This window comes from Lacerta agilis, chromosome 6 (assembly GCF_009819535.1).
Source record: "Lacerta agilis isolate rLacAgi1 chromosome 6, rLacAgi1.pri, whole genome shotgun sequence".
NCBI classification, from domain to species: Eukaryota; Metazoa; Chordata; class Lepidosauria; order Squamata; family Lacertidae; genus Lacerta; species Lacerta agilis.
The window spans coordinates 65,949,818-66,072,092 of record NC_046317.1 but is presented as its reverse complement, the minus strand read 5'-3'; the positions used below and the strand labels follow the sequence as shown (position 1 = coordinate 66,072,092).

General features: G+C 44.4%; 1 protein-coding gene across 4 annotated transcripts; it reads right to left on the bottom strand.

The window, feature by feature from the left end:
- Positions 1 to 31,799: 31,799 nt before the first annotated feature.
- On the bottom strand, positions 31,800 to 114,506 carry SOGA1 (suppressor of glucose, autophagy associated 1). 4 transcript variants are annotated; one of them, XM_033153252.1, is made up of 15 exons: positions 114,128 to 114,506; positions 87,709 to 87,933; positions 77,355 to 77,513; positions 66,388 to 66,450; positions 58,675 to 59,904; positions 56,451 to 56,627; positions 55,907 to 56,032; positions 54,118 to 54,348; positions 52,629 to 52,736; positions 50,750 to 50,920; positions 41,521 to 41,772; positions 39,637 to 39,702; positions 38,563 to 38,633; positions 35,312 to 36,761; positions 31,800 to 33,728 (listed from the first exon to the last, which is right to left on the bottom strand). In XM_033153252.1, the coding sequence occupies exons 2-15, from the start codon at positions 87,904 to 87,906 to the stop codon at positions 33,579 to 33,581; spliced, it is 4,452 nt and encodes a 1,483-aa protein (XP_033009143.1). In that variant the 5' UTR covers positions 87,907 to 87,933; positions 114,128 to 114,506; the 3' UTR covers positions 31,800 to 33,578. The 4 variants fall into 4 exon arrangements, with proteins under 4 accessions (XP_033009143.1, XP_033009141.1, XP_033009140.1 ...); XM_033153250.1 differs by having other exon boundaries at positions 39,637 to 39,708; positions 50,750 to 50,917; XM_033153249.1 differs by having other exon boundaries at positions 39,637 to 39,708; positions 56,451 to 56,624.
- Positions 114,507 to 122,275: the final 7,769 nt, after the last annotated feature.

Sequence of the window (122,275 nt, the reverse complement as noted above, 5' to 3'; positions counted from 1 at the left end):
ACTGTGCTCCTCCCCTGGGCCTGCTACTTATGCATTACTACCGCAAGCTAAGCATGGTTTGCCTTAGCACATTGTCCAAATCCAGGTTCATGGTTGCTCTCCTCCAGCAAGGAGGATGGCACATTAAGCCAAACCATGACTTGGCTAACAGCAGCACAGCAGAAACCAGACTGGAGAAGGAGCAGAGCAGCCAGGATCTCTTCCTCTCCAAGAGCCTTCATGTTCATGCATTTGCACTAAGCCATAGTTTAGCACTGCCAGGACTCTTAACATAGAGAAACTGGAGGATAGGTGCTCAGAGGCCAGAGAAAGAACTGTGCATGCAGGGGGTCTCCCATTTGCCATTCTTTAGGCTTCCTGAGAAATTATCCTAATGTGCTGTGGCCTAGAAGTGTGTGTGTGTGTGTGTGTGTGTGTGTGGACAGCAGCAGAGTGAGACAAAGACTAAGGAAGTTCCATCAACCTTGGTGCCTGCCCATAAAAGCAAACCCTACCATGGCCTAGTAAAGAGGCATGCAGAGGTCTATGAAAGAACTGTGATTGGATAAGTTTCCTATCCATCATCCTTGGAAGGAGAAGGAAATGTGATCCATATATATTGATTAGTAATTTGTAGTAATGGTTTTATTGTGCATTTCTGTAACATTTGCTGTTTTAGTTTTCTGTACACCACTTAAGTAAAATTTTGTATATTAATCAGTCTACAAACAGTCAAAGTATATAAAGTGCCGCTGAGCCTCTCCTGCTGTTTCTGCCATGGGTACATTGTTAATTCATGAAAGAATTAACCCTTTCAACATTGAATTTACTGCCTAGCCAACAGAGAGACGTTTAAGGTTCATAGCACAAAACTAATGTAAAGAAATGGATTAAAAATAAATAAATGTAGGTCTCATATTTAAAATGAAAAACACAACAGCCTTACCATCAGGCAGAGTTCACTGATGAGGCAAGCACCTTGGGCAGCAACAGACCCCAGCCATTCCTTTCAGTAGGAAGATAAAGCTGTGTTAGGGGAGTACTGCACTCCCTAAACTAGCCTTCAGGTGTTTTGGAGGATGCTATCCTGTTGCCAGTGTTGGAGTAAGATTCAGCTGCCAGCTGGTATGGAGAGAAGCATCATGGGCTTTTGGCAATATGGAAAGTGACAGGAATATGTAGTGTGGGATAACACTTGCTTTGACACAAGTCTAGCCTCCCCACAAACGAATTGGAGTGAATGCTCATTAGATGGCCAACACCATCTAAACTCCCTCTAAACAAATCAGAAAGAAAGCTCAATGAACAGGTTGTGTGGAAGCACCCTCTGTCCAGCATTTCAATGAGGCTGGACCCAGGAATTCACATTTGGCACATTGCACCTGAGAAAAGTTCATTCTCTCCAGAACCATGATTCAGCAATGGCATGATTCACATCTGGGACGCAATTCAAAATCATACCACCTTTCTTTCACAATGGAGAGCCTGGCACCAGCTTCCTAGCAGTCAAGGCCAGTTTAATGCTGGACAGTAGTAACCTGGAAGTTAGCAAAGTTCATTGACATCTTCTTAGCAGCACTTCATAGCTGAGTGCTCTACTAGGAGTTCTTAAACTGTGATCCACCAACCGCCAGTGGTCAGTGAGCGTCATTCAGCTGGTCTACAGTGTGTCTGTGTATTTGTGGTTGAAGACTGGAGATGGTGCATCCATTGCATAAAAATATTCATGTTGTTTTTGAATTGTATTTGACTTGCTTCTTATATTTCTTATCTTGTATTGCAATTTGAATTCCATGGAACACAATGAAATGCAATAAAAGAAGTATCCAGCACAGAACATAACGATTGCTATGAAAAGGCAGAAGAATAGTTAAGGGGTCCGCCAAGCCCCTCAGCAAATTTCAAGTCGTCCGTGGTGGCAACAGTGGGGAGTTTGGGGAACACAGACATATACTTGGGCTCGGTGTGATCCCCTCCTTGTCTTCTTGAACTACAAGAGCTGCCAGCTGCTAGTCTCCCAACTTTCGGTTTCCAGAGGAATCATCTGTTCATCTTTCAAAGAGATATATGTCACCTGTGCCCTTCTGCTTTCTGCACAGACAAGCAGGTCAAGGATTGGGCACCTGTGGTGTGGTGAACAGAAAAAAAAACCAAGCCACTGACTGAGCCCACCAGGATCTTTACACATTCCCCTCCAAGTTCTGTCCTGAAGCCAGCTCACATCTGGATATGGGAAAGGGCTCCTTCTCTACCCACTCTAATGTGACAAAGAAACACCCCATATGGCAGTGCCAAAGCCTTTATTGAACAACATCTGGAATAGATGAGATCATAAAAAAGGAAAGGCATGGATTGCCAAGTCGTCTCTTGGACATTGATTTGACAGGCAGCAGAAGAGTAGTTGCCGTGTCCCTCAAGTCACCAGGAGCAGGTTAGGAGCACTTTTCACAGTATAGCTGTCTGACATGGAGCATACAAGGGTACAGAGCTTGCCTGGAGCAAGCAGGTCAATAACAGCAGCAGGGAGCTTAGGGCAAATGCACACCAAACATTTAAAGCACATCCAAGCACATGACTTCCCCCAAAGAATCCTGGGAACTATAGTCTATTAAGGGTGACAGGAATCCTAGCTCTTTGGGGGAACTATAGTTCCCAGTATTATTTGGGGGAAGGCATGTGATTTAAATATGCTTTACATGTGCTTTAAATGTCTTGTGTGGAAGTGCCTATTGTCACTGTTGCTGGTCAGAGTTTCTTGGGAAGATGGATTGATGTTTAAACCACTCTGAACCGCAGCTCTGTGAGAGAAATAAGGATCTGACAGCTCTCAGCACCATTAATAAACTACAGTTACCAGGATTATTTGTAGGAAGCCTCCTTGCCTGTTTACAGTGGCATGATACTCTTTTAAATGTATAGTGCAGACGGGGCCTTGCTTGAGGTGTTGAGTGACATCACATTCTGAGCTCTGTTGTCATGGAAGGAAGTGGGCACAATTAAAAAATAAAATAAAATCCCCTCCCACTGACTTCCATGGGAAGGAAATTACATACGCCAGCCCTTGACGTGGTGCAAAGTTGTGCAGTCAGTGTGAATGTGTTGTTGCAATGAAGGATGTGATATAACTACATTATGCCCATGACACACTCACATCCCCACCCGGGTTATGCTTGCTCTGTTGCCATTACTTCCCCAGTAGAATATCTATGCCAACAAGAGGGCTTTTGTTGTTGCTGTTGGAATACCACAAGAGTTCCACTGGCATATGATGATGATGATGATGATGGTGATTTTATTTGTACCCTGCCCATCTGACTGGATTGCCCCAGCCACTCTGGGCAGCTTCTAGCATATATAAAAACATAGTAAAGCATTAAACCTTAAAAACTTTCCCTATACAGGGCTGCCTTCTGCCAGCAGTGTCATTCTACCAGCAGAGTAGCACTTAGGCCACTTCCCTAAGGCAGATCAGCCCACATTAACTGCAGCATAACATTGTGCCTTTACACCATAAACCTAAAACCATTATGTGGTAGCACATTCCACTTGAATAAATGGGTCCTCTTCCAAAGTATATATATTTAGGCTCAGAGTGCCATTCTCTTTTTAGCAGATGAGAAGCCTTTGCCTGGAGATAACCTTACTATGTTCAGCCAAACACATTGGCTAAAATAGGCCTTGCCCAATATCACACTTCATTTTGTAATAAGCTGGATGCAAATTATTAACAGGGAAATAACTTGTCCTGGGATTACACTTACATGTTTTTTTTTCTTGTTTGTTTCATATTCTAGGAGTTAAAACAATTTAATCTAGAAAAGAGATTTCTGTCTGGTCTGATATTTTTAGCTCTTTTGTTGTTCCTGCTGCTGATGGCTGTGCACTGTTTATTACAGCTGTATGCTACAATAGCATGGATAATGAATTGTTTTCATTTTTTTGCATATCATTTGTGAGAATTGCAGAATATACAAGTCTCTGGGTCACCTCTTCCTGTTCACTCCTTCCTTTACCTGTCAATTGTGATGCTGCAGATTCCCAAAGCACCAATCCTGATTACTGGTAATTCACTGTGCAATTTACAAATCAACATATGCCAAAAGAGGGAGGACCCTGCCATAATTGATTGATTGATTTAGGCAGGGTAGTTGCACCATCTACTCTCCATCATCTGCCAAGAACTGGGCACAACTAGAAATACCCCAGCAAGTCACTGACTCTCTGACTGATCTGCTAATCACTCTCTGTATTTGAAACAGGGAGGGTAACTCCATTGTTTTCCTTCAGCTCCTCCTGTGTATTTAGCAAATCCAGTGACCACATAGACCCTTTGATCCTATCCTAAGACAAAGACAGTTGCTGCAGCTCTCAGCAGACATCTTCCCAACAGGCCACCAGGATGGGCAAAGTCAGATTCCCTGATAAACTTTGACATATCAACACACTGTAGAGCATCTGCCACCTGCTGGAGCAATTAGACCTCAGCATGTAATGGTAGAGGATTCGCATAATCATCTACTGAATTTCTTACCCTTCATCATAAGGTCCCAGGGCAGGTTACAACAAATACAAGTATTAAAATTAGTTAAAAGAACAATCAGAAGAATAAGGTAAGTCCCAAAATATGTTTATTTCAAGTGCCAAAGGTCAGGCGAAAAGGTATGTCCTCTACATGTGGCGGAAGCTGTACCATGTTGATGCTAGACACATGTCTATAGGTAGGGAATTCCACAATTTAGGGGCTGCCACAGAGAAAGCCCTCTCTTTGGACCTAAAACAACTTACAAGCACAACAATAATTTAAAAATGCTTCCTTACTTTGATCCTGTATATTCAAATTCCTTTCTAACTTTGTGTGGTGTGTAAGCACATGCCAAGAATAAAATTTGGTAGTGGATGCTGAGAGTATGAGATAGGGAAATTTCCATCAGAAACATTTCAGCCAGTCTCCCCCACTCATCACCTCCTCAGCCCAAATTAGCTGCATGTTCGCTCAACATTCAAGCAGCAGCCCTACACGATTTGTCAGTCTAGGTTCAGATTCAGCCAAGTCGACTCGACATAGGATTTGTACACAGTGTTATACCTTTAAAACACATTCAAAGCTTTTTCTTTACCTCAAAGAATTCTGGGCACTGTAGTTGACCTCTTGCAGACTTACAATTGCTAGCAACCCTTTAACAAACTACAGTGCCCAGAATTCTTTGAGGTAAAGAATGAATTTCGAATGTGTTTTAAAAGGTGTGTGTACACATCCCTAGTCATGGGTTCTCCTCATAACCTTGCTCACACATTCACTGAGTGTGGGGAGGCACTATATTGACAGTGCCCTAAGTGAGATGGTCTGTAACCATGGCAATGTGTATTCCGAAGCTCACAGATCTGGCATGTAGATTTGACTTCCTGAAAATTATATGTACATTTATTTCTGTAGTCTACTGTCAGAGGAATTGTTTATCATACATTTTCTGTATGGGTAGCAGTTTGTTTTTCTAAAGATATTATTCTGGAGTTAGACATTGTTGTGGCTTGTCTCTAAAATGACCTCTGAATGCGGAAATTTATGTAGCATGCACATTTGGGTTTCTTTGGTACATGAGCATTTATGGTACATGAGCATTTATTTGGTACATGAGCATTTATGGTGTTTGTGATGAGGGTGTTTAAATGCTGAAGGCTCTTTGCTCTTATTAGATTTGTCCACCCTTTTGTATTCCTAACTCTCATACAGGCTCTTTGCAAGAGTTTTGGAATGTTTTTGTGTTTTGAAAGCCAAGCTTTATTGGTCTATGAGGACTAGAAAGAAATGTACTTGGAGCTTCTTAGAAGAAAGTTCGCAAGGAACGAGCAAAATTACATAATAACTACTGAAGTTAGCAACACTTTGTAAGACTGTTGCATGAAAATATTTCCTATGCTTCAGTGATAGTACAATGAAGTAGACTTGTCTAGCAGGCAGCGCTACCCAGTCCCTGAAGGCATTTTGAGATTGACTGTAAAGTATGCAATGCGTCACGTAGGAGCAGAAGGAAGCAAAGTTGTGTGACAAAGGACTGGGCATTAGTCAAAATAAGGCAAAGTGGTGTAACAAAGGAACTGTCAGGGACTGAACAGAGGAGGAGTGGTGGAGATCACCTCCCCAGCCTGAACCTTCCAGAGAAGAGGAAGATAATTCAGAATTACAACAGTGGTTTGCAGGAGGTCATAGCTCAGAGGCAGATAAAGGGCAGAGTTGGGAAATAGTGGGAGAGGCGGCGGCGGCAGAGCCGGAGCAGCTGGCTGACACGTTATCACTAGAAAGCATTCCAGACTCCTCTTCTCCCAGAACCTGGCAGCATTGAACATAGGAGAGCAAAAGGCTTAGAGACAAATAACCCTAAGCGGCCACTGTAAGGTGGATGGTGCTGTTGACAATTGAGGAAGTGGAGAGAAAGGGGGGGAGATTTACTCGGAGCAACACCATTATTCCAAGAGGCTGCATTTCTAAGCCTCTCTGTGTGAATACAGTGGTACCCCGCTAGACGAATGCCTCGCAAGACGAAAAACTCGCTAGACGAAGGCATTCGTCTAGCGGAAGGCTGCCCCGCAAGACGAAAAAGTCTATGGGGCTGCCTCGCAAGACGAAAAATTTTCGTCTTTTTTTTTTTTCGTTTTGCGGAGCGCGGCTGTCATTGCCGCTCCGCAAGACGAAAAACCCGCTAGACGAAAATTTTCGCAGAACGAATTATTTTCGTCTAGCGGGGCACCACTGTATTGAATAAAAGACATTGGTGAGAACTTTCCCTGTCTTATCTATTCATGGCAGCCTACTATGGGGGGATTGGATTCCCTGACACCTGACAGGAACAGAGTTATTGAGGTCTTGTTGTTGGCATCCATCTGTCTTAGGAGACTGGAGGGCCGCACTTTGGGGGGTGGAGTCAGACTGTCAGAAGGTTATAGCGCCTGTTGTGGTTGTAGAGACTGATACAGGAAAGACATGTTTTGTTGCAGCTGGGGCAGATGAAGGTGTCCAGTTGTGCTGCTGCAGATGCACCATGGCATTTTTCTCCCAATAGTCATTCCTCCTCTGGTCACTACTATGGCTGCACAACCTGATGGCCTCTGTCTCCAGGCAACTGCCATCATCTGCAAGGGATTCCCAGCCTTTATGCCACATTTGCAGACTGTGGAAGTCTTATATACTTGATGGGGTTCTCTTTACTGCAGTACCCAAACTCTTGATTCTTGTTTTCTAAGATGCAAATCAAGTTTTTAAGGGTTGGATTTAGATTTGTGAGAGTCACATTCAAATCCCAACTCAGAAAATGTTTAGGTGACCCTAGACAAATCAATGTTCCTCTGCCTAGCCTTCCTTGTAGTGCGGATACAATGTGGGGGATGAACTATAGTTGCTAGTTATTCACTGGGTGCGGAAATGTATTTTAAATGCATGGTTTTTTGCATAGCCAAAGGTATATAAATACAGAACACTTTAAAAAGAAAAGACTTGGCTTTGCTAAAGATTTTATGCTGGCAACCTCATGTGAACCTTGATGTTCTTGAACTGGCAAAAAGTTACTTCTTCTTGGCAGCCTTTGCGTTTTCTCTATCTCTGCCCCCACCTCCCCAGGTCAGAAAGGTCTGGACATAACATAAGAATAGACTGCTGGATCAGGTCAATTGTCCACCTAGTCTAGCATCCTGTTCTCACAGAGGCCAACCAGATGCCTATGGCAAAAGAGAAAGCAGGACCTGAGCACAAGAGCCCTCTCCCCTCCTCTGGTTTCCTCCAACTGGTATTCAGAAGCATTGTGGCTTCCAGAACTTTGCTGTAGATGCCTGCACTCTGCACCTTGCTGTCAACAGTGGTTTAGGGCTGATTACATCCTTCTGCTCAGTATAGACTGAAATGGCTGAAAAGCATTGCTCAGGACAGGACCTTGTCAATTAATGTGGCTGGCAGACGCCAGCAGCTGCATTCACATAAGGCACCTTTTAGTGGCCTTTGAGATCTTAATAGAAGCAAAAACAAACAAACAAACAAACAAAAAAAGCTTCCCCAGGACTGAAATAGCCTGTGTGATGCACCTGAGGACTTCTACAAACTAAAGAATTAGATGCAGAGATGTTATTCCTTTGAATCAGAGACCAGAAGAAAAGTGCAGCACAAGTTTGAGTGAGTTGAGGAATAAAAGATCAAGGGAACTGGAAGGAATTCAGACTGACATCGGCAAATGCTTGATATGACTCCACAGTTGGGAACTATTGAAAGGCCAAGCTGAGCCTCTATGAGATGGTATCAATTTACTGCTTGGACAGCGAAGATGAAAGGACACTGTCAAGGTTAGTTAAGTGAAATAGACTTGTGTTTCCATTGTCTCTACTGGTAAGTTTCCACTCTTGTACTTCTTGTACGTGTGGAAGCATGTAAGAAAAATTGAGGGAGCTTCTTGTGAGCCTTCTTGAGAGTGGGAGCATCTAGATCAGCCTTTCTGAACCTTGGGTGCCCAGATGTTATTGGACTACAATTCCCATCATCCCTGACCACTGGTCCTGCTATGCTGGGATGATGAGAGCTGTAGTCTAACAACATCTGGGGACCCAATGTTGAGAAAGGCTGATCTTATCATATCAGAATAGCAATGCAGAGTAAAGCTGAACGGGGTGGGTGGGTTCTTGTTTCCTGTGGATACTAGAGGAAATATCACACCCAACAGCTTCTGGAGGGCAACAACATTGACAATCCCTGAAGCCAGCTGGGGCTGGTGGAAGTCCTACAACATCTGGCGGACACCACATTGGCTATCCTTGCTGCATACCAATTGCATAAATACAGCCTTCCTTCTTAACTGAACTGCTGTCCAATGTAATTAATGTATTCCTTCCACACATCCATCCCAATGTCATGAACGTGGTGCACAAAAGATTTCAAAACAAAGGCAATAGATGGAAACACAAAGAGACAGTGGAGTGTCTGTCAACCTGACTTGCCTTTCCGATTACTCCTTCCTGTCAACTTCCTGAGTGGGGTGCATGAACTCTCTTTGGCCAAACTGCTAAGGGAGGATGATGTTATGGCTGGGGAGGATGTGTCCCCCAAGTAGCTTGACCAAGGAGAGCCTCACTTTATTTATTTTTTTGCTTAGGTATCCAAAGGAATGATAAATAATGCTGGTTTCTTGATTTTAACCTTTCATTTGGCTGACCATTGTTTCTGTGTGTGTAGAAGATAAATCTTTCAGCAGGATTGCCGGCAGGGCTTTCATATTGTCGTCCTTTTTGCAGGACTGAGGGTCAATGGAAACATCCTAATGCAGAGCAGAAGAGGACGGTGAGAGGCATGCTTAACTCTTCCCCTCTAAGTGATTCTGCTCTTCCATTCATTTTAGGGTGTTTTTTTCTGGACTCCAGAACCCAGGTGGGAGAAAGTGGCTTTGGGGAGACATTGGCAGATAGGAACAAGGGGGTGTGGGAAGGGCCCAACGCATCTGTGTTGCAGATATTCACAGTGTGCACATAGATTCCAGTCAGCAGGGAAAGCTCGGACTCCCCCAGTGCTGATCTGAAGTCTCCAGATTTGCCTGGCCACCCCCAAGTGACAGGGAGAGGGCTTAAATTTCCCACTGGGAAGGCTGCCTTTAAATTTTGATTTATTTATTAAGTGGAATGCATGCAGCTTTGGAGGGACGCGGGTGGTGCTGTGGTCTAAACTACAGAGCCTAGGGTTTGCCAATCAGAAGGTTGGCAGTTCGAATCCCGCAACGGGGTGAGCTCCCGTTGTTCGGTCCCAGCTCCTGCCCACCTAAGCAGTTCGAAAGCACGTCAAGTGCAAGTAGATAAATAGATACCACTCTGGCGGGAAGGTAAACGACATTTCCATTTGCTGCTCTGGTTCGCCAGAAGCGGCTTAGTCATGCTGGCCACATGATCCGGAAGCTGTCTGCAGACGAACGCCGGCTCCCTTGGCCTATAAAGCGAGATGAGCGCGCAACCTCAGAGTCGTCCACGACTGAACCTAACCGTCAGGGCTACCTTTACATTTATGCAGCTTTGGGCCCGGAAATCCCAGGGTCTGGAATGCTCCTGACCTGGCAACCATAGACATAATGGAATCATATAATTGTAAAGTAGGAAGGGTCATCTAGAATCCCTGACAAATGGCCAGCCAACTTCTGTCTGAAAACCTCAAATGAAGGAGAGTCCACCTTCCATATGGCAGCCCTTAACATATTTGAAGATGGCTATCATATCACCTCTTCTGTCTTCTTTCCTCCAGGCTAGATGTACCCAACTCCCTCAACCATTCCTCACCAAAGAAAGAAGCGGGGCTAGTTAGCATGGCTCCTTCACACATTTCATCTTCACGATTGATACTTCTGAAGAAAGCTTTTGTTTGCTTTGCTGTAAAGCTATCAGCCTTAAGAATCTGGACTGAACACAGCATCAACACCTAACTCTATTGCTTGTTTCTGTTCTGAAGTAATCAGCTATCAGAATGTAGCTTTTTGACCAGACACACTTTCTGTAGATGTGCACAGTGGTTTGTATAGGAATGGCATGGTCAACTTGTCAACAGAAAAAGTTGGGGTTTACTGCCCTCTGTTGGAGAAATACAGATTCTGCAGGAAGGCAAAGTACGGTATTTGACGAATTGGCTTAAATGCAAGCTCTTCAACCTGATGATGAATTGGCTCTTCAACCTGATGCTTAAATCACCTTTGAGCCTCTCTTAGATATTCTTATCTGATTGGTGTTTCTGTAGAAAAGAATGCAGAGGAGAAGCATTCTGGTCAATGCACACTTTACATTGATATTGTAAACCTAAATGAAACCAGCAAACAATGAGCATTCATTTACCCCGCATCTATCCTGATTTGCTTGCAGGATGTTTAATCATTCATTCATCCCACACTTTTTTCAATACATTTCCAATCACTTTTTTAACCAGAAGGCCATCTTTAAAAAAAGAAAATTATATTTGTTGTACTAGTGTGACAGATCCACTTTAATCCACTTTTAATTGCAAAAACCTAAATTTCCTGAATCACTCCTGCAAAATGCTGACAATCTGAGGACACTCTTAAAATATATACAAAGTGTTTACCAACTTGGATCCAGGATGCCTTATGCAGCCCTTATATCCCAGCCTGGTCACAGAGATCATCCAGAGGAGATCTGTTAATTGCTCTGCCTGTTACAGAGACCCAGCTGACCTCAGCCAGAACACTAAGGAACATTCTTCTGGCAAAGGTTTGACAGACATCCTCACTTCTGACTTGCAGGCATCACTTGAAAGCTTCTTTATGTCAACAGGCCTTTGCGGCTTTTTACAAGTTTCTTGAGTAGGCAATCATTTTAATGATTGTTCTGTACCAAATTTCTTTCTTTCTTTCTTTCAAGTTCTTACATTGCGTCACAAATTTATGAGAGGAAAGTATATAAATACCTTTATAATTCAATAAAGATACTATAGTGTTATGAAGTACCATTAATATTTATAAATGCTTAAAAATAAATACAACCAGATCCTGTTTTTATTTGTTTGAATTCCCTGGATTCCTGATTTTATATGTTTTCATGCTTCTGTTTTATGTTGTACACCACTTAGAGATTTTTAAAAATATTAAGCAGTTTATAAATGCTTTTAATAAATGAAGACATAACCCAGCTTTTGCTAGGATAGTCTGCACCTGAGAAGAGTTTTGTTTTGGCCCAAAGAGACCTTATAAGATTTTCCATTATAGTAACTCGGGGCTTATCCATACCATCACTTGCTGTGGGTAGCAAGCTTCTTGTACTGACATTAATTTTGAGACACGTTGCTTCATTGTTAAGTCAGGCTGTGTTGACTGTGGGGCTTGGTACTATACGCAGCTAACTTGTGCCCTCAGTGATTTTACTCTCGGCCACAGAGCACAGAAAGCCACTGCCTTGACAAACCCTAATTGCTGTGCACTCTGCAGAGCCTAGGGCAGAGTGGCTGGGGCAACTCGGGCGGGGTATAAATAATAAAATTATTACAGTATTATTATAACCTGTTTGAAGGAAGGTTGCTTATGCTGGCTGAACGCCAGGGGGCAGTGCAGAATTAGAAATTTACTTCACACACATCCTCTCAGATGGGATTTTAAGAACAGGCAGCAAGCATGTAATTAGCATTTTCACTGGACAGCTTTGTGACTCTGCTTGCTTTATTCCTAGCCAGTCCTCACGACTGACACAAAAGAAATACATATCCAGTTCCTCCGGTGACTCAGGGGAACTTTCAAGATATCAGCTGGCGATTTAGTAAAGTACAGCCATAGAGTGCTATTCATTGGGGTAGTGCTGGTGCTTGCTGATATACAAGGTTGTGTGGGGCAGTAGCCCCCTCATTCCACATGCAGAATCTGACCGGGCTGCAAGTGAATCTTCAACATTGGCAGTGGGGCAACACCCTTCATCATATACCTGAGGAAAGAAAGCTAGCTTACGGGACTCTGGAAGGGCAGTTGGAAGAACTGTGAGGATCATCTTGTCCAACACCCTGCAATGCAGCAATATGCAGCTGTCCTTTGCGGGAATCGAACCTGCAACGCTGGCATTTGCCACCTGAGGTAGCCGCCTCCTTCGGTCCAGTGCAGGAGTGGGGAACCTCAGGCTCTGGGGCCTTCCCCAGCCCCGCCCACTTTCCCCAGGAATGGTCCTTCACACCTCCCAAGGGTGTTTGTGCCTTGCTGGGATGTGTATTTAAACTCTGATCACCCCTCTTGCTAGTTTGGATGGAGGACAGGGAGGTGTATGTGTAGAACGGGGGTAGGGAACCTGCGGCTCTGGAGCCGCATGCGGCTCTTTCGCGGCCCTGCCGCGGCTCCGGGGCGGCTGCCTGGGGCGCGGAGGTGGCGCGGAGTGGTGGGGGCACTGCGCCTGAGAACTCCTCGGCCGGAGGGAAGACGCGCCAGCCCTGCCCGCGATGGAGGGGCGGTTTGCAGGGGGCAGAGAGAGAGGGAGGGAGGGGGCAGCCGGGGGGAGGCGCGGGGGGCAGGGCCTGGTGCGACGGCGTCAGCGCAGTTGGCGGAGCGGAGCGGGGCCGTCCCCGCCGTGGCCCGCCACTGTGAGCGCGCAACAGGCGCTTCTCCTTCGGCTCCGGGGCGGCTGCCTGGGGCGCGGAGGTGGCGCGGAGTGGTGGGGGCACTGCACTGCGCTCCTGGCCCGCCTGGGCTGCGCCCGCCGCGCCATCCTCCTGACCCGCCGCGCCTGCCCGCTTCCCTCCTTGGAGTGTCGGGCCCGGCGGGCGGCTGGGGTGTCCTTGTGGGGCTTGGCTCCGTTGCGCCTTCCCCGCTCCCCGGAGAGGCGGGCGGGCGGGGGACCTTCCCGGCGTCGGTCGCCGGATGGTGCTGCTGCCGCCTCCGCCTGGCTTTGCTGCTCCGCCTCGCCGTCCGGCGCCTCTTTGGCAGCGGGATCCGGGGGGCGCCCGGGGGCCCGGCCGGGACTCGGAGCCTTCCTGCGCCGCTGTGCAACAGGAAGGCCGGGCGGCGGCGGCGAAAACGTCCGGGCTGCTTCTGAAACCTCCGCCAACCGGTGCTTCGCCAGCGCTCGCTGCGGGCGGTGTACATGCTCAACGATGGCCCCAAGGGCGGCTCGGGGGCCCGGAGCCCCGAGGCCGGCGCGCTGCAGAGCCTGGCGCGATTCCCCCCCAAAAAACCTGTTTTTTGCTTTTTGGCTTTTTGCCTTGCTCTCCCACCCCCTCTCTTTTTTTTCCTCCCCTCCTTTTTTAATCCAAGGGGAGAAATCCCATTTTTAAAACAAACAAACAAACGAAAAATAAACAAACACCCCCCACAGCTGCTGCAGCCACTCTATTTGAATTTTTATTATTACCCTTTTCTCCCTCTATCCCCCCTTTTTCTTTTCTCTTCCCCTTTTGTTTTTGTTTTCAAAAAAAGGAAAAAGAAGAAAAAGATTTTCCCCCTTTATTTTTATTTTTTAAACTACTACATATTTTTAATAGATATTCTCCCCACCCCACCCCACCCCCAATTTATATTTTTCCACCCCACTTTTCCATTCCCACCCCCCTTTTTCTTTCTTTCTTAGTTCGCTTGCCAACCTATCTTAGAGGGGGAAGCCCTCTCTCCCACCCACCACACCCCCCCAAAACAACTTTGAGGTGAACCCCAAAAAACGGGGGTAGATCACTGCTGAAAGTAGATCACAGTTTCTTGGGAGTTGGCCACCCCTGGTATAAGACATGTAACTAGAATAAAAATTTTAAAAAACCAAGCAAATAATTGTAATAACTACTGTAATAAAGCACTGCTATAATTATATATAATTTCCCTAAAATTTTGGTTTCATTCGCCTTTCCGTGCTGAAATGTCACAACCTGAAGGACCATGGCTTGCCCCCCCCCCCAGTTTTGATCCTGGGTACGCCCCTGAGTCAATGCAAAAAAGTAAGAACTTATTCTTGTTGTTTTTACTAATTATACTTTGCATTGGCTCCTATACGTTATTTATTATTATTGCATTAAGGTAAGAAACAATATATGCAGCGTTATATTTGTTTTAAATGTCGCAATGGTTTTGCGGCTCCCAGGTTTTTTTTTTTCCTTTGGAAACGGGTCCAAGTGGCTCTTTGTGTCTTAAAGGTTGCAGACCCCTGGTGTAGAACATAGCGTACACAACAAAGGCAAAAATTTACATTTGTTGCTCCTCCCATTTTTGCATCTGGCCCTGCTCATTTTTGCATCTGGCCCTTCTTTGGCATGTGACCGAGAAGCGAATGCGCCTCTTCTTGGGCTGGGAAAGGTTCCCCAAACTTGAACTGATAGTAGGGTTCCTTGTGTGGCAACTGTTTATATCTTAGTTATGCAGTTCACATTGAACAGATGTATTAGCCGTAAGCAGAATCTTGCTGTCCCTAAATATACACACAGGTTTTGGGTCAGATGCAAAATTGCAGCTTTCACTTGTGGCAAACAATTCAAACGATCTGTTTGCCACGAGCAACAACATCAAAAAACAGCCACGTCTTCTGCCAGTTGCTTCATATGTCATCTGTGCAGAAATGCTCACCCTTTCAAGTATGTAATTTTATTTTATATTTTGGCCTTTAGGTTATGTCAAGGTCACATTTCAAGCTTTATTCTGTATCAGTGCTTCCTAGAAAAAAACAACTCCCATAAGGTCACAGTTCAGCAGAAAACAGTAGCTGTTCTGAGATTTAAACCCAAAGTTTATCTGGACATCTATATTTGGTTTAGATATACAAACAGGGTAAGACTTAGTCTTTTGCCGCACAGAAGCACCTAAGATTCTTTGTAATATTAGAATGATTTGTTTATGTGATTGTTTTTGATACTGAATAAATCTTTGTTGAGATTATTATACCACTGCCAAGATTCTGAAGGGCTTTGAAACAAACTCACATCCTAAAAATCCTTCATGAATAAAATAAATATTAACTTGGCACTGAAAAGGTAACATGGACAAAAATGAGTGAGCTCTCCTGAGGAATGAGTTCCAAAGGTGGGGAATTACAATAGAAAAGGCCCTGTCCTGGATAATTCCCTGCAGCTACAAGGATCCACTCAGGGTCCTGTAATGTGGATCTTGGCAGGTTTGCGTGGGAAATGATGGTCCTTGGGATATCTTGATATAAAAACTGTTAGGCCTTTCAAGGTTATAATCAATAACTTGGCCAGGCAATAGATTGGAAGTGAGTGAAGCTATTCCAAGGCTTCTGAGATGTGTTCCATTTGTCTGGTCCCAGTTAGCAATCTAATAGGAAGAATAACTCTTGGTTCATGTGCACTCTGACACAGATGGCTGTAGGACATGACCCAAGTTTTCCTCTCCCTCTTAACCCCCTTTTCCTTTTGTGTTGTGACTTTTAGATGGTTAGCTTTCAGGCATGGATTTCATTTTCCTTGCTCTTATATAAGCCACTCTTGTGAGCCTTTTCAGCTGAAAAGCATTAAAAAATGCTTTAAATAACAAACACATATACACACAGAGCGACAACCAGACTCCCATATCTTCATTCTAGAATGTCCCATTGTCCTCTCTGGTCTAGTATAAGTCATGGAATGGACTATCTGTGATTACTGGCTTGGACCAAGGAACAGATCTGCCAACACAAACTTTGCACTCCCCATTTATGGCAAATGTGTCTCCTGACCCATTCACAAAGAGAACAAAAAATCTGCATGCCACTTCTCAGCCCCCATCAAGATGGCTTGGGCTGGTGCACAAAACAACATACCCCATCATCATCATCATCATCATCATCATCCCTTGCTGATCAAGCCAGAAGAGTCCCATTTGCCATAAACTGAGTCAGGAACAGCTGTCAGATTGCAGGGAAAGAAAAAGAAAAAGGGTTGAGGTGGGGAGAAAGAAAGAAAGAAAGAAAGAAAGAAAGAAAGAAAGAAAGAAAGAAAGAAAGAAAGAAAGAATTGTATGCAGCAGTGACCAGTGCTGCTGGAGACTGGAAGGGTAGAAGGTGGGAGGACCAACAGCTGGTGCCAGAGCCAATGACAGGCAGAGTAAACTAATTCTAGTTTTGTCCCTCTCATACTTCCTGCTGAGTTTACACAGGGGCAAGACTGAGACTGGAGAGGAGGAAGCTGACAGGCAGTGCCACCCTCTGAATTGGTTGCAAATAGGGCAGCAGGCCGGTGGGAGGTGGCGGAGGAAAGGCTGAGGTTAGTGGGGCAGCAATGAGCTTCGGCCAGCTGAATGTCCCAGGCCTGTACTCTTGCTCTCCTGTACCATGCTGTGCTAAAACCTCACAATTATTCTGCCCCCCCAACCTAACCCCTATCAAAATATAGCAGGTCAAACAAAGCAGCTGTTGGGTATAGAGGCCCCCTCATTATTCTGCACCCCTTTGCTCTTCTTCCCGCTGTCCAGTCCAGCTCCAGCTCCATTTTCTCAGGCTGGCCTACCCTGTGCCTCTCTCTTGGATTTTTTCCTCCACTGCCTGCTCGCCATCGCCTTTTCAGCTCTCTCAGGTTCCCCACATTTGTTTTCATTGCGGCTGAATCCCTAAACAATCACCTCTGTTTCTATGGAAACAGATTTGGTGGCTTCTATGGAAACAGGAGCGAAGGAGAAATGGAAGGGGGTGGGGTTGGGTGGGCGGGAGAGCTGAAAATCCCTGTAGAGTTGTGGCTTTTAGAATCGCGCCCACCCACTGCTAATGCAGCCGCCTGAATGAATTGATAGGGAGGTGTTGCTGCTTCCCTAACAATAATCTAACAATAATCTGCGGCGCCTGGCCCAGTTGTGTGGGGATGCCAAAGCCTCTACAGCCTCTCTCCCAGCAGCTTCATGTGTGGCTCTTGCCGATACGGGGCTTCCCCTCACAATGGCTGGTGGAAATACTGTCCCACTCCCGCTGCCAATCCCCAACCGGAATTAAGATTGCCGGAAAAAATATCAACAACCTCAGATATGCTGATGATACTACCTTGATGGCAGAAAGTGAGGAAGAATTGAAGAACCTTTTAATGAGGGTGAAAGAAGAGAGCGCAAAATATGGTCTGAAGCTCAACATCAAAAAAACTAAGATCATGGCCACTGGTCCCATCACCTCCTGGCAAATAGAAGGGGAAGAAATGGAGGCAGTGAGAGATTTCACTTTCTTGGGTTCCATGATCACTGCAGATGGTGACAGCAGTCACGAAATCAGAAGACGCCTGCTTCTTGGGAGAAAAGCAATGACAAACCTAGACAGCATCTTAAAAAGCAAAGACATCACCTTGCCGACAAAGGTCCGTATAGTTAAAGCTATGGTTTTCCCAGTAGTAATGTACGGAAGTGAGAGCTGGACCATAAAGAAGGCTGATCGCCGTAGAATTGATGCTTTCGAATTATGGTGCTGGAGGAGACTCTTGAGAGTCCCGTGGACTGCAAGAAGATCAAACCTATCCATTCTCAAAGAAATCAGCCCTGAGTACTCACTAGAAGGACAGATCCTGAAGTTGAGGCTCCAGTACTTTGGCCACCTCATGAGAAGAGAAGAATCCCTAGAAAAGACCCTGATGTTGGGAAAGATGGAGGGCACAAGGAGAAGGGGACGACAGAGGATGAGATGGTTGGACAGTGTTCTTGAAGCTACTAACATGAGTTTGGCCAAACTGCGAGAGGCAGTGAAGGATAGGCGTGCCTGGCGTACTCTGGTCCATGGGGTCACGAAGAGTCGGACACGACTGAACGACTGAACAACAACAACCCGCTGCCAAATTACCCACCACCAACTCTTACAATATACTGCAGGTCAGAGGGCAGGAGCTACTCCCTTCTATTGTTTAATCTAGGTATTCCTCTTAAATGGATGCTCTCCACGGAGCTTCATTCTCTGGCCATACCAGGCTGGGAGGCAAGCGAAAACCTTTTTGGGTGGACTGAATTTGCTTTTCTGGATCTTCAGTGTTGTGTGGGGATTTAAGATTACACACACCATAAATTTAAAGCACATTTAAATCCCCTTACTTTCCCCCAAAGGCTCCTGGGAACTGTAGCTGTGAGGGGTAAACTAGTTGCCAGATTTTTTATTTTATTTTTTTGAGAAAGGCATGCACTTTAAATGTATCATGCATACCAGGGCTTGCTGCTGCTTTTTTAAAAAAGGAATTTTCATATAACCTGCATTGATATGGGCCACATGGCCGAAATAAACCTACCTACCTACCTATAACCTGCATCATTTTTTATTGTCATGTGAAAAAACTCCCATTAAACAGGAACTTTCTTACTGGGATGTTCCCTTCGTAGGTTTGTTTGAACACTTCTCAGCATGTTCAGCATTTTAGCCATTTTCTTGCTACTCTGAAGAGCTTTTGTTAATTAAAAATAAACAATTCTAGCCATTCATAGTTCTTCCTGTGGAGTAATCCTCATCTATAGTCAAATTGTTCCATTTTGCAACTGCTGCATTAGGGATTTAGATTAGACACAAGTATGTGCATCTCCCTTTGGGTTGGGGGGGTGAATATACTACTTGTACTAATGATTCTATATTGGAAGCAGCAGCCCAGGGCACTTGTGGAACTTCCTTCACCGGATCCAGTTTCTAAATTGTCCCAGTTAAAATAAACTACCTTGTGTTTGGCCACTTCGCTTCCCAGCACAATGCTGAGATTAAGGACCTATACAAATTTTACCCGGAGAGCTGGGATATAACAAGTAGTCCAATGGCAAAACAATCCTGCTTGGATTATTTAAAGGCACTCTGTGTGGGGCATCCCTTGGCCCATAAGCTGCAGCCGGTGCCAATTTCTTTGGCTCACCTTTTAAGCAGAGCAGGCCACAAAGAACAGTGGCCACATTCAACTTTACAGAGGACAGTCCTCTTTTCTGAAGGGGTGTCCAGTCCATATTAGGTTTACAAGAAACACAGGAAGTGAGAGTGGGAGGGGTCTTAAAGCCCACCAGCATTTAGCAACAGGTTGGCAGACTGAGTGCAATCGTCACCCACAGAGATGCATTGTATCTCTACTTAAATTACAGCAACTATTTCCGAATTTACATCTAACTTATAAATTAACTTATTCAAATCAGTGTCATCTTTTTGATAGGCAAGTGGTTGCCCTAGGATACCATATTTCTCCTAATCCCCTGCATGCCTTAAAGAGCCATATTTCACATATTCCTTACCATTCACTGAGGTCTACTGAGGAGACTCCGGATTCCAGCTTTTGAGGTTGCATCTCTGAATGTTGGAAGAGCCTTTTCCATGTTTGCATCCGCACTGTGGAGCTCCTTGCCCAGCAAGAGCAGTCTGGCCACCACCCTGTTCTTTTTGCTGGCAAAGAGCAGGTGAGTCCATTCTTTGCACTCATCTTGCAACAGATGCAGAGAGCCAGGAGCAAAGTGACTATATACGGCAGGTGTGCTTACCTTTTATTTTTCTCCTTTGTTATCTGGAAAGAATAGAAACTGCCTATGAACCCCACGTGTGCTGCCCTGAACTCCTTGGAGGAAGGAGAGGATCAGAGTCCAACCATTTTTAAAGAACTAGGAGGTAGAATGCAAGAGGGTTATATGTAGTTGCTCCCAGCCACAGCAGTAGCTCATTATTTCCTACTTCGCTAGTAGACTGAGAGCAGTGTTAAAGCAAAAAATACTTTTCTCCTACTACTCCATGCACGCATTTTGTAAACCAGAAATGGTGAGATTTGTTGCAACATTTCTTAGCACGTACTTCTTTTTAGAAAAGCATAGGTTGCTGTTCCAAATGCTTGAAGTGCCAGAGATAAAATAAACTAATAAAATAATATTGATATATAATTTAAAAACAGCTTCGCTGCAGGTAATTTTGCCTGTTCGTTGGTTTAGTGAATTTGGCTCTGTACTGCGCCTACCTATATGTTGGCATTTTCTCTATAGCTTTGTTCACCGTAGAACAACACTGGTGAAGAGATCTAAGTGAGCCCTTCTGAAGCAGAGAGGATGTGTCTAAAAAATTAATGTTTGTGTGGGACTCCATATAACAGTTACTACAGCAGTGATATTTCCTGGGTATTCTACCTCTTTCTTTCATGTATGAGTGATAGAATCCTAAAGGTACCACAGTGACACCAGATGAGTACAATTATCAATGAACTTGTCAGACTTGAGGTTGAAAGCAACAACAACATGACTACTGAAGTAAAATGACAAAATGGAGACAGGTTTTTTTTAATAGAGTTTTTTTTTTAATGGCTCTTTCAACAGATTTTAGACTCTCATTTTCTACAACAATTCAGTGTAAAACGCCCCGAGACCATTTACAAGTGTTTGAGAACTTGGGAGTTGTTTTGTTCTTTTTTAAAAAAAAAAATAAATCCAGCTTGTGGACATTGAAGAAATTGACCAGACAGGACCTTTTCAACCTAAAGACTGGAGAAACAGCCTCCCACAGAAACCCTTTGCCAAAACCAATGATCAAGACATGCCCCAATCCAAAGTGAATATTTACAATCCTATTGGCAAGTGAAGGCATTAGTTGACTGGGCACATGGTTGCCATGTTCGCACAAAACTAGGTCAGAACATAACAAGAAGAAGGTGCAACTACCAGGAGGGCCAATTTGAATCTCTGGACTTTAGCAGCATGGGTCACACCAGTAGTGGAAATGCTTTCTCTTCCAAACTGAAGAGCTAGAATTTTGGAGGTGGCATCCAGACACCGTGCAAACGATGGAACTCACTACTACAAAATGTAATGATGGCCACTAACTTGGGAGCCCTTCTTATTGTGAATTTGTGAGTATTTGTGCTCATGGTGCTATCAACCAGGCAGAGGGAGCTCTGGTACAGCTTTAAAAGGGGATTAAACAGATCTAAGACTATTAACAGCTACTAGTACTGTAGGAAAGATGCTCCAGAATACCAGTGCTGCTTGCAGACTTCCCACAGGCAGAATGTTAGGCCTTTGGTCTGATCCAGCATGGCCTTAGCTGTGAATCATAAAGAAACCATAAGCGTGAGCTGCATTCTGCCCTTAAGAGCACAGACAACCCAATTGTTTCCAGAATGTTAGTTTAGATGTCCTCTTTTTAAAGAAAACAACTCTGTAACAGGAGCTGGAAAGGACTGAAGACACATTTTAGTTTTGTTAAGAGGCACATACCAAATTTCATGTTTGTACGACCTTCATACTTGATGGGGCATGCTTTTTCTCCTTGGACATGTGCCCCCAGTACAAAATGTAAAATATCAGCTATTTTGTGCTAGCACTGATGACATATTTTGGGAATGTGGCTTTCCAGGAAGAAATGGCTGCCTCCTACACCAGAATTTGGACAAAGGATAATTTACAGAGTGGTGCAATGCATAACAACACAACCCTTTATGCAGTGGGAGTGTGCAATAAATGCCTCCCCTATTGCACAGCACAAAGGGTGCCTGATATGGATGACTGTTAAATCTACCCTGCAGTGTAATGAAAGTGGCGTGTTGTTTTGATCAGGGCTTCTTTTGAGCTGAAGCCAGGAAATCAGGAAGAGAAGAGAAATTAAGAACTTGGAGGGGAGGGAATTGCCTGCTGTCAAAGGAGTGAGGGAAATATGGAATAGTACCACTACAGGCTAATTTCAGAGAGAAACCGTATCCCTGGAATAACAGAAATGTGTAAGATATGACAAAAGAAGAGGAAAATGGAGGAGTGCACACATGGACAAAAGGGAATGATAAGTGTGTGTTTGTCTGTGTTCACTACCAATGAAACTGAAGGAGCACAATCACCAGCATCACAGAGCAGTAAAGAGATGGTGGACCAAATAAGAAATGCAGAAAGAAGGGGTACAAGAGCATCTGAATAGGAACAAGGGCACTAGTATAAGTCGGGGGGGAATCAGGGAGCAATGTGGGACTGGGGAAGCCAGGGTTAAGGCAGAAGGACAGTGGAAAAGCACAGAATGAAAAAGGAGATACATGACTGAAGAAGTACTGAAGTCGTGTGCATGGAAGATGCCCAGAGAAAAAAGCAGAATAGAAGTGCTGAAAGCAGTCAAGGCCTGGGGGGCTGGGGTATTTTGAAGGATAAAGAGAGGAAAGATGGGAGGAACCACAAGAATGTGAGAAAGATAAATGACTCAAGGAGAATTGGGATGCTTTGTGGAAAGTGACTGATAAATGAAATGAACAACAAGACAGACAAAAAAGGAAGGCATTTGAGGAAGGGTTGGGAATGTACTCGGGGAGGGAGCAGATGGAAGACAAGGGCAAGGGGGAGAGACAATTCAGGACTGCCAGGGCCTCTGGATTGAAATTAAATTGAGGAGCATGAAAACATGTGATGGGCAGAGGGAAACTGGGATGAGAACAAGGAGACAGGGAAGCACCAAGTGAATGACTGGTGAACACTGTGAAAGAAAGAAAGAGGCATAAAATCCACGCACTGTATGCAAAGCAGAAGTTGAAGTCAAAACAATGAGAAGAAATGATCAAGTGCAAGGAGGGAGTAATGGAATTGTTGAAGGAGATGAGGAAGCACAATGTGCTCTCTGAAAATGTGGAGTAAGCAAGCAAGCGTCAAAGGTGAAAATGTCAACAAGCCAAAATACATTTCCCAATGAGCAATTATGGTGGCTCAGTAGGATCTGAAAAGGACAAAAACAAGGAGAGCAGAAGATTAAGTAGTTGTCAAGACTCTGGAATACAACTGGGAGTAGTGATAGTTGAAGAATTTGGTGGTTCTGAAGCCCAAAGACAACTCAGCTTATCTGCACCAATATGCAGATTGGAATGTGGCCTGCTTTGGACTCTACACCTTTACCAAATTCCACAAGGTGCTCCTCTGCCTGGCTTTGCACATTATTTTTAACTGGTAATGGGCACTTGGAGTAGCTAGAAAGCATGGATGTGGCTGTACATGTTGAAAATGGAGCAGCAAATGTCCCTGGGAGAACAGGGATGTGATGATGTGCCATCCTTTTCAGGGAGACTGTTAAGGAGGAAAAAGCATGACCGCACTCATGGACCCATTGTGCAAAACAAAAAATGGCTACCCCTATAGTAATAGCCATGTTTCACCTCATACCATCTCCCTGGGAGGGATAACTTATTATTATGTACCATTGATCCCAGGGACACTTGTAGCTCAGTTTTCAGTGTGTACAGCATGAGTTGCTCCGGGTGGCTACGACCTGTTTAAAAAGGAGTAAAAGATTTTTGGAAGGGTTGGGGATCCACCGTGTTTCACGTGAAAACTGGATGGAGCAGATTTCCAGGTGTATACATGAAAGAACACAAACCAATTAGGAATGATTCAACCTTCTAGGGAACAATGATTTTAAAGCCAAGGGCCATGATTGGTGGTCAAGCAATAATGGATGAAAGGCATTTGAGGGGGAAGAAAATGCTAAATAAAAAGTTGCAAAGAGGAACAAAGGGCTGAAGAAAAGAGAAGCAGCAACAGAAAAAGAAAGATGAATGGTAAGACAAAGGAGCAAGTGGTGATTAGCAGGAAGAAAAGGAAGAGGGGCTGAACCCAGGACCAATTCAGGAAGATACAGAGGGAAGAATGTGATACATAACATATGAGGATTAAAATAATAAAATTGGAACATTTGAAATGTGCATGTGAAATAAAAATTAGACATACATTGCTAGGGGCTACAGAGCTCTGTTCACACTGCTGAATTTCCCCCTGCAGTTGTGTGCAAAAAATGCAGCCACAATCAGAGAGTCAGTTTACATGTACATGATCATGTGGTGAAATTTAGTGATTTGAATCAGCCCTGAGACAGCACAGTGGTGCTTATGGTGGAGATGAGGAATGTCAATGGGACGTCTTGCCAAGGAACATAAAACATTAGGGAAGTGGGAAAGGGCTGCACTAACCTTTGCCAACCTGGTGCCTTCCAGATGTTTTGAACTATAACTTCCTCCAGTCCCAGCCATGCTGGCTAGGGGGAAGATGGGAGTTGAAAACATCTAGAGGGCACCAGGTTGGCAAAGGCTGAGTGAGAGGAAGGCAAATAAAGATTAAATGATCAAACAAAAGAAGAGAAGCAACATCAAGAATGGAAGGAAAGCTCCGCTACAAACAAGGAAGTGAAAACAAAGGAAGAGGCACCTGCTGAAGCAGAGTGGGTACAATTAAAGTAAAACATTGCAAGAAAAGGCCAGCAGAACAAATGAGGCCAAGACTCAGTGCTTGGTAATGCAACGAAAGAAAAAGAAAAAAAAGTGTTTGAAAATCTGTGAAGGGATATTGCAAAATCCAAGGGAATGGGACCTGGTTGAAACATGATGCCAGCACATTAAAAATGACGACACAAGAGTTTACTCATGTGGCATTCCACTAGACAGACATCACTAAACAGGGGCACCAGTTACTTAGGCATTTAGCATAGGTAAGATGTAAACCCAGGCCATGGATCCCTGGCATACACCTGAAAGGGGCAGCAAAAGCAGTCATATCATAGCACTGGCAGTATGCAGCGTTGTGTGTATCAGTTTGTCTTGAAAACATGCCAGAAACATGTTCAAACTGGGTATGAATAGGAAAGTTAACAGGGTAAGAGGAGAAATGCCTCTCCTTAAAAGTCTAGTCTGAAAGCTAGGATAGACTCTTGTTTCCACTTGAGGCTCTAGGAATTCTTCCCTTACACGACAGACCCCCTTGCCTTTATTCTTTTTAGGGAAAGGGAATGGGGATGGTTGTAACAGGAGTTTGGCCTTAGCCTGACCACTTCTAAGCTCTAAGGTGGCAACATGATAAAGTGTAAGCACCTGTTGTCACTTGACTCCTTTTTATTAGGCGAGAGGGGAGGATTTCCCTATAAAAGCCAAACAGCTGCAAGTGCTCCAAGTTCTACCAGCAGGAGGCACAAAGCTTAGGGTATGGTCTGTTTGTGGTAACCTATATTTAGGATCAGCGTTCAACAGCAGCTTTCAGTAGTGCTATGATGAAATTCCAGAGGAGAAAAAACCCACCCAATGTCGGTAGGTCACCTAGATGAACACCCACCCACCCGACTGATTAATAGTATTGTAATATGGAAAAGTTCCTCTTCTTCTAGTTTTGTACGTGATTATTGTGCCCTTCAGTACACACACTGGCCTTATTAGCACACTGTTCAGTGCTATGTACATGAGTAGCAGTGAGCTCCTCCTTGGCTGCAGTTGCCTAAGGAGACTGAAAGCTTTCCATTGTCAGCAAACTCTGGTTGTTATGTCCGAACCTGGACAAATCGTGCCTCACATTAACTATGATTTAGGGAAATAAGCCGTCTTCAAACCACAGTTACCTATCCTAGCTTGTTTCCCTACATCACAGTTAACACAAACCACAGTTCCCAGTGCAGACATAATGAGTAATGTTGGTTAGCTGAAAATGAAAGCGAAAATTTTCTGTCTCCTTGTGCCTGAACACAAGAGAGGGGAAGGAGGAGCCCATGAGCCTGAGGCTCGCTGCTGTTCATGGGCACAGTGCTGAACTATGGTTTAGTAGTAGCCACATCCTGTGATCTCTGTTCAAATTGGTTTTGTTGTGCTTCAAAAATCCGGCAAACCCATTTTACTATAGCAGGATGGGAGAGGGGGCAGATAAGTGTGCATAATACAGGCAGCTATGGCCCTATCAGACTGTCTTCCGAGACTTGGGAAATTTATTGTATGTACACGGCCCCAGACTGTTGAAGCGGCAAAGTCCTCACACAATTAATTTATTGCCTCAGTCTCATATGGGAAGCTGCTTATGTGTAAAGAGTTGTGGTGGTGATGACTTAAGAACCCTTCAACACTAGCTCGCTTTCTGCTCTTTCTAAGGTGCCATTTATTTTTCCCTTTACTCGCAAGAGACCAGCTGGATCAGACAAACATCCATCTAAACCGGTGCTGTTTCCCATGGTGGCTAGCCAGATAATTATGGGATGCCCATAAGCAGGGGATGAAGGCAACAGCTCCCCCCTCCCATTTCCTTTCAGCAACTGGTATTCAGTGACATACTGCATCTACACATGGCCATTCCATTATGGCTAACGGCCACTGATATAAAGATCCCCCTTCACAAATTCATCTAATTGCTTTTTGAATCTAAACAGCAGCCATCAGCACACATTGGAACAGAGAATTCCATATATTAATTGTGTGTAGGGTGGAGAAGTTTTGTTTTCACCTATGAGTTGAGCTGGGGGGTGGCAGAGCGAGAAAAGAGGTGAGAGAACAGATAAAAAGAGTTGGTAGAGTTATCTGTGGGAAGACTGCCCCAGTTCAGGAAGAAATGGTTGCAAACCAGCTTTCTAGCAGAAGCAAGAGAAAATGGCAAGCAGAGCTTTTTCAGACAGACCCCTGACCCCGCCTCCCCTACTGACAAAAGCCAGTGTCATGGGCAAATGAAAAATTATATGTAAAGTGCCCCCCAACCCTGAACAACATCTTCAGATAGTTGCAATTCTTTTGTAGAGTTGCAGGAGAGGGAACTCAAACCTTTCACTGCGGATTGCTGCTCTGCTCAAAATGCCCCAAGATGCTTCATCCTTATGGTGCTCCAGATACTCATTTATCCTTGTATATATACATCTGGAACTGCTCATGAGGAAAAGCAAGGAGGCAGTTCTGAGCAGGAAGACAGCTGAAATGGAAAGAAGAAGAAGAAGAAGAAGAAGAAGAAGAAGAAGACGAAGCAGAAGAAGAAGAAGAAGAAGAAGAAGAGGCGGCGGAGGAGGAGGCGGAGGGGGAGGAGGAGGAGGTCTCAAAGCGGCTAACATTCTCCTTTCCCTTCCTCCCCCACAACAAACACTCTGTGAGGTGAGTGGGGCTGAGAGACTTCAAAGAAGTGTGACTAGCCCAAGGTCACCCTGCAGCTGCATGTGGAGGAGCAGAGACGCGAACCCAGATTAAGTATCTCCTATTTATTTGGCATTCAGAACTGCAGCCTCCCGAGGATCCTTTCTATAAGAATTATATTTTTCTTACATTTATATGCCACCTTTCACCCATCATGAGACACCCCTCCCAAGGTGGCATACATACATGGGGGTTTGGAGATGGTCACCCATCCATGCACTGACCACATCCAGACCTGCTTAGTTTCAGCAAGATTGTGGCCTCAACTGTCTTCAGACCATACACAAGTGTTGTGTTGCACACAACTCAGTTCAACGTAATTGCGTGCGCACAGAGCTAGGATCCCTGCAGGAAACATGAGAGCAAGGGGTGATGGACAGAGATTTCAGCATGATTTGAACTGGCAAAAACTAATAATCCAGCTGTACATTAAGTGCTGCAGGGTTTTGCATGGGCTGAGAGCACACATGGGATACATGAGAATGTAGGAAGACCAAGACCCTCAGCTATGCACAGATTTTCTTGGAAACAGGGGACTAGAAAATAGGACAGGACCAACTTAACCAATTGTGAGTGTAGGAAACTTGGTACAGTAGTTGAATTAGCTCATGTAAAATTTGTATAGAGCAATTTTTACAACAGCCAGTCCCCTAGGGATGCTGATCAGGGTGGCCCAGTTTCTGCTGAGATTCCTTCAAAGCTGTGGATCAGATTGCACACTCTGTCCACATCTCAGGATGTGCTCAGTCACAAGCCTTCCACACCAACCTTGCCAAGGTAAAGCCCAACTGCTGTGGGCATGGAGACATGTTGCTGATTGGAGCATTGTTGGCAAAAGGGATGCTGCAAGTTTTATCTTGCCTGGGGGCAAGAGCTGCTACTTGCTAATGACAAAGTGTCTCAGGATCCATAAACTCCAATACTCAAGAAATATCCAGCACAGTTATGTACAGAGTAAGACAAACTTTTAAGAATATACAAATAATTAAAAGGCATTTTTGTCAAAATGGGGGGTGGGGGTGGGAATCACAATCCAAAAAGTAGAAGATTCTTTTAAAAAAGGAGTTCCCAATGAAAATGCTAAAAACCATCTCAAAAGGAAGTATTTACACCAGGAGTTAGCAAGCATGTTTTAACCCCCACTCCCTGCCCACCCCGTTTTACAAACTCATGCAAGGGATAGAAAGGGGCTGCCCCAGAAAAGCCTACCCAGCCCTAAGCTGGACAGCCACCAGTGTCTGCTTTGCATTTCTACTCTATTGATGAGAACAGGCCCAGCCTCTGCCCAGCTCTGTATGTGGAAGATAGCAAGAGCCAGGCAGACCATCTCCGTTCCCCTGGCACAGTAAGGCGCTTGGTGGCGACGGCGCAGCCTGGTTGCTACAAGCTCTGCGTTTGCTAGTGGTAACCGAAACACTCACACAGTTGGATGGAGACAGAGAAGAAGGCCACAGATGTGATATTTGCATGGATCTTGCTGGCCTGCCAAAATGAAGCAGCTCAGCCACCCAGGAACAGGCTGCAGCAGTTCACAGGAATCAATGCTAAATAGGCTGTGCTGAATAAGTAACCTTCTGAGCCCACAGCCATGGGAGTGAATAATGTAAGTCCCACATTATTGGTTGTGGGGGGCTATAATGTGCTTGTTGCAGTTCCTGCCCAACTCCGCTCCTTGTGTATTTTGCCCCATTGTCTTTCATTAGCTGCACGCTATTTTGATTTTGACTTGCAGTGCTTACCAAGAGTCAGTCCTTATGTCACTTTAAATGTGCTTGCCTACAGAAGCAATAATGCCTTGGGATTCAGATTCCCTGCAATTTTGTCTGAAGGTGAATGTGGAGGGCCCTTGCACTTCTGCAAGTGAATGCCGTTCAAGTAATGCAGGAACTGGCTCCAAGAGAACCCTATACCTGGCAATGTGATGCTGGCCCTTTTTTCCCCTTTGCTTTGCCAAGGCAGTGTTAGCAGCCTGTCTGTTAAGCCAAGCAAGTATATCCAGGCAATTACCAGCATACAGATTCTTAGGCTGGGAATGTCTGACAGCATTCCGCAGAGTTGCTTCCAGCCTCCTCCAGGCACCTGAAATAATGTTTCACCAGCTCCATATTAGACGTCAGGGCTGATGGTCTCCCCTGAGAATGAGCTCACTATCCCTGTGAAACACAATGAGCAGATCCACAGGCTGTCATACAAGGACAGTGCCCCTGGCTTGACACCTGCAAGCCCATAATCCAATAGGTATTTTTATTTTAGCTCATCTTCTGCCTGCCTCACCTAGCTTCCTACTCCCAAATTTAGAGAACAGCAGTATTTAAAGAAACTCCTTTGGAGATCAAGGATTTAAAAGTTACATTGGTTTCTCTGCTCCTTGGCCAGTGCTCAACATAGCCTGTTGCTGCATCAAAACAGGAAGCAGAGAGATACTTTCAGTGAGCCTTCGCCAGGATTTAGTTTAACCTCACCAGGTAATACATTCTGAAGGTGCCCAAAGCACAGGGGGAAAGTATACTAAACTGATCAATTGGCTGCAGGGAATACCAAAGCTTCTGTTATGTAGCCCTGATGTTGTTTTGCTTTTCTTGCTTTTAATCCAAGCCAAACACAGACATCTTGGAGAGCAATGCTATGGGGAGTAAAACTGCTATGTCTCCCTTTGGCTACAATCCTATGTGCGCTTCTTTGAAAGCAAGCACAAAGAACTCAGGTGGATGAAGTTGCAGGTTCCCCTGAAGCATCTCTGTTGCAACATGGGGTAGAATTCAATACAGCACTATGGAGGTCACTCCATCAGCACAAGCATTTATTGCCCGACAGAATGATCTCTGCTTTCTTCCCACTGTACACTGCACTGACCTTGCAGAATAGATCTGGAGGAAGGCATGCAGGGGAGAAGAGCAGGGAGAAGCCCCAATGTTCTAGTGGGAGTCCTTGCACTGGCTTCCGGTGGCAGAACGGGCTAGCTGAATCCAACCCATGAACCTTTAATAACAAACATAATGGAGATGCACTTCAGGACAAGGAAGGCTGCAGGAGGATCAGGTGCCCATCACTTGACGAGAAAGCAAGCAGTAGTTTTCTGTAGAGTAAGAGGCACTCAGACATGATTCCCAGAGGAATCATTCATTCCTCAAATAGCATTTTATGAATGGCTTCTTTGTCTCTTTCAGCTAATGTTTTTGTAAAGAAAAGATAGAGCTTACAACTGAAGAAGATTCAGTGGAAGGACCAAGACTAGGATGTGTTAGTGATAAATGAGCTGCAAATATTTGAGACCAATTGATCAGAAATATTCCTCGTTGGGGATGGGGAGAGATTGCAACAGCAAAACCTCTCAGTTCTAGCTCATATGAGGGCCACTCTAGTCCTTAAAGTAAAGATGTGCATGAAAGTATATGAGCAATGGGATGAGTGGTCTTAGTTAAATCTGAGGAGCAGAGGATAAGAGGCTGAGCTGGATCTCCAGGTGCCAGGGTGAAGTCACCCTGTTCTGCCCAGACCTTTGCCCCTCCCCATGCCTTGGAGAAGCAGAATAATAGTAGGCAAAAATAAACAAATATAGTCAGCAGAATTTATTCACTGCAAAATTCAGCTTAGCTTGGTGCAGAATTTAGGGGGGGGGGAATATTAGCACAAAGTACACCAAGCCATGTCTATGGTCTCTTCAGCTGTAAACATGTCAAAAGTTTACAAAAAATAAAATAAACAATATTTTTTCCTGTTTTGCAAGTTATTTTAAATAATATGTCACAGACATTTACATTGCTGCATTACTAATTAGCTACATAATGAATTGAACTTCTGAATTTTATCACACAAATGACAAAAACCTAAAACTCAAATTAAAAATACAAATTAAAAATTATGACTTGCAAGGTATCAATTGAAAGTCAGCCAAAATGCATGAAGGTTTCAGAACACTTATTTTTTTTAAAAAAATGTTGCCTGCTTGCAAAGATTTGTGGGTTTAAGAAGCTTCATGTTCATTTCAGCTTTCCAAGCCTCACTGATAGAGGCTGTGATAATCTTCTCTGCAGACTATAAGGATGACCTGCTGTTTTATAATAATAACAAAAAACTGACCCACTGAGCTTCTGATATGGATCAGTCAGGTTCTACTGCACCTCTAAAGAATATTCCCTCTGAATCCTCTCTGAAGGCTGATGTATATTTTTAAACAAGAACTAAAAACCACAAAGTACACAGCCCTTCCACGTGATTATACCACTTCACGAGTGGGTGACGTGGCTTGTTTACACAATTGCTCACATCAAGTGTCCTGCCTGTGGAAAGCAGACATGTCAGAGGTAGAGTGTGTTCTAGCTGATTATTCTGCCTGACATTCAAGTTTTCTATCTGCAGAGAGATTTGAGTTGTTTTTTCTCTTTTACATGGACGACCACTCTAACTTCTGATCCCCCAGCTGCATTCTCAAGTGGTACAGTTCCTGAAGAGCCAGCTTTCTCTGGAAGGGTACTTCCAAGGAAGCCAGAGCTTGCTCTCGCATATGTTCTACTCAGTGATGTATGTACTGTGACCCAGAATTGTCCTACCTTTCAGATCACATCCCTGAAGAAGTGTGACATACAAAGAGTTGCAATACACACAGATCTGGGCTACTGAATCTGGAGGTGGGGAGCAGCAAAACTTGCCTACTCCCCAAATCCCTCAGCAAAGCAGAAGAGTCAATGAAAAGAGAGATCCTTTGCTGGAGCCCTGAAAGTTGTTTGTATGAGCAGATAATGCACTACACTGGATGCTGAAGGATCCCCATAAATACATTTTGTCTGGAATAGGGTTGACTCACAGCAACTAGCAACCATCAAAATATTTAGTAGAGCACTGGCAGCAACCAGTGGAGAGTGTGCCATAGGAGAAGCTCTGCCCTGAGATATGCAGCAGGCACACAACCCCCTGCCTCCTGTGGAACTTGGAATGTTCTGCAGCACTGAAAAGATGGTACCTCTTCTACCCATTCACTGTCTCATCTGTATTTTCATTCTATGGGCTCTGTGTTTGTTCACCTCTGCACTCGAGAAATTTCCTCTCCATTAAACTAACTATTCTTACAGAGGCAAGTTGATCACAAAGGGTTTTGAGATTTCCAGTTGAAAAACAAGCAACAACAAATGACAGAAGCAACTCTTCTTAGGAATAGCTACAGCAACCCATTGTGTGGGGTACGGAGAAATGGAAACAGACTGGAATTGTAGACATGGAGGACTCAGCATACCCTTTCTGTGAATTCCTGGTACTCAACTGCACCACAGCAGCCAAGCACAGAGGCTGATACAAAGCAACAATTGTTCTGAGCCATGGAGATGGCATCAGAGGCCTGAAGATGAAAAAGTCCAGGTCTACTGATGCATTTCAGTAATCATGGGAAGTTTGATGCACGTGGGCAGGAAGGCAACACAGACCATGCTTGCATGGCTGTTTCCCACAGGTCAGGTGCAGGAGAACCAGTAGTGCAAAACTGTGCTCTTCTTTTATCAAGAGTGTCAGCACTCTGAATAGACCATACTGTGCACCACAGTGCAGGCTGGGTGCATGGCCCAGTGCCGGTATTGTATGTTGGGCACACCTGGGGGAAACTATCCATGCAAATATGGTTGCAGAGCAAATCCAGGGCTCTACTTGTACACAACAGCCTGGAGCACTTATGCTATGGTGGCATTTCCTGGTGGCAATTTTGCTAGCACCCTCCTCCCCGCCCTCTTTCTCTGTACACCATATTGAATGCCTCGTTCTGGGGAAATCCTATAGTACAGCTGTTCTGAGGGGAGTTCTTAAGGCTTTGAAACCAGCTGTCTAGAGTTTCCTGAAGGACTGCTGTTTTCCTTCCCCACCCCTAGACCAAGGCAGGGAGGGCCAAGCAGCTTTGTTGACACTGCACTCCCTAATCCCTCACTGTGATGCCTTTTTCACAAAGGAGAGAGATACATCTTCTCGAACTGGCGACACACACGCTCTCTCTCTTTCTCACACACACACACCCAATGCCATGGAAACAGCACAGTCTGCTTCACGAGACTCTGGCAACGTCCAGCTCTTGTAGGTCATGTTCCCACTGAGAGGGGGGAGGGACAGAAAGGTTTCCAGTGACCGAGAAACCACACCTCTAGCAAGACTCTCCCACTCTGTCCCCTGCCCATGTAGCACAGCCTCTGTGCTGCCGGTATCCCTGTTGAGCTAAGGTGAGACAGGAGGTGCATGGTGTCACCCTGGGTATCTAAGAGCAGAGCCCCTCATCTGCGGCTGGCTCAGAAGTAGCCAGTCCCAGAGGTGCCGGAGGGACTGGCAGTTCCAGCGCATAGGTTGCTCTTCCATCAGCACGGCAGCAAGCGCAGCCCTCTCACTCACTCAGAGGCCCTGCTTTCTCTTCTACCCGGCTGCCGTCAGAAGGGTGCAGCTTGCACCTGGAAGGGGAGTGGCGGACAGCTGAGCGCGACGGCCGAGCAAAACAGGAAGTCAGCGACTGGGAGCTGCAATCACAGGCCATGTCCTGCAAAGAGAGAGAGAGAAGGAAAGGGTAGCATGTGAAAAAGGATGGGCAACTTGAGATCTGTCGCAGCGTGGCAGTTAAAGGACATGAACCTTGTTCAAATCTCGCCCCAGCAAGAAACTCCCTACATGGCCTTGTTAAGGTATACCATTATGCTCTGACCCAACCCCTGCAACAAATCTGCAATATGGAGGTGATAGTGCAGTAGGACTTCACAGGGATGATATGAAGATAATGGTATTTGAAGCACTGCGAATAGCTGAAATGCACCATTCAAAGCCTAGCAAGAGGTAAAGTGATGTTTTTAACTAAATAGTTTAGGACCAGGTTATCGCCTTCTCCCACATGTACCTGCTTAGAGTTCCCCCTCAGAATGAAGTGAGGCAGGTAATTACCAGGAAGAGGGCCTTTTTGGTAGTGGCACCCTAGTTATGGAACAGGGAGGTTTGCCTGGTGCCACCCTTGTGGATTTTTCTGGAGCAAGACAATTCTGATTACCTGTGCCTTGTGTAAGCTGGGCTGACACAGCCCAACCCTCTGGAACTTGGCACACATGGGAAGAGAAGAGAGCAGGGAAGTTCCATTGCACAGCTAAAACTTGTTGCTGTAGCAGAACTGTTTAGCCATATGAATGCATTGCAAGAAAGGTTCCTGGCTTAGGTACAACTTGATTTCCAAGTCTGCTTTATTTCATGATGTCTGTGCCCTTTTAGATTACAATTCAGTCAAGGAGATTTGTATCATCTGCCTACATATTAATGCAAAAACAAACTGCAAGAAACCAGGACAAGCAATTCTAGGGTGAGATTCACCTACAGAGTCCTGTCAGCGTTAAGTCCTGAGCAAGGGATTCTGCTTGTGCAATTGGGCTTCCCTCCCTCCTCCCATGATGCCCCCAGAATTTGGGGGCGGGGTCAGAACCCCCAGAACAACACACAAGGGAGGAAAGGAGGGATTGTTCCGTCTGGCAAGCTGCAATGCTTGCGGTGGCAGAACATTCAACATAGCACATTGTTGAATTCCATCCTATAAGCTACTCATGATCTGCAAATAAGAAGCTGTAGAGTAAAAAAGGTGCGGATAAGTTAACAACACCCTTGATCTCACACTCAGAACAGGGTGTGTCCCAATGAGTCCACTTGCCAAACCTGACCCCATGTCTCTTTAAGCGCTTAGTGTTGGCCAAAGCAATATACGATGCCAGCTGTTGACATCCTTGCTTCTGGCCCTTGAAGTTTGCAGTGGATAGGAGATAATGCTATGCTACATTTCAGCTCAAAGAAGGGCTGGAGGTAGGGGCAGGTTAGCGGTGGGGAACCTTTTGGTTGGAACAACTGATGTAAATTATACTTTTGTACAGAAGGCTAGTTTCTATACACATACACACTATCCTCTATCCAGGCAGCCAAAAGGGGTTATCAGAGTTCAGATACATTTTAACAGGCAGAAGCACTTGGGGTGTGAAGAAGGGTCAGCAAGGGGTATATTCTGGTTTTGAGAGCCAGTTAGAGAGGCCTGGAAGGCCACATTTGGTCCCCAGGCCTGAAGTCTCCCACCCCTGTCTTAAAGCAAGCAAGCACTACCTCATTGGCAATAATAGCAGAGATGATGTCTGGCTCCTTTAAGGCTCTGTCCTTGCCACCTTGGCTTGGGATGGACAGCTTTGGTTCCTCGCTGCAGCTCTGCTTCAAGGGCTTTTTGTCAAGGACCTTGGGGGCGTTTTCAGACTGCTGGAGCACAACTGAGGAGGAATGCTCCGGCTTCTTGCTGCTGTTGTCTCCTCCTGCCGGGTCTTTTTTCTCTGGAGCCAAAGTGGGGCTCTGAGTTCTGCCACACACATTCCGGAAAAACTCCTGCACTATCCCGTACTTAGGAGTTTCTGGCTTGGCTTTGCTTTCCTGGCATCCTGGCTTCCAGATGGACTCTGTGCTCCCAGAATGCTCCACAACATTGAACAAGCTGGACAGGCCATCGTTAATGTTGCTGAGAACTGGGCTGTCTCTAGTGGTGGTGGAACGAGCCCAGGCTGAGCCATTCTGTTTAGTCTGATGGAGGTTCCACAGGCTTCGGTCCTTGGAGCTGTCCAGCTTAGAAGATGATCTTCTTTGGAGTTTCGGAGAGCCATACTTGGGGGAGCAACAGGGCCGTTCGATCCTGGAGTGGACTTTGTCCAGAGAGGTTGAGATCTGCTTGCTGCGAACGGATATAAGGGAGGAGCTTCGTGGGGACCAGCTCTTGCTGCTGTGTATGCTGCCCCTGGGCATGTCTGTCTGCAGACCGATGCTGACAGACTGGGTAGTCTGGGTACCAACACTGGCCAATCCCACTGTCTGGCTGGAAGTGCTCTTAACCTTTCTCTCCAGGGAGCTGGAGCGGATAGCTTGCCGGACACAGTTGGTGATCTCCTTCATGTCATCGCTCATGTTGCCAGAGATCTCAAGGTCATGCAGGGAAGGCGGAAATCTGGGTACAGGGGCCACAGGTTTCTCGCTAACAGTACTGCTGTCAAGCAGCTCTCGGTGCTGCTTGGAGAAGTTGCACAGCCACCGGCTGTACATGTTTTCAGAGCTGTCCGATTCTTCCTTAGGCTTGGCCATGGTGAACAAGAAGCCAGGTTCAACCATTATCTTCCCGTCTCTCTTGTGTACTAGGGGCGATTCCAACCTACGTACCACCGGTGGGCTATAATATATGCGGATCCCAGTCTTGTCGGGGGCAGTGTAGCTTCTCTGCACATGTTTCTGGGCCTGATCCTGCACAGAGAAGCTGCTTGTCTGGGTGAAGCTGCATGACGAGACATCCAGCTTCTTTGTGGTCAGGCTCTCTGGTGTGGGTTGCTCACTATTCAGATAGGCACAGTTATTGGGGGCAAACCCTGCAGGGTCCTTCAAAGTGTCAGGCAACACCTGTGTAGCTGGAGAGCCCTTTTTGCTGTGGACGTTGTCTGCGATGACGGGACTGGTTTTGCCAGAAAGATAAGGAGAACAGTCAAGCAAACTTTCAAATTCAGACATTGAGGAGACTGACTTGGTCCTGGATAGAAAAGAGAAGGGAGCAAGCACATTTATTAGGGAAGGTGTTTTATTTCTACCTCCAAGCTCTGTCCTTCCTAAGTAGAAGCTTTTTCCTGGTTAGGCTATATCTACTTTCCTGCTTCATGGTTCCTACAGATGATGGCCAGTTCTCCTATTATTTTCCAAGTCATCTCTTAAGATGACCAAGAAAGCAAGAAAAATAGGATGGAAGGCATGCCTTCAATAACGTCAGAATGGACAGAAGACAGATGGATGCCTGCAGACCTGCCTTTCAAATTTTGCATTCCAAACTTCCATTTGGACATTCTGACATTACAAACGCTAATGTCTTCTGCCATTCCCCACTATCTCCATTATCCCCCAAGTTATGAGTAGGGTAAATAATGTTGGGAATTGACCCCCAGTTCCATAATTGATACATGTGTGGAAAAGGCTGTGCATTGCTAAAACAGAAGTGAGAGTAACTGTGGTGAGTTCATTGCACTCACATTAATGTTACCTAATCCAGTTTCTCTCTCTCTATTTCTCTCTCTCTCTCTCTCTCTCTCTCTCTCTCTCTCACACACACACACACACACACTTACATGGGGTGTGATTCTTTGTACAGAGCTTTAGTGAAAAGGGAAACAACTAAATTTGCACTAAGAATCTCCTAAAAGAATCTATGGGGTACTATTTTGCTCAGACTCACTAGGAATTATTGCCTGCATTTTACATATTTTTTTCTAAATCAGGAGTGCGGAACCTGTGGCTCTCCAAATATCGTTGGGCTACAGTGCCCTTCATCCCTGACCAGCGTTCGAGACTTCCATTGTCCTAGGCGCATTTTGTGACAGGGAATTTCATATAGTGTGAGCAGTTTTTGAGCTCTGGGTGCAATGCTGCGCTTGAGATTTCAAATTAAAACTGCAGAGTGGTAGGAAAGGAGGACCTTTTTCTGCCTCCCCACTTGCAGCCACTCTCTGAAGACTGGAGAAGGGACCCTCATAAGAATATCAGGGGGGCAGGCAGGGGAAGTATGGCTTTTTTTGCAGTCTTCAAATGAGGCCTAGACCATGTGAAAAATGAACATAAGATTTTAGTTGCAGTTCATTCATTTTCAGCTTTGTATTCTTGTTATAAAAAAGCACACTTAGACACTCCATTGTGGCGCCTATAACCTAGGTTTAAGGTGCCATTTAGCTCATAGCTTTCATATCTCAGTTTCTAACACTGTCCCTGACCAGTAACCTTGCTGACTGGGGCTGATGGGCATTGGGAGCCTAACAACATCTGGGTGGCCACAAAATCCCTATCCCTGTCCTAAATAATCACCTACAGGGAACACAAGGAAGACAGGTGGGGGGGGGGGAAATAATAGCATACAGTGATTAAAAGGCAATACCACTATCAAGGTAACATATTTTGTGTTTTCAGCAAGGGAGTAGAATAAAAGCATGGTAAGAAATATGAGCATGCATACCATTTACTTCTGTACCTGAAAGATGCAATGAGGGTCAGATAGTTCCATGGTAATATGCATTTTGTGTATTTACACTTGCTGAAGGCAGAGGAATGGAGGCTGGTAAATTATACAGGCAGAGGAATGGAGGCTGGATGCAAACAACCAAGCAGTCTATATTTTCTGCCCCATTGTGGCATCAGGTATTGCCAGCTACCAGTTTTGCACAGAGAAGGAAAACATGTGCTTTTCTCGCCAGTCATCGAGTTTGAGTATGGCTAGAGGGGTCTGCTGACTATTTTCCAGATGGTGAAGAGTTGAAGGAAGAAGCAAAACTTAGAAGCTGCACACATCTCACCTTTTTAAGTTGCTTCCTTTCATGTCTGTTTCGGAAACAGTTTCTTTGTCGGTGATTTTCTCATTGAGAGTCTGAAAGGAACATTAGAGAGGCCTTTTATCATCAGTGGTGCCTTGCAACATCATGGCAGGCCTAGAGAAGCTTAGCTAAAGAGGGCAGAAGGGTCAGCTTCCCAGAGGAATGTAAGGCTTCACTTTGCACTTAAGCAGCAAAAAAGTGTTCTGTGGGGATTTCCCCTAAATCTCAGAATTCAGTGCGATGTCAAGAGCTCAGTCAAAATACTCATTGCTCTAGGTCATGGGTAGGCAAACTAAGGCCCGGGGGCCGAATCCAGCCCAACTGCCTTCTAAATGTGGCCCGAGGACGGTCTGGGAATCAGCATGTTTTTACATGAGTAGAATGTGTCCTTTTATTTAAAATGCATCTCTGGGTTATTTGTGGGGCATATTTGTGGGTTATTTGTGGGGCACATTCATTTTTAATTTATTTTTCAAAGTATAGTCCAGTCCCCCACAAGGTCTGAGGGACACTGGACTGGCACCCTGCTGAAAAAGTTTGCTGACCCCTGCTTTAGGTGTTACAGTTTTCATAAAAATGCACTTCAAAGTCAGCTGAAATCTGAAGTCCTATTAAGAGATCAAAAATAGCAATCATGACCAAGGCTAGGATATTTTAATGCATGCAAGGAAAATTCATCAGATGCAGCATTCCTCAGCGCAAAGGTGCAGAGATGGAAATAGCTGACCCTGTTGAATTTCTGTCTGTCACACAGCCCCTCTCAGGAAACACATTCCTAATATCCTCACCATAAGTAGTAAGAGACATTTAACCTATTTAGTGAATGTCTTGCTGAACTAGGAGGAGGTCTAGCTAATCCTGTGTCCAAAGCAGCCAACCATAGGCATCTGGAATGCTCACGAGTATTGTGTGTGATCACTCCCTTATAATTTGTCCCCAGCATAATTCTACAGCTTCCATCCACCCTTCTGGGGCAAGGTTTTAGTTCACACCCGACGCACGTCATCTCTGCCTGAATTTTACAGGTTAGGACAAAGCCATTCCTGCCCAGCTTACCTCTTTCCAGCTACTGCCATGCTTCTCCATTTCAGAGTTTTTCAAAGCCCAGAGGTCAGCTCCCTTCTGCAGCTGAAAGACAAAGCAATTCTAGTGCTGGGCCTGCACATAAGAGCCGATTTGTCCTCTAAGTGGCATTGCTGTGGACAATAACCCTTTTTTTTGTTCAGTTTCTAATGAGTGCACTGCAAGGTTCAGCCCCTGCAGGGACATCCCACTGGCATCAGAGTACTCGGGGGATATTGGGTGTTCCTTGCAGCACCCACATATTTCTGGCAGAGACATAGTTTCAAAAAATCAATCGCTAATAGAGAAACTGCAGCTTAGGGGCAGATGTGTTGCTTAGGATCCATTTTGACAGAGGGTCAGGCTGGGGATGAGTCAATGAAACATTAACTGCTGGCAAAGGAATGTGTCCAGTGTGCCACTGGGGGACAGACGGATCTATTCCACCATTGCAGATCACGCAAAATCTACAGGGGAGATGATAGAGGGTCTCAGTTTTATTTAGGTGCCTCATTTGTAGCCTACTGATGTCCAAAACACACATGCATCTACAGTAACATAGCTGGTTCACAATTCATGAACCTTAATTTCTCTGCATTGTTTGGGGTGGGATGTGTGGTGGTGGAGGGAAGGCGGGGCTTTTGTGTCTTTAACAGCTGTGAGGCAGGCAGAAATGCAACAGGTCAAGCCTCTTCTAGTCTGGAAATTTTGAGGAAAGCTTAATATGTTGACACTCTGGCTGTCAGTAAGCTTATTAACTGTGTGTGGATCCTGATTTATCTTTGGGCCCTGTACCCATCTGCAAAAGAGGAGATCAAATTGCAAATAATGCCAAGTGCAGTCAGATTATATGCAAATTTATCTTCTTATATAAGGTTGTATCAAATGTTAGTCCTACTCAGCATCACCCAGTAGAACTTTGTTGGATACTGGAACCAGAAAATCATGTTGGCATCTCTGCACATGAGGGGGTTATGTGTGTTGGAGATTCATTCCCCGTGTCTGCAGTCATGGGATTGTTGTCTATCACATGACGGTGTATGTTTTCATTCCACAGAGTGGGAAGTGATGGAGACAGGATGTTTGTGTTACTGTGTTCCGTGAAAAGGGACTATTGTCCTTTGTTCTTTCTCTTTGCTGTCTGATGCTAGAGAGAGGGAGCCATGTTGTAGTGCTCCGTGTGTGTTTATATGTAAATAAAGTAGATTAGCCAAAATGCTGAGTTGATGAGGTGTGTTTACGCATGCTGCAAAGACTCTGCGGATCCCTAAGTGTGCTGATGCTTCTTGGTATCAGTTGCTGTGATGTTCGGACAGAAAAAAGCTTTTGAAGCTCCCGAATGATCGACCAGGAGGGAGAGAACATGCCAGCCGGGCATGAGTCTCTGCTAGGGTCCTACATGAGAGTAGGACGCTCCTGATAACAATGTGTACCCCACTAGCATGTGTGCTGCATGCAAACACATGCATGTATTAATGGGAACAAGGAAGCCTAGGAGATAGGCATTTGTTGGCCAGCATCATTATCCTGATTCATATTATTATTATTATTATGCTTTTACCTGGTCCTTCCTCCATAAGGCTCAGAAGGCATACAGAGTTGTCCTTCTCCCAACCACCTTGAGAAGTAGGCTAGTGATAGTGATTGGCTAGAAGTCACCCAGGGAGTTCCGTGGCTGGGCAGGGATTTAAATCCAGGACTGGACTCAACCACAACACTCTGCCTCTATACCCACACTTATGCTCATGCAGGGACATCCATTGCTGCCAGCCTATATTGATTCTGCTAAGGGTAATGCACATTCTATTCACACTTGCTGAAATACTCGCTGATACTCTGGAGAGCGAGTTGCACCCACACAATGTATTCCGTTCTCACCTGATTTATTTTGTTCTGCAGCTCCTTCACTTGCTGCTCTGCCTGCTGCTGTTCGTCTTTGAATCGGTCCAGGAGCTCCAGCTTCTCCTGGTCCCAGTTCTTCTCGCTGATCTGCAGCTGCTTGGTCAGGTCCATGACGGCGCTGTACGACTCAGCCAGGAGGTGCTGGTGCTCCTCCCGCTCCCTCTTCAGAGCTGTCTTCCAGTCAGAGAGCGCTCGCTCTGTCAAGCCTTTCCCAGGCTTGGACTCCAGCTGTGCGGGACAAAGGGAGTGGCTGTGTCAGGGAACCCAATTAAATCAAAGGCCGCAGCTTCCTTGCCTTTGTCTAAGATTGGTTATGGGAGACTGTTTGGCTTGCTGTGCTGGAAAGGTGGACAGGTACAATGGAATATATTCATGGTAGAATTACTGGTTAGGAATTGGAGGGAGATGGAGCACTTCATATCCTTTCTCCAAAGCAGCCAATATTTAACACTGTCAGAACAAGGTACATGTCAAAGTAACTAAAAACTTGGTTATGTTCCCCTTTTTCCATTTGGCAAAAATCAGACTTGGGCCACATTCACACCATACATATAAAGCACTATGATGCCACTTTAAACAGACATGGCTTCCCACAAACAATTCTGGGAACTGTAGTTTGTTAGAGGTGCTGGGAGTTGTTAGGAGACCCCTATTCCCCTCACAGAGCTACAGTTCTCAGTGTGAATTAGCAAGCTGTCCCTCTTCACAGGGAACTCTGGGAACTGTATCTTTGTTTTAGGGAAGTATGGTGGTGAAGAAACAGGCAGTGGAGGGAAGGAGATCAGGGCAGCTGGCAACCTTGGTGCTGAAAAGTTGGGGCAATCCATGGCTATGTTTGACAGCTCTGTGCAGCCAGAATCGGGTGACTGGACAGCCCCATGATCTCCAGCTTCTTCTTCGACAGCTTCCTGAACTGCACAGCTAGCTATCAATTGCAGCCAGAGACTGTGCAGCTGGCCAACCCCATGATCTCCATCTGCAGTGACTGCACAAGTGAAGTGCAAGTCCCAATCTGACTCTGGGTAAGGCTGAAGGGGCACTGTACTTGCCTTTAATTGGGATTGTTCTCATTCAAGCAGTGGTTCTTGCATTTTTGAGCACCGCTGCTTTAAATTATTACCTATTTCTAGCAGGAATTAATACTAATAAGCATGCGTCTGGGACCCAATGAGAGGGCTATAAAGGCTAGCTTTTTAGATGTTGCACATCATTAGTCCACTTGCAGGAGTATGAACTGGGCTTCAGCCCTTTTTATGGAAGGAGCTACTTTAAGGAGAAAAATACTCAGGTTTTCTAAAGATATGGATCAGCTGGATTAGCTGATGAAGCGACTGGCTGTCTGGAAACAGGGAGATAAACAGGTTCCATAGCATGAAGGAATGGCTCCCATAACAATGGAGATAGAGGCCGGAGAACTGTTGGAGAAATAGTTTGTTCCCATAACATACTAACCGTAAACTGCCACAGTCAGAAAGCAAATTATGGTATTCCCCTTTCGAATGTGATAGATTAATTGTTATTGCTGATGCAGAAGAAATAGAGGATAGTGTTAAATCCTATTAGAGCTTCTTATTTGCTTGATGTTTTGGGAGACACATCAAAGGCCGATAATACTTCCAGGACTCTAGATGTCTCTGGAAATACCTACGGTCTCTGGAGGACTCAGCAGCTACAGCGCTAAATCCTACTGAAAACCTCTGTGAATTAGCTCCCTCATTTATCTATATGTAACAGTGACCATGAGGATGATTACCACACTCCTTCAATTCCACTTAAAACATTGTGCAAAAGCGACTGCTGCTTCTGAAGTGTGGTATGTTAATAATGGCAGTAAAACATTTCTATAGTGGTAAACATCTCCATAGGTAATACGCTTTTCAGAGGTGGAAAAAAGGAGGAAAAAACATGAAATCTGAAATTATTTACAGAACAGAATAGCTCACAGCAATCCTAGAATATTTAGATGAAACATGCCAATCAAACATACTGATATCAATTAGGACATGGCTAGCAAAAGGCTATTTCGTTTGTGGATCTAAATATATTCAATAAAAGCCACGCTGCCCAGCAATTTCTGAAACAGGAAGCGTGAACTAGAGCAAGGAAGAGCCAGCATCAAGGGACTTCCAAAGCAGACACAGAGACAAAAGCCTTGGGAATGATTGACTCAACAGTGCAATCAATTCCCTTCTGGGCAGGCAAGGCCCCCAAATCTTGATGCTCAGCAAGTGAGCTCTTGTAATCAGCTCACAAACAGAATATGGTCACCCAGAAGTCAGAGACTCTCCAACAGTCTTTCCTTGCATATGATGGACTGAAGGTGAGTCGGCAGCCTCTGCCAAAACTGCTTACGGGTGTCCAGTAACAAGCTAACTGCATGCTGATGCCAAGGAAGTTGGTTACATAACTGCTGTCTGGGAGATTAGCATTAAGGGCAATAAGAATCCTTGGGGTTAACACTTTGCACACTACCCATTGTGCCAGCTGTGTGAGATCAGAGGCAAGCACAACATACTAGGTGTGCAAGTTAAATGCAAGCCCCAACAAAATAAAGGCCACAGCACTGCACTTCCAGAGAACAGCAAGCTCATTCTAGGAGCCCCCTTTCTCAGGCCCACAGGCACCTGACAGCTCAGACAGCTGAATAGGAAATGATTACTCTAATCAGATAATAATTGGACATGTTTGCTGCATTTATGCATAGCAGCAGTTCAGTGCAGATGCCATTCTGGGTGAGTAAACAGATAATGGGCATCTGGGGGAATCCATGAAAGATCTAATAATGGCATCTCCAGAGCAAAGTACCAGCAAGTGGGTTGTTACTTCAGACTTCATTATTATAACCCTAATGTGTCTTCATGCAGCTGCTGAAATGAGGCCGTAATAAAAAGAAAGTAGCATCAATTTACAAGGGCTCAACCACGAGCTGCCACCTCATTGTATAAGTAAGAGGAGAGATTATGACAATGAAGGACTAATGCGTCAGCAGCTCTATTCCTTATCCCCACCCCACCCCCCACTTGCCTGTTCAATGGCAGAACAAGGGTGCAGAGGAGCCACAGTAGGAACAATAAATGCTCCTGGATTTGCAGAATGACCGTACACAGTGATATGTTGATTATAGCACTACTTTATCTTCTAAAGCTATGCTGGAAAAACCTGTGGCACTCCTGGTGTTGTGTGAGTCCCGGCCTGGGCAATGGTAAGGGATGGTGGTAGCTGAAATCCAACAACATCTAGAGGGCCACACATTCCCCATCTCTGTTCTAAGGACTCATGCAGGCAGCAGTTTCTACATTTCTTGGGCCCTAGGATAATACCATGCTTAGCATAGGGAGTCAGCTGCGCACACTGTGCAACCCGAGCTCCTGGTGAAAGCGCATCTTGTCCAATGCCAGTGCAAGACGAAGTGTTCCACACAGCTCTGTTGCAGGGGGATAGCATTCCCAAGGCTCTGCATCAGTTCCATTTGGAGATGCCCTAGAAAACTATTCTAGTAGGTGCAGTATCTGTTTTATCACAACATTTATCAATTGTCTGGGCACAATGAATTTGTTTCTGGTAGCTGCAGCTTATTTACCAACTTATAGTCCATTAACAAACTTTCCTATCTGGGTGAAAAGCCAAATACATAAGTAGAGGGCTCAGGCGGTGCAGTCTAAACACTTTTATGTGCTTGCAAAAATTACTTCCCCCAAATCCCTTCCCAAACTACTCAATGTGTAGCATGTGAATTGCCAGCAACCTAAAAAGCAGGAATCTCCCAGAAGCAGAAGCTGACATGCGTTCACTACATGTAAGGCTGCTTGTGGAAGAAGTGGGTCAGATTTGTTAGGCTGGGGGAAACTGGGAGCCCGCTGCCTGCTCTCCTCCAATACTGTAAGCGTCTATGTCTGTTTTCTTCTCTGAGGAAGCTGTGCCAGTTCTCCACTTGTTGTATTTGTTCGGCTAGTACTTCACATAGATAAGCTGTGCATTATCTCTGACCTGTGTGAACATTTATTCATGCAAGCCATCAACTCGTGAGCAATTTTTTGTGGTTGCATTTTTTTAAGTGTACATTTTTAATGCTGTGTTTTAGACTGTTGTAAGCCAGACTGAGGGTGAATTATGATTAGTTATGATTAGAGGGTGAATTATGATAGTACTACTAGTACCCCAGAAAGTTCCCAATCAGAGACTGATCAAAACCTTCAATTAGTCAGCCATGCTGGTGAGAAGGAAATCCCAGCTCATGGCAGCTCCTCCTTCTATGTCATGATGAGAGAGTAAGGTTCTTTGTTACTAGTGCACATATAAGAATGGATTCAGCCTCAGTTTAACAACTGAATCTCATTCCATGTTGGGGGGCATGGAATCAGTTTAGCAATGAAAATATACAAATCTATCATTTGAATAGGTGTGTGCATGTGTGATATTTTGGCAAGGCCTGCCCATCAAGGCCCATAGAACTGACTCTTGTTTGGATTGTTCACCGCTATTCCATGAGCCTTACGCTTCCTTAGTAATGTAAATCAAATGTGCTTGCTAGGCTTTGTTGGAAGGGGTGAATCACACCTATAGTATTATCTCCTGCTCAGGAGCAGGTTGCACTTCTCTCAGTGCTGCAAACCACAAGTTTCTCACAGTTCAGCTTGACCAGAGCAATCAGTATTGATCCCTACAACCCTGAACAAGGACAAAAATTCTATCAATTGCCTCTGAACAAACCTATTTCCCCAAAGACCCTGGGTAAGGTACACATAACGCTGCATATCTTTCCTTTCATCTCAGTCAAAGCAGGGAGGGAGGGGAATCAATAAAATGCATGAATAAAGCCAGCTTCAATTGCTGCCATTAAGATTCTGATGATGTTAGTAACGGAGGCTAAAATAGAAACAGCTTAAGAGCTGCACCCAAATTCTTCATGTGGTACTGATCACTTGGCTGGCTATAAGACGAGTATTTATAGACAAGAGCGATTGATACTGGAAGGCAAGGTGGGGCCAAGCATGTGCCTTCCTTAAGTGGAAAGCCCACAAAGCAGATATTACTATGACAATGGAATGGCCCTTTGCCCACCTAAGAAGACAGATCATCAATAGTAAGCCGAGTCATCACCAGGAATCTTGTGAGATCAATTATCTTGATGCAAGCTTTGAGTATATTCCAAAAGGGAACTAAAAGTGGAAATCGTTGGTTTGAAGACAAGGAACACACCCAGCAGGCCTATCCTTTTAACCCAGTGGTTCCACCACTTTCTTCCCCATGAACCATGTGAAAAATGCTGAGGGTCTTGGCAGACCACTTAATGATTATTCTGCCTTCTATAGCAATTGCGATGCACAGTGCTAAATGCTATATGATATTTAATTGTATTTTTGTTGCTTCTTTTTATATATTGAATTTAAATTGTAATGCAATAAAATACAATATAAGAAATGAAAGAAGCGATGAATATACAATTAAAAATCTGTATGGATTATCATTTATTTATTCAATTTATATCTCATCCTTCCTCCTTCCTCCCCAAGGAGCCCGGCCAACAATATTTAATGCAATGGATGTGCTGTCTCTTGTCTTCAACTGCAAATCCACAGACCTAAATGAAACTCACAGACCGCTGGTGGTCTGCAGGCCACAGTTCAGACTGCTGCCTCTGGAATCAGTTTCAAGACTGGCAGTGTGTTTTGTAGGTTATGGTCCCCCCCCCCATCTTGAAGCAGAGAATGTGTCATTTCAAAGTAAGCAGCACACTAAGATAACCATATAGCACCAGTTACATGTAGGTAGCCGTGTTGGTCTGCCATAGACAAAACAAACTAAAAAATAAAAAAAATCCGGTCTCTAAGGTGCTACTGGAAGGAATTTTTTGTTTGTTTGTTTGTTTGTTTTACATATAGCACCACTATGCCAAAGGGTTGCAGGGAGGGAGATGTAGTATATTCTGTTGGAGCATTTCCTTTCCACATTTTATGTTAACCTGAACGATCCACTTAATTTGTGTTCACAGAAAACAGAGTATCATATCCTTTTGACATCATGCTTCACTTCTTACCTGACTATTTTGCGTTAGCAGTAATCTTAAATTTGGGCTATTTTTATCCTCCAGTTCCCTTGGAATCCACAGTAAGACAGAAGAGCTGTTTTAAGGAAGAGTCACTCCAAAGCCAGCTACTGTACAGAAGAGGATTCAGACTTGCTCCAGCTTACTAAGAGCAACAAAATTAGGCGGGGGTTGGGGTGGGCGCAACAAAGGCTCACTGGAACTCCCAGGTCCAGTCTCCAGGCAGGACACACGAGTTGCTTTTTTCCTTAAGATTAGGCCTAGCTCAGACTTGTCAGAGCTTGTTCAGAAATTAAGCATTTGAACATGCTTTTCAATAGAATTTTGGAACTTTCTCTTTAAAAACAATAGCACAGGATAGCAACGAAAGGACAGAAGGAACCAGAGGATCACACCCAATGGTTGCATTTAGGCTTTGCTGGAAGACTTTAGGAGATTAGGTAAGGGTAAAGGGATCCCTGACCATTAGGTCCAGTCGTGCCCAACTTTGGGGTTGCGGCGCTCATCTCGCTCTATAGGCCAAAGGAGCTGGCGTTTGTCCACAGAGAGCTTCCGGTTCATGTGGCCAGCATGACTAAGCCGCTTCTGGCGAACCAGAGCAGCGCACGGAAACGCCATTTATCTTCCCACCGGAGCAGTCCCTATTTATCTACTTGCACTTTGATGTGCTTTCGAACTGCTAGGTGGGCAGGAGCTGGGACCGAGCAACAGGAGCTCACCCCGTCACAGGGATTCGAACCGCCAACCTTCTGATCAGCAAGCCCTAGACTCTGTGGTTTAACCCACAGTGCCACCTGGGTCCACAGCGCCAAACTCAACAACAGGCTGTTAAAAATAAATAAATAAGGGTTTTGTTTTCCCCTTTGCAGAAGGAGCCATGGGATTTCTCTCACATTCTACTAGAAAGGTACCAGATTTAAAGCAGGAGAGAACAGAATGGCACTGTTCTTATAAGGACAGAGTCCTTGCCAGTACTGTTCTGCATCTATGGGTACAAGACCGGAAGTGTTATATGCACAGCAAGATGTGAATTTGTGCTTGTGTTGAGTTATTTCTGGGTGACGGAAGTGGAAGGGGAGATGACTCAACCCTTCTCCAAGAATGATGATGTTACTGTTGATTTTAGCCACAAAACCAGCCAGAAGGCAGACACAGTCTTCTCACTTCCGTCCTTCAAGCTCCCCTAAATAACACACATGTTATTTAGAAAGCTGCTGAATAAGCAACTCGAAGCATTAGTGCTGGGCATGCACCTACATGAATGTGAATACACTTGAGACAGAAGATGTGCTCTGTGATGTCAGGGTGACAGATCTCCAGACATCAACTCCAAGGCACAGTAAAGAAAAAGGTTCTTCGATGTGGAGAGGTAGCTGTCATACTATCAAAATATTGATGTGTCGGTGTTTTCCTATCCCAGAGGGGAAATATTATCCAGCTTACAGACACGGAGTTCAGAAACAACCAGAACACAAGAAAGCAAAAACAGAGCAGCAAAAGTGCAGAAGAGAAGGAGAGAGTCTCCTGCCTCCTTCCTTCCTTCCTACTGACAGACCACTGGACCTCTGGTAGCAAAGAGGGGGAGTGAGAAATAGTTCTAAGGGCCCTAGAGCAATGCCCTTGTACACTTTTCTTCTGAAGAATAATTCTTATAACAACTAGAGTGGACAGCTGGCAATCCCAAAGTAGTTATATGACCCTTAACCTGCCTAACAGATCAGGGTTTAAAAAACAAACACACTGGGGATAGTGGCATTGCTAGGGGCCCACTCACATAAGCCAAAGCTGCCATATATGTTGTTGCCAAACTGCCCCAAGGGTGCAATTATGTGCTGAATGCAATGGGCAACCCAGCGCATACCTGGATACAAATGCACCTTCCAGTATCTGTTGTCATGACAACTTGAAAAAGTGCCACCAAGATCATGAAAAATAGCTAGCAGCTCAGTGCTGTTCATGTGCTACATCTGCCGTGTGATTATAGGAATGTGCACACATGAGGACAACACAGGTTACACTCTATGGACAACCCCTAGGCTGTATGGAACAGACCATTGTGTTAACAGGAGGGAGGGAGGGAGTACAAAGGATGCCCAGATGCTGCGGTGCTGCTTGTGAGCAGACAGACCCTTCTTGGTGCGGTGGCAGCCTAGGAAAGCCACAGGATCTGCTAAGGAAACCCTTCTCATGAGTCAGCTGTATGTGTAAAGGCATAATGCCAAAGGCAAGGTTTGCAGCTGCTTCTTCGTACATATCTGGAGGCTCCCTTATGTGCATCAACCAAGAAATGAGACCACATGGAAGGAAAGCCTGTGGGCTGGCTTTCAGCCTCCTCTGAAGGGAGCTCTATCTTGGTCAGAAGCACTGTCACTCAGGCTCCCACACAGCTACAGTCAGGAGGCTTGAGTTTTATTACCTCTTTGCAAGAACACACTCCAGGGCAGAGTGCCAGATTATGTGAGTCCTGGCTGGCAAAAAGGCTTTTCTTGCATAATATACTGGATGTTGCAGAAAGAAAATATATATATAAATACAAAAGCAGCAAAGCACCCTGATCCATTTCTGGACCCATCTCATGTACGTACCCCCTAGATACAACACTGTCCTCCCAGTGGTGGCATTGGGAATACAATGGAGTATGAAAGTGGTTCATAATTGGGTCTCCGAAACAATGGATCTTTTTTTGTTAGCCAAGCCCAATTCTAAATCACAAACTGGGGGACCCATTCCCACTTTATCAAAATATGCCCTGAGTTTGGGTATTCCACTTCACCATAAAGCATCACTTATTTTACTCCTGATGGCCCCAAAAATAATCAGAAATGACTGAAGATCTCAATACAGTGACAGACCTCTCATGCAACAGGCTGACCTAAACATAATGCCAAATGATGGCATAATTGGTCTTGTGTGCTTCCTCATCCATTTATGAACCCTTGATGGCCCCCATCACTCTTGGTCACACATGCCATTGCTTCCTGTTACATACGAATTGGCAAACTATGGTTTGCACTTGCCCCCCTCCTGCCAAACTTAAATTGAAGCCCATGATTTGAAGCATGCAAGGTAACACATAGAATGTGAGTTGATTCTTGTTTAGAATGAAGATAAACTTTGTGCAGTTTGAGAGAGTAAAAATGTGGTGCTTTGATGTCTGACCTGTGCGATGAGACACTTGAGCTCAGTTCTCTCCATTTCCCAGGTCGCCTTAGCCTTGGCAAACTGTTGCTGCAGCTCGTTCATGCCTCTTCTCTCTTCGCGCAACTCTGTGCACAGCTCCTTCAAGGTCACCTTCATGTCTGATAGGGTCTTGATATACTCATTGGCCTGCTAGAAATACAAATAAATAAATAAATGCATAATTAAGTATGACTGCCATGCACACACCAGGTTCTAGACAACAGCCATCACTTTTCAAAATCCTTATGTAGACAAAAAGAGAGGGGGTCTGAAGGAGAAGCATGCACTCTGAACTAAAGGCAGGGAGAATAATAGAATCGTAGAGCTGGAAGGGACACCAAGGGTCATCTAGTCTAACCCCCTGCAAGACAGCCCATGTGTGTTCATGTGTAATAGTTAGGGTGCTGGACTAAGACTGGAGAGACCCAAGTTCAAATTCACACTGAACATTCTGAAGGGCCAATCACAATCTCTCTGCCCAACCTATTTGGCAGGATTGCTATAAAAAATGGCGGGAGGGGGTCTGCTACACTTAGCTCCTTGGGGTAAGGGTCAGATATAAATGATAATGAAGTGAAAGTAATAAATGCAATAAGGAAGCTCATTAACTGATTAAAAAAACAAACCAAAACCTGAATTTAACCTATGCCACTTCTCTCAGAATTGGGAGTTCATAGGAAAAGTAGTTTAGTCTTATAATCAGTTTAGGGTGAGCAAAAGCAGACGTCTGTGCCCTGCCCAGCCTCAAAGTACTTCTCTGTGGCTTGTGGGGATTGGTTAAAAAGCAGGAGAAATAAGCAGCCCAGGTTAAACTGACCTGAGTAACAAAGTAGTTACTGAATCAGCAGCCAGAAAAATGCTGGTGAAGAACATCTTCCCTGGATAGGTGATCTAATGAATATCTAAGACTTTTTGCACACATGGGCATTGGCAGGAATTCTTCTGGGGGGGAGGGTGGCAAAAGTAAATACTCCAAACAAACAAAACACAGTGAACATTTGAGAATAGGCCTAGCATTTATGGTGGCTGAAGAGTGTGGCACGGTCTGGATAGACATGCCTTCTGAGCAACTTGTGCTCCAGCTTTACCCCTCCATTGCTTCTCAGTGGGTACTACTGCTTTCCATCTAAGGGTTCTTTCCCTTCACCCATTAATTAATTGCACTGCTGCTACAATCAGCTTCACAGAATGAGCCCCTCTTCGTCAGGGAGTGCACCACTTGATGCCCTCATCCCTCCTCCTCTGGGGTGGAGAGAATGTGCAGTGTACAAGAGAGGGGAAATTATCCTGGAAAGTTTAAAAAAAAAGTTGCACAAACCCCTCCCTTCTTTGGTGCTCTATGCAAAACAAAAGGATTACTTAGGGTCTAAGGAACAGACATAGGAAGCTGCCTTCTATGCAGGTCTTTGGGGAGCATCCAACAAAGTCACTGTGCGAGCGGAATGATTTGCATGACAGAACTTCCCCTCCTTCTCTTCTCCCTAAGCACCACCTCTCAGATCTGAACAGGTGGTTCTCCAAATCTGGGTGGGATGCAAAAGGTACTTGGGAAGAGCAGAGGGACAGGAACTTCTGTTACACATACAGAAGTTGTTCCACCAGCACAACTTGGTTGGACTCAGCCCATACTATTTGTCCTCCTATCCCAGAACTGTCTTCTGTGACTGGCAGAATTCCAGGGTCTCAGGAAGTGAGAGGTCTTTTGCACCACTTGCTACCTGATCCTTTTAATGGGAGATGCCACAGATCTTCAGCTGCCACAGAGTTACAGGCCCAGGTGCTCTTTGTGGGGAACTTTCTTCACTGCATCCCAAGCAGGAAGAAAATTCCCCCAGCAGGACACCTCATCACATCTCACCGAGTCCTGAGACCAGGTATCTCTGATACACATCTTGTTATCTGCTTGCTGCTGGGGGTTCAGCTCCTCCTCTTCAATCAGCAGGTACAGTTCTTTCATGCTGTTCACCTGGAAAGCACAGGGCAGGGCAAGTAGTGAGTAGAAGTCTTCAGTGGCTGCATTCTAGTGCTTTGTGCATAGAAAAGGACCCAACAGTAGTAGCCTGACCTACTGGATCCTTTAAACAGAGGTGGCAGGTTTAAAATGATTAACAGTGAGATAAAGGATACAGACTGCAACAATTACAGGTAGGTAGTCGTGTTGGTCTGCCATAGTCAAAACAAAATATAAAATCAAAAAATCCTTCCAGTAGCACCTTAGAGACCAACTAAGTTTGTTCTTGGTATGAGCTTTTGTGTGCATGCACACGAAAGCTCATACCAAGAACAAACTTAGTTGGTCTCTAGACTGTAACAAGATAGGAATATGCACCCTTGAGAGATGCTTCTGTGTCACATCATCACAGTGACTTTCAACAGCATTCTCTCTTGTGTTTCTGTCCCAGGTACCTTTCTGTACATTTGTGCCTAGCAGAATCAGCTGTTGGATTCCGTGCTAGCCTAGAGGCTGCTGTTCCCAAGCCTGCAATCACTAAGTTTATGAAAAGATGCCTTGCGAGTCACTTCTCTTAGAGCAATTTAATCTGTGACACTAAAAAGTGCATTTATGCCTCTCTTGCGATTCTCCGTGTCACTAACAAATGTAGTTCATGCAGCAAAGAATGCACCAGAGGAGAAACTGAACACACACAGAGATCAATGTAGAGACTTCATATTTCTGTGAAGAACCTCACATTTTCATGAAGAACCTAAAACAAAGTCCATTTAAGCCTCATGTGTGAAACGGCCTTGTATTTCAGCAGCCGACCTTCACCAAGCTGAACTTTATTCACAGTTGAGAAAGCAGCTTACATGCTAAAGGGAGTTAGCAGTTCTTGAGAAGGTCATATGGAAGACAGGAAGTAGCTGATAAATTGGAGTTGATATGAGCCTCATTTGTGGCAAGTTTTGATAGCACCCAAAGAGAGAAGCCAGAATACCACCCATTGCTATCTAGGAGACAAAATATGTAGTCTAAGAGTGGCTAACCTGTGGCTTCCAGATGTTGGACTCCCCCTCTCATATGCCCCAGCAGTAGCCAATAGTCACATAATTTGGGAGTTATAATACCACAACATCTGGAGGGACACAAATTAGCCACCTGTGATGTAGTTCATCCACACTATTATTGCAGTCTCATTCACTCTCCCTTCTCTTTGTAAATGATACAGCAAAAATACATGGGTTGTGGCTATCTATGCAATTTATTGAAGTGTAGAAAAACAAACTCAAAGCAATTAATAGAAGCAAAAACACATGATTAAAACAAAAGGTCAGAATTATCTGCTTTAATGTCAGTAGTATACTTTTGACTACTCAGCAGAGAAGCTCATGCTCAAAGCCTGCCATACCTCCAAGAAGTCATTGCCTTCATTTTGTAGGATCTTCCCCTGCCTCCAATGCTTCAGAAACCACTTGAGCTTCATGAAAAGGAGCAAGAAATTTTGCTTGAACTGCTGGGATTCCTGCACCAGAAGGTTCTTCTCCTGGCTCCAGAACTTTTGCTCCAGTCTCCTCTGAAGATTCAGGCTCTGCAGCTCAAATTCTCGCCTCAAGAGGGCCTTCTGGTGATCTTCCTTCAACTGACAAGAGGATGGAAAGACATGGAAAGCAAGTTTGTTATACAGAGTGAAATCCAAATAATCAAGGATTGCTGAGCAAAGAAACTCCAAGTCTGGAGACACAGACATTCACATCCTTTTTAAAAGAAAATATTTTTTATTGATTTTTCACATCCACACAAGTTCACTTCAGCTGCTCAGTTTTGGGGCTATGAATAGTTGTTGGTTTTTTTGGGGGGGGGGGGTGAGAATTTTGAAAAGGACCAGGATGGTAGCAGACAGAGAAGGGATAGAAGCATCATTGGTTTATGAGCACATGTCAGGGGTTACATCAATGAAAAGCCACAAAGATGGCTTCTGGGCTAGGACATAGTCATCGTCATCCCCATCTCAAACTTCCAACTCAGTAAGCTTTCCACTAACACTTCACATGCTTCCCAAAATTTCTGCAAATTAGAAACCCCAGAATTCTGGGGTTGTTACTTTTGTGTATTTCCCAGGCAGCTGCAATTCATGCCTGTTGCCTAAATACAATACTGACAGGTAAAATACACCCAGAGGCCTGACTAATAACTCCCGTGAATGGCCTTTTGCCATAATATTTTACTGGCACTTGTTGCTGTGGCTGATGCGTCTGGGAGAATAGCTAAGTTCCGGACATGACTAGAGGATTCTAGTGATCGCTATTCATCACTCAGAACAAAGTAGGCAAGAGAACAAGAAGAACCTTGCTGAATCAGGTGGAAGGTCCATCTAGTCCAGCACTCTATTTTCACTGTGGCTAAATAGATGCCTATGGGAAGCAGAACCTCAGGACAACAGCACTCTCTCCACCTGGGATCCCCAGCAACAGAAGTATTTAGCCTCCAAGAGTGGAAGCAGAACACAGACTTCATGCCTAGTAACCATTAATAACTCCATTTTCCATGGATTTCTCTAGTAGTACTTTTAAGTCCATCCAAGTTGACAGCCATCACTATAACCCGCAGAAGCAAATCCCACGGTTTAACTATGTGGGCTGTACGAAGAAGTACTCTCTTTTGTCTGTTCTGAATCTTCCAACATCCAGCTTCCAAGTTTGAGAGAGATTTGGGAGACAGAAGAGGTCTCACAAAGAATGGCTATCTTGACATTGAAGCTAGAGAACCCATAGCTGACTCCACCAATTCTGCTTGGCTGCTAGAGGACTGCCGAGTTCAGGTTTGTTTTCAGAGCATGCTTGTTATGGATAATGTACTTTCAGCATGTTGAGGGGTCATATGGAAGCATTTGCCTCTTTCCTGGCAGCCAAACAAGGTAGCAGCTGCTTTGTGCTTTCATACAATGCTGCGCTAGGATGTGCCTGAAGTAATGGGAGGGATTAAGCCCTGTGCCTTTAGTCCAGGCTTCCTCAAAATCGGCCCTCCAGATGTTTTTGGCCTACAACTCCTATGATCCCTAGCTAGCAGGACCAGTGGTCAGGGATGATGGGAATTGTAGTCTCAAAACATCTGGAGGGCCAAGGTTGAGGAAGCCTGCTTTAGTTCCTCCTGTACTCTTGTTGCATGTCTCATCTTCCAGCCTGGCAAATCTCACTGACCTGGCAGATTTTCTGTGTGAAGTTCTCTGCTTCCTCTTTCCTCAGTTGCCTCTCCTGGGAGAGTTGTTCTTGTAGGCCCCTCAAGCTCTCATTAGCCTCTGAAAGGACCAGTTGCAGTTCTTTGATCTGTGGGGAATAGTTGAAATAAAAGCCAACAACAGTCAGATAGGTCATCCTTGCAAAGACTAATCTCTCCATGTCTTTTTAAAAATATTTTTATTAAAGGCCTATGGAAGAACAGCCAACTTCTTGTAGGGAGTGACCTTGGCCTACATGTAACATCCTGTTGTTATGGTGAGGGACCTCTGATCTGTAGGTCAAATTAGGCCTATTAGGCTATTTTCCCAGCCTCCAGCCATGTTTCTCACTTGAAGTCATGTAACATTGGGATAGGTAACACAAGATTTGTATATGGGCCGTGCCATCCTTTTTTCCACCCACATGAAATGTGTTGATCTATTATTTCTGCAGTCAACTTATTCTCCCCGGAGTCTCCAGGCTTCTTACCTCCCTTGGGGACATAATCACATACTTTGACACCTACCTCAGCCACATAGGAGTCCTTCTCCTCTGGTTGATATGACTTGTAGCTCCGATCAAGTTCCATGTTGGGATCCACATCCATGGTGGCGGTGCTGTTGTTGCTGCTGCTGCTGCGGTAGAGATCAGAGGTCCTGCTCTCCGTGATGTCCCAGTCGGGGGGCTCCCTAAAGTCAGACTGCTGCATGCATGGGCAAGTTAATGAGAACAAACCAAAAGAGCAGAAAAGAAAAGAAAAAACAAACAAAACAATGGGTCTCAGGAACAATAAGAGCTACAAGACAACAAAAAGGATGAAGAGGAGGAGGAACTTCACTACCGTGGCAGAAGACAAAGTGGAAAACAAAAGGAGACACAAAATGAGCAGACACGTGGGCTGGATTGTTTGGGGAGGGGGGAAAAGAGAGAGAGGGAAAAAATGTGCAAACACCAGTTATGGTGCCATGCAGTGCCTGGGGTGGGGCTAGTTGAGGGAGGAAGGGAGGGGGGCCAGGAGCATGCACAAAAATAGAACTCTGAAAAACTGGAGTGTGCTTCAGGAGGTTGCAACCCCTCCCCAGGTCCCCTTCCCTTTCTTAGGTCTTACCTTACATCAGGTGCAGCCATAGGGAATGGCAGCAGCATGTACCTGGCCTCCTGGCAACAGCAGCAGTACCATTTACCAGAAGGGATGAACTGGAAGGGAGCCTGGTACTGTGTGGGCACATTGGTGGCACCAATGCGGTGCTGTTGCCGATACAGCCCATACAATGCCACTACCTGCAAGCAGTAGCAATACAATTGCCAGGAGGCCAGGTGTGCAGGGATGCTCCACTAGCTGCTGTTGTCCTAGACCAGTCTTCTCCAACTTAGTGTCCTCCAGATGATGATGGACTCTCAAATCCCATAACCCTTGATCTTGCCCACGATGGCTGGGGTGGAGTTTGAGTCCAGTATTTGGGGGACCCCAGATTGGGGAGGTCTGCCCTAGATTGCAACACCAGTTTCTGATGAACAAACTTGTTCTCAGCTACATTTCCTCTCACTGTCCAACAGTCCAGTCAGGTTGAAAACTCAGGGGTGTGTAACCCGGTTGGCCAAGAGACAAGATACACAATTTATTTATCATGATTTCTAGCACTCTCCCATCTGTCCTTTCTATAATGGGTAAGTGCACCTTCTGATATAGTGAGAAACACATCATTCTGCAGTAGGCTCAATAAGAGATTACATCAAGGATTGGGAATTTGGTGCCCTCCAGATACTGATGGACTACAACTCCCATCAGCCCCAGCCAGCATGGCCAAAGGGTATCTGCTTAGGGTGAAATTGGATAAAACCTACAAATGTTCCTCTAGAAGAGGGTGTTTAATGTTTTGTTTCATATGTCCTTTCCTCAGTGACATTGCTTAGTATGAGGAACAGGGCAGGCATAGGAGACTGTGCAGTCACCCCCCAAAGACACTTGATGTAACTAAAAGCAGCTGGCCAGGGTGGGATGGAGGTGACATTTATATTGGGGAAAGGGCATGGGAATAAAGGATTACTCAATCTTATCCCAGAGTACCATTTCCTCCATCTGTTTTACAAACAACACAAGAGATCTTCACCATGGAGTCTTAATCTGGTGGAGATCCTAATCCTGAATCTTACTTAGTTTGGCCCTCAGTTATATCATTTTAAGAGAGTTTTAAGTTGCTGACAGGTCAAGGCAGCAGTCCTCATCCCTGTCTACAAAATATTTCAAATCTTATAATTTTCTCTTGCTTACTTTCATGGGGGACTCTTTTCAGACACACATCTCCACACGTGAAAATCATTCAGTAAGGCCCCTGCATGTAGGCTTTGTTACCTAGGAAGTAATTGTCTGAGACTGTCTGAGACTGTCCATCACACATAAGCCTCTCTGTTCAGAGATTTTGCAATTTCTTTGCTCTGCACAATACCTGGACTATAGCTGGTACTAAATAAATCTTCAGCAGCAGCTGTAATGTGGTTTCCACTTCTCAAAGCAATCTTCCTCCTGCCTCATGCACACTCCAGTAAACCAGAGTCCTACCTTGTCACTAGCCACAGTTCCATGCAGTGAGCCAGTTGTTAGTTGTCATTTCAGAAAAGAGAGGCAGAAAAGGGAAGTTACATTAACAGGGCCAGGTTCTGATTTGTTAAAGCAGGAGAAAACAGCATGGGCAAATAAAGCAATAATCACTGCCAGGGAGTCACTGTTGACATCTCAGGGAAAGCCTTACCTGGAATTCAGAGCCATGAGCTTTCTGCAGAGCCTCTTTTGTGGAATCCTGGGAGCTGGCGCTTGGCAAGGAGTCCTTCTGGTCTTTCAGGTGGTCTCCAATGTAGTCCACCTTCCTCATGAAGGTGTTTAGCTCCTGCTGAAGGACCCCAAGCCTCATCAAAATGGCACTGATCAGCTTAGAGTCAGTCATACTCTCATTATCCATGGCTTCGCTCAGCACCAGCTCTGCACAGTCATTGTCCATGCAGAGCTTGAGGCTGGAGGTGAAGCCATTGGCATCAGAGATCAGGACATCAATGGCTTTGCTGACAAGCGCAGCCTGGTCCCTGATGTCAAGGAGGGTCTCAAAGTCCTTGGACTTGAGAAGCCTGCAGGGGCTGCTTTCATGCGACTTGCTAAAGCCATTGCCAGGTGCTCTCTCCTTGGCATCATTCTCTCCCCCAATGGGCACCTCTCTCCAAAGCGACGTTGGGATGCACTGGGCAGAGTCGCCTGCCTCAGCATCCGTCTCCAGCATAGGCCGAGTGGTCTGGCAGGAAGCAAGGTCACAGCGCTGCAAGTTGGAGAGCAGGACACGGTTCTCATACTGGAGCTTCTTAACCTTGCCACTTAGCTCACTGATTTGTACCTTGGCTGTGGCCAGTTCTTCTTGGGAGGTCTCACTAATCACCGAGCAGCTGTCCTCAGACAGAGTGATATCCAGGTCATGGTCAGACTTGTACTTATTGAGCTCATTCATGAGGAGCTTGTTCTGCTCCTCCAACTCCATCAGCGAGCGCCTCAGCAGTTCTGCCTCCTCCTCCACAAACTGCAAGTGCCGCCTAAGCTCCACCACACTGTCCCCAGAGTCCCCGCAGTTTGTCATGGAGAAGGCAAACCGGATGTCTTGCCCTAAGAGTTCTTTCTCTCCTTGGCCCCTCATGTCTTCCATCTCTGCCCTCAGCCCTCGGTTCTCAACCTCAAGTTCTACTATCCTCCGGCTCAAGATGTTGGCTTCTTCCTCTACAAGCTTCAGGTGGACCTTTAGCTCTGCCTCTCTGGAATGAGGGGAGTCAGCCAGTTCCTCTATGGAGAGGGAGCTCTCCAGGTCCCCATACAAGGATCTGTATTTCGTCAGCTCCTCCTTCATACTGTCATTCTCTTTGGCTAACTTGGTCAGTTTCTTGCACATCAGAGCAGATTCCTCCTTAGCAAAATGCAATTGACACTTGAGGTCTGCGCTGTCCTCCTAGGGTAAAAGAAAGGTACAAATGGTGCAAGCATTACTAAAAAGGACACTTTGGGCAGGGTGCTCTGTGCAAAACAGATTATCACTGAGGCTAACCTTTATTATGGCATGAAGGTTAAAACTAACAATCCACCTACTTGAACTTCGTAACATCTACCATCCATGTCACACAGGCAAGCCAAGAGGGGGCAAGATTTGCTTGCCATTTTGTTTGTTTCCAGTGATTAACCTCTTTAGCTCAATGATCCTGGAATATTGTCTTGCTTCCCTTTTGCTTGAGGAAGAAAGTTTGGTATACCTTATGCTAGGGGTAGCCAATGTGTTGCCAGGCAGATGTGGCTGGACTACAATTCCCATCATCCTTTACTACTGGTTGTGCTAATTAGGGCTGAAGGGAGTTGGAGTCCAAGAACATCAGGAGGGCACCATGTTGGCTAGCCCTGCCCTATACGGAACCAGTTCCTTTTACATGAGTCCACAGTGGTATCAGTTTTACTACCTTTGAAATATACATGTGAGCCTTCCTACACACACTGCAGATTGATCGTTTCCAGATACAATACAAGATTTGACACTCCTGCATTAGCTAGTCTGGTCTCTCCTGCCCCCAAGGTAGCCCCCTCAGGAACTTTCTGACACAAGTGGCAACAGTTTATTGAAAATAGTGTTTCCCTTGCCATTCCAGTCCTCAAGGGCAGAATGGTCACACTTTCCAATTTCTTAGAAACTTGTCCTTTGGGCTACATTCTGTAGAATATAAACAGAATGAACAAATCTAGTAACAGAACAGCTTTGCCCTGGGTCCACAATGCTGCACATCTCGTAAGTTAGTTTAAACTCTGACACACAAAGACTGCATTTTTAGGCTGTACAATTTGCATCTATAATCTGTGATACTGTTTGCAAGAAAAAATAAAATAAGGCTTATTTTGTCTTTGGATTAAAAGTGCCAGCTCAAACACAAGGGGTTTTTTATTGGTATGGCTCCGAACAAAGAAAGCCTTGTCACAGAACTCCTTAAGTATTTGGTCTTTCCTGAAGTCCAGTAACTGAGGGGAGATGAGAGGGGAATAAGATTGGTCCCCCAACTCCAAAACTGGGGTGGAGAAGACCCCTGCCTAATGTTACTATCATGTGAAAATGCATATGCTGTGTAATCCCATGTGTATTTGCTCAGAACAAAGCCCCACTATGCTCAGCTGAACTTATTGCTAGTTTGGAGTTTGGGGCTACAATTCTAAACAGATCCTTAAAAGAGCCCAGCTGTCTAAGACAAACACAGGCCAAAGGAACACCACTCCCACCAGGAGAAGAGAGATTCGTCTCTCCCATAATTTTGAAAAATTGAATCAAATACAAATGAAGATCCTGTGCTTAACCCAAGGGGAATCCTTCCTCTCCAAGCTGCAATTAGCTGCAAAGAAAAAGAAAAATTGGGTAGCTCTATGCACCCAGATGGGACGCGGGTGGCACTGTGGGTTAAACCACAGAGCCTAGGGCTTACTGATCAGAAGGTTGGCGGATCAGAAGGTTGGCAGTTCGTTGCTCGGTCTCAGCTCCTGCCCACCTAGCAGTTCGAAAGCACATCAAAGTGCAAGTAGATAAATAGGTACTGCTCCAGTGGGAAGGTAAACGGCATTTCTGTGCACTGCTCTGGTTCGCCAGAAGCGGCTTTGTCATGCTGGCCACATGAACCGGAAGCTGTACGCCGGCTCCCTTGGCCAGTAACGCGAGATGAGCGCTGCAACCCCAGAGTCGGACACGACTGGACCTAAAGGCCAGGGGTCCCTTTACCTTTACCTTATGCACCCTTCAGAACTAACAACCAGTTTGGTGAAGGTTCAGTATTGGAATGGGTTAGTCATGCTCCAAATTTCAAGAGAAGGAAAAACCTCTAAGGAGTCAACTTGCAATTGGTTACTAATTTAGCAAACAGAAGAGAGCTGATCAAATTCCAAAGTTTCTAATTCTCCATCTAGCCTAGCGCCATCTTCAAGTCTCCCACCAAATGCTTATGTTCACATGATTACAAAAAAACATGATGCATTTAGTACTAAGTGGCATACTCAGGACAGCCTGTTCCACACATTTTTTTAATGCATGTTTGAATCAACTCTAAGATTATGTAGGACCGCTGGGGGCGGGTTGAAGCGGGTAAGGTTAAGGAGACAGAACCTTTTTGACCTTTCTAGGTCTTACGAGGGCTTGCTCCTAAATAAACCCCACAGATGAAACCAAGGCCCAGTTTTTGTATGTGTGAATTCACCTCGAAGGCGGAGCAACGTGCTGAAACAGAGGAAAACATTTTCCTTTTGAAAGGCCCCGTGACATGGCAGGGAAGGAGGATGTCAGCTTTTACAGTTGGGAGTGCATTTCTGGCTCATTCCAAAACAGAGCCAAATAACTGTGACTAAAGCCCTGTCTACACATTGCTAACGGTTGAATCTGTTCTCTTCCCTGCAAAAGACAAGGGCGGAGAGAAATCCCTGCTCTGCTCTCACAGATCTTCAAATGCCCCACAACCCCCGCCCTCCAAACCGTTAGGAAATACTATACAGTTTGGAGACTTATTTGCTCAAATTCCCTGTGGAACTCTGAGGATTTGAATTTTCCCCTCAAGGAATATTACCTCATAAGAAATGACTGTTTGGTTATAAAATTAGTTCATTTCCTGTTTCCATAGCTCACTGAGGGAGAAAAAAAACTGACAAATTCCTCCCCAGAAAAGAAACTCTCCACCAGGCACTCAATACCTCCTTTCCAGATGGCCAATACAGTGCGAACATTCAGTTGCAACGGTCAGGCCTGACATTGCATCAGCCACAGTTGAAAAAGGCAGCTATTATTAACTCTCTAGAATGTCCTGCATTGTTGTCCTTGCGCATGCAAAAATTCACTGCACCAGATTCAGGCACAGAAAAATCTCACATGAAAGAGAAGAAAAGACAGTGACTGTTTATCCTTTGATGCAAGCAAGTGAGCATTCGTGCTGTTTTGGAATTCTAAGCACAGCCTCCACACCAAGGTTCAATGGAAACCCTGCACAGCAAAGTAACTTACAAAACTTAATGCTTTTGGAGCATGGTTTTCAAATGCTCAAACATCCCTCAAGGGGTTCAAATGTCAAGAAGACTTCAGGCTGAGGCCATATGGATGTGGGCATTATAGCTTTAGTGCTCCCAGTTTGGCGATTTAATACCAAATCAAGTAGCCTGCCCAGAGTGGCTGGGGCAACAATGAATTTTACTACTAGTCGTCCTAGTACTAGTACTAGTACTAGTAGTCTCCTTCAGCCATACAGATTTGAAGAGATGAGCAGGTGAATTGATTCTTAAATACCTCAGATGAACAAACCCTTTTGAAAGGAACAAATTTTCTTCTGAATGTGGGACCCAGAATGCACTGTGGAAGTAAAACAGTAACAGTCATGGAAAGCTTTACTTTTGATTGGGTGATTAAGTGCAGGGGATCTAGGAATCTACACAGTTATGACTGTATATGGAATATGGCCTCTTTGGTAGTGGGAGGAAAATACATATATATGTATTAAATTGTTCCTTCTAACAACAGCTGCTATGTGTTTACCGGGATCTATTTACCCTCATCCAGTACTTTGGCCACTTCATGAGAAGAGAAGACTCCCAAGAAAAGACCCTGATGTTGGGGAAGATGGAGGGCACAAGGGGAAGGGGACGACAGAGGATGAGATGGTTGGACAGTGTTCTCGAAGCGACTAGCATGAGTTTGGCCAAACTGCGGGAGGCAGTGGAGGATAGGAGTGCCTGGCGTGCTCTGGTCCATGGGGTCACGAAGAGTCGGACACGACTGAATGACTGAACAACAACAAATTTACCCTCATGAACATTTATCTCAAGGAAGTTTACAATACAATTTAAAATCCAAAACAAACAACATGAAAGATATCCTATAAAACTCAAAAGTCCAAAAAGAAGGTATGAGTCAAATGGACTAGGGGGACATCATACCCTTACAAAGCACAAATTTAATCCCGGTCCCAGTCCCGTTCTCCACTCTCTTCTCCCTATATATCCATATCCTCAACAATACTTCTTCATGCCTCCCATCCCTTTCCCTCTTTTTCGGATTTAAAGAAACACAGACCACGTGGATTTTGGCAAACTGCATAAAACATTTAAATTGAGGTGATTTCTGAACACTGGCCATATCTGTGTTATTTATTCAAACAGCATTTTTCTTGACATAGAATTCCAAAGACATCTAAACAGAAAGTTTAGCTACAATATTTTACTTGTACTCAACAACTGCTAATCCTCAGCCGGGAGCCACCAATCACACATATGACCGCCAAGCATCTGCACAGAGAAGGTAGATGGACCTTGTAATTTTCTGCTAAGGTTCTTTTTCATTTCACACAAATCATATTTATATGTAGCTAGATGTTTTTCCAAAAAAGGGGGTTGTGCAGGGCATGCTTGAAAAAGTGTGTGTGTGTGTGTGTGTGTGTGTGTGTGTGTGTACATAATAGTCTTATTCATATATTTAAGTGCAGCAGACCAATATAGGTGAATAGGAAGTCTAAGAACTCTCAGGAAATGTGAGGAGACTGGGAATTCAAACAGACTCGGATTACAGTGTATAAACTTTCTCCTAGGACGCTACATCCTCCCTACAGATAATTATTCTCTTCGCCTGATAATAGAAGTGTCAGAAAAGGGAAAGCACTGATGCAACACGAACTAGATCGTCTTTCCAGATGTTCGGATAGTACTTCTTATAACTGCAGAAATGGAGGATCTTCAAAAGGACTGCTTCAAACACTATAAATTCCCACATGGAAAGCACTTCATATGTGATGCCTAATATTTAAGCTCTGCTAAAATACCATTAATAAAACTCACCCATCAACCCACACCCAGTTCAGAACTCTTCCTAGGGTGTGGTGGAGGCTAATGCTTGAGACCCTATCCTTTCATCAACGTTTATGGTATATAAAGCTGCAGTGTATATTACAGGACAAACCTTGGTCTTAGTTACACCAGCAAGCATTTGAGGGAGACATGCCTCTAATTATTTCTGTGAAGATGATAAGTCTACCACTGCTCCAGTCTATTATGTGCTATACACATGTATAGGTGCTATTGTTCCTTATAGGTATCTGGACAAAAACATGAATATACCTGCCAGATCACTGTTAACTAGCCAAAATGAGGACGGTGCGAAGTTTCAGCAGAACCACGCATATTTTCCCCAGCTATTCGTGTAACAAATGGTTGTATTCCGAATACAATTTTAATTTTGTTTTCAATTCGGGCTTCCAGAGGGGCAGGAACTCAATTTAAAAATTACCAATGCAACGCAATGGACTGGAATTCATTCCAGCTTTGTTTTATTCTGTCACCAAGCTATTTCCTTTGCATCGCTGCTTCTTTCTTTCTAATGCCACCCCCTGGCATTATTACAGGGGATTTGGATAATGTATTCCAGATATTCCACTGCTACTCAGGGTCAACCAACGCAATGCAGAGCATTTAACCACTAGAATCCAAGAATTGAATGCAAAGGCATTTAAAAAAAAATAAATAAATAAAATGCCAGCCTGGTCTTCTACCTGATTAAAATGTGGTCAGTACCTTTCCGTATAAAAAAAAACAAATTGCACAAGCCGCACTTGAGGGCATATAGGATAACCTTTCACTTTTCAGAAAGTGAAAATGTTTATTTGCCAGAGCATGTTGCAACTGGTAAATATGCCGAACCAGGTGTACATGCTGGAACATTTGAAAATTTGAGGGCCTGTTGCCTGTTCCTCATACAGCACACACCTCTGCTTGAACCCTAACAGCTAAAAGTTTGCAAGAGCAACAAGGCAGGGCTCTCTGCTTTGCTTGCCTACAAAATAAAAAATAAGAGATCCCCAACTTGCACCGCATACTACCACGGTGGGTCAACTACCCATGCCTCCATGGTGAGAAAATAATTAGAGGCAATGGTGCTCTAATGCTAGGGGGAATAGGGCTGGCTCCCCATGCCAGGTCATGCACACAATAAGCTGAACATAGCTAGTCCAGGGAGCTACATTCCAACAGCTGGTGTTAAGACAACTAAGGCAACTATGTTTGCTAAGGCAAACACATTCCACATATCTGTTCCTCAAGAACTGAAGACCAGGCCAAATGTACTAAGGTGCTAAGTCAGCTCACTGTTGCATATATACCATTGCCTACTGGTCTATTACTCAGACTAGCTGTGGTTCTCTACGTTATGATCATTCTCAGCCCTGCTAGCAAAGTTCCTTTTCACTGGGGGTGCCAGGGATTGAACTTGGGGCGCTCTTTATGCAAAGTGTGTTGCTCAGTGAGCTGCAGGTTCTCCCTTGATGGTGTTAAGAGAAAGATAATGTTGTCCTCAGGTACAAGGTGAAGCAACTGCACGAGTGCCCAGCAGTTCAGCCCTTATGGCAAGCACATTTTGCAAGCTGCTTTGAAGGAAGGTGTTAGGTACCTGGACAGATGACTTCTTGTCTGTCTTCCCAAGAGAACGTGATCCTCTTTTCTTCAGAGAATTCTGAAACAGAAGAGGTAATGCAATGGATAGTTATTTACTGATTTTTTTCCCCAGCAAAGTTTCACATGACATTTTTTTAAAGTGATGAATGCGTTAAAAAGGCAATGAGTTTAAGTAATATGAGCACTTCATTAATGAAATATTGTGAATTATATGGATATTTAATAAAAGTATTCATTTTCATAACTTCATCACTCTTTCTACATCCTATCATATTGTCTTTTATTACAACCCATATATTTCTGCTTATTTGTTCTTCGGGACTTATCAAAACCATACCAAGCAATATATTATAGAAAGAGTCTGCATTTCTACAATTTTATTCTATTTGAGGCCCATTTCTCTTGAGCTTATATAGTATTTTGACATTATAGCCAACAAAGCCAAAGTCTGTTGATCCATTCACCAGCTGGGAGTACTTTCCTTTAGGGGCTTTCCTTTTTTAGCATTTAACATTTTTACTCCCAGAATCATATAGGAGTTTAATTCTGTATGTTTTGTATTTATTGAATGACACATATAATTTAGCAACAAAATTAATAGCGCTATATTATATTGTAATGTCTCAGATATTAACTTTATAATAATTTTCAGCACACAAAAAAATGAAATTTAGAAAACTAGAAAACAAGCTGAGCACAATTAACAGGCACAGAGTCCTTAACATATTCCTCCTCCTTTTCTATTACCGTGAGTAGGGGCATTATCCTTCACCCACAAACTTCTGTAGAAACTGACAAGGCTGGAGTCCATAACAGTTTGAGATTCCACTCCCCCACCCTTTAAAAAAAAAAGTATTTCTGCCCAACAGCAATAGTATGCATAGTGCAGTGGTACTTCGGTTTTCGAACATGCCTCAGAAGTCGAACACGCCACGTGGCTTCCGCTGAGTGCGAGATCCTGAGGCCTAGTTGTCGATTGTTGAGTTTTTGGGTTTTGAACATTTCAGAATTCGAACGGTCTTCCAGAACAGATTATGTTCGAAAACCGAGGTACCACTGTAGTACTTAACTTTTAAAAAGGAATTTGTCAAGACATTTCCTAAGACTGGCAAGGCTTCACTAAACTTTGACCATTTCATGAGAATCCAAGCAGTAAGAGTGAAGGAAATCAGTACGAGTGAAGCTGAGGCGGCTTTTCTTGACCTTACCACTTTCAATGGAGCCCAGTGAGGGTGGGACAGTGAAGGAAATGGCCATGCGACAGAAAGTGTGGCAATGCAGGGTATATCTCGTTATTAACAATCACTAGTCACATCGCAACAGCATTTAATTCGAATCTAGTTTTAAGGAAGTTTGGGCTGGCATCTGGAGTAGGCAAGCATGACACGTCTTCTGCATAAACTGGAGTAGGTGTGAACCACAGGGCTGGACCATAATGGTAGAAGTGGAACAATTGCACCAGAACCTATGTCTGTCTGCAAAGGGCCATCTTGCCTCCATTTACTCACTGCTATTGCACCCACTGTCTGCCTCGCCACCTCTGTTTGTTGTGGTACACAAATATGTATAATAAAACTAACAAATGATTTTAATTCAGTATGGGTTTGGGTTTGTTTTTTTAAGTTCCTGCACTCCTTTGGGGGATGGGGAGGGACCCTTTCTGAAAACTGCACCTGTGTCTTCCCCATCACCTTAATCCAACCTTGGGTGTTATGCTTTTCCAGCTTTAAATGTCACAACTTGCATTCAGATGTGCTATGCATTAATAGAAACCAGCGGATGAGGGTGGGTGGGATATTCCCAAGTGATAATTAAAGCTCTTGGAAATCCGTTCGTGACTTTTGTTGAATACTGTCATTTTGATCTGGGCAGGCACAATTCCTGTGTGCAAAGCCAGAAGAGCAGCATACACAAATGACTCTAGCTTTCCTGACAAAATTGGAAAAAGGAAGCCACTTCATATGGGAATCGACACATCTCTATAGCTAAGTGGTGCTGTCTGACATTTGGAGAGCAGCAGAAACACATCCTACATACAAACTCATAGGAAAGGAAAGCACTGTGTAGAGAATAAGGTGCCATATCTGAGATATCAAAGGTTGAGATTTCTTTATAAAGGGCTAGAAAGCTTTGAAGATTCTTGATCATATGGGCACAGCCTGGCTATTCATGGTCAAGACATGTGCTTTCAAATTGGAGAAAAGAATAACAGCGCAAGGTCCAATGAAAAAAAGATTACATCTTAATCACCTTGGCTCAAGCTTTACAGAAAAAGCACCTTTGCAAGGCTCAGACAAAAAGCAAGCAGTTGATTATAACCCTATATTTCCAAGTCACTATGCTCCCCACAAACTAGGGTCTCCTCCCTTCTATTTGCACATTAAACCACTTGGGGAGGGTTGAATAAATGCCCCAGTAGCCTAGTAATCATTGGAATGCCTTATTCGCCAGGTACAGTTAACAAACCAGATTCATAACATTTAAATATTCCTATATTTTAGTCTTCCAATAGGTAGAAGTATTCAGAGATTCCATTCTCTCTCCCAGTAGAACACTGAACTGGGGAGACGACAATGAAGCCATCAATTTAGAACCCAACTGTTGTGTTCGCATTATGTTGTATAGGAATTGGTAACATCCAGTAATGAAAGCTATCATTATTTTGTGCCAAGCAAGTAGCAGGGGCACACTGGGTTGTTGAATGTTCAGAATTCCTCTGATTATCTGATGTTGGGAATAAACAACGGTAGAGCTGCTGCCTTCATACCCTGCCTTTGTCTGATTCAGCAAGGTAACATGTACGTTCAGATTCCGAAAGAACAAGGATCATACAATTTTAAAGTGGCTTTAGAAATTGGCTGTGCTTGATTCAGAACTTCCTCTCCCTTCTCCTTTTGTCAGGAGCTGCTAGGATCCGTGGGGTGGCTGCCCCATATGGTGAAACACTGGAGTGCAGGTTGCAGCCTTTTTGGCAAAGAACCAGAGAGAAATAGCACATTCCTTCGGTTGTTCTTAAGTCCTAACTTCTGACTTGCTCTGTGTCTATGGCTTCTTACTTGACTTGCCCTCACACTGGTGCCCACAGCCCAGCCCTGGCATCCTCACAGCAGAAGACAGCACAATCCTAACCACGTCTACTCAAAAATAAGCCCTAATGAGGTTACAGTCAAGTAAGTGGGTTCGGTGCATCAGCCTATCTGCCACCCTTTGTGTCAGAGAAGAGGAAGCCCACATCACAGGGGATACCACATTTGCCTTGGGAGTGTGGAGACCTGGGCTTAAACTCCAGCTCAGCCAGGGATTCATTGGGCAGAAAGAGGTACGCTGCCATCACCAAGCCTCATTCCCCCACCAATAAAACACAAATTTGCTGTGGTTTTGATTAGGATTATAATGTCATGGAGAATAAGGCTATCAATGGCTGCTAGCCACAATGGCTATCTTCTAACACTGCTGTTGGGGGTATGCCTCTGGATGCTAAGTCATTGGGAATCGTAAGCGGAAAGAGTGCTGCTGTGCTCCATTCCTTCTTGCAGGTTTCGCACAGGCACCTGGTTAACCACTGTGAGAACAGGATGCTAGACTAGATAGGTCACTGGCCTGATCCAGAACAGCTCTCCTTATAAGACATCTGATGCCCTCAAATTTATTCTATTACTATGTAAGACTACAGCGATTTGCTGGGCCAGCTTTTGAAGCTCCAAATCTTGTAAATACTTGCCAATAAAAGGATTCTCCTTGCCTAATTTATGTCTCTCTTCTGCCTCCTAACAAGCACCTCCTCACTCTGCAGGAGAGACGGAATGCAGCCAGTGCTATTAAAAAGCTCGCTATAATGAAGAGCTGGTCTGCCTCTCCCACCCTCTAATACTCCCACAAAGCGTTCAGTAAACCAAGCAGGGAGATACACATCAATAAAAGTCATAACACAGGTCAGAATGATGCCCCTTGGACGCCATTCTGTCCACATATAGTGAGCCAAAAATATTCAAAAGCTGGTGCTATAAGCTCCATAGCCAAGAAATGCAGCTGTGAAATGTGAGCCGCTGCTTGTGCCAACGCTCAGAGATCCAGGCCACTCCTATTAAGGACAAACCTATTCTTCAAAAGCCACAGCTTCTCTCAGTGGCTTGGCACACCCTAGACAGCAAGCTGGAGGTCCAAGGGAGGGATATGGAGACAGCAGCACCCGAACGGTGCTTCTTGATCCCATCTCCAGTAGAAATCCAACACATTTGCACCACAGCAGTAAATGATCCCTGATGAGGTTGGTGAGCCAGCCATTCCAGCTCCCACCCTTCCACACAAGCCAAAAAAAGAACAAGCCAGTGATGAATTTCACCAAGGCCAAGAACGCTCACCCAGCAAGCTGCCTGTGCAATAGAGGCTAGCTGGCTAGCTGACAGACAGCTTGGGGGGGGGGGGGGTCCCTTCTGCAGCAGTCTAGAATTCCTTGTAGTATTTTGGCACTTCTAGCCTCCACAGACTATGGCAACCCATTCTGGTGGTCTGCTACAGGTATTCTGTAATTATACAGTGGTCATATTTTTCTGTAAACTGCCTTGAGGTTGTTGTTTTTTACAACCAGCGGTGTATAAATTATATAAATAAGTAATAAATAAACGCATGTTTTTACGGTTTATTTATTGGACAAAGGACCCAGCATTCTGAATAACTAGCTCTTAAAAGCTGAAGAGTGTACAAATGATGCACAGGGTAGTAGAAGAAGGGGTCAGAGGATTTCCAGTGGTCAAGGGGCGTGTCTTTAGTGACCTTCACCATGATTACCAAAAGCACAATTATGCAAACAAGTGATCAAGCAAAAGGAAGAGAGAAATGTGCAAAATGCAAAACAAATTGCAGAATGAAGTAGGTTTTTTTGCACAGGACATGGCTCACTATGAGTCAGGAGTCCAATGTTTGTTTTATCACAGAATATGTACAAGTGCAGAGCAAATAGCTGGTTTTCCACAATGAGTGAGGGGTGTAAGAAAGGGAAATGCCCCCCTCCCATTTTTCCAGGGGAACTTCCTGTCGATGGACATGCTGCATCAGCAGTGCAGGACAATATAATAGTTATGGTCACTCTATCATCACAACAAGCAGTTCCCATGACCAGTGTTGCGTTGCCTAGTTGGCTGCCACCAGCATAAGGCAGACTGGATCTGGCTGGTTTTATAACTGCTTTGGCTGCCCTGCTGTTTTCAATGCCTTTTTTTTTTTTTTTTTTGCTGCAGTTTGTGCACATTCGATAGCAAAAGCTAACAAATGTGATTAAATGTGACTGCTACCATGTTGATGCAACCAGACACACACATAAGCTCCCTTTCAGACCCCTCCAGGCTCCAGCATAAACAAGTCTTTCTGAATCCCTCCCCCTGCTAGACAAATGAAGCCACAGGTGCAAACAGTGCGCGTGACAATTAATTGGCCTTTCCAACACTTATCCAATTATCAGAGATGCTCCCTCCAGCTGGAGAATAATCAGCACATAATCCCCTTAGGAGCAAGCCCCCTCCAACTGCTCAGAAGCCTTCCAGAGGTAGTGTGTGCATGCCTCAGCACCAGTCTGTAGGTTAACAGGCAACTGCAAAAGACAAACAATGGGATAACTGAAGCTGCACTGCAGGCAACAGACCCCAAACTGATTGTTCTCTGGGGTCTCCACCTCAAACATGTATTGAAGAAATGCAACTGTTCTAAGTTTGCACCTAGCTGGTTTCTTCTTAGAGCAGACTGGAACAGTGGTACTCTTGGAACCATTGCCAAGGATGATGGTATAAATAGGCTGCTGAAAGGTGTGAATATCCTAAGGGAAGCCAGCTGGATTTCATCGACTGCCATCACCCAAATATTTGTGCTGCCTGCAGTTTAAAAAAATGTAAACGATTCAATGCTGAGTCCCTAAGCCTAGAAGAAGGAACTTCCCCCCACCCACCAGCATTTGAAAAAGGGAGCATCCTTACCTGCCCACTGAAAAAGGAATGCATGGAAAAGTAACAGGTTTGCAAAGGTTTAAAAGGGAGCCTACTCAAATAAATGATCACCCTTTGGTCAAATTGATAAAAATATGACAAACTGATCCCTTCATGCAATTCACATGTGAAGGGGGCTGCTTGTGTCTTAATGAACTTGCTTCCGATGACACACAAGAATCTTGGGGCAGCTGCATATTGTGGCAGGTCACTGAAAATGGCAAAACATAGTAACTACAGAAAACCCACAAGAAAGTATACCAATTTTTTTTGAAAGAATTCATGAATTTGGTCAGGTGGTGGCATTTAAATTAAATAAAAATAAAACCATGTTGTTGGCAAAGAATATGCAAGATCAAGAAAAACAGGAATTGCAAACAACGTCTGGATTGACAATAAATAAAAAAGGGAAATGTTAGGGAATTTGGATGACAGCAAAAAATATAAATTTATTTAACGACAATTACATCAAGACTTGGAAAGAGATAAAAAAAGATTCAGAAATATGGAATAGACTGAACCTTTTGTTCTGGGGTAGGATCTCAATAATCAAAAATGAACATGCTTCCAAAGATGTTGTTTCTGTTTCAGACAATTGAAGTGGTTGGGGGGGATGCTTGAAGGAATGACAGAGGGATTTATCAAATTTTATTTGGCAGGGGGGAAAGCCCAGGATAAAGCATAAACTACTAATAGATATTAAGGATAGAGGGGGCTTTGCACTACTGAATTTGAAACTTTACTACGAAGCATCCTGCCTATGTTGGATAAAAGAGTGGATAACATTGCAGAACACAGATCTACAGTACTGGATTTAGAGGGATGGGACAACAGATTTGGGTGGCATGCTTATTTGGGTTATGAAAAAGTTAAAGTACACAGGAATTTTCTGAACCACATAATAAGGAAATCATTATATACAATGTGGGACAGATATAAAAACGTATTAGAGCAAAAAACATGGGTGTTTCTTCAAGATCTTTTTTTCTGTGTATCTTGTGTTGTTTTGAAGATGAATGGAATACTTGTAATATCTAATGAAACTAATAAGAAGCATTGGGGGGAATTGCAAAACAGGGATTCTGTGATTAGATATTAAATTCTCAATGTGGGATATAATACTCCTAGCATAGTGGCTGCTAACTAAGAAGTATGAAACTTAACACAACACTCCTGCGAATGCCCAGCAGCATTATAAAGCTCCACTTTACTCCACCCGATCCTAAGGAGGCATCAGACGTTGAGCACAGATTTGGATTTTGAGATCTTCCTCTTCTTGCCTTGCACTTCCAGTTTCCTGGCTTTGCTTCGGCCACAATGCTTAGGAGTATTATATCCCACATTGGGAAATTAGGTGCTTTTTAAACAAGACCGCACTATTCTAGAGCTATAGCAGTGCCTTGGGGAACCCACTGAAGAGCTTTCTGACATGGTTCAGAAAGCCGACAAGTTCCATTATCATTTTTCAAGATATATTCCAAGGGTGGAAGAAGAGGAAGGCATGGCAGCAAAAAGAAAAACTGGGCTGCAATGTGTTCCAGTCCTTCACACCGAAGCTGCTACTACTCTCTCTCTCTCTCTCTCTCTCTCCCTCCCTCCGTGTGTGTGTGTGTGTGTGTGTGTGTATGTGTGTGTACACACACCATCCAAGTCATCTGTATGCAACACCAACTGTTCGGGTCTCTGTGTACACACATCATGTGACTCCAGTCTGGCAAGCTGGCCACAGGACAACCCTCTCCTCGCCTTCATCACCCATCTCCCACTGACAGCTACTGCACTTCTTTTCACTTGCTATTCAGATCATGCACACAGACTGCTCAGAAACCAATCTCATGCCCATTAGTACTGCCTGCTGTGTGGATGGGCAGACAGGCTGCCTAGAGAACAATAGGCAAAGGGAAAAGCTGCAAGTCCTATCCAATATGGTTACGGAGGGCTGAGGCTTCTAAGCTGCCCTTGCGGCCATTTGCTCTGTTCTGAAATTTGTCCTAGGCATTACCGCAGGGATTTACAGGTCCATTTGCACCCACTAACATTTCTCCATACAGCTGTGCAAGTGGATACAGAACTTCAGGAATAAAAAATTAAAAGTGTAGGAAAGGGGTTCCAGCAGTCTGTCACAACGGTTGTGGTCAAGGAAATGGCTGTGTGTTCCCTATGCATACACCAACCTTTCTTCATACAGTTGTATACCCACATTTATAATTGCATATTGGAAATTGTCAATAAGAGCCTGTTGCAAGTTTGTTAGCCATTCACATGATTAGGGAGAAACCCCCATGTATCTGCAAAGAGAATTGAAGACTTTGAGAGAAGGCAAGATACCGCAGTAGAACCAAACTGCCCATTAGCAGCAATTCTAAGTCAGGGCAAAGATCTTTTATAACAACATGCAGAAGGGCTGGCTGGGCATTTGCTATGTGTTAGTTTTATTTGCTATAAGATTTAAGTTCACACAGAACAGCACTGCAAGTGCAACGGAGTACTGCTCTGGAAGGGTTTAGTTTTATAGGAAAAGGGTAATACCAAGGTGTGTCAACCTTGGGCTAAAAATCTGGTCATTGTATTTTTTAATGCAGAATGAATCAGGATAGTAAAGCAAAGGAGTTTGCCTGGCCTGACTCCAACTAGGGTAATTCCATGTTGCAGACACTTAACTCTTGCTGTGACTGCAACTGGAAACCAGATTCCTTTTGGCCTACTGCCCTGACCTCACACACAGTTCCATTCTACACCACATTTTTGGCAACCTTGTGAGCACCAAGAACTGGTTGCTCTCCCTTAAGATAATTCTGTAGGGAGCTATTGAACATGCATGTTTTGTCAGCTTTGCTACCTAGCATTCAGCAAGCCCCAACTATTTTATGTTACACTGCCACTTTCCTGCAGTGAAGTGCCTAAATACAGCATCGTTAGAACTGTAGAGCACAATGGTACCAGAAGACCGTTATCATGATAGACTAGAAACAGAACCTGATGCCAAGGAGATCGTTAGTGGTCTGAGATCCATACACCTACACTTCCATGACCCCATTTGACTGCAAGTCATCAAATGGATATGAGAAGTGCCTAAACTATACCTAGTTTCACTGGCGGAGGAAGAGGAGTGCAGGGGGAGCGCACCGCCCCCAGCAGCGTGATCTCGGTGGGGTGCCATCACGGCTGCCCCCCACCCACGCTGGGTGCCACGCCCCTGCAGCCACCATGCCATGCCCCTGCAGGTGGTGTGCCATGTCTCCGGGACGCACACCAACCCCATCCCCGCCTGCTCTCCGCCCCCGGTGCCGGAGCATGAAGCTCCAGCACTGCCTAGTTTCTCTTGGAGGAAGCAAGGATATGGTACATTCAAGGTACTGGCAGCCAACACAAGAACCAAAAGGGCAGACATGAAAAAGATAATACCACAATGTGTTTTTAAATGGGTAGCCTAATAAAGCTCTTGGTCACCATCAACCACAGGTCAATACTCCCATTTTGCTCTGTTCTTCCTCGACTTTGTAGGAAAGTTTGACTATACAAAGTTCTCTTTTACTGCTTGCATTAGATTTTCCAGAACTGATATTACAGCTTCCATTCAATTCCAATGATTCATAATGTAGAATCCAAGAGAAGCCCTCCCTTCCTAAAGAACCTCGACTTCAATCATCTGACTAGGATGCAGCTAAGGAAAATGGTTTTGCCCTGGAGGACAGTTCCTAGAAGATGATGCTGGAGAACTGACTCTTGGCTGCATGGCCACTAGCCTATGGTGTTTTTCAAGGCTTCCTTTTGCTTCTGTTGCTATTTAATATCCACATTAAAACACTAGCAGAGATTGTCTGTGGATTTGGGGTTGGGTGCCATCAGCATCTCACTTTTTCAGCAGATACCACGGAGGTGGTAGAAGTTCTGAAATGTTGTTTGAGCGTAGTTGCAGGCTGGATGTGAGCAAATGTGTTATCCGGACAAGACAGAAGTGCTGTTGTTTAATAGGAAGACTAGTTCAGGATTAGGTGTACAGCCCATTCTGGATGGAGTTGCACTCTGCTTGAAAAATCAGGATCAGAGTTTGAGGGTGCTCCTTCATCTGGCATTGCCCATAGGACATTTAGCTCTTCAGGCTCTCTACCAGGCCCCCAGGGCTATCACAGGCCCTCCAGACCACATACCACCAACCCAGGGCACTCTCTGCACTGGCTCTGCTCCACACACACCTTTAGCAGGTAGAATATGCCTCTTGAACAGCACTAAGTGCCTCTTGCTAGTCTGGATGGAGAATGCACAGGGTGTGGGTGTGTGGGTGTGTTTATGGAAACCTCTGGCTTCTGCTTAGCTGGAATGTAAACCCAGGGGTAAGCATCACCTATGTTGCTCCACTCACATTTGCCTCTTTTCATCACTGGTATATGGCCCCAGAAGATTGCCTGTGAGAAAATGTGACTCTAAGGCTGGAAAAAAACACAAAATACCCCTGTCCTAGACACTCACAGATAGCCACTGTAGCAACTTTGCACATCTTTGGCTAGTGACCCAGCCGTTTCCTGGAGATCAGTTACACATGCCTTGGTCACACTCAGATTAGATCACTGTAATGTGCTCCACATGAAATGGCCCATTGAAAGTGTATTAAGCCAAGAGTAGGGGAGAAGTAAAAGAAAAGGGGGGGGCATAGATGTACTTTGTACTGTGCCAGTAGATGTGTGCAAATTTGGAGAAACAGCATTAAGGAGCCTTAACAAGCAAGCAACTTGATGGTCATCCAAGTTCATGTCTTTTGCATGTTTCAGCCACTTTCCAACACATGTTTCGAACACAACTTACTAGTAGCAAATAGGTAAGCAGGAGACCTGGGAAGATGTAATGTTGTAGATTCTATATGCCTTGAGCAAGTCACTCCTTCTCAGCCTAAGCTAACTCATGGGCTTGCTGTGAAGCTGGAACACTGATCAAAGCTCCTTGGGAGAAAAGAGAAGATAGAAATGCAATCCCTTAGGATAGTACTTACCTCCCGTAGCTTATCCATCTCATTCTGCAGCACCTGTTTAGCCAACTCACTCTCAATGAGCCGTTGGCGCAAGTCCTCATTCTCATCCTCCAGCTTAATCCGTTTTTTCTCCACTGTCTCCAGTTCATTATGGAGCCTCACAGAGACATCTTTGGCTACCTATGAACACAGCAAAATGTAATATGAGGTCTGGTCCTCAGATCTGATGCACAAGTTAATATTACCAGCAGTACTGACATTGGGCTTTAGATTCTATTTTGATCAGGGCTATATATCCCACCTGACTGTCTCTCTTCCAAAATGCTCACTAGCATTTAGCTTTCCCGATCTATTTAGAAAGAAACAGATTTTCTTCCAAAATGCATGCTAACATTCAAAATTGCTTAAGGTGGAGCAATGGCTTGCAGCATAAAATTGTAGCTAAGCATTTTGCACAGATTTCGTTTTTAATCCTTTAATTCAAGTTGTACAAGCATAATTATGTTCAAGTTATGAACCAAGAGACACATTTTGCAGGTCCCTCCCTCCTCTTATGTGGCCCAAGACTTTATTCTTAATGAAGGATGTAGCCATCTTGGGAACACAACATGGCTTTGCACATTAGAAACATACACTGAAAAAGGAAGCAAAAGTGATGCTATCGGACAATATCAAATGGATTTTTGCAACTCTTCGTAAGGGAGCACAAGAGCTGTGCCTACATTGAATATACACATCTTGCCATCTTTGCACAAAAACCAGAAGTATGGAGAAAACCATATCCTCTTGACTCCCTCTTCCTTGTAGTAAACGATGCGCCTCTTGTTATTCAGTGGCATTATGGTGTATGCTTTGCTGCACAGCCCCCCAAACTTAGAACTTTCACAAAAGTTCTATGTCCTTATGTCTATGATCTTATGTCCAATGGTGCTTTGAATGCCAGCTTCTCTGGTTACAGGAGAGGGAATAACTGTCACATACAAGACTGAGATGCCAGTCACTTCTGAGTTTGTTTGCCACGATGGCTGGCAGGTTTTTTTTTTTAAAAAATTTTAAATGAACTATTTATTCAGAAGATATAAATACCTCTTAACAAAAATCTGCAGCTGATTTACAGAAAAAAGAATCATCGTACAATAAGATATGCACAAAGTTCAGAATACAATTAATACATTTCGAATGTGTCATTTAAAACAGCCACTAAACAAGGTAGCACTCTCAAGCATCTCCAATAGACCTTTTTTTTTCCCTCCCCCTCCCCTCCCACCCTCCCCTCTGGACAGACCTTCGTTCTTCAGATCTTTATCCATGTACACAGTCTGTTCATTCGAGCTTGTATGTTTGGGTTGGCTTCACCCCTTTCTATCCAATTCCTATAAATTGCCCATTTATTTGTAATTCTTTGGCATTTATTTTCCCAACTATCCTCTGCCGCTATCTGTGCAAATATTTCAGATTGTACGTATTCAAAAACATAATCATTCCATTTTCCCATTTCCCATTTAGCCTTTTCTTTCCATCCCAGTGCAATAACTGCCATTCCGGCTAGAATCATAATCTTATACAGCTCTTGCATATTACTTTTTACTTTGTTATTTCCCAGTATTCCCGAAAATAGTAAATCCCTATTCACTTCTATATTTATTTGAAATAATCCAGAAATTACCTTTGTAATCTTTTGCCAATATTCCTTAACCAGACTGCATTCCCACCACATGTGGGAATAAAATCCTTTTTCCTGACCGCAATGCCAACATTTGGGACTAAACCCTTTCACTATATACGCCATTTGTGCCGGAGTTCTATACCATTTTAATAAAAATTTTCTACTTAATTCTTTAAACTTTTCTATTTTAATATTATTTATATTCTTCATTAATTCTTGGACTACACTTTGATGAATAACACCCTCCTGCTCCCATTTACTCTGGATTATTCTTATCATTCTTTCTTTATCCCTCACCATGAATCCATACAACATCCCCGCTATCCCCTTCTCTGTTGTTTGTCTTCTGTTCAACACCATATCCACTTTCATCTCCGTCCTCCTCATCTCCTCCGCTCTTTCTGTTTTTATCAAATCATAAAGTCCTTCCACTTTCAACCAATATTGTTTTCCTATTTTTTCCAAAAAAACATTTTTTTTAATTAAACTCCCTTCATCATCATACATATTCCCCAATATAACAAATCCCCGATCCTCCAATCTCCTCCACCAGCCCGGTTCCCCCTGACTCTCCAGCAAGTATTTTAACGGCATCCATCTTGAGAGAGTTGGCATCCATTTCGTATTCCATTTCTTCCAGATTCCTAGCGCAGATTTTCTTGGTCCTATTGTCTTCTTACAAGATGGCTGGCAGGTTTTAGATGCACATCAGCAAGTTTCAGAAACTGTGCAAAATGGGAGTTAAAGGGAATCTAGACACATTTAGATGCACCAAGGTTACCACCTAATAATTCTCTGTGAATCCACAGGCATAGAAGGGGGAACAAGTTGGTGGTGCTACATTATCCTCTCGGAGCTTTCCCCATTGAACCAGGATAGATTTTTTTTTTATGTATTGAACTGAAGAGCATGCATCAAATATTAAAGTTACATACAGGTTCACTAATGTCAATATTAATGGTGCAATGGGTAGTCTAGCAATTACAGTAGCACCAGCCATACCTCCTACTGTAATGTGAGGATATAAAAAAAAAACCCCACGTAATTCTCTATCACGGGTGCAGAAGCATCAAATAGGCTTTGCCACTGGCACTTAGACTCAGGTTGTGCGACCAAAGTATAGCCAGGAAGAGCATTCAGGAGGGAAAGGGTAAGTCAAATGCCAAAGCTGTAAAATGGGAAAGAATGTGACTCTGTTGAAGAGAATAATACTGAACCTAGACTATTTGAGACTCAGAATTCAGACTTTCAAACGAAAATGTCAAAAATGGGGCATGTTAAGAGCTTTACTGTCTGTTCCATGGAGTCATGGAACACTGAATTACTCTTAATATGGGGCATATATCTTAATGCATCTGTAGACACAGGAAGTAGTTCCACAGTCCTGATGACTTTATGTTCACAAACATTTTCCAGCAAATCCCAAGCAATGGATTCTGGTCCCCAGGGACACTCTGGGCTTGACCTCTTCTGCAATAAAGCTCTCACAATATGGCTTTATCTGATAGTTAGGGTCATAGGTAGTCCTTTATCACAGCCTAAGGAAAAAGGAGAGGTTATTCACTGGGAAGGAGGAAATTAACTTTACAAAAAATGAACTTGCACCACTGAGCCTATATAAAACTCTAGACTGTATGCAGCCAAACCTGCAAACATGAGGGGGTTTTCCAGCTGCGGGTTGAGTTCTGCTTTCCACATCCACACCGCCTTCACCCTTATAAACACATAGCTTCCAATGAATGTTGATTGCCTCCTCTTCTTTAAAAAAAATATTTTTTCTTTATATTTTTCATTTTACAATAAACACAAAACATAAATTTGAATTACTCCACACCATATTTCAACTCCTCTCCCCCCCTTTCAGGGGTTTCTTACACTTATACTGTTTTTTACTGCAATTCTAAGAAAGGGAATAGCATTTTTGAGACTGACACAAGGGCTAGCCAATCAGTACTGTGAGCTGGGACTGAGCAACGGGAGCTCACCCCGTCGCGGGGATTTGAACCGCCGACCTTCTGATCAGCAAGCCCTAGGCTCTGTGGTTTAACCCACAGCGCCACCTGCGTCCCTATTGAAAATGGTACATGTCCCCAAAATGAAATGAGAATCTTTCGACAGCAAGCTTACAGTTAAAATTGTATACACCTATATACACACTTAATACTGGCACTACCTCACTGTACAGAGGACCTCCTTTGTTTCTTTTGCGTGATGGTAAAGAAACTGCAAAGGTCAGAGAAGGCCATTACACTTATATTCAAGTGTCAGGAGGGGGGACTTCAGTTGACATGTGCAGATAGGGCTTTCTCCCTGCTAGATAGGAAACTGGCATGGGCTTTACACCACAAAGATGTGAAGGGCAAAGGACAGAAACCGAAACCATTACCAGGGCAATCGTGATGGACAGGGCAGGTTGGAGAGGCAGAATGCTACAATGGATTATGGAAAGAAGCATGCAGTGACCTACAGTGCACAGCTGATGCTAGAAAAGTCACCCTGTGTTCGACATCTTGTACTTATTTATACAAATCCCCAGTTGCACCCTGACTATGGGAACTGAAAACTGAGCTAGGAAAGAGGCAAATGGCAGAACAGCTACTAGCATGGAATCAGCTTAGCCAGAGGCTCCAGCAACACCATCAAGGTGGCGGGGGGGGGGGAGTTCCAGTTATTTCCTGCTCCTGCAAGGAAAACACTTAATCATAGCAAATGGTAAGGCAACCAGGAGGCAGCTGTTACAAGGTTCAGGGAAGGAGCAGAGCGAGGAAAATGCACCGTGACAAGCATATGGCAACTATCACACTACCTCTAGCTCAGAAGAGGGCCAGTCCATGCAATGACCTCTTTGGAAGAAACTAAAGGGTGAAGGGCTAAATAAATGCTACATTTTGAAAACACAACCTTCTTCTCTGGAAATGTGACTTAATACTCCTACAGCATGTATTAGCTCATGAATCAATAGCTATGGCTATCAAAAGTTCTAATATCGGTAATATCCTCATTTTGATGTGATGATGCAGCCAAGATGAAATCTGCTTGTGGTCCATGAGGTCACAAAGAGTCGGACATGACTAAACGACTAAACAACAATGTATAAATACAAAATGCTGGTGTAATTAACATCTGGAATGTGAACGTTTTTTCTTAATTGTAATTTTTAAAAAAAAAAATAAAGTGTGAACATGGTTTTAACATTTAAGTGTATTTTCACACTTTAACATCTTTTGTTACTTATTATAATGTTGCTTTTTGTAACTTTCTATGTTTCCAATTAAGGAAATCAGTCCCCAGGCATCACACTCTAGAATCTAGATGAACACAGCATGCGTGGAACTCAGGGGTGGGGAACCTGTGGCCCTCCAGATGTTGCTGGGACTCCCATCAGCCCCAGCCCACATAGCCATCTGGCAGCAATGATGGGAGCTGCAGACAAGCAACATCTGGAAAGCTGTAGGTTCCCCATCCCTGATAAAACTGGAAATCATGCACTATAGTGGGGGTGCACGTGTCCCTTGACCTGTCTTCATATGGCTCTCAACCCAATTTCATAAGGTTGCTGCATACCTCTGGCAAGAGCAATCTGTCCCTCTCCAGACAGCCTGCTAAGGGAACAAAAGGGTCCCCTTGTCACCTTTTAGCCCAGTATAATAAGGTAGCTCTGTATTACATAATTGGCAGGGTGTTGGCCTGAGACTGAGAAAACCAATTTCAACAGCTACACTTAAACATTTGGGCACCTGGGATATTTTTCGGCCTCCAGGGGTCTAGGCTGTGTTCCTAGTCCTCATTCAGAAGCTCTGGAATGACTAATAGTTTGCATGCAGAAGGTCAAAGATCAAACCTTGGCATCTCCACTTAAAAAGGTACAAGTAGCAGGTGATGGGGAAAATACCCTCTGCCTGAGACCCCAGAGAGCCATTCACAGTCAGAGGAGACCCTACTAGGCCAGATGGATCACTGATGGTCTGTCTCAGTACCATGTGGCTTCCATATAGTCAAAACATATGTTCAAATACTTTGAAGAACTATGTGTTAAAAAAACTACAAGCTGTGGAACAATATGTTATCATTCCCCACACCAAGACAGAAACGCTAACTGAGTGGGGGGGGGGCATGGAACAAGGGACTCTCCGTGGCATTTGCAGCCTGACTGGTTCCTGCTAGCCAGGAGGAAAAATTGGAAGGCAGTTTTCCCAACTATGTTGGCTGCACCAACTCGCAACATGCACCCAAATCAGGTCCCTCACCAGGAACTGGACTGGATTTGGATCCAGAGGAGCCATTGCTCTGCTTCCACCCTATCGTTGAGGCGCCCCCATTGGGGAGCTTTATCCCAGCTACTGCTGGCAGGAACACCAATGGCAGCATATATTCCTCCATAATTTCCATGGGCACAGAAAGGGCTTCCATGGTGGTCAAGTTCCCCTGCCGGTGGTGTCAATTTCTAATCCCTGCCAGCAGTATGGATCAACGGATAGGATTGCCCCACTCATTCCAGAGTATCAAAGCCATGTCCTTTAGCCTCTTCTCAAAGCTATGGTGATATAAATACTCAGGGGCAGAAGGCATGGAAAGGAGCTGTTTGGACCAGAACTGCTGGCACTTTATAAAGAAATGGGTTGCGTCCATATGTAGACCCACTGAAATTAAGGAGCATGAGTAACTTAGGTCCATTGGTTGCAATGTGTTTACTCAGTTGGCTGCAACCCAACACCTGCAGCCTTTACAATGATCAGGCAGTAACGCCTGCCTTGCTTTGGCCTATTTGCATAAATAAGCTTCTAAGGACATGCTCCCTGCAGCTCTCTTTTCGAACTAGCTGAGTTGTGGCATACAGGTTAAATCTTCACCTTGCATTCCTCAAATTGCCAATTTAAATCCTACTGCAGAGTCAGATATTGGCATACGGAACTGAGCATTGCCAACACGTAGCACCCCCAATAATGGCAGCTGGAAATTTTCAAATGCCCAAAGCTCTAATCGACAATACTGAGCAAAGCAGTATTGCCCCTCGGGATAGAAACAGGGAGGACAGTAGTGTTTAGTAGGGCAGGATTTCTACTACCTCATTCCAGTGCATGTATCATGATGAGAATACATTCTGTTGGACCCCAGCAGGTGCAGATGGTAGCTACATTTACTTTTAAACAACTGCACAAGCATATCCTCTTAATTACAGAGCAGTTAGCAATGGATGCTTGGGTGGAGATTGTCATCTGTCACTTGTGGCATGCTTCATTTCCAGAAACTGCCATTTTCTGGAGCTTGGGGCACTTGGCAGCAGGTCCAGTCCTTTATTTAAAAGCTTCCATTTGGCTCAATCCCAGGCTTTGCTGAGCTGGGATAAAAGGTACTGCAACAATTAAAAAGCGTTTTATAGCTGAAGAAGAACAGCATTCCAGTCTAAGTGGAGAGGCTGCTGCACTTACTCTCACTGAGTCGTGACCAAATACAAGCACAGGTGCTGGCTACAGAAAGAGTTACAAGTAAAAGTTGCCCCTGCAGGGAAATGGCCAGCAGTGCCGGGCATTGATTGCCCTTCTCTCCTCAGATGGGTAGGTTCGAAAACACCTATTTTGTTAATTAAAATTGCTCAACAGTTGATTGGACAGAGAGAGCTGCATACTTTGCCTGCCATGTCTCTATGCAAGTAAAAAAAAACACCTCTACATTTTATTACTATTTTCTCTCTCTTTTTCCAGTCAACTAGAAATGGGGACCGTGCACAGAGTCTGGGACTTCTGCCCAGTTGAAAGGCTTGCCCATGTGGATTGACAGCACAAGGGTTGCTTCTCAAATTGCCAGGTCTGTAGGGCCATGAGATGGCCAAATTCTCACACAGCATACTGCCAGGGAACCTGCCTTCCTTCACGCACTGTGAGCCCAGGGGATAAAAGACCACAGAATATGTGACCAGAATAAGCAGGGGGTTGATAATTGTAACAGCTAAATGCCTCCTGTTTTCAAGTCTATGCACCACAACAGGGGAACTCACACAGAGGCCCCGTGGAAGGGCCAGTGGCACAGCTAACTCTGCAGGTGAACTTGTAGATTCATTTTTAACTGGAATGGGGGGGAACAAAGTATTTGCAAAGAATCGAATTCTGCTGCTTAGACAGTAATAAGGCCAGCCAGTGCTATTTGCTTAGGATGTTCATGCAAGTTGCCCTTGGAGAATGTCCAAAGGGTTGGAGCTCTGGAGCTAACATTTCCGCTTTTGTTAATCATGGTGAAAATGCCCCCCCCTTGCAAAGAGCACAAACTTCCCCTCATCCACACCATGCCAGTCGCTGTCGACATGCCTAAAGATTTTAAAGACTCCCTCACCCTGCCTTTTGGTACCCCATCTGCTTGTGCTTCCGCTCCCTGTCAAATGCAACCCAAGGGTCGCATCCCTTTGGGTGAAATGTTGCAGGGGCCAAATGTTGACAGTGGTGGGTGGGGTCAGAGGCAAAAGTGGGAGAAGCAACAAATGTAAATGGACAGCAGGCTAGTTTCTACACACGCTCACAAATCTCTCTCTATCCTCCATCCAGGCAGGGGAGAAGCATTATCAGAGTTCAAGGATACATCAGGAAAAAAACACCGAAGGAGAATATGAAGTGCATCCAGTGAATAGTGGGGTGGGGGGGGGGAGTATTGTGTAGGGAGAGGCTGAAGGAACAGATAGAGAAGCTTGAAGGGCTGTATCTGGCCCCCAGACCTGAGGTTCCTCACCCCTGGCCTATGCCATTAGGTAATGCAGCTTTGTTCAAAGGGCCACAGCAATGGAACAGGGCTTGGAGGCAGCAAGAAAGGAGGCATTCCTCCAGCAGATTGTGTTACTGTGCTATGCCAATAAAGTGCCGTGCCAAAGCAGCATATGCACCACCCAGCTGGCCTGTGCAATCATCAAGAGCTAGCTAAGGCCCTTGGGCAACTCAGGGAAGGGGCTCAGCCTCTTTGGTCAGCTGCTTAGTTCCCATGACTGTAAACTGAGCTGACAAGAAAGCATATCCTTATCACTAACCCTTCACAGGTCTGCACATCACAAGAAGCCTAGTGTCTGTGCAATGGAAAAGGGAATGAAGTAGAAGCAGAAGTACAGCAAGGAGTCCAAATGTTGCTAAAAATATGTCACATTGTTTGGGGAGCCCAGATTCAAAGGGATATGCAGCTATGACAATGCACACAAAGGTTGCGTGCGATATGTGATAAACCAGATTGTAATAACAGCATGAGGAATTGGAGTAGGGTTAAGCCACAGTCCTGATCAGAATCCTGATGGGAGCTTTCCTCCCAGTACAGATAAATAGCAGTCAAGTCCAATCAGGAAAACAGCAGGAATAAAAGGGAAACGGGAAAAGAGTCCCCTCTCCCACCATGCCATGGCCCCAATCTGACTCAGGAGCCCCTTCAAGAAAGACCAATTACACAGCAAATGTCACATCTAGCTTGGTCTTAAGCTCTATGAAGGAAGAGTGGGATAAAGGTGCAGGATTCTATAGATCCCATCATTAGCTCTGTTCTCCAAGGCAAAGAGATGGGTTTTCTCTCTGTTTCAGCCTGCGCTATGTGTAATGCAACACCAGCTTAAACCTGGCTCTCTGCAGGATTGGTCAGCTCAACATTATACAGTAAACTAGACAGCAATTAAAAGCTAAAGGGGGCCCACTCGCCAAAGGAATAATCTCAAGCAGAGCAAGCTGCAGTTCACTCTCGCCACCAAGGCTTGAACTAGAAAGAACTTATACAGAATTGCATATGTGCAGGACCGTCAAAAACAGCAAAAAATTAACAAGCCAACAAACCACAGGTAATTCAAATTCTGCAAGAAAATGATCAGTTCCATGACATCTATGCAAATTAACAATCACTTGCATATATTTGCTTACTTTGCATACTGTATTCTGCTTCTGTTGGGCATAGGAGAATGGAGCCATGGCGGGTAATGAAACCCTGGCCTTTCTCTCCCCCACCTACTTGGCTTCTGAGATTTTACTTAGCTTTGCCCACACACTTTCATGCCTATCTTCACAGTCACAAGGGCCAGAAATACGCTTCTTTCAAAAGCTGAGATTCTCATGATACTTAATTCTGAACCCAATGGAAATTTCAAGGTTTGCACAGTAAAATTATGGAAGCGTTAAAAAATACAAAAGACTTGATCTGCTGCTGCCTTTTACTCGCACCCAAAAGGGCATGTAGATGAATTGAGTCTACTCTACTACAACTCCAATCTCTGTTTGTCTTTACTTGCCATTATCTTGCCCTTATTGACTTAGTAAGAGATGGACTACGTTTGTGCAAAGGAATCCAAGCCTCATGGTTTACTCTGGGAAATTGCTATAATACCCAACAGCAGCATTTCACAAATCTCCCAAGTTCTCCTCTAGGTCAGTATGGCAACAGATCCATTTTCGAGCAAGTCATTTCTAAGCACTTATTTTTGCAAAACGTAACTTAAATGCACACTAAATAGAGCCTGTCCCTCAGGACTGGCGGAACACATGCTTCGCATGTAGAAGAGCAAAGGTTCAATCCCTAATACCTCCAAGTTAAAGGATTTTTGGTACCTGAGCCAGGAAAGGCCTCTACTCAAGACCTTGGAGAGATACCAGTAGTGAAAATAAACAGCACAATGGATCAATAATCTGAAACAGGACAAAGCAGGTTTTTTCAAATCCCAGGACCATTCAAATGTCTTCTCTCTTGTAAATGCAGGCTTACCTTGACGTCTTGTTCAAGGCCGTGGATGAGCTCTCCATCCACCTGGCCAGTCTGTGCCACACGAAGGCTGCGCCGCTCTGCCTTTCGCAGACGGTACTGCAAGATGCGGCAAGTCTTACTGGCTTGGTCCAGTTGCTGCCGGAGCTCCTGTAGCTGGTAGACATCTTCTTCCATGTAGACGTCTCTCATCTCCAGCATCTCAGCCCGCAATTCCTCAATCTCATCCTAAGGAAGAAAAGTACAATGGTCAAGGAAGGGACAGGACAAGCATTACAAAGTTTGCATGTGACGGACATCAGAAAAGAATATGACAAGGGAATGTGGAGGGCAATTAATACCTGTGTGTTTATATATTCCACACTGCTTCTCCACTATAAAAAGTTCTCAGGCAGCTATTTATTTATTTATTTATTTATTTATTTATTCATTCATTCATTCATTCATTCATTTAAAAACCACATTAAAAATCCCAAAACAAACTAATGTATGATCCAACAGAACAGCAGTGTCCTTTTACAAAGCTATTTCTTACGAGGTAAAACCACTAGATTAACGAACAAAAACAATACCCCTCACAGTTTAAAAGGCCATAGATGGTTTAATTAGCCAAAGGCCTGATTATAAATATGGTAAGTAGATAGATAAAATGTGGGTTGGGAAGATTCAACAGAGAATCGATTTTTAAAACCCTATTCTGAAGGGGCAAGAGAAAGAGTTAAGAAGAAGAGAATGAACTGCAGTTCCCTCCAACACAAACTACCAGGGATGTGGACAGTGCTTTGCCCTGGACTTCTATATAACAGTATATTATTCTTATACTATTATTAGAATAGTATTCTGCTGGTTTACTATTACTTCCATTTCATCTATTTATGAGGGTAAAAAAAAGCAATTTGTGAATGCTTTAAAACAATTACCTGTATTGAAGTAACCAATGCAATCCTGACATGGGACTTTGAGCATGTCAGAAAATGTTTCCACTGCAGTACTAAGAAAAATCCCTCCAGGTTTCTGCACTACATAATTCAGAACATTTAGGCACTAAGCAATGGGTGAGATTAACAGCTAAAAAGCCACCATTTACAGACAAAATGGGGGGGTGGGGTTGGTTGGTGGGGGGGGGCGAGAATTCCCTGTGTAAGACCACCCAGAACTAGAGTGCAGCTAAGCAATGCCAATCCAACTAATTAGCCCTGGGAGATTAGAAGCAAAGGCACTGAGTGCATAACATGCAACTCTAGGATAAAAGACTGCACAGCAAGAGGAAAGCTACAAAGCACCAGTCACAAGGCCCAAGAGCTGTCTCCCTGAGAAATTGTCCTTATACCTGCAGCAGCATCCTTACTTCTGACTGTTTTGTTTTTTTTAAATCAAGTCCCATGACATGCTATATAATTGTCAATGATAGCACAGAGAAACTGTTAACTCTTCGGTACAATGGTATACGTGCCTACTTCAAAAGTAAATCTCTTTTCATTTATTGGGGCTTACTCCTAGGTAAGTGGTTACAGGATGGCAGCAGAGGCATTGGTTTAGGATTTGCACTCCACAGTCAGGACCACCAAGACATAGATGATTTCCCATGAAATTGTCAGGGTGGGTGGGAGAGAGGAAATTAGCATGATTGTACTCTCTAATCTTCTGCTATGCCATGTCCCCCAACAGCCATTTTGTGTTATGCCATAGTCCCACAGCGGCCATTTTGTGACTGGCGCCCTCAGCACTCCCTCAAAATCCTAAATGTGCCCACTGGCCTTAAAATGTTGCTGATCCCTATTCTATTTTATTGTATTACTTTTTTTTTCCTTTTGCCACGCCTGCTCCTGCATTATTCTTATGGTGGTGCTCAAACTGGAGATTTACTAACATATAAACAGAAATTTGTGATGACTAGCCATCAACTCCACAAGTGTTATGTTAATAAATTTCCAGAAGTCCGCACCCTGAAGCAGTGAAAAAAGAAGGGCTTGGGGAAAGTGTCACTTCCTCAAGAAGGTGGTGTTTACAAGTATGCTTAAGAGCTCCAAGGGAATTCAAAAGATACCAAAAAGCAACTTGACACCTTGAATGCCACTGACATAAATTCAAGCAATGGGCAATATCTCTCTGGTAGAACTTTGCATACAAAAGGTCACAAGCTGAATCCCCAGCATCTTCAGGTAGGACTGGGATTGCCCCGTCTGAAATCCTGAAGAGAAACTGCCAGTGAGCAAAGACTACCAGGTATATTGAACTAGATGTATCAATGGCCTAGCTTAGTACAAGACAGCTTCCTATGTCCCTTTGGAGTACTGTACTTAGCCAATATACCCTTATCTAGGCCACAGAAATATGCTGAAGCACATTGACAAGGGATGTGGCATTGCAGCAGTGGCATTCAAGAGTATAGAAACATCAAGTACCAGAATAGGAAACATTTCTCCAGCAACTGTGTTTCCAGAGTCAGAGCCAATTGCCACAAAGTTGTACTTCCCTGATCCTGGAAAACACAGAAGATCCACCCAAAGAATTATATAAACAAAGTCAGTGAGGCAGAGAACATGGGTGCATGCCAGGGCCTCATGGGAGCCTTTCCAAGTGTTCTGGAATGGAAAGGGAAGCAGGACAGCCCTGTGAAAGATTGAGCAGCCTGTGAGTAGCTAAAAGTAGGTTTGCTTCTGTCAAAGTACCGGTAATATGAAATAAAAGCTTCAGAATACCTCAGCAGCTCTAGTGCACTAAGTTCTTTCAGTTTGGATTTAGTCACAAATACTACCAGCATGCTGTGTCCTGGGCAGTGATGCATCTGGTATAGTTAATAATGGATCTATTCTTCCAGAAGTGGACTGGCTCCAGGCTGCATCTGATACCAAGCATGCTTGAAAAGGCAAAAGAGCCTGAATTCCAAGCTTGCAAAGAGTCATGGTCAGGGCTCTTCCTCCTCAAGGAAACAGGCCTTAGAGCCTAATTTGCCCTCAGAATTAGCCTATAATATCCCTACCTCCCCAGGCGGGTGTCCCAGCACCAGAAGAGCCCATGACGGCAGTGGCTCCTCAGACTCTAAGCACTCCAGCTTGGAAACCTCAGCCTTGCCCATGCCACTCCTAAATACCTCCTAAAACAGGTTAGACCCCTTGAAAAGTAAGAGGCTTCACTCATCAGTGGTGGGGCTAGCTGGTGAGAGGGAGATTTAATTCTGGTTCAGTCTGGGTTTACTGGTTGTTGTAGCAACACTCAAGCCTGCCTTGCCTGACTTCCCAGTATATAGGTGCTACTTGGAACCATTCAGGATGCTAACCACTATGCTTGTTTGCCTTTTGGACTGTGGCCTCTGCTTTGCTTAACTTCACTTAGCAAGGCCTACCCTCTTGCTCTATCTGACTCTTGCCCAACCTGACTTTGCTTCCTGGGTCCTGAACTGGTACTGGTACTGGTGAGCAATATGCAGCTTGATGTCCCCTAGGACTCTGCGCTAGGCACACAGTCCTACATGGCCAAAAGCCTTTCTCCTGACTGCCTGGGACAGCAAATCCAATTGCCTTAATACCCTGATCCCTAACAACAATTGGGCTGCAGAATATAGCCAAACATTCTAATACATAACTTTCAACTGAGGCCTGTTCACAGTGGGATGTATTCATTATCTGGGGACAACATGGGCCATGTGCAGGGGTTGGAAAGAAGAACTCCCATTGCACAGGCTTCCTCTAGTGCAGGGGTGGCCAACTCCCAAGAGACTGCAATCTACTCACAGAGTTAAAAACTGGCAGTGATCTACCCCCAGTTCAGGACAAAGTTGTTGAGCTTTTTTTTAAAGAAGCAGCAAGGCCCATTTTGGGGGGGTTCAGGTCAAAGTTTCAGGGAGGTAAGATATTCAACTTTTTTGGGGGGGGAAACACAGTTGTTAAGTTTGTTTGGGGGGAGTCAATGATCTACCAGTGATCTACCACAGACGTCCAGTGATCTACTGGTAGATCACGATCTACCTGTTGGACATGCCTGCTCTAGTGCAATGGGTCAATCAAATGCAGCTCAGTGTGTGTGCATATGCACATTTTAAAGCATGTGGGGAAAACCTCCAGCCTAGAGCAGGCACCACATCTGCATATTCATAAACTAGTCAGGGAGTTCTGACTATGTTTTTGTGGCTTTCTTTCATATTGTCCTATCTGTGAACTACTGCCTACTAAAGAATACTGGTTTAAAGGATTCTGTTCTGTGGTTTCACCATCAATTCCCTAAGTAGTTTTCAGAGCACCATTTCATTAAAAATTGACCAGACTACTCAAGACTGGTGGTGCTGTGGTCTAAACCGCTGAGTCTAGGGCTTGCCGATCAGAAGGTCAGCGGTTCGAATACCCACGACGGGGTGAGCTCCCGTTGCTGGGTCCGAGCTCCTGCCAACCTTGCAGTTTGAAAGCACCTCAAAGTGCAAGTAGATAAATAGGTACCACTCTGGCGGGAAGGTAAACGGCATTTCCTTGTGCTGCTCTGGTTCGCCAGAAGCAGCTTCATCATGCTGGCCACATGACCCGGAAGCTGCCTGCAGACGAACGCCAGATCCCTCAGCCTGTAGAGCGAGATGAGTGCGCAACCCCAGAATTGTCTGCGGCTGGACCTAACAGTCTGGGGTACCTTTACCTTTACTCAAGACTACTTTCACATGTTGGTGCTGAGGTAAACAAAGCTCCCTTTGGAGTGGGTTCAGAAGTCACATTTTTTAAGTCACACTACCCCAGCCTGCGGGAGGCAGTGAAGGATAGGCGTGCCTGGCGTGCTCTGGTCCATGGGGTCACGAAGAGTCGGACACGACTGAACGACTGAACAACAACAACCCCAGCCTGCACAACTCTACCCTTTTCCACAATAAATGCCTCATGAATGCAACTGGATATTTAGTGGGAGCTCCCAGGAACCCTACAAGGAGTCTTGGTACCCAGTAAGAATCTACACATACATAGCTTCACCAAAAGAAAGGTTTACCAAATCTCTTGAAGAATTATACTCTTCTTTATGCAAGTATGGCACTATCAAAGCAGGCTGGAGACAGTTTGGGGGCAGGCATCCCCAAACTCGGCCCTCCAGATGTTTTGGGACTACAAATCCCATCGTCCCTAGCTAACAGGACGAGTGGTCATGGATGATGGGAACCGTAGTTCCAAAACAGCTGGAGGGCCGAGTTTGGGGGTGCCTGGTTTGGGGCATAAGGTGAAATAACCAAATGACAGGCCCCCCCACACTACTTAGCACTGTCACACTCCACCACAAAATCCTCACTTTGGACAGAAATCATTTTGAAATGAACGGGAGCTGCACAAGAGCACATTAATGCTCTTAAGCTCTGGTTCATTTCAGTGAAGCTTGCAGAGACTATTGTTGACAATCAGTTACCGGTACCTCACCATGGCCTCATCCTGGGCCATGGGCTGAATTATGAAGATGGTCCCTGTAAAGGATGGACTCTGTTAAGTGTCTAAGCATACACTCCATCAGTTGGTTCAAGATTTCATCTCCTTTTCATATACACAGTTAAACCTACTGCCTCCCAGGATACTGGGCTGACATACTTCAACTAGTTCAGCAAAACTAGCCCATCACTTTCCCTCATGAGAATCAACCATTAAAACATAAAACAGACCTGACAGCCTGGAAGAATAATTGTGAAAACTCCAGTATCAGAGGGGAACGCACTGAACGCAAAGAGCTTAGAGCGAGGGCACTTGAGAGAGAAAGGACTTATTTCTATAAATACTTTACAGGGAGATAAAGAGGAAACTGTGGGTGGGGATAGGATTCTCCTCAGTGGGTGGTAGGAACACCTAAAGCAAAACAATGTTGTTCAACTATTGGGAGGGAACTCATTTCTTCCTATTGGACAGATGTATGATGAGTAAGCTGTGAAGACACAGCATTTCATCCAGAAGGCACAATGTGAAGAAACCTGACTTGCTCCTGACTTGCTCCAGTTGTCTCTGGACTGCAACTAAGAAAAACAAATGGGACTTGATTTGGAGGTCCAACCAAATAGTTTACTCAAGCCAAAATAAATTTTGATTGGGTTTTTGTTGACCCAAACTTAAACCACACACCTTATCAGCAGATCAAACCTATTCCTATGAATTCTCATTACTTGGGTTTAGAAAATAATAATAATAATAATAATAATAATAATAATAATAATAATAATATATGATAAAATTTATTACTCTGGGCAGCTCCCAACAGATTAAAAACAAAATAAAACTTCAAACATTAAAAACTTCCCTAAACAGGGCTGCCTTCAGATGTCTTCTAAAAGTCAGATAGTTGTTTATTTTCTTGACATCCGATGGGAGAAGGTTCCACAGGGCAGGCACCGCCACCTAGAAGGTCCTCTGTCTGGTTTCCTGTAAACTCACATCTTGCAGTGAGGGAACCGCCAGAAGGCCCTCGGAGCTGGACCTCAGTGTCCGGGCTGAATGATGGGGGTAGAGATGCTGCTTCCGGTATACTGGGCCGAGGCTTAGGGCTTTAAAGGTCAGCACCAACACTTTGAATTGTGCTCGGAACCATATTGGGAGCCAATGTAGGTCTTTCAGGACCGGTGTTATATGGCCTCCACAGTCACAGACTCACTGTTAAGACCGTTTTCATGGAAGACAATGAGTGATTGCCAAAGAAGACTTCAAGGGGTGCACTTTTAGCTATGGATCAAGATCTGAAATATCCACCCCCCCCAAAAAAAACCACCTATCATCCAGTTACACCACTAGGTATGTCTATGAATGGGAATTTTCTCCCCTCAAAATGCACAAAACAAGAACTATTTAGAAAGTTAATATCAATATAGTAACAATTTTCTTCCAGCTGACCAACATACCGGCTTGCCACTCTACCCCCAATCCAACAACACAGCAATGGGTATATTCTGTATCATGCTCAATTTGGAACCATCTCCAGATGGCACAGACCCAGTCAAGTGACCTGGACCTATAGAGCCTGCAGCCTGGCAGAGCATCAGATTTGATGGCTCATGTAGATAAAAGGAAATGAAAATCCAAAATCACTTCCACATACTGGTATCACAAAATAAGACCAGATGGTGCATGGAATAGTCTATATTGTAAGCTAAGGGATTGTATGAACTCCCCGTTGCTTGTGCTCTCCCCAGCCCCTTTGCCTATTGCTAGTAGCAACAGGGAATGTTGCTCATACCCTGGGGTTTGAGCCATCTGTTGCTCCCTGTTTCACTAGCAGTAGCTCTCCTACAAGAGGGCTGAGCTCTCTTAGCCACTTCTGGCTGGCCACATTCCCTACACCCCCTGGGAGACCTTCAGGCTTTTTGTCCATTTGAATTTGGAGAGTGGGAGCAGGTAGATAATTCCCCTCTTGCACTTCATGGATCAGTGGTTTATCTGCTTATGATGATCCACACAGGAAAGCCAATCACAGAATGGCACCCATTAGGAAGCCTTCCTATTGAGCAAGCAAGCAAAGAGGGCACACAAACAATGGCTTTGAAAACCTGCCTCCCGGCCAGCATGTCACATCCAATGATGAAATGAGGCATTATAGCCAAGGGCACCAGAGCATTCAGAGTTCTCTGCAATATCCTAGCAAACTGCCATCACAGAACAATCTTCCTCACCCCACTCCTATTAAATTAAGATAAGAAAAAGAATAAGAAAGCTACCTAAAAGCAGCACCCCAAACTAGTTAAAGGCACGCACAAACAAACCAGTTCCACATGCATATTTCATCTTGTTAATCACCACTGGACACCTTATTTACAGTAGTTAAGGCATTAGCACCATTCAGCAAAATCATTAGTGCCATTCAGGGCAACAAACCATTAAACAGGTAGACCAGGGTACTGTGGACAACCGTCTACTTGGAAGGCCTGGCAGGAAAGGTCAGCACAGCAGACTGATACGTATTGGATTCCGTGCCCTAGCAGGGGAACACTACCAATCAGAAACACAGCAAAATAATGCCAAAATAATGTATTTTAATAGTTTGTTGGAAGCCGCCCAGAGTGACTGGGTATGTATGTATGTATGTATGTATGTATGTATGAATAAATACTACTACTACTATCCTATAGCTTTCTCCTAGTTCACTGGGCATTGGATTTCTAGTTAAGTGGTCCTGGAATCTGGCTCCATGCAGTGAGTTCTAATAGGAAGTACCAGCAGCTCTGGGGGCATGTTCAATCTCCCTAGCAGTACAGCAGCAGCCCCTAGGCCAGGCATCCCCAAACTCAGCCCTCCAGATGTTTTGGGCAGTGGCGTAGGAAGCCTTTTTGCCACCCAGGGTGGCAGCGTGGAGGCGCCCCCCGGGGGGGCAGGGCATCACGATGCATGTGCCGTGACGCCATGACGCGTCGGATGCACTGCTCATGCCCGGAATTTCTGGACATGAGTAGCGGATCCGGCCGGTGAGCAAGCGGCAGATCGTGGGGCTGCCCCGTCCAGACGGGGTGCTGGGCGGCGGGGGAAGGGCCGGGGAGTGTCACCCCCCTCCCCTGGAACCCGGGGCACAGCACCCCCTACGCCCCGCCCTTCCTACGCCACTGGTTTTGGGACTACACTTCCCATCATCCCTGACCACTGGTCCTGTTAGCTAGGAATGATGGGAGTTGTAGTCCCAAAACATCTGGAGGGCCGAGTTTGGGGATCGAGTAGCAGGAAGCACAGCAGAAACAGAGAGCCAGTCCTGTTGCAAGAATTTACAGAACACACAATACTTTTAAAAGAGGTTGGCCCCACATCACTGAAGATAAATCTTGGCCTCCAAAGCAGAAACTGACAACGTTAAAATTGTACGACCACTTCCTAGCTTGCATTCAACAGCAGGGGATCTTGATTAGTGTGGTTGGGTAGACACATAAATCGAAAAGAATGCACATTTGGATCAGAGAATTCCAGGGGCAGGATGTCCAAGCACACAGTGTGAGAGGTGTCCATTGTTGAAAAACACTTCAGAAAGAAGACTGCTTTTGAAAAGAAACCTACATTGTCCAGGGATCACTGCTATTGCACAAAGACTCTCTCAGCAAAAATGCCTTGCATGAACCATGATCAGGTTTCAATCGGCAAGTATAATTAAAGGCCATACTGTCTGCAATGATGCTTACCTTCCTTTGAAAGACACTATTATAAATGATACTTATATCAAAGCAAAGTCTGGTACTGTAAAAAAAAACAAAAAAAACCTCACACTAATAAGTAGAGCAATTCAACCCATCATTCTAGAAGCCTCCGCATCAAAGCATTGCACCCAGGTATTTATTTCTATGGAGGAAGGGGGTGGAGAAACCTCTGTTCGGACAGCTGCAATGAACAACAAAAGAGGGGAGGAAACTGTTACTGGGCAGAGTTCAGCCTGAACATGCAAAGAGAACTCCAGAAGCCAGACAAACCTCAAAAAGAGCCAGGACTACAGCAAAAAACAAAAACAAAAAAACCCTGCCAAACGATTAGCTAAAACAGGTTGCCTGAGCAATAAGATAGGGACATGGGAATCTGCCTTCTACTAAGCCAGAGTATTGGTTCAGAAACATGAGGCTGAGGACATGGAGAAGGGTCATACATTGGCAACTGTTCTCCAAGGATTCAGGCAGAAGTCTAGGAGTGCAACTACAGTGGTACCTCTGGTCACGTACTTAATTCGTTCCGGAGGGGTCCGTTCTTAACCTGAAACTGTTCTTAACCTGAAGCACCACTTTAGCTAATGGGGCCTCCCGCTGCTGCTGTGCCGCCAGAGCACGATTTCTGTTCTTATCCTGAAGCAAAGTTCTTAACCTGAAGCGTTATTTCTGGGTTAGCGGAGTATGTAACCTGAAGCGTATGTAACCCGAGGTACCCCTGTAGTAAAGACTATGTAGGTAGCAAGAAATAAGAGGGCTTTTTTTTCAGCTGTGCAACCCCAGTTGTGCAACTACCTCCCCAAGGAGGCTCGACTGGCACCTACTCTCTAATTTTTGAAGCATCAGGTTAAGACGTCGTTATTCTCTCAGGCATTTTAATGGTTTATATAGGTTAGAACAATACTGGGAGGGTGCTATAGTTTAAAACACTGAAATTTTGCTTTGCTGTTCCAATTGCTACTTTAATGTGTATAATGTACTGGGTCTGTTATTTATTGCTAGTTTGAATTGGCTTATCGTATGTTTTATGGATGTTTACTTTTAAATTAAAATGAAAAACCTTCCTGGGATAAGTATTATTAAAGATAGTATATAAATATCTTTAAAAAGAAATAAAATTCAAACCACGTGCTCCTCTATACAGGGCTTGTGCAAGAGGTTTGTCAAGGCCCACACTGCCCACTCTCAGGTTCAAACCGCGCCCAGAGGGAGGTGCAAGCAAACAGGCAATGGCAACAGTGGTGAGGAGGAGGAGGTGGATCCATTCAGGGAGAAGCCCCCCCCACTGAGTGTGTTTTGCCCAAGGGTCACCCATGATCTGCCTAAATCCAGTACTGTACTGCTCTACCCATCACAACAGCTAACAGCAATTAAGAGAGCTAGATTTTAAAACTCTCGAGGTCTGCATTGGGCATGCTGCATTGTATTCACACGCTGGGGAGTTAGGAACACACCTGTGAGGTTTCCATGTGATCCAAAAGAGCTCAAACTATTTCTGCCACTGTAGGCCAGGATATGTAACATCCTCTTGATAACATCAGGTCTTGCTCCTGGCAAAACACACGTGCCCAAGAACAGTTTGGAGAACTGCATCTGTTACAAGGTGCCATTTAATCAAATTAAAATTTCCACTACGTCAAATCCATTAAAGGAAAGCAGGTCCGCTGTATTTTAGTAGGCGATATTCTTGTAGCCCTTTGCCCAGTTTTTTATGAAAAGGAAGAATCTTAAAAGTATGATACACATGCAAATAGTCAGACGCGGGGTAATGAGGAACACACCCAGCAGACAAAGAAGACTTATTTTGGAAAAGGTAACTAAGTATTTGGTGAGCAAATAAGACATATTGACTGGATCTGCATTTTGGAAGCCTATATAAACAGTTATTGCAAACTGGAATGGATGCCGAAGAACTTGAAACCCTCCCAGCTGCATATTAATTTGAGTAGAGGTGTCTAGGACAAGGGCTAACCTTGGTTCAAAATGTAGTCTTGCTTCTCAGTGAAAAGTGGGAATATTCAGCTTTCAAATAAAGCAAGGATGCAGAACCTGTGGGCCTCCAGACGTTGTTGAACTCCCAACACCCGTCAGCATGACGAATAGTTAGGGATGATGGAAGTTGTAGCCCAACAACATCTGGCTGCCACAGGTTTCCCATTTCTGCAGTAAAGCATATTGTTCACTTGCAGCCTTCATTAACCATAAAAGTATCAGCCTACAATTAGATATAAATTTATCCCAGTAACTGTATTTTCTTTTGCAGCTGCTATGGAACAAGGACTTGAGTTCATATTTGTATACAACATCCGACACAGCTGTACAACACCACTAGCAATTTCCCTTTGAATGGTGACTGTATGCTTACATGCACACTATTTTAGGACGGTGGGTGGCACAAGGAATGGTACATGGAGTAGCAGTTGAACACTCATGAAGGATGCTTGTATGTACGAGGCTAATGACTTTATGTACTAGCAATGCCAGAACGAGTATTTTATCTATTGCTAACACCTCCTGTTCTGCATACAATTGCCCTTCAATCTTACATTGGAAGGGGGCAAAAAAAAAAAAAACCTCAGTAAAACTTCTAAGACTGGTGCTTCCTCTAGTTAAATCAAGAGTCCACTAACAATCTCAACATGTGTTAGGGGAGACCCAAGAAAATCTCTAATAAAACATTAGGTTTACAAAAATGTGTTAGGGGAGAGAAGGGACTTTTTAAATGGCGGCACCACTATTGTTGTTTGTTTAAAATTTTACCAAGAACCTGTGGGCCTCCAAGAACATTTTCTCAACAGAATTGCTTTCAACACCATAAAAAAAAGACCACAGTAAGGCTGAATTTCTATATCCACTTAAACAGAAGTAAGCATCATAGAATTCAGTGACACTTATTTCTGAGTAGCTCTCCAATACATTTTTTTAAAAGCAATTCATTCAAACTATGTAACTTCCTCTAAAAGAAGTATGTCAAAGCCTGACATTAGAATTCAGAAATTATTATTATTAATAATAATAATACTGTCCAGATGAACTTTTCTTAGACATATATCTGTTTCCTCACATTGCTTTCTATTATCTCCAGACCCTTGGTCAACCTAGTCGCCCTCCTCTGCACACCTTCCAGCTTGTCAATATCATTCTTAAATAGTGGTGCCCAGAACTGGACACGGTACTCCATGGGTGATCTGACCAAGGCAGAGAATAGAGGGGTGCCACCTATGGGAAGCCCACAAGCAGGACCTACGTGCAATTGTCATCTCCCACTTGTGATCCCCATCCACTGGTATTCAGAGGTATAAAGTCACCCACAGTGGAGGTAAAACATAGGCATCATGACTGGTAGCCTTACTCTCAATGGATCTGTCTAGCTCTCTTTCAAAGCCATCCAAGTTGGCGGCCATCCACTTTCTCCACACCTTGAATAATTTTATACATCTCTGACATGTTCCCCTGACTCACCTTTTTTCTAAACTTAAAACCGATTACTTGTGGCTGTCCTGAATCTCAGGCACGAGTCTCTCTCAGTCCTGTATCCTGAGATCCTTTTAGGTGGAGATGCCAAGGATTGGATTTTGGACCCTATGAATATGAAGCTTGTGCTCTAATGCTCAACCATGGCTCCCAATTGCAAAGAATTTTTTCGAATGTACTTCCATTCTGCCTGTCTCGTATTTTTAACACCCAGTATTTAATTCTCAAATGAGATTAAGTGATACTTCTCACTGCACCCTACACAGAGAGCAGCAAAATTATTCAAGAACCTAATTGCCATTAACAACTGCTGGTTAGCCCTTAAGAAACAATTATAACAAGACTTCCTTATTTAAGAGTTTACAGCAGAAACTCTCATATTGGTGTTGCAAATATTAAAACCTATTTATGGATGCATGCCCCTAAAGGTATTTTAACGTATTAAACTACTGCAGCAGGGAATATCAATCTACTAATCAGATCCTGAAACAGCTGTATACAAGAGACCTACCCAGAATCCAAGAGTCCTTCTCTACTAGACAAAGCTTGTTTTGCCCTAGCATGTGCTGCCAAGGGGTCAATAGGAGGACACGCTAGGAAGGGTTAGCACAGCAGCCTTAGATTGACTGTGAGATTGGGTGCGATCCAAAATGTCAATAATAAATCCATCAACCTGTCTACAACCCCAGCTAGACAGCCCTGTAATTCTAATCTGTAAATCTCTACATCCAATACACTTTTTGGCAAATAAATGGACCACGATGAACTGTATGTGCACAAACTATTTGGAGAGAAATGGACAGGAGCAGAGGAAGTAGTTAAGTTCTACAAACATCAACTGGGCTACAATATCTGGCTTGCATCAACAGCTGCTGCCCCAGTATATATGCCACAACGTTGTTAAACAACAGACAGGCAACAATATTTTAAAAACCCAGGAATCTACCTGCTTCTAAGAGAGAACTTTTATTTATGGCTAGTTAACAGTGCTTTTTTTTAAGGGGGTACTCAACAGTACGCAATACTGGCACTTCTTTTTGGGGGGGTTAAAAAGTGTGACACTTACTGCAACAACTTTGTGATGAGTACCAGCACCTATTTTTCTAGAAGAAAGGCACTGCTAGTTAAGAATGACGCTACATTGAATGGGCTAATAAACAAATCAGTCCTAAATACCCTGAACCATGACAAGGTCTAGACTGAGCAGCAGCCTAGATAGAATCTGACTCAGAGGAGGAACCAGCCAGATCAGAAGAGCCAGAGACACCAGCAGCAGAAGTGCTGAACCCGGACCCAAACTTTAATGCAGAGCCAAAGCCTCAACCTGAAGCCTGCTAACCAGAGAGATCCCTGAACTACCCACTTCCAAGATAGCATCCTTCAAATCAGATTCCTTTGAGGGACCAGCCCCACCACATCAATGGCAAGAAGCTCCCTGGTGTATTCTCACTACTGCAGGCAACATACTAGGCAGGAGTTAACAAAGGAGTGATAACTACATTTATATAGTATTGGGGGGGGGGCGTTTCTGGTGTTGGCAATGACCCAGCCAAAATGCTATGGCACAACCTGGGGCGGGGAGGAGGCAAGAGAAACTGGGAAGTCTATTACACCAAGACCCACCTGGAAGTGGCCCAAGGCCCACTGGTGATCCCAGGCCCACCATTAGAGGACACACCAGCCAGGAAGCTAAACAGGAACTTAATATTGTCTCTCTCCAACAAGAACAGAATAGCAATATGAAACCCAGTGTCCAGTGCTACTACCCACAACCCCTTTCAGTTTGTCTACTCCTCAAGAAGAGAGTGGAGCCTGGGAGGAGGAGTCATGCCCAGGAGGAGCACATGTGGGCTCAGTTGACAAGCTTCCTATACCTGGTACCACTGGCCAAGCCGCCTGGTACTGATGGAAGCTGTTGTCCGAAGCAACTGGAGGAACTGTACACCATCTTCCATGGATGATTTAGTTGAGATTCCTGCATTGCAAGGGACTGGACCAGATGGCCCTTGGGATCCCTTCCAACTCTACAATTCTATGACCAATTGAATGGAAGAAGCAGTGTTAGAAACTCCCATTGTTCTAGGCGCATTTTGTGATAGGGAATTTCATTAGCGCAAGGAGTTTCTGAGCTCCGGGCGCAGTACTGCGCCTAAGATTTCAGATAAAAACTGCAGCGTGGAAGGAAAGGAGGACCTTTTTCTGCATCCCCACTTTCAGTTACTCTCTGAAGACTGAAGAAGAGACCCTCTTAATATAAGGTTACCAGATTTTTTTCAATGAATCCAGGGACACTTTTCAACTTCAATGGATTTTGTATGGGGACTGATTTGTAAATCCAGGGACTGTCGCCGGGAAACGGGGATGTCTGGTAACCTTATCTTAAGAATATTAGGGGGTAGGCAGGGGAAGGACTAGACGATGTGAAAAATGACCATAATATTTTAACTGCAGTTCATTCATTTTCAGCTTTGTATTCTTGTTATAAAAAGACACCTAGACATTCCGTTGTTGTGCCCATAACCTAGGTTTAAGGTGCCATTTAGCTCTTAGCTTTCATATGTCAGTTTCTAACACTAGAAATAAGTGATTATGGCTACTCGCTGTTTCAAATAAATGCTTCTGTTCTCCATAATCTGAAACCCTCTCTTTTGATTCAAATGAATGATTTTGGTCTTAATCAGAAAATATTTTGTACTGATGTTAAATTGCCTGATACATCCATAATGTCAGTGAAAATGACATATACCTAGTAACATTAAGTAAAACACTGAGAAGTAACTATAGTATTGTTGAATAATCTTGTGAGGTACTCCCCCCCCCCTCACTGCCACAAGTCACTATTAATTCAGGGAGCCCACATTTTGAAAAACATAGAAGTTGGAATGCTGCATTGATCTGACCTAGTATGGCAAGGGCTGAACTCATATTCTTATGATCTCGCACTGCAACATGGAAATTGGTATCAAGGGATAACAAGGGAACATTTCCTTAGAGATTAAAGGGAACAAAAGCAGCAGTTTTCAATTAACTGCAAGCCACAGACTGACAGAAGGAACAGTACCGTAATTCACGCAAGGCAAAGATAAGAAAAGATTTCCACAGGGAAAAAGTCTTAAGATGGGCCACCATATGACTGCAGTGGTTTCAGGATCTCCAGGTTAGGTGGATTAATGTGATGAAGTGAAAAAGACTCATTTCCCAAACAGCAACTGCTACAAAGGACTTTATGACCTATTAAACAACAAGGATGCAGCTTAGTGGTATCACATATGCTTTATATGCAAAATGCCCCAGACTGAATCCGAGGCATCTCCAGGTAGGATGGGGGGGGGGGGAGAACCCTGCTTGAAACCCAGGAAAGCTACTGCTGTCAGTGTAGACAATACTGAATTAGCATAAATACAAACTGACTCAGTACTGTATAAAGCAGTGTTTTTCAACCTTTTTTGGGCAAAGGAACACTTGTTTCATGAAAAAAATCACGAGGCACACCACCATTAGAAAATGTTAAAAAAATTAACTCTGTGCCTATATTGACTATATATAAAGTAATTCTCTTGAATAGGAATCAAATAAACAAATTTTTCCCACGGCACACCAGGCAACATCTCGCGGCACACTAGTGTGCCGCGGAACAGTGGTTGAAAAACACTGGTATAAAGAATATGGACCACCTTTCTTCAATTTTACCACCACAGATTTTATTTTCCAATCCAATTCTATGCAGCAGTGTCCAAGTTCAGTCAGTCTCCCATCTCCTGAAATGTAATCCAATATATAAACTACTACAACAACTTTGGGCTTTGTCTAAAAAGAGCTCAACAATTTTGAGGTCTTCCTAAAAGTTTTTTTTTTTTAACTTATCGAAAGATGGCAACCCTACAATAACACTGTGCCCACATCTTGCCAACAAAACAGCAGACAGCTCAGAAGTTATAATGAGAAGGAGCAGCAGGTGGGGGAGGGGAGAGATGGGAGGAAATCATGTAACAGATTTACACCTTCCTGTATAAATTAACAGCCAAACAACCAGAGCTTTCAAGCAATGCTAATGCAAATATGCTCTATCTAAAAACTAAAAGGTGCCACAAGTTGCTTTTCTTATTACATGCTGCATTAGGGACACAAATAACTCACGTTATTAGTTTTTTGCACCAATGTGATGAGATGCAATGCAAACTGATGAGAAAATTCTAAAATGCAACTTTCCAGATTGTTTATAGAAGCGGTAGTTCTAACTGTGGATCACACTTTCTGAATCACCTATCATGCCTTCTGGGCTCCACATCTCCATTACAGTGGTACCTCTGGTTACGTGCTTAATTCGTTCAGGAGGTCCGTTCTTAACCTGAAACTGTTCTTAACCTGAAGCACCACTTTAGCTAATGGGGCCTCCTGCTGCTGCTGCGCCGCCAGAGCACGATTTCTGTTCTCATCCTGAAGCAAAGTTCTTAACCTGAAGCGTTATTTCTGGGTTAGCGGAGTCTGTAACCTGAAGCGTATGTAACCCGAGGTACCACTGTATTATTAAAATTAAGAGGAAAAGCAAGCATGAATTAGGAGCTTAGAGCTTATGAGATTCTTGCAGTGTGGCTTTCCATGGACTAAAGGTTGGATATACATAAATACCTGTAATATAAGAAATCACTGGCTGTTTGAGGACCAACATTTCCTGCTTCTGGCTTCTGGCGTATATCCCTACCACACTTGGGGAAGACAGAAAAAGCAAAGCAGACTCACAGCCAAGTTTTGCTTTTTACTAAGAAGGGAGGGTTGAGGGAAAGGCATGAGGTGATCAACATTAATATGGGGTGTATGAAGACAAAGCAAGCAGGAAAAGCCTGAATCGGAAGATGAGCAGAAGGCCAGTTGGGACCCCCTGGGCTAAGGCCACTCCAAATCCCATCTGTCAGTTATCTAAGGCATATGCCTGTTATTTTGAAACATGATTGGCTTGGAAGATTTCTCCTCCCCTTGTTGCAAATGGAATCTCCAGTGCCATTCTTTGTCTTCACATCCCTCTGCAGCTGCCGGCATATCACATCTCACATTTTCCATTCTGCTGAACAGGGACTCAGAGCTCTTGTTCCCCACACACTGGGATGACAAGGCGGTGGCTCGTGGCTGGCTGCTGTGCTTCTTAAAGGCACAGTGCCTCTCAAGCATGAAAATGTTCCCATCTCCTTTTCTTATCAGGTCTTTGAAGCCAGAAAGGAAAAGGAGAAGCAGGTGGCTCATCCTTGCATGTTTATTCTCCTAGTCAAATGGAGTAGCTTGCTGTTCCCTTATCAGTGCAACTCCTCAGAAACAGAAAGGAAAACTTCAGCTACAGAGCTTCCGCACACAACTGCACTGTGCTCCTCGGATCAATAGAATTGAAGCAGACACATGCATATAGAGATATAGATATTTTGAGACAGACGTTTCTGACAACCTTGTGCATTCTCTCCCCCCACCCCCAGAAACTACAACTAAAAATCCAGCAATGGGTTTAGATGCAAGAAGGAACAAGGGCTAGTCTTTCAAACCAAACCCACCAAGCAATCTTGACTTTGTCCACATTTTTACAGCTTGGGTGGGGAGAAGAAAATAATAATGATAATCACTTTGTTTGCCAAAGTTCAAATGTACAAATCTGAAATTGCATTATTATCCTTTCTTCTTCTTCTGGAAATAGCAGGTCCCAAGGCAGATGATCAATATCAATATTTCTTTTTTTAAAAAAAACAACAGTTTCTTCTCCTGCTGCAATCCAGGCAAAAACTGCTCCCCACCATGATCACTGAGAGCTGCTATTAACTCCATGAGGGAATCTTCACTCACCTCACTATACTGAAAGATTGACACCAGCGAAAAGCTTCAGAGTTCAGTTGTTTAAAAAGCAGCCTGCATAACGTTTACACTAACCATCCTTTCCTATAAAAAGTTCTCTAAAGAGAAGCAACTGCAGGCAGAATTCCACATTATAGGCAACGTCTGCAGTGATAGCACAGATGGGGGGGCAGGGTTGTGTCTTTGCACTAGAGCTCCAGGGTTCTGTGAATAATGGTGCATGCACTGTCATGACACTTACTTGCAAGATAAGGAAGCTAGAGCAAGCCATACATTTTCAAACCCCTATTGTTTTAACCATAGCAAGGTAACAACGATCAAGAGTGTACTCTAATACTGTAGTTTCCTCTTAGAGAAACATGTTTTTAAAATAAACATTGTATCCAAAAAGAAAGAATTGTTATGCTTAAATGTTCTCAAACACAAGCAGTTTTTTGTGATTTGTCTGAAAGAGAAGTTTTAAAAAAAAATCACAGGGATTGTTATCTATTTTCATTTATATATTTAGTAAGAGTCATTGCAAAAGCAAAGTGCTTGGGCATTTGAAATATTTCATAAGCCCCAGATAATAAGTTGGGAATGACAGGGTGATTTATCAAAATCATTAATGGGGGGGATGACCTTTAAAGGCAAGAAAATTCACCTCCAGCCCTCTCTCTGTCTTGCAGACAGCAGCTTACCAACCACATCCCAGGAGCTTTTTCACTTTCTTTGAAACAACCAAGCAATATTTTTCATTTTGCTTACTTTCCTTTTCAGTTTACAGTGGAGCATTTCTGTCCACCTGGGGCTTCTGACCAGCTGGAAGAGGCAGCAAAATAATGCTTAGGTTTTTGGAAAATTAGCTAAACATACAATTCTGAATAAGTATAAGAATAGGTTTCAAGGAATAATTTTTTTTGCCCATGGGTCCCCCTGTGTAAACATTTTAGAACCACTGTGCCATTTCACTACTATGACTTCAGAAACACTTGACTATACATGAGAACTCAAAAGTAAACAACTAAACAGAAGAGACTGTCCATTACTGTGAATGGACTATGCAACAAAATACACATACAGTAAGCTTCTAGCCCTGGTTGCATTAGTTCACACAGGGACAATCTGCAGCTCAAGAGCCACATGTGGCCTGCTACTTGACTGATTGGTGCTGCAAACAGCTGAAGACTATAAGAATCAGCACACACCCTCAGCTGTTTCCAGCACCAATCAGTAGGGAAACAAGAAGAGATGCAGGATGAGATCCAGATAACCAGAATTGGGGAAAGCTGAGGAGGCCACTAATTAGCTCTCTCCACAGCCGTTTCCAATCCCAAACAGCTACACAATGGGATGTATATGTTCCTCCCAGTCATGGGGATGGAGAGAGTTTAGGAGTATCCTAATCTGCATAATCCTCAACTGTTCCCAGCACCAATCAGCAGAGAGAGGGAGGGAGGGAAAGGGAACAGGAGAAGGCATGATGGGATAGGATCTCAACTCGGTGTGTGTGCATGAAGGCCTTGTGCCTCTACGTATGAGTGTGTAATAATGAAGATTGGAGGCTGTGTATAGTGTGTGTGAGGAGGGGGTGGAGAAAGTTACTCAACAATAACAAAGGCATCCCCACACACTGACACAATGCAGCGCTTGATCAGTAAGTGACAGAAAAATTGCCCACCCAATAAGACAGGTTTCTCCCACCATTCTGCATACTAAGATTGGGTGCAACTGCAATGGTGCTCAGAATATCCTCAAGGAAGGAGTACACCCCAAGTAACAGCAGATTTCAGATGATATTTTTACAGCTATTAAATATTCCAAAATTCTATCTTTCTTAGTGCCCCAGGTGGCATAAATACTTACTGGCATCACCACCATACTTATTGTCTTACTAGGAAATGCTATCTAGGCCTTGCTGCCCATCAGATTTGTATAGTTGTAACTACCTAGACACTGGCCCAGATTTACTATTGCAACTGAATTGTGCATAGATGCCTCGTAAAATTCACTTCTCAACAATTTATCATGGGGGGGGGGAGGACTCTGCAACATTCTCATCCAGTTTGCACGAAATCAAACACTAAAACTACCTCCGCCTTTGTTCTGTGCCATCAAGTCTCCACCCCTACAAGTAAAGAGTTCTGCCTCTAATTCCATACCCACCAAGCAATCCCTTCACAAAAGGTGTAAAAAGGTAAAGGAACCCCAGACTTGTTAAGTCCAGTCGCGGACGACTCTGGGGTTGCGGCACTCATCTTGCTTTACTGGCCGAGGGAGCCAGCGTTTGTCCCCAGACAGTTTTCCTGGGTCATGTGGCCAGCATGACTAAGCCGCTTCTGGCGAACCAGAGCAGCGCACAGAAACGCTGTTTACCTTCCTGCCAGAGCAGTACCTATTTATCTACTTGCACTTTGACGTGCTTTCGAACTGCTAGATTGGCAGGAGCAGGGACTGAGCAATGGGAGCTCACCCTGTCACTGGACAGCTAAGTCAGCAACCTGGAAAACATCTGTAGAGGATGGATATATAACACTGTGTTTACCATATACACGAGAAAAGGTGAATGGGGGAACTAAATGACTTGGGAAATCTGTTCCCTCAAATGAGGGCAGCACTGCCAATGAATCCTAAGTATGATAAGTGGGTGGAGGCTCCAGTCTGTAAGCTTTGTTGCTGCAACAAACAGGATCACATCTGTATACAACACTGGAGCAGATGACAGGCTACAATTCAACTAACTTTTGAGTCTGTTTTTAATTCTTTGTAAGGTCAGCTTTGAGTGCCAAGACTGACAGCTCAAGCATACTTGACTTGGAAATGCTAGCCTTCCTGAAAGTAAATCTAATAGTTTGTATTCATCCAGATCTCTTGAGATGTTAGACAGGAAAAAAACATTGTGTCACTTTGTATTGCCATACAGTATTTTAAGACTACTGTGAACTGAACGTGTGGTCTTTGTACTACTCTATTTTTATGCTCTAGTAAATTTGAAAAGCTTATCTTGATCATGTCAATTAATCAAATAGAAACTGAGATTTTGCAAATAGGTCTGCTTTGAAGTAGCAGATCAGTTCTTGCAAAGTTTGTCTTTCTTATCTTAGTCACCAATCATATTACTAAAATAAATATTTATATAGAGAAAAATAATTTAGCTGAAATTGACTAGACTGAAATTGACTAGAGTGAAAACAAACTACAAGGTGATAAGTTTCAAAGGCTGATAAAATCAACCCTTACGGTAGCAGACGTATCGCCAAACATGTAGAAATGGCAAGTCTCAAACAACAGTAAATGTCCCAAAGATTTTAGTGAGTGTGTGAAGTGCATGCTTAATTATATCAAACTAAAATCAATGAGACTTAAGCTGCAATCCTATTCTCCATTAAACCCTATGGGACTTAGTTTTAAGTAGACATGTATAGAACTGCAGTGTTCTGCTACAGTTCTAAGTACATTTACTGGAAAGAAACTGCAGTTAAACTCCTTAAAATTTACTTTTAAGGAATCATATACTGTATAGGATTGCCCTGTTAATCATGCCCAGTTTTTAACATAAATGTCCTTGTGTATTTCTAATTAGCATGGCATGTTATTACATTACCATGGCAACTTTGAATCTGCACAGCCGTTTTATATCAGAATACTAAGAAGGGCCAGTCTAAATTAAGTCTTGACTTCCTGCCAGTTTCCCCTTTGCTTAGAAGGGAAGAAAATTACCAACTACTTTATTTGGCTTTGTATGAACTGACTCTACATAAGCAGTCCCCAGCCCTATAGCTCAGAAGTTCACCAGCCTCTGAAATCAGAATGAGCTGCACTCATATAAAATGTGTGGGTGTGATTGGTTTACACTATAAGTCTGTGTAATTCTAGCATAAACAATATTCAGATCCAGAACTTCCAAATAAAAGCAGTGAGAACATAGTGGTGGCCTTGAGGCAGGGAAAGGGCATGCATGAACTAAAAGTGTCACAACTGCAAGGGGCAAATCAAGAGCCAAGATCTGTGTGCTGGAACCTCTAATATGGCTGTCCCTTGAATCATGCCACTGGGTGTAGCTGTCTAATCCCATGGAAGAGTTGAGTGTGGGTAGTGTTCAACTACTGGTATGTTTTACATAGCATAACCAAGGGTCAGCAAACTTTTTCAACAGGGGGCCGGTCCAATCTCCCTCAGGCCTTGTGGGGGGCCAGACTATATTGGGGGGTGAACGAATTCCTATGCCCCTGCCCCACAAATAACCCAGAGATGCATTTTAAATAAAAGCACACATTCTACTCATGTAAAAACATGCTGATTCCCGGACCGTCCACGGGCAGGATTTAGAAGGCGATTGGGCCAGATCTGGTCCCTGGGCCTTAGTTTGCCTACCCATGGCATAAACCCACTGAAATTAATCAACATGGCTATGTTAAGTCTATTACTGTAATTTCAATGGGTCTTCTCAGGGTAAAGCTTAGTTTAACGCGCGCCCCCCCCCCGCCATTTGTTGTGGCACTGACATGCTTTCAACAGGTCTCTAAGGTGCTACTGGACAATTTTTTATTTTATTTTTTATTATGCTTTTAACAGTTAGGCTGCAGATAATAATAGCAAGGAAAGTGAAGTCAGGTGTTTTATATTTAAACCATCAAAACAACCCTTGTTCTACCACTCTCCCACCCCAGAAAAGGTAAGGTTGACCTGAACAGGCACAGCATTTGTTTAATGATAAGGAAAATAGGAGCCAATACTTACATGAACACAGTAGTTAGAAATCACGCACATTGCAAACCCAGGACACAGATTTAAAGTATATGGGAGTAGGAATGACCAACACAGTAATTAAGTGGGGGAGGGTTGAGTCACCAAGTGGGTCAGTAAGGACTCTCAGCCATGGATGTTGCAAAAGATGACTTTCCCAGATGCGATATGCTACACATGGATGCACGCCCCCCAAATGCCGGATTCCACTGCTGGATCTTCTAGCTAAAAGAGTGGAGAACAACTGTTCTGAAGGGCAAGAATGAGACCAGGGTAGAGAAAGCATCCCCCAGAAAAATGGTTGCACAACCATCTTCTATACCTAATGATTTTTTTCCAAATAGTATATACTGTATAATCTTACACTTAAGGGACTCTTGCTCTCCACCCTGCCAGACCTCTCTGAAGGCACTAAGAACCTGTGCTTCAGCCAGCAACCTAATCCACTATCTGAGCTGGTTGTTATATGCAGCCATTCAATAAACACCTACTACCGTTGCCATGCCAACATCATCCTGCAAAATAAACCCATCCTTGCTCAGTAGTACTACCAAGAGAAGCAAGGCAAAAGCTGAGCTTGGCAACAGCCGAAAGACTCCTGCACTCCCTACCATTCCAGAAGCCACAGGGCTACATGTCAAGCAATATTCTTACATTATCCAAACACTACTGAAACAATTCCTCCAAGTCATTCTAGGGGCACATCTGCAAAGTAGCTTTCCATGCTATTAATTTAGCTAAAAACCAGAAGCGCGGAAAACATCCTCCAAGAAAGCAGTTACATTTTCCCCAATTTGAAGATGGAAAATGCACTGACATTGTAGAATGCATGACTGATGCAAATATCTGACTGATCAGCCCATCTGCACATGGACAACCAGGAATATTAGAGAATGCTGAAGTTTCAACAACAACATGTGGATGTATGGGAGAGTCTAGACGCATACTAAAAGTGCTTCTAAAACTTTTAGACATTTCCATGTGGATGGGCTCTGAAAGTCTGTATAGAGCTGTTATAAATATACTGTGTCTTTCTGGGTGGGGAAGGGGAGCACACCCAACAGGACCAAGTGTGTGTCTGAGGCTAAATAAACCCTGCAAAAACTTAATTACCTCCAAAATGGGAAATTCTGATACACAGAGATGAATGCAAATGCTGCCCTGCATCAGGTCATCTGTTTGCTAGATTGGGAATTTCAAAACTAATAAATATTATGGAACTGAGAGGTGCACCACCAAGTGTAATTAAGAAGAGAACCACACATTACAACAGAAACAAGGGGTTCACGATTCACTCATCATGCTACTGCAGGAGGGCATTCACAATACAGAATTGGCAAGTGGAAAGAGAGGGTGCTTGCAGGAGGGAATCACTGGTTCTTCCCTGCAAATAACCCCCAGTTCCCACAAGGATCAAACACTGTCTTGCCTAGTCAATTTTTCCATATAAATCCCTCCACTCCCTGGTCATTTTTCACCATTTTTTGTACAGACAGGCTCTGAAATCAGAAGTAAACTCAGCAGAAAAAGAGGATGGGGAAATGTCTCCAGTGGGGATTTACAAAGAAAAATCTGCAGACGTGTGTGGTTAAAACATCCCTTTTCATCATTTCTCCTCTGGAAATGCCATATACATCAGGTGTTTGCAAATGTAGATTTGGGAACATATCTGTCAAAGGATGTGCTTCAACACATTCACCTGACTTCTGCACAACTCTTGTGTCCCAGCTGTCATAGCCAGTAACACTCATCATACAGATTCTTCAGATTCTACACAGACCCTCTGTGCTACAGCCAAGCATTCCTAGGAACACCCAGTAATGCAGTGGAAACTCTTCAGGGATCAGGAGCTGTGCTACATTACAATTTGAATACAGAGTCACCACAGGGAGTGGCCCTAAGAAATTGTACATAGCCCCTGGAAGTGTTTGCTTAATTAGGCCCCAAAGACTGCCTTCCTTGAAACACTGAGGTGGCTAAGACTTGTACTAGAGAGTCAAGCTATTTATTACAAGGGAAAATCCTGGGCACCTTTTAGCATGACGCTGACAACTATGAATTTGATTCTGGCAGCAAAGAATTTGAAATAAATGCCGAAATGTGAGGAATTAGCTTCGATTTCATGATAGAAGATATCTTCCTCTAAGGATATGTAAGTTCTGTTTGATGAGATGAAGAATATTTCTCCTTGGGGCTTTATGATGCTATACAATACCTTCTTTAGGAATGAGAGGCATCAGTACCAACATGGCTTTCTCTGATACCAGAGAAGGTCTTAATTCACTGGAAGGCATCTGGTTGTACATATGTTGGGGCTCTGTTGTGCTAGAAGGTGATGCAAAGCCTCAATTACATATGACCGAGGGGCAGCTATTCCATTTGATTCTAGAGAAGTAATTGACACTATGGAGCGCCTGCTCCAAGGAACTGATGATGGGCTGGGGGAGGAACTGCCCCATGAGGCAGAGGAATGCCAATTACAAGGAGCTTTAGAAAGCCAGCAGGTGCTGCCTCTGAGGATGTGGGCATGTTCCACATAACCAGCATCCTGTAGATGCTGGGAGGTGGAGATCATCTTTCATTACAGAGCGCCAGTTCCAAGGAAGCGTTCTGAAATTCTGGGTGGCAACAGGTCTTCCCTAAGGTCACAATATATCTGGCACATAAGATTTGTTACAAAGGGGGCATTAATCCTACCACACAGCAAGATGGAGAAGCCTTTTTTAGTAATGCAATGCAAGGCACAGAGGGGAAGGCAAGAAATGATCTCTCAGTGGTACACAGCAAGACCTTTGTTGTTTTTAGGAACACATGAAGCTGTCTTATGTACCTTCTGCATGCAGACCAGGGCTGCAAGGAGATGTCATGTTTGAGGATGTGCAACATGTTCCACAGGGATAATGGCCTGCAAGCTTAAAATATGTCTTCCCTGTGCAGGGGGGTGTCAATGTTTCGCTTTGCTGAAAGACACCTGTTTAATTTAATTTAGTTAAGGAGGGTTCCTCCTTTTTTGGGAGGGAGGGGTGTTGGGAGAGAAGGGGCGTGTCTTGTTTTCGGAGGAGGACGCGCCTGCCCCTCCTGGGTCCGCGTGGTGCCCGCTCCCTTGTCCCACGAGGCTCGGAGATTAGTGTCGGGGAACGGAGGGGATCTGTTGAGCGACTCTGTTATGGGGAAACCGGCGGGTGTTTTGTGGGGAAGCGCAGCCCCATGCCTGGCTGCTCGCTCCCGAGAGATCGTTCTCTCCCCGCCGAGCTGCCCTAAAACGGACCCAGCGCCCCTCACCTTGAGATAGTCGTTCTCGGAGCGCAGTTCCTCCAGCTCCCGGGCGACGCCCGCGTCCAGCAGCTCCTCGGTGAGGTCGGAGAAGGCCAGCGAGGTGCTGAGAGGCAGGCGGCTGCTGGCCAGCGAGGCGGCTGTCGACTGGTCCTCGGGCAGTGGGGACGCGCCGTCGGCGGAGGCGCTGGCGGGCTGGGCCGGGGCGCTACTGCTCGGGGGCGACTCGGTGTCGCTGCCGCCGCAGCTCAGCCCGCCCAGCTCCAGCAGCGACAACAGCTTGGCCTCCTCCGAGGCGCTGCAGTCCGACACCTCCGAGCTGCTGTCCGTGAGGGCGAGCGGCAGCTGAGGGCGCGACGAGGACGACCCTTTCCCGGAGCCGCCGGAGGTCGTGGCCCCCTCGCCCCCCGCCACGGCCAGGCGATTCCGCCCCTTCATTCGGGCCCCGGCGCGGCCTGCCGAGCCCTTCCCGACGCCCCTCGCCCCCGCCGGCGGCGTGGCCTTTCCCTTCTTGTCGCCGCGGCCATCCTTGGCGCCCCCAGCCCGGCGCGAGTGCCCGCCCCCCGCGCCCGGCTTCCCGGAGGAGAACGAGGCAGGCGAGCCCGGGTGGCTGCCGCGCCGGCTCTTGGCCAGCGACCAGCCGGGGACATCCTTGGGTCTGGCCGGGGACGGCGCTCGCTGTAGCTTCTTCTTCTCGGGAGGCGGCGGCGGCGCGGGAGCCGAGGCGAGGGGCTGGCTGGACTCCGCCTCAGCCGGCGCTGCCATCCCCGGCGGGCTGTAGGCGCGCTGCCGGTTCCTCACTGGGGGCCCCGGAGCGCTCTGGGGCCACAGTCGCTTATCATCCTCGCGCCCGAGGAAACCCACTCCGTCTTCTCTCCTGAGCTGCGCGCTCCCCGGACAGGTCTCTCCGGAGCTGCCTCGGGCCTGGAGCGAAACAGGGTCAGGTTGGCCGCTAAACCGCTGCTGCCGCCACGCCGCGACGGTGCTTCCTTCGCCGAAAGCAGCAACAAGCTCCTCTGCCTGCCTCCCCTCTTCTGCTTTCTCCGCCCAGCCGCTAAGCCGGTGACGCGCGCGCGGTCTGGGAACAAAAGGCGGAGAGAGGCGCCCGAGGGGGGCGCTCGGATCCTCGAGGCAACAGCGACCTCCTTCTCCGGACGGCTGAGCGCCGAGACAGTTCCCCCCCCCCCTCTATGGGTGGAAAACAGAGAGAGAGAAATATGGCGTGCCAGCCTGTTTCGTCTTTCTCCCGGGATCCTGCAGACTGGGCAGAAGCGGTACAACCAGAGCTCTCAGCCCTTAGCTTTTTTTTTTTTTACACCGGGGTTCAGCCCTGGAACATGCAGGGTAATGAGTGCTTCTGAGCACATGCAGAGTACATTAGCGGCACTACAGTGGCGCTTCGTATCTGGGATTAAGAGGCGCGGTTTCCTTCTAGATTGCAGGATTTGTAGTTTCCGGATATGTTTGAGCGCCCCCGACACATCTGTATTTTTAACTAACTACAGTACTAGGCTGGAAAATGCTGCTCCCCGTCCATGGGCGTAGCCAGGTGGGGGCAGCTATCCCCCCCATCAAGTAAATAAATAGAAATAGTTAACTAACTGACCAATTGCGTCACAGATAACTCGGTTCTGGGGGGGGCACATAATACCCCCCCCCCAAAAAAAACTTGACTATACCCATGTCCCCGTCTCTGCAAACCCCGCTAGATTTTTTTCCTATAGAAAACTAAAGGACCAGCAGGTTGGAAACATCTCGGATCTGGCCCATCATTACAAAAAAAATCAGTAAAATCAGGAAATAGTCCTGCAATTGTTGCGTTCAGCAGAAGGGACAAGAGGCAGACCCTGCAGGTGAACCACAGAACAGATGGGGGAGGGAGAGAGAAGACATGAGTAATTTAATACGGTTTGCCTTTGTTTCTGCAGAAGCAGCCTTTATGACAGATTTTCTTTCACTTCTGAAAGTAGTAGCTTGCAAAGTAAGGGGAAAGAAGCAACCAGCCACATCAGAACTGGCTACTAAACTCTCTTCATATCCAAGTATCTATACTTTGCACATTTCTTCCTATATCCTGCTCTGTTGTTGTTGTATTATAAAAAAATTATCACAGTGGTTTGCAACAATATCAAAACATATTCCCCTTTTTCTCCTTCCCCCACTTTTCTCCTTCGATATTTGACTTCATTTTCTCTCTACAACCTTCCCCATATGAGAGGAGTCCTTGACTGTGTGGCTCAGACATGTCTCAAGAAGAGAGCCAATGTGACTGTGGCATAGAAGTGTTTCTCAAACTTGGGTTCCCAGCTGTTGTTGGACTACAACTCCCATCATCCCTAGCTATTACCAGCGTTGTTAAAAGAGAGGAGTAGAAACCACTTACACTGCCTTGAGCTCCTCAGAACAAAGGCAGGGTATAAACATTAAGTCCCTATTGCAGCACTGTGTCACCTTGTCCTATGCCAGCTCCAGACTGCCATTATTGCTTGCATGCACACTGGCACTCCTTTTCTCTTGATGGGATTTACTTTGATTTATTTTCGATGCAGGCCAGATGTTCAAGTTGAACACTGTTGCCAACTATATTGCTATTTTATTTAAATCTGTAAAATGTTAATTTATGATGATGATTCTACATCAGCTAGCCTCTTGATAATTAAGCAGCTAATCAAGACTAGCATTATCTTCAAACTACTTGGAATAATCTGAAGAGAGTTGCATTATTCTGCTGTTAGTAGGCTGGCTATCAGAAATACAGCCTTTCTATTTATCTACAATGGCTGCAATGCCAGAGTTTTTTATGCTATGGAATACTATTTATATCCATTATTATTACAGTCAGTTGCCAAAGGTGCATTCCTTCAGCTTGTTTGGATAAAGCCTCTCTGGTTCCCTTCCAAACACAATCAATCCAGTTTAGGGTCATTCCCTTACTTACTTTCTATATATAGCCTTAACTGAATCTGAATATTATCCTGGCTTCATCCTACAGCTTTTACCTCTTCCTTGTCTGAGTTTTGGAGTTTCATGTACTGTATTCCAGCAGTTCTTTTTTGGTGTTGTGTGCAGTCCGTGGTGATCTCATCTTTGTGTTTCTTCATAAAATATTGGGTTACAAATTCAGTTATGTAAAACTTCCCTTATATAGAATCGTAGCTTAAAAACTGCCTTGTTCTTATTATTTACATTTATACTCCACCTTTCCTTCACAAAGCTTGAGGAAGCAAACACAAGTAGCTCAAACTGCCTTCCGGCACTGACCAGACCCAACTCTTCTGAACTTCAGTGGTGCCATTGCATCAGATTCTTTCTGCAGGCCAAACTAGATGTGACACCGTTCATATAATTAGTACTTGGCATAAATTGCTTTTGAAAGTAAATCGCAGGTGCAAGGGTCCCAATCTGGAGTAGGACCATAGTATGCAGGTAGAGTTTTTTGTTTTTTTGTTTTATACCTTTTGCCCCCTGCTGCAGTTCTGATCCAGATTGCCAGCCACTGTATTCCTGATTTGCATTGTGGATACAGCTGCCATTTAAAGGAATAACAGTTTTCACCCCAAATGCAAACAGCAGGCACAAAATCCAGATGGGCTGCAGCAGGGGCAAAGAGTTTAACAAAACCTACTTCCCCCACATCAATTCAGATGGGAGACCCCATGCCTACAATTTGCTTTTTCAAAACTAGTTAACAATTGCTAATTGCATCAATGACGTTGCATCTAATTTGACCTGGACCATGTCAAGTCTGTTTCTGATCAACATATAAAGCAGGAATATCCAGCTTCTTAAACAGGAGTTGGGCAAGTACTTTCACATTGACTGGTTCAAAGAAATAATTATTTTGCACACACTAGTTGAGGATTGTCCATGTTTAAATCCCAACTCAACTGTGAAGTTCACTAGATGCCTTCAGACCAGTCACTAACTCTCAGCCTAATCTAATTCGCAGGGCTGTTGTGAGGGGGAGGGGAAGCCTGGATGTGTCACCTTGGAAGAAATATGAAATGGTGGCGGTCTTGACATCAATTGTGTTAAAGAGGACAGAAGGGATGGCCCATCCCTTTAAAAACAGAACAGAACACAGGGTGGGGTGGGGGCCTTAGCAGAACTCGCATGTGATGCATAACTCCCAAAGCTTAGGGATTCATTCTTCAGCTCTAAAGCGTGCACAGAATATGAGGTTCATTATCCTATTACAAAAACTCCTAATGGCCAGACAAAGCAGTCTCTTGGTCTGGATGCTTCTTGCAACCTTCCAGCCCTGACTTAAGGTAAATTGATGTAAACACAGTGCTTTGCAAAATAGCAAAAACAACTGTGGCAAGGGCATTTATTGAGTCTATGTATGACTATGATTCAGATTACTTGCAAGCCAGAGTTATTCTAACCATTCAGGGATGGGGCACTTGTTCCTTCCAGTTGCCACTTGTGGCCTTCCAGTTCCAGACTCCAACCCCCATCAACCCCAGTTGCCATGGCCAATGGTCAGGGTGATGAGAATTGTAGTCCAACACCATCCACAAGGCCCTATCTGTGATTTAATTAATGGAAGTGCTAAGAGTAGATTAAAAAACAACAACACCAAAGACTCCTGTGACAAAGGCTAACAAATTTCTCACAGCATAAGCTCTTGTAACACAGGAGCCTACTTCATCAGACAGTGAAGATAATAGAGAGAGATCTTGTGGGGGTGGGACATTTTGCAAGATGAGATTAAAAGATGAGCAAATACAGGAAAGCAGAGATACCATACAAGTCAGTCAATTCAAATTAGTTGACATTAAGAAACCCACAGACAGGCAGACTCAACCCTTTGCTGGGTTGAAAGATAAATCTCTTTGTTGTTTCTGCTGCAAAAGACAGACATGGCTTCTCTTTTGGGAAAAGAAGATAGCATGCCCCTTTAAAAAAAAAAAAAAAAACCACCAGCATGGATTGTAGCACTTCATTCCTTTGGACATTTCTCATTATGCTTAAATTATTCAACATCCACTTTTCTGAAATATTTTTTTGTACTTCTGTGCCATGCAAATCCCCAGCCTCATCCTCCTCTTTCCACCTTACAATACCATGAATTTAAGCCAGTGGTGGTCATTTGATGCAAGATGTGCAGTCTGATCCTACACATCTGCAATGAGATGTCAAGTCCTATTGAGAGCAATCACAAGACTACCCAAATTAGAATTGGACTTAAATTATGTACCGGGCAACTATGAATCTTGATTTTCAATAAATAATAAAAGGAGTTGGAGGAGTGCAATTCTCACTGTGAAGGCAGCATGACTACAGGCAAGATACTGAAGCAAACCAGCAGCCAGGAAGCCTGGTCTTTATTGTTGCAACAATGACTCCAAACTACAACACAGAAGAAGCAGAAAGAAGCAAAGTTACAGGGAAGCAGGCAGAGGGCCTTCTCGGTTGTGGCGCCCTCCCTGTGGAAGGCCCTCCCTTCAGATGTCAAGGAGAGAAAGAACTACATAACTTTTAGAAGACATATGAAGGCAGCCTTGTATTGAGAAGTTTTAAATGTTTGATGTTTTACTATGTTTTTTATGTTTTCACCCAGAGTAGCTGGGGAAAACCAGCCAAATGGGTGGGGTATTATTATTACTACAACGATGACGACAACAACTGTTTCAGTATTCATTCTCTTTGGAGTGTCATTCAAACTGACAGAACCTTCCAAAATGGGCAGTTATGCAATAAGATGGCAAATGGGGAAATTATCACTACTATCAGGTCAGAAGCCTTTAGTTTTAGCCTTATAGGCTAAAATATCAAAGTATCTATTTTTAAATGTAATGTTGCACACCATTCCCAATCTCTGAGCAGTGTAAGATTCCAGGAGGTTCCAGGTGCTTACCAAGGGTTTGGTTTCCTTGGAATGAGGAACAATGGAGACTATGGTGTATTTATGAAAAATGGTTTATTTACACATGTACATAACCCGAGCCTACGATGAAGGGGCTCACAGCAATAATACCCCGGAAGGTTTTGCTCTTTCCATCGCCACAGCTTTGGATTCAAGCAGAAATTGATCATGACTCTCACTCTCTGGCTTCTGCCTGCTTCTAGTTCAGCTCATACACACAACTCTAGCTTTTGTCTTTCTTACTACCAGCCAGGTGAGGGAGGGGAACCCAGCCATTTGCCCTCTGGCACAGAGCAGTTTCCTTTCTTAGGGTCCATTTCCAAGAAACTGGCCTGGTTGCTTCAACAACTGAATCCTCCACCAGATCTCAACCCTTGCTAGATCCAGGAGATTAGAAGGGACTCAAGGCTTCACTCAAGTACCCTAACCCAACCCCAACTCACAATCTCTCTCTCTCTCTCTCTCTCTCTCTCTCTCACACACACACCCCTTTTTATTTCTCTCTGAAACATTTTGTAGTCCTAATTTGTCTCAAATCTACATATTGCCATGCATCTTAACATTTTTATTTCCCTGCCTCTTTTCCAGATGTTTTGTCCCTTGAGAGAGAGAAATATTATAATAGGGAACAGTATTACAGATGGTCCTTTGTCTCTGTTTTATTCTGGTTTGTATCTTCTTTGCATCTGTAGGCAGTGGTATCTACTAAGCTTGTATTTCCACTGAGCATTCCATGCTTACTGCTTTCCCTAAGGCTTTGCTCATTTGTCTACATGCACAATTTGTAGCTGTTTCCAATTTACCTTGCCTGATGATTACCAGGAAACATAGCTCTTCAAACTTTGCTGTTATTTTCCATCAGGCCTTTTGCTTCTCCTTCGGCCTCTGCAGTGACCAACCCTGGTAAACTGAGGACTCAGGCCTACTCAATGCCCTCTGCAGGAATATTTCCTGGTAGCATCAGTCCAGAGTCAATCAATGATGCTCACTTTCCACATTTTGATACAAGTGAAATAATGCACATTACCATCAGAGCACTTACTTGCACTCCATCTGAAATTATCTGTCAGTACTCAGACCCGGTCCACTTTTCACTATCCCAAAATTTCTCTACTTCAGAAAAAGGACCCCAAGCTTATGAACCTAGCCTCATCAGAATCCAACCATTGGTTCTTTTTGTACTGGTAAATTCAAAAAGATATCTAGCAATACTCAACCAGAGTTCAATGTTTCTATGAAATTCATCTCAACAAGCATTTACAGTGTGGGCACAAATGCAGAGTCTCTTCCACTAGAAAAGCATTTAAACATTTACTTGGGGATAAATCTGCTGCTGCTTTTGTGTGTGTGTTCTCTGTTTGGCTGTCCTCCTGTGTCGGTAGTTTGTAGCTCTGTGTCTCATAAAATGTTACATTATCAGCGTGTAAATCAAAGCTGGCATTCAGCGCATCTCAGGAAGTCATGTGACTTGCACACAGCAGCTGCAGGCACAGCATGCTAAAGCAATCAATGGAGCTGTCTACTCCACCATTATATTGTGTCAGAAGCCCTGGCAGCAAGGCAGTTGCCTCTCTGTACGGCTGCAAATTGATTTGAAGTCATAGTTTAAATCTGACCAAAACAGTACTTTTGCCACAAAACTAAAACATTGGCCTGTCTGGGATGGTGGGAATTATGGTCCAGCAACATCTGGAGGGCCACAGGTTTCCCAGCCCTGCTGTACATCTTTGATGAAATATGAACTGTATATAAAGTGCTCCTTAGCAGGTCTGATTTTAGAGGTCAGGTAACACAAAAGCAAGCATGAGCAGTGTATATGGAGGTCCCGGGCTGCCCAGATGAGAACCCACCCTCCCACCCCCCACCTCACTGATGTCCAAAGGAAAGCAGAGTAATATGTTTGGCAGCAGCTTGGCTGCAGGAGTTGCCAGAAGCAGACATACAAGGCACCATCCCACCATTTTAGGGACACCACTCTGGATTTGTGTAGGGTTTTACTTCTTAGTCTTTTCATCTCCTCAAGATGTCCTGCAAGGCAGTGAGTATATGAATTGTTCATTGGGGTTTACTCCTGAAGCTTTTCTCACAAATGAGTACAGCCACAAGGCAGCGGAGGTTTAGGATCAGAGTCTTCATTCTTCTAGATGGGCTACCTTCCCAGGTAGACAAGCCCCATCTGCCTCTCATTTTTCTCATGCAGAAACTGCCTTCTTGACCATTGGACCCATTATTGGTCTCATCCACTAAATCCACCAGCAATTTTTTTTGGGGGGGGGGTAGGGAGC

Excerpts from the sequence above, each read along its gene's own strand:
- SOGA1 (XM_033153248.1), bottom strand. The coding sequence starts at position 87,906 with ATGCTGGAGATGAGAGACGTCTACATGGAAGAAGATGTCTACCAGCTA. Across the intron at positions 56,033-56,450 it reads AGGACTCCTATGTGGCTGAG|ATCAAAGAACTGCAACTGGT; the intron begins GTAGGTGTCAAA and ends TATTCCCCACAG. Across the intron at positions 36,762-38,562 it reads AAAGGAAGCAACTTAAAAAG|GACCAAGTCAGTCTCCTCAA; the intron begins GTGAGATGTGTG and ends TTTTCTATCCAG.